General features: G+C 43.0%; 2 protein-coding genes, 1 long non-coding RNA gene and 1 pseudogene across 3 annotated transcripts; 2 read left to right on the top strand and 2 right to left on the bottom strand.

The window, feature by feature from the left end:
* Window positions 1-6,004: 6,004 nt before the first annotated feature.
* Window positions 6,005-7,108, bottom strand: Prlhr (prolactin releasing hormone receptor). Its single transcript, XM_090346874.1, has one exon. It carries the CDS (start codon window positions 7,106-7,108, stop codon window positions 6,005-6,007), a length of 1,104 nt encoding a protein of 367 aa, XP_090203000.1.
* Window positions 7,109-53,771: 46,663 nt separating this feature from the next.
* Window positions 53,772-119,012, bottom strand: Cacul1 (CDK2 associated cullin domain 1). The gene is made up of 9 exons (XM_090345770.1): window positions 118,199-119,012; window positions 96,275-96,401; window positions 94,786-94,888; window positions 74,015-74,110; window positions 72,581-72,683; window positions 64,522-64,611; window positions 60,449-60,587; window positions 56,083-56,126; window positions 53,772-55,726 (listed from the first exon to the last, which is right to left on the bottom strand). Exons 1-9 carry the CDS (start codon window positions 118,590-118,592, stop codon window positions 55,686-55,688), a joined length of 1,137 nt encoding a protein of 378 aa, XP_090201896.1. The 5' UTR covers window positions 118,593-119,012; the 3' UTR covers window positions 53,772-55,685.
* On the top strand, window positions 82,784-92,137 carry LOC150053778 (uncharacterized). The gene is made up of 3 exons (XR_016537897.1): window positions 82,784-83,411; window positions 90,059-90,647; window positions 92,080-92,137. It is a non-coding gene; the product is annotated as an uncharacterized LOC150053778 (long non-coding RNA).
* Window positions 104,204-104,904, top strand: LOC150053777 (large ribosomal subunit protein uL16-like; annotated as a pseudogene).
* Window positions 119,013-144,179: the final 25,167 nt, after the last annotated feature.

Below are 144,179 nucleotides of genomic sequence, written 5' to 3'. Positions count from 1 at the left end.
ATCGCATCCAGAAGCCAGAAGGCCTGTGAGTCACATGGACAGAGGTTGGATGCTACTGATGATGTGAATAAAAAGGAGATCTCGCCACTTCTTACACACACACACACACACACACACACACACACACACACAGACACACACGCACAAAGCAAGACTGACCTAATGAGCCAGCAAGGGCAGCAGCCCTTGAGCAAGAATGTCCCAACTACAATTCCCTCCCATTGCCTCTTCACACCATTCGCTAGAGATCTCCATTTTCCATCTGTGATATACCCAAAGCTTGGGATAGTATTTCCTGAAAGAAGGGGCGCATCTCAATCCCAAGGCCGACCTTCAGGAGGACATTGGATCCTCACTCAGTGCCCCTCTAAATCTCTGATAATCCTCAGCTGGAAATCAGCACACTGCCTTTGCAACCAGATATCAGGCCCTGATGGAGTCCAGTCCTGGGCAGCTAAGCAAGTAGATGTTGGAGAACTCTGACCAGGTCCTCTTGCTTTAGTCCTGCTTCCTTCCAGACTGCTTATCATGTGTCTTTCACTTACCTTAAAAAAAAAAAGTACCACATTCCTCTCTTGCAGAATGTAATGATGCATCAATGTCCCCAAGCTTTATAATTATATTGGAGAGAGAGACCGCAAAGGGAAGGTGTTGTTGCTGGAGGTGTGAGGGTGGGCAGGAGAGGGGAATGGACAGAGACCTGGCTGCAAGAAATCTGTTATGCCTCTGAAGGTGGTCCTGTCTTCCAATCGCTGATGACCTTCTTCCTGAAGGAAGGCCATTGTGCTTTCTGTGTTTGTCCTGCAGAGGCTAGTGGCCTCAGAGAAACATGCTCCTCACAGGAGCTTGCTTTGTAAGCACACTGGGCCATGGCTGGCCTCCAGACCTGACACACCTCATGCAGGCTGTTCTGCCATGTATGTCTTCTACAAGAAGAAGGGGAGTGGGGGAGTGGATCCATCTGCTAACATGGTTGTGGTGTTGCAGCTATAGAGAAAAGCCTGATGTGTAATTTGTAACTCAGAGCTCCTATCTGAAGTCTTTAGTTTTCCAGCTCAAAAGGAGCTTGTCTTGCCTGGCAATAATGGAGAAGCCAGAGGAATGATGGCAGTACAGTTTTCTGTGTATCACTAGATGTCATCCCTTAAGGAAGAGAAGAATTCTGGGATCAGGGGACTTAGCCATTAGCCAGTCAAGAAGAGGGTTTTGTGAGAGCCAAGGGAAAGAGGCTTGGAGACAGGGAATGCTTCAAAGTGGAGACTATTTATCCTTTACTTTTTCCGGCTCCAGTTTGTTTACTCTGGCACCAAACATCGAAATGAAACAGTTTTGACCTTTTGTTGTGAGGTGCCTCATGAGAGGCCTTGGTGTGATTTAGCAACGTCCTGAAGAAATTCTGAGCAGACTTGTGTTTTCCATGTTGGCCTGGAGCTTGGCTGTAGAATGACTGTGTGAAATGCCAGCCCCCACCATGAAGAAGAAATATGGAAACTGCAGCCCCCAGCATACCTGGTCCAGCCAGCCATATCTACAGTGCAACCAGCCACAGCTTCCATCACCTTCCAAGGACCAACCAGAAGATGGAAGCATGAATCTCATCACCTCCCTTTCACTGGGACAGAGAGGCTTCAGGGAGGAGGCATGTTATAAATAATATAGAAAAGTAGTAGAGTAGAAAGGGGGAAAAACCAAGACGGGTGGGGGGTGTGGGGGGGAGGGAAATGGATACCAAGACATGTGAAAGGGTATCAATGTATGTGAATTAATGCACCTTCTATCTGGCAAATATCATGTAACCCTTTTACTAATTACAATAAAAAAAAGAAAAGTAGTAGAGTAGAAAAGGGAAGAGCTGAGGAATAAAGGGTGCAGAGACAAATAATTTTTAAAATGTGTTCAAACTGCATGCTTGGGTATCAGAATAAGACTTGCTGTTTCCCAAGACTGGAGATGTTCACTCTTTAAATTGAGATTGCAACTCCTATCTAAATATTTCACCTCCCCAACATCTGTACACTAGTTTACCTTGCCAGAATAAGTGGGTACATGAGAAGGTATCCATTGATCCATGCTTAGTATTTTACAGGTACCAGAAAATCCTGCCTATGATTTTGCTTTTTTGGAACATTCTAGATATTATTTATTGACCGACAGATCCAATGCTTTTGGAAATTCCATGTTTCTAATGCAGAAAATGTGGGTGGAAAAATGCCAACTTTTAAATAATGATCAAGCTTTGATGGGATAGAAAGTAAGCAGACCCTTCCCCACTGGAAGGACCCTGTGCATTTTAGGTGCATGTGACCTTGGTGAGCAAAGGGGTTGATGGTCTGAACTGAAATGCTGATGTTGTCAGTGAGGACAGACATGGGACACCTAGAATGACAGCCTGTCTCTGTGATGAGTTGGAATTGACAAATCCAGATTGAGTAATGGGTTTGGGGACATAATTCATCCTTATTGTAACCCTAGTCATACTGAGGTTGTCTACTTACAAATCACCTGGGTGTAACTGGCTTAGTTCAGTAATCGCAAGGCTGGAGAGACTACACAACAAACTTAATGTTTATTGAATACCCACAAACACAGCACAAGCCCGAGGAGCTTCAGGTGGTGAATCGGCAACACAAGCATCTTATACACAGAGCAAAGGCATGACTGCATGGAGTCAGACCCATGGAGGACCTGCCTCGGGGAACACAGGTGTCCTGGCCTCTGCACTGTGAGGGAGGGGCCTTGTATTCTCCCGAAGTCAGGCTACATTCTTGCCTAGAAATTTGTAACTCATACTACCAAACACCTACGATGTGTACACAGACTGTTGGGATCAATGCCTTGCATTATATTTGAAAAAAGCACTAAATGTTCTGGTATGTAAACCACAGGATAGAGACAACGGACCGGCTCCTCTGAAAAATAAAATAAAACTGAAAGTTAGCTACCAGGATAAAAGAATGGCCTAAAATTTCATAAGAACAAAATATCAGAAAGTTTCTATGCATTGAAATGGTATTACCTTTGTATCTATCACAGTTAATATTTCCAGGTAACTGATGGCAACACATTTGGAACCACTCTTCTCTCGAGTTAATGGGTTAAATCTATTGAGTGGCTGCCAAAAACAAGACTTGGTGACAATGTTTGCAAAGAATATTACAGAACCTTCTGTCAAACTTGGGCTGAGGCTTGCCAAATCCCTGGCTGGCTTCGTTCCCAGCTCTGCTCCCATCTGATTCCCTGCAGGATACGTCTGCAGACACTTCTTAGGTGCTTGATATTAAACAAAATGAATTATGAAATACAAATTTCTACCTGTGAGCTTGTGCAGAGTTCTCTGGATCTCATCGCTGAGAGATTTTTTTACAAGTCAGTTTGTTTTATAAACTAATCCCAAGTAGATGGCACATAGTATAACTATGAATTATTTGATGTTTTGGGTGTCTGTTTCCAGCATAACTCATCCATTGTGAAGGCACTCTATAAAGACTGTGCAAATGCTTAAAATTTTAAAATAAGTTGTACTCATGACAAATAAACTGGTAGCAGCCTTTCTAGCAATTAATAGTGACATCAGCCTTGTACAATTGATATAAATTTAACCTAATCAGTAAACATTTTATTCATTTTAACACCACACTGGGGACTTAGAATAATTAGTGTTATAGAATACTTTATAATACCATTATTCTACAGTTGAAAGATGTTTCCTCCAAATGAATTGGAGAAAACTCTGGAATGTACATGTGTATTCTGAACCCAAGGAAATGCCCTTATGCAATAAGTCAGATGATAGTCAAAGACTAAAAGAGTACTTACAAAGATGGCTGCAGCTCACCACCAAATTCAACTAAAGATTTTAACATCTTGGGTAGAAATGAAGCTTCATTAAGTTGTTTCTGAGGTTCATTAGCAAAAAGGGTCATTTGTAAGACAACTTATTTTGAATACATATTTAATCACCTGCAATGCCTTGAAAATGCCAACATCCAGACCCCATCTCTAATTTGACCCTCTGGAGGTAAGGCCTGAGAGGTTATCTGAAAGTTGCCCGAGTGATTCTACAAGGATTCAGGACTGAAAATCAGTGATTTAAGCTTCCTCACAAAGCGACTACAATCAACCGGATACCTCACTAATCCTATTCATTCTCCATCCATATCCCCTGCTCTCTCCACACTACCTGCACTGTCTGCCATGGTTCCTCTGGAAAAATAGAGCCAAAAGCCCAGCCTCTGGGATGCCTGGGAGATGATCTCAGCTGGGGCAGGGGACATGACGCTGTGAAGATGAGATGCCTTATTCAAACAGGCATTTTGTTCCTACCTTAAAAAAAAATCATCTCACTATTTTTTGCAACATAGGCAAATTTCCTCTAAAAGCTGTTTTGGCAAACTGTAAGTAAAGTTCAGACAGGCCAGAGGTAACTTTCATCTTGCACTTAATCTTCCTTGTCTTTTTATCCCAACCTTTTCCTGCCTTTCCCTGTGCTGCAGAAAGCCCAAGCCTGAATTTCTGCGAGCTTCTGGAGCTCATCTAACCTACACATAAATACACAGTTGCCTGTGGGAACAGACGTAGATGTGTTCGGGTTTAATACTGCTCCCAGGAGCGTGTCCTGTGCCTTCCAGAGCAAGGCAGTGGCACATGAGCCCATTTCTGAGAGTATGAGAAGCCAGAGGCGGGGAAACATTGGTTCCTCTGTTTTGTAAGGAGGTGAAGGACTGGACCCTCACAGATGGCAACTGAGCTGCTGCAGACTCTAGTTCGAGCCACACAGACCCCAGGGACTGATCTGACAGCTGGATTCTGTGTGTCATTTCCCAAGGCTCCTGCACTCCACTGCCTGAGCCGCTGATCCCACCCTCACTGGAGAGACCTGTGTCCCGGGGCACTGGTCCTCATCTCCAGAGCCCTAGGGAGTCTCACCTGCTGATCAGCCTGGTGGCATACACACAGCCTTCAGCTGCTCCTTTAACCCTGGGAGAAATTGCTTCTTCATCTGTGCATCGGGTGGGCAGTGGTTTAATTAGGTCTGTACTATCCTTGAGTAAACTTCTCCCCATCCTTACCTTCTGGGTTGATATGCTCCAAGTGTCTCAGAGGAGCAGGTGCTGAGCAGTCACGTGGCAGCTGTTGATCTGTTGCAATTGAGCAATTAGAGAATGTAAGAGAATGCTGTCGCATTCCGCTTACGCTGGGCAAGCGCAAAATCAAATATGTGAGCGCCTATCTGTGACAAACACCGGATGTCTGAGCGCGCGCGCAAACACACACGCGCCTGTCCTTAGGCACAGCGCTGTGTCCCTTTGAGTGAACCTGGACCTTTTTCTCCTTAGCTATGTCTTCACTGACCAACTCATTTTACTAGAGCAGATGTGAGGGGGTGGTAGGGAAGAAATGCAAAAGCAAGAGCTTTTGAAAGGTGGCCTGTAAGTAGTGCTATACTAGACATCAGAGGGATTTTACAACTGGAATCTAAAATGCTGAAATCCTGGGTGTGGGTTTGTAATACATAATCACCTGAAATCCTGGAGAGTCAAGGGTACGCTGGCAAAACAAAAAACAAAAAAACCACATTACCAGGCATTATATCTAAGTGTGTGTGGGGAGGGGGAGAAGCAGCAAGCTGGAAACATTTCCCAACACTGTCATTTTAAGTGTCGGCCTCAGCGTTTCGTCAACAGAAGAGGAAGCGTGAACCGAGGACGACGGTATTTGTTTGACTCTGAGAGACGAAGGGAAGAAATGGAAACTCCTTTTCCCTCTCCTTGCCCTCCAGACCAAAGCCCACCAAAACACCAGGGCGGACCCACTTAGCGTTTTATAAAATAAAAACCACACGAGAAAGAGACGACGGGTGGATGGGCGGAAGGAAGGGCTGCGCTGGGAGCTGGGTCCAGGGCCGGGCTAGGTGAGCTGCGGTGCGGGGTGTGAGCTGGGCTGGCGGCCTGCGGAGCGGAGCGGCCCAGGCCCGGCGCCCCGCGCCCGGCCCCCGGCGGCGGCGTCAGATGACCACGCTGACCGTCACGCTCCGGCGGTGGGGCGCGATCCTGCGCGGCCAGGTGAGCAGCAGCTTGCGCAGCTCCTCCCGGAAGCTGTCGTGCAACCAGGCGTAGATGAAGGGGTTGTAGCAGGCGGAGCTCATGGCCAGCCAGTGGCAGAGGAGCTGCACCAGGCCGAAGGCGTCGGGGTCGATGGCGTGCGGGTCGAGGTCGCGCAGCAGGTTGAAGACGTGCAGCGGCAGCCAGCAGAGGGCGAACACCACCACCACCAGCAGCAGCAGGCAGAAGGTGCGGCGGCGGCGCGCGGCGTCCCAGCCGGCCTGGCTGGGCGTCCCGCAGCCCGGCACCACGCGGTTGCGGAGTCTCAGGGACACGCGCGCGTAGGCCAGCAGGATGACCAGCAGGGGCAGCAGGTAGGTGGCCAGCAGCAGCCCCCAGGCGTAGAGCTGGCGCTGGCGCTCCTGCGCCCCCCAGAACTCCTCGCACAGGTGCACGTCGTGGGGCTCCAGCCGGACGTGGTAGGTGTGCAGGGCGGCGGGCAGCGCCAGCGCGGCCGACAGCGCCCAGATGGCCAGCACGGCGTAGGCGCTGAGGCGCAGCGAGATGCGCCGGCGCAGCGGGTGCACCAGCGCGACGTAGCGGTCCACGGCGATGGTGGTGAGCGTGAACACCGACACGTACACGGTGACGGGCTGCAGGAAGAAGACCAGGTGGCACAGGCCGGCGCCGAACACCCAGCCGCGGGGCTCGAAGGCGTAGGCCAGCGTGAGCGGCACGCAGGCGGCGCACATGAGCACGTCGGACAGCGCCAGGTTGCCGATGAGGAAGTTGGTGACGTTGTGCAGCCGGCGCTCCCGCGCGATCACCAGCACCAGCAGGCAGTTGCCCAGCAGCCCCACGACCGCCACCACGCTGTACAGCAGCACCATCAGGCCCTTCAGCCGGTGCACCAGCTGCGCGCCCGGCGCGGGCGCCGACGCCGCCCACGACGCGTTGCCCACCCAGGCCTCTGCGCTCCGGGGGGCTGGAGTCGAGGTCGGCGCGGGCGGCGGCAGCCCCGAAAACCAGTCCGGGACCCCGGAGTTCCCGGTGGGCAGGGAGGTCATGGCCGCCTGTCGGAAGACATCATCGAAGGGTGTCGCGTTCCCCGCGTCTGCCCCGACCCTGCAACGCTCCCCCCCCACCCGAGTCCTCCCGTGGACGTAAGGAGAGAAAATCGCTCCGTCCGTCCGTCCATCTCCGGAGAAGCAGCCTGCGCGTGGCCCAGGCCCCGGGGTTCGCGCCCCCCCCATTCGATGTTCGCGCCCCCGGAGCCAAGTCCTACCTGGGAGGGGGCTGGGCGGGCGGCAGCCGGCGGGGCGTCTCCGCGGGAGCTGCGGGAGGGCCGGGGGCTCCCGGGGCCGGCGGCTTTTGAGGGGACCCGGAGCGCCTCCCCTACGCCCCGCCTCCCGTGCCTCCTTGTATGGAGAACAGGGGCGGAGCGAAAACTAGTGCGGGGAGCCGGGTGGGGTGGGGAGGACGAGCCAGGGGGTGGGGAGGATGAGCTAGGGGGAGTGGGGAGGACGAGAGGGGGAGTGGGGAGGATGAGCGAGGGGGTGGGGAGGATGAGCGACGGGGGTGGGGAGGATGAGTGGGGTGGGGGGTGGGGAGGACGAGCGGGGGGGGGGGGTGGTCCCCAACACGGCGGGAGCTGGAGGGACGCCGAGAGCCCCGCTCCCGAGAGGAGAAGCGCGCGTGGCGGAGGACAGGAGAGGCGGGAAGCGCCAGGCTGCTCCGCCGCCTCCGACCCCGCCTGGAGTCCCAGCTGCGGCCGGGAGTGCGGACCCGACTCCGCGGTGCGGGACCGCCGCCCCTCCCCAAGCCGGCGGGCAGGAGCTCGGGCTTCCCACCGCACGCTGGGCGCCTTCGCCTGGACGGAGCCCCGGCCGAAAGAGATTCAGCACCGCGGACAGCTCCAGCCTCTCCTGCAACGCCCTGAGGAGAGGGCGGATGGGGCAGGGGTGGAGGAGCGCAGAGAGGAGAGGGCAGAGAGGAGAGGGCGGAGGGGGCAGGGGTGGATGAGCAGGGGTGGATGAGCGTGGAGAGGAGAGGGCAGAGGGGGCAGGGGTGGATGAGCAGGAGAGGAGAGGGTGGAGGGAGCAGGGGTGGATGAGCAGGAGAGGAGAGGGTGGAGGGAGCAGGGGTGGATGAGTGCGGAGAGGAGAGGACGGAGGGGAGAGGGCAGAGGGGGCAGGGGTGGAGGAGCGGGAGAGGAGAGGGTGGAGGGAGCAGGGGTGGATGAGCGCGGAGAAGAGAGGGCGGAGGAGGCAGGGGTGGATGAGCGTGGAGAGGAGAGGGCGGAGGGAGCAGGGGTGGATGAGGGGAGAGGAGAGGGCGGAGGGAGCAGGGGTGGATGAGGGGAGAGGAGAGGGCGGAGGGAGCAGGGGTGGATGAGGGGAGAGGAGAGGGCGGAGGGAGCAGGGGTGGATGAGCGCGGAGAGGAGAGGGCGGAGGGAGCAGGGGTGGATGAGGGGAGAGGAGAGGGCGGAGGGAGCAGGGGTGGATGAGCGCGGAGAGGAGAGGGCGGAGGAGGCAGGGGTGGATGAGGGGAGAAGAGAGGGCAGGAGGAGCAGGGATGGATGAGCGTAGAGGAGAGGGTGGAGGGAGCAGGGGTGGATGAGCGGGGAGAGGAGAGGACGGAGGGGAGAGGGCGGAGGGGGCAGGGGTGGATGAGCGGGGAGAGGAGAGGGCAGATGGGGCAGGGGTGGATGAGCGTGGAGAGGAGAGGGCGGAGGGGGCAGGGGTGGATGAGGGGAGAGGAGAGGGCAGAGGGAGCAGGGGTGGATGAGCGTGGAGAGGAGAGGGCAGAGGAGAGGGCGGAAGGGGCAGGGGTGGATGAGCTCGGAGAGGAGAGGACGGAGGGGAGAGGGCGGAGGGGAGAGGGCGGAGGGGGCAGGGGTGGAGGAGCGGGAGAGGAGAGGGCGGAGGGGGCAGGGGTGGATGGGCAGGGTGGATGAGCGCGGAGAGGAGAGGGCGGAGAGGAGAGGGCGGAGGGGGCAGGGGTGGATGGGCAGGGTGGATGAGCGCGGAGAGGAGAGGGTGAATGGGCAGGGGTGGATGAGCGCGGGAGAGGGCGAATGGGCAGGGGTGGATGAGCGCGGAGAGGAGAGGGCGAATGGGCAGGGGTGGATGAGCGTGGAGAGGAGAGGGCGAATGGGCAGGGGTGGATGAGCGTGGAGAGGAGAGGGCGGAGGGGGCAGGGGTGGATGGGCAGGGTGGATGAGCGCGGAGAGGAGAGGGCGGAGGGGGCAGGGGTGGATGGGCAGGGTGGATGAGCGCGGAGAGGAGAGGGTGAATGGGCAGGGGTGGATGAGCCCGGAGAGGAGAGGGCGAATGGGCAGGGGTGGATGAGCACGGAGAGGAGAGGGCGGATGGGGCAGGGGTGGATGAGCGTGGGCTCCTGAGAGCCCTGGGCTGGTGACTTCTGCTCCTGTGCAGATTATCACTCATGAGACAAAGCCAACCCATCGTTTCTCTCTCTCCCTCTCTCCCCCTCTCTCCCCCTCTCTCCCCCCCCCCCCTCTCTCTCTCTCTCTCTCTCTCTCTCTCTCTCTCTCACACACACACACACACACACACACACACGCACTGAGCCAGAAAATGCAGCCCAGGAGACAATAACCCAGCTTACCCTCTAGCTTTTCCATGGTTAGCCTAATGCCTTCACGCAGTCATCCTCGTTCTTCTGGGCTAACACTGTACCTTCCTTGAACAGAGGCTCTTAATCTTCCTCACTCCATTTTAGGATTTGTAAAAATGTCAGTGCTGGCTAAGCACTGGTGGCTCACACGTATAATCATAGCTACTCAGACAGCTGAGATCTGAGGATCTCAATTCAAGGCTAACACCAAACAGGAAAATGCATGAGACTCTTACATTCAAAGAACCACTAAATAAGAAGAAAAGCCAGAAGTGGAGCTGTCCTTCAGGTGATAATCAAAGGGACAGCTCCATGGCCCTGAGTTCAGGCCCTGGGACCAGTACCACGCACACATGAACACAGACACACAGACACACACACACACACACACACACACACACACACACACATACACACAAAATAATGCTCACAGGATATCCACTAGGATAACAAAAGTAACAAACATCTGAAAAGTTTAAGTTTTATATAATGCTCAAAACCTTGAACACTATTAGTGGCCATAGAAATGCAAATTAATCCACACTAGTTGGGAGTCATCATAAACTCTGTCCTCATCTCCTAATCCTCCTGTTTCCTTTTTCCAGAGGATGGAGCTTCATAGCCTGTGCTTCGTCTCCTGACACTATAAATATCCCAGTTCCACTGGGAAGAAGTAACAAATTACCCCATCCTCCAAGACACTCATTCATACAGGAAAAAACAGTCGGCACTGACAGTTCTTAGTCATATGCACCTGCATCCATCCAGACTCACACTCTGTCAGTTGTAAAAAAGCTAGCTAAAACCAGAATGAACTTAAACAATAAAAAAACAACACTACAAAGCTCCAACCAAGAAAGACATTGTGCTACCTAATCCTTTATGGGATTATTTGGTGTCTGTCAATAGTGGGGCTTGAACTCATGGCCTAAGTGGTGTCCCTTAGCATATTCACTTAAGGCTAGCACTCTACCACTTGAGTCACAGCTCTTCTATTTTCATAAGAGTCTTCCCCAGCTGGCCTCAAACTATGATCCTCAGATCTCAGCCTCTTGAGTAACTAGTGTCATAGGATGGAGTTCCCAGCCTATTACCTGGCTCTTCTCCCATCGTGCCCACCAGCAGGCTTATTTGTCCCCAAGAGTAGAAATGGCCATTTGATTTTTTTTTAATTAAGCAGAGGAAAATTGTGCCAATGTAGCTAATTAAGGATTTGGGATGCAGTGATGTCTCATAAGGAAAGCTAGCACGCTGGTTGATAACAATGATACATGATAAATAAAAGTAGTAAGACAACCTGGTCAGCAACTAAAGGCAACTAAACACTGGAATCTGAACGTTCAGTAGTGAAACACACTCTAGAGAACAGAGCCAATCATTTTCCAAACCCCACATTAAGTCTAGGAAGGGTTTTAGTATTAGTTATATTTGTAAGATGGGAAGGAAGTGAAGAACTTTGAATAGAATCCATGTTCGGTCTTGACTCCCTCTGGGTCTCAGTGGAGGATCAGGCTAGCCCCTCTCCCAGCCAGTACCTCAGGATGAAGCCACAGGGAACATTACTTTGTTAACAGAGCTTCAGAAACCTAAAAGGCCCTGAATAAAGAGCTCTGAGGATGAATGAAGGAAAGGAAGTCCTTCACAGTGCCAACAGCAAACAGTTCCTCCATTCATCCGTTGCATGAGCTTCAAACCCATGTGAGATTCTTTAGCAAAGCTTTTCCAATGGCCATTGGGTCTACTGACACTTTCTTTTTGGTCTTATTCCCTTCCCCAGGCCAAACTTGGTCGCATATCTGACATATTGTTGCTACTCATGGTCAATAACTCTTTATGTCTAAAAATGTCACTTGTCTGACATTTGTCTCAGTCCAAGCAATAGCAGGACAGAAATTGCCCTAGAAATGATTTTATTCTTCCCAAGACTGGCTTATATGTGCTCCAAGAACCATGCCTCCATGGATCCTTCAGCCAAACCACGCAGGGGAACGTTAGAGGCCTGTTCAACAGGGCAGATCTGGTCACTGAGGACAGAGAAAAGCTTGTGGTGGGATAAGGGCTACCAGAATATCTCCCTCAAGGGAAAAATAACTCTCCAAGTGTTCCTTTTAGCGACTTTGAGAACACGTATGCAATTCACACAGTCTTTCTCACACTCACCATGCTCAGCTTTGCCAAAACACATACTAAAGTCTTAAATGCTATTGTCCTGACCAGACTTGAACCTCCTGTAGCCTCACTTTTCATCAGATCCTGTCCAATCAAAAGTGAGACTAGAGAGCCTGGTGTCCCCCCATCCAGAGGCATTCCTGAAGGGCTGCACATCTAGCCCCAGTCACTTCAATCTAGAGTCCAGATTGAGTCTTATCCTTTTGGGCTAGATGCCTAGGCCACTGGAGCTTCCTCTAGCCAAGTATGTGCAGACCTTTTGACTCTGTTCTTGTCTTCTGAAAGTGGAAGAAGGGGTCAAATCTTTCCAGAAAGGAACTTCTCCCCATCCCCCCTCTCTCTTTGCCAGTCCTGGACTTGGGCTCAGGGTCTGAGCACTGTCCTTGGACTTTCTCAAGGCTAGAGCTCTACCACTTGAGCCTCAGCACCACTCCTGGCTTTTTTCTATGTATGTGGTACCGAGGAATCAAACCTGGGTCTTCATGTATGCTAGGTAAGCACTCTACCACTAGGCCAAACTCCCAGCCCAAAACTTTTCTCTTGAATGATCTTATCCACAGGTAAAGTTCAGAGACTGGGCTAAAGCCCAGCCTTTATTTTACTCCCTAGTCACATGTCCCACTGTACTTATTTCAGAGACTTTGGGTGGATTCTTGGTGATCTCTAGGGGACCAATGTTAACTCGCCCTGACATGAATCCAGAAAAGTCCTCAGGACAATCATATATGTTTTCTTTTCTATTGTAGGCTTTCTATTATGGCATAGTTTTGTAAAAAACTAGCAACAAGTTGTCTCTTTCCTGGACCTAGTTCATGTGTGTTCTCCCTCTCTTCCAAACAGCAGTGTGGGTGAAACACTCCCACCCTCAAAGGAACATGGGGCTAGAATAGGAGTAGAGAATTCCCCCTGTGATGAACCCTGCTAGTTTCACAGCTATTAGTTGTCCATCTATTCTGGGACATGCTGAGGACAAGGTGACTTGAAGGGGAGAAAGATGAATTAGGCATGTTTCCTGCCCCCCCCAAAAGTCTCTTGTTTAGCACATAATTTGGTAGAACAGCCAACTGACATGACAGGAGGGACAATGGAGTCCACTCTGGTGGCTGTTACTCTAGGAAATGTGATGGTGAAACCGAAAAGCCACAGGACTTTGGCAAATTAACAAATTTGGAGACTCCTGATTTCTAATTCCTCTCAGACTTACATCTTTCACTGGAGCTGTTTCTTTCCATAATTTCTCATTTTTTTCAGCTTAATGGTTTATACTTGAATTACCCACTCAACTAAAATAAGACCTTGAATTAGCAGTCAGGGCATTAAGACAGACAGATGCACACAAGCACTCCATACCAATCAGTACATTTGCATTCATGCTGGGTGACATCCATATGCCCACTTCTGGACAGGATTTTTAACGTCCTTCAAGAAATAAATATAAAAGGCATTTTCATACAAGTATAAAAATTTCCCCAAAATGCATAAATAATAGATATGTACACATAAAATATGCTAGGCTTCTTTAGGCAAAGCTTATGACATAGCAAGATTCAGTTCATCTACTTGCTGTTGCCTGAGGCCATTTCCAGACCAACACACTTCCATACAAGTTGCCATTGTTACTGTCACCCCTTCCAATGGCACTTCTTCCTTCAGGACTTTATTTTGTAGTCCTGTGATTCCCGAACGCAGCCACTCTATACCACAAAATGGTACCGCCATTTCTCCATGCCACCCACTTACCAACATTTTATTCACCTAATTTTGAGTGGCAGAGCTTAGATCCCACCCCCAAGTTCTCACTACAGGGTATGCAGAGAATTTGAAGACTGTCCCACAAATATAAAATGATGAGCAGCCAAGAGGTTAGACAAAGTACACTGTACCCTCTTTTGTCTTCCATAGCAGGTATCTATTTTAAAAATCAAAAGCTATAATATAGAGGCCCTCTTATTTTGCTAATCAGTTTTGTCATTTCTAATGAAATAAGAAAATACCAGAGAATTATAGTTATAAAAGTAATAGTCATGTACCAATAGCTCACACCTGTAATCCTGGCTACTCAAAAGGCTGAGATCTAAGGATCAAGGTTTGAAGCCAACCCTGGCAGGAAAGTCTGTGAGACTCTTATCTCCAATAAATCACCAAAAGACAGAAGTGAAGTGGTGCTACAGTGGTAGAGTGTTAGCTTGAGCCTGAAGCTCAGAGACAGCATCCAGGCCCTGAGTTCAAGCCCCAAGTCTCCCTCCCCCCTTTCTGTCTCCCTCTCCCCTCCCCCCCTCTGTCTCTCTCTCTCTCTCTCTCTCTCTCTCTCTCTCTCTCTCTCTCTCTCTCTCTCTCTCTCTCTCTCTCTCTCTCTCTCTCACACACACACACACACACACACACACACACACACACACACCATGTGTAAACTGAAATTTTCCAAAGCCACTTTCTATTTAAGAGGTTCAAATTGCTTAACCTTCACTGATGTGCACACTATGACTTGTGGAAAAATACAAGGCCACGGATCGGGAAGGTGGAGTTCTATGTGAATGCCTTTAGTCCTTTCAATAGCCATTTTTTTATTGTATCGTAAAGGTTATGTGCAGAGAATGTACAGTTGCATGAGTAAGGGAATGGATGCATTTCTTGTAGAACATTGTTACTCCCTCCCTCATTTTCTCCCACTCTCCCTTCCCTCCCCCATCTTCTCTACACCCCCAAGTCGTCCAGTCCATTCCCAGCCCAGTGTCTTGTGAGTATCATTGTTGTGTTGGTTCACACTTTGTCCTTTGTCTTACCATTTTGTTGTTCCTTTTCCTTTCCCCAAATCAGGTAAACTTATATTTACAAGACACGCGGTACCAAAATGACAACAGGGGATAAACCAAAGCAGGGGAAATGAAGGAACAAAGAAAAAACACACAGTACATTAAAAAAAAACTTTAAAAACCTCTTGTTTCCATATCTTGGAGTTCATTTTGATTAGCATCATCTTATAAGGTGATAGGACTATCCTAGACATATGCTTATTATTTCAAATGAAGGAAACTATGGAGACTGTTTCTTTGGGTCTGGCTTACTTCATTTAATATGATTTTTTCCAAGTCTTTCCATTTCCTTACAAATGGGATGATGTCATTCTTTCTATGGCAGCATAGAATTCCATTGTGTATAGATAGCACATTTTCTTGATCCATTCATCTACTGAGGGGCATCTGGGGTGGTTCTATATCTTAGGTATAGTAAGCAATATAGCCATTTATTAACAGACCTTCTATCTAATTTAGTAGTTTGATGACTAGTTGCTAAAACTGTTAGAATAAGTAGTAAGCCTGACAGATCGCTAGTTGCCACCAACCCTGAGGCTGGGAAGGGGGCAGCCCCTGGATTCTTTAAGAGAGCCCCCTTCCTTATTAACAATAACATTTGAACCCTATAAACGGGATTTCCCCACGCTCTGGAGTCTTTCTACCTGTAGATCCCACCTATTTCTTTGCCAGTCTATAAGCACAGACCATAGTTTTCACAGACGAATCACATCTTCCTGCCTCATTTTTGTTTGCATACCCAAAGCATAGGTGGCAGTGGTAGTTAGTTCAGAATAAGCAATCATCTTACTTCACAAATGTTATCTTTTTTTTTTTTTTTGCCAGTCCTGGGCTTGGGCTCAGGGCCTGAGCACTGTCCTTGGATTTTCTCAAGGCTAGAGCTCTACCACTTGAGCCTCAGCACCACTTCCAGCTTTTTTTTTTCAATGTATGTGGTACCAAGGAATCGAACCCAGGTCTGCCCACAAATGTTATCTTTTATATCAACATTTATTTTCATATTGTCTGAATATAGTTGATCATGTTCTATGTAATTGTCTATGCTGTATTTTATGAGGGATAAAATCCTCAAAGTTGGTTTCCTAAGCTATAAAGAATATCTCGGGGCTGGGAGTTTGGCCTAGTGGTAGAGTGCTTGCCTAGCATGCACGAGGACCCGGGTTCAATTCCTCGGTACCACATACATAGAAAAAAGCCGGAAGTGGTGCTGAGGCTCAAGTGGTAGAGCTCTGGCCTTGAGAAAATCCAAGTACAGCGCTCAGGCCCTGAGCTCAAGCCCAGGACTGGCAAAAAAAAAAAAAAAAAAGAATATCTCATACCAGGGCTTCTTGCCCCGGGCTCTGTTGACTTTGGTGGGTGGATAATTCTGTGTTACAGGGAGGGAAGGAGCCATTTTGTGCCTTATAGGTGTTTACCTACAGCCCAGGCTCTACCCCTACCCTAGCCCTCCACACTTGCAGATGAAGACCCCTCCAGCCTCTGTCAACCATCACCCAAGCAGGGGCAACATAGCTCATGGCCCCAACATAGCTCATGGCCCACACAACACCCTTCACCAACGCACCACAGTCTACATTCACAGAGTGTTTTGGTTGGTAGTGAAAACACCATCCACCTCATGGCAGCTCTCTGCAGACACCTTGAACCTACAAGAGCACTGTGAAAAGATTTCATTTCCAACTTGCTTTTTTACTTTTTTCTGAAATAACAACAGGGCAAATGTTTTGTTGTTTTTTTTTTTTTGCCAGTCCTGGGCTTGGGCTCAGGGCCTGAGCACTGTCCCTGGATTTTTCTCAAGGCTAGGGCTCTACCACTTGAGCCACAGCACCACTTCTGGCTTTTTGCTATGTATGTGGTACCGAGGAATCGAACCCGGGTCTTCGTGCATGCTAGGCAAGCACTCTACCACTAGGCCAAACTCCCAGCCCCCAAATGTTTTTTTTTAAGTGTTGTTTTTAAAAAGGGCAAAGCACTATATGACTTTTTTAGCACCGATTACCACAGGGAGGAGAGACTTTGTCACCAATTCCTAAGACAAAATAAAATCTAGCACTCAGCTTTAGGACTGAGTAACAGGACTGAGTTACAAGTGAGTCACTAGACACAGTCCTCATCCTAGAAGATATGAGAATCTCATAGCAATGCCCATCTCCAGGGAGAAAACCTGGGCTGTGACAAAAGTCGGGGAAGATAGCTGGTGCTTAGTACTGGTTGCTATGCTCAACCAGTACTGCCACAATTCCCAACTCTCACTTAAAATGTTGTTCTACTAGACAGATTTTGTGATAAGAAGAATTTACTGTTTTTTTCTTCCAGTCTCCTTCATTTAATCATTGTTTAAAGGGAGGCATGCAAAAGCATGAGCTAGATATTGTAGGAGAAACCAGAGATTAAAAGAAGGGGAGTAATTTTTTTTAGAAAAAAAGACCTATTATCTAAAATTCTATAGTCTAGTGGGTAGGTGCGAGGTCTGGAAAGATCACTGTGATGTATGACGCATAAGAAATGCAATCACCACATGCCATGCAAGGGACAGATTCATGACCGCTGGGAATCTATTCATCGCTTTAGTAAATTAGAACTGTGTTCACTCTCATAGATCATGTTTATCTAAATGTACAAGGAAGAGAGCCTTTAAAGTGCTCCTAACAGTTTTTATTCAATCATGCTACTAGAACATGTATGTGTTGCTTAAATGGATTTCCTTTTCTGTATTTATGTACAACAACCAGATACCATTGTGAATCTCCATGATGAGGCCCTCGGATAGCATGAAATGGATGTGAAGGGGACATTCTTGTGTCTTTGGAACCACTGCAATGTCCTGCAGGCTGGTGCTTTGTGTCAGGAAACCACTTCTCCTGCTTTCCTCAGCCACTGCCCACAACATTTCTTCCTGGGGAAAAGCTCCCAGAAAGTTCTATGTCCCTGTCAGCCCTGTGTAGAACAGCAGGGTAAACCACTGCCTGGCGGTGCCTCTTTCTTCTCCTTCCTGACCACTTCATTCAGTTTTGAAATTCACATCTTCCATGATGTGCCAGGGGCCCACGAATGATGCTGATGTTGATGCCTAATTTTGATTCAGTTACCCCGGACGAGAGAAAAACCCAGGCGGGATGAGAGTGGCTTCTAAAGACCCTGCTCTGGGTTTTCAGTTCATAAACAGAGCTCCAGCATCCATCCCTAGACATCATGTATCTCTGAAGACCCAGGCTCCATCCAGGACACCTGCTCTGGTGACAACAGTGTAAAGACTGTCTCCTGAAATGACCCCAGACTTCTTGACCAATCTGTCCGATTCAGGATCTTTTCATTACAAAAAAAAAGAAAAGAAGAAAACATCCTATTCATTGGCTCCTTACTTACATTCCGACATTAGCAGCATGGATGGTTTCTCTCAGCCTAGTTTTTATTAGGAGCAGAAAATACATACACAAAAACACAATTATGTAAATAAACATGGAGATCAGTACAAAGCACTTGAAAGCCATTTCTATTATGTTCTTCCCCAATGGCAGAGACACGGCAATTTGCTTTCCCATTTAGATTCCTCCTTCATTATCAACTAGAAATGGCTTTTATGGACAGCAAAACTCATCACGCATCTCCTCATGGCATTTAGCAGTGAAGAGCAATTTGGATGGAGACCTTGACCTTGAAGACACCCGTCATTTAGTTTCCATTAATATGTCTCCCCACAAGACACAGAGGTGGACCCCAGCCACATCTCATTATAACTGCATCTGAATTATTATCTAGACACAAAAAGCCAGAAGTTTATTTCAGGTCATTATCTACGCCAAAGAGACCATTCCTACTTCTTTATTTTTTCTTTCTTTTTAAAAAGATTTTTTTCCGACAAAGTATAGCACCAGAATGGTCTTCAAGGAGTTTTTACAGAAATGCGAGCACACACACACACACACACACACACACACACACACACACACACACACACACACACACCATTCAGGAATGTGTAGGGAAGGGCAGCATTCTCCCTGTGGATTGTCGTGGTAAGGGGGCCTTTGTCACCCTGGAAACAGCCTTGCCTCATGCAGGCAGGAGATCATGAGGCACTGTCTCAGTCAAGAGTAAACAGGGAAGTATCCACCTTTATCAGTATCCACTCTAGGGCCCCCTGAAAATGCGGACCGCTGAGACACTGAGCTGATTCATCTAGTGAGAGCCACTGAAGGCAAGCCAGGGAAAATGGATTTCTAATAAGTAGTCAGTTATTTTGACTCACATCCAGGTGTGAGAACCAGTGGTCTGCAGCCTGTCATCAGGAAGAGAATCTGCCAAAAGGCCCATTGTAGCTGCCAGGCCCAGCCTGCCTCCTCCCAGACAGTCCAGCAATGGCTTCAGCCCTTTATCCCTCCCTTCACACTACATATTGGAAAGCTGTTGTATTATATTAGCTCCTTGCTTTGTGGTCTACCCTACTCTTTTTAACTGATATTAATAACGTAACAACCAAAGAAAATATTCTATTGTTAAATAAAGAGCAGATAAACATCCCCTTTACCTCAATCCCAGCAGGTCCCTCTGAGATTTTATTTGTTATTTACATACACACATTTACAGATGTACGTCTGAGTCTATAGAAAAGATATGAGGTTGATGAGCTTTGCTGGTGGCATTTTGTTATGTCAGCTCTCAGTATCACTTGTCTAATGTACTTAGATGCTTCCTTAGGGATTGTTTTTCCAAGGGACACTCATGAGCTAGGACCCAACTCACACTTCCTAGCACTGCATGGCCCTCATTTGCTTGAAGGGTTCTAAGAGCTTGCTCTATGTGGCTTGAGTTCTTGAAAGGGCCAGTGAGCTTCTATTGGACTAAGCAGTATTCTTCATGGATGCTGGAAAAGACCCCTGCATCCATCCCCCACTTTATTCTTCCTTGCATATTCCCTCTTCTTCAGATGAGTACCCACACCTGTCCAGAGCTTCCTCAGATACCAGGAACCTCTACTATTCAGATACCACTCAAGGTCAACAAGGGCCTCGGAGGCTTCTGGGAAAGGATAAATGCTCCACTGAACCTAACTACCTGTCACTCAGGGCAAACTTTCCTTGACTGGGGATCATTGCATCCTCATATAAGCATGTCTCTGGATTGTTATCCCCCCATGTTACTCCTCTAGTCCAGGATGAGAAGACCCAGTCTATTTTTTCCTTTCTGACAAGTTCAGAACAGGTATGGTCTTCAAAAGGCTATTCTTAGCCAGGTGCCAGTGCCTCCTGCCTGTAATCCTAGCTACTCGGGAGGCTGAGGTCTGAGGGTTGTGATTTGAAGCCAGCCTAGATAGGAAAGTCTATAAGATTCTTATCTCCAGTTAAGCACTCAAAAATCCAGAAGTTGTGCTGTGGCTCAAAGTGGTAGAGTGCTACCCTTGAGCAAAAGAGCTCAGGAACAGTGCCCAGGCCTTGAGTTCAAGTCCCACAACCTACAAAAAAAAATACATTCCCAGGCACCACACACATGTGCACACAGGCTGGGAAGAGAACTAGATGGCCTAAGATTGTCCGACTGTGGGTAGCGTCCATTGTCTGTGCATACCTGGTGGTATTTCCTGTCCCCAGTTTCACCACTGGAAAAGAGATGATGTACCTGGTCTAGAAACCTGGATATCCTTTTCTGACCCACTATGGCTTTTTCTTCACAAGTTTGGCCTTCACATATACTTGGGAAATAACCCTGAACCTTTCTATTCCCTGAAAGATAAATCCCAGTAGGAAATAATGTAGTTCATATCCGAAGCCAGCAACATCTCCCTCTTCAAGCCTTAAGCACTATGAGCAAAGTCTCACTGCATGATCACCAATGGTCTCCAGAGTTTAGTAAGCACTGCTTTGTTCGATTCCTGGGACATACTTGATTTAATCAAAACCATTCCTAATTCACACTCCAGGCAGTGTCCAAGCAGGCAAGGCTCTTCTACTTTACAATGCTGGGTTTGCATGTACGATTTAAAAAGTTGTTTTTAAAATACTTGTCAATTTCTTTCCCAACTATTTTCCTTTCATACCATAAACTTCATGCATATAATTATTAATAGATATGGTGGATTCTTTCTTACATTGAATCCACAAGAAAAAACTCTGTGAAAGCATTCCCTGAGGTGTTTTCTATGCAAGTAACTTCATTAACAAAAAGGGAAAACACAGAGGATTCAAGGCAATAAGGCGTTTCCCTGGAAACGCTTCTCTCATAAATCTAGTATTTAAGCAGCTGACAATCTAGGGAAATATAGACTCAAGATCCTTTTGCTTTCATTTCTTTTTTTACAAATCTTATTGACTGGCCTACCCCTCCCCAAATGGATGTTTATGTTTCAGTGGCTTCTTACTCTGAGGATATTCAAGCAGCAGCAGCAGCATCTAGTTGGAGGTATTTAGACAGGAGTGGCTCAGATTTCTAAATCACTCTGGCCACTGGTATATAATGTGTTCGATGTAATGCACATGATAATGTGCTTGACTTCAGTTTCATCTCAACTACCAGTCCACTGCAGAGCACCGCCCCCATCTGGAATCAATAATCTGCGATCTCTGTGTCTTGCTTCAGTCTAACTGGATTGCAGAGGTAAGCTTGTGATTATGAGATGAGAACTAACAGAATGGAAAGGAGTAGCTGTTGCCACTGAATCTAGGGTTTTCAAAGAGCCGCCCAAATCCACAATAGCTTCAGTATAAGAAGTTTCTTTTCTCTCATGAGCCAGCCAGCAGTAGGTGTCCAGGGTTCCCCTCACCAGCAGAACAGACCACAGGACCAGGGATGCATATTCCCAACTCTTTATATGGAAAGACGCTGAAATAAGACATCACTGCTTACAGCCCACACTGCCAATCCTAGCTGCAAGGGATGCTTGGAAATTCAACCAGTTATTGTGTGGTGATCTCCTTCCTCGTAGAAGAAGCAGAGAATGAGACCTGGGGACAGCTCAGGGTGTGTAGCCTCCAAACCATACACTCCAATACACTTTCACTGGATGTTGAGAACTGAGGCCCCTGGGGGTACTGGGGCTTCAAGGCACCTCCTGGGACAAGATGCATGTTCACCTTCCTGCTGGTTCTCTCCACTTGCCTCACCTTCACCATGCTCTCCTCACCAAATTTCTGTGTGATGGGAAGTTATTGATTATTTATAAAAGCTAGCTGCAACTCAAGTAGAAAACAAGAATTCTTTGTCTCCTCGATGGAGAGTTAAAAAGAGAAAGAAAGACAAGGGAAAGAAAGAAAGGAGACAAGGGGGCAGATGGGATGGAGATACCATATGGGGAAAATGGACCAAATCTAGAGAAAGAATAAAGATCCTTGGACGGAGGTGAGCAAGAAGAGAGCCTTTCCTTCAGCCTCTGCCTGGCCAGGTTTGAGCATAGCCTATATGGTTTCAGCCATTTAATACTAAGGAAAGAGCAGAGTCAAAGAGGGCTAGGTGTGGCTTCCAGGTCAGCGTGGGGTAAGAGCAGACATTGTCATGGGGACAGAGTCATTCCGGATGTCACAAAAGAGCCCAACTCTTTTGGGCTGAAGGAGACTGGGAGATGAAAACAGCCCTTGTATTATTTTCAATGGTCTGTGAGTTCCAGGTGACTAGCTTGGATGGTGCTGTGGTTTTGTGATCACCGCAGAGAGGCGTAACATTTGCATAAATGTTGTGTCATAAATCTTGCTCTGGGTGATCATGAGGAGGGACAGACACAGAACTCAAGGACAAAGGAATCATAATAAAGAAGACTAGGGTCACTCTGTGAACACCAGGCCAAGGAGACCTAGCTATTCAATAGCAAGAGGAGGCCTTGGCCCCAGTTTCCACAAAGTACACTGTGGTGTCTTCTCATTAGTAGAGAGGATGCTAAGAACAACCTGACAGAGTAGCCACATTCCATCTGGCTTCCCAGACCTTAGGACTCATCTCTTCTACCCATCCAACTGGCTTTGTACACATGATAATGAAAAGAGAGGGCAGAGCTCCAGGCAAGAGGGAATTCAATGCCTGTGTCTAGGCTATGCTCACACAGCAGGCCCAGGGCATCTTCAATCACGTTCATCTTTGGAAGCCCAGTATCTTCTAGAAAACCAAGAGAAAACTAAAGACCACATAGGCTTCTCCCTGCCTCCCTGAAACTTCAAAGTCATTTCTTCTGTCCCATGTTGAGCTCCAATCTACATTTAGTGTGTTATCTTTCTCCTGGGTTTTATTTCTTTGGCTTAATTGCTCCTATGAGACCAGCCAGGGATGGTTACTTATTCCTCTCCTATTCCCCACAGCATTCTGTAAGGCCTGATTAAATCAAATCTACAGAAAGGAAACTTGACAACTTCCAGAGTTAGCTGCAGGGAACAAGAGTATCCCCCTAAGACAGGAAACTGTTCCAGTCAGCTGGGATGAAACAAGAAAAAAGTTTCCTCTGGAGGGTGATGGAGACAGTATCCCGTCTGCTGCATAAATCCAACCTTCTCTTTTTTGACTTTGATTCCTTGAAGGCAGAGCATTGATTTTATAGAAGAAAGAATTGATTTGCACAATGTCTGCTTACCTATGTTTTGCTCCATACGGCCTTGTGAGAAGAAGCATACAGCACTGAGAACTAGCAGAGAACTAGGGAGTTCTGGTTTTCCTGAGAACCCTCTAAGCAGCAGACCTGTGCCTGGCCAGAGTATCCAGGCAGGCTTTCTCCAGCCACATTCTGCCCTCTCGGCATCATAGGAGTCTCACGACATCTGAACTGATTCTGTGAGTGACACCTGCATTTTATGCCACACAGTACTGTGACCTGTCTAGGTTAACCATTCTCTGTGCCAAGGGAGATCTAGGGTCCACAGCAGCAACCCCTAGAACCTAGCGGCTCAAGGTCACAAGTCTCAAACATTTAATCCCTGTGCAGATGTAGAGGCAGGATCAGGGGACAAGGAAAAGGAACTCTTTTACTCATTTCCACCTGGCTCTGACAGCTGCTCTCAGGATTGATCTCTAATCAAAGACACAGGTAGGATTTGAGGAAGGTAACTGAGGAGGCACAAGTCGGGAGCAAGTTTGCAGTGGTTAAAAGACAAGCGAAATGTGAGGATTGGGGCAGCAGTGGGCAGTTTGTACGAGGAGGAAACCAAGAGATAGAAGGCTTAGCAGAGGGAGGAACAGAGACTCTTCAAAGACACTTCCTACAGAAATCTATGTGGCATCAGGGTGCCAGTGGTTAAGGATCTGGGTTCAGATAGTCTAACGTTTCCTCCCCATCAACATCAGATTCCAAACTGATGTCATTTTTCTAGTGCTCCCTGAGCCTAAGTTCATGCACTTTGGCACTCAGTCACAGCGGCAACTCCTCCCAACCATTCACCCTGGGAAGGAAGTGAGGGTGTCCTGACCATTTTATGGGTGGAGAACTGAGGCTCAGAGATACTGAATTGAGTTCTTGAAAACACTGTGGCTGGAGGCCTTGGTGCAATGGATGCTTAAAAGCTACATTTGCTGAGAAGCCCATAAATTAAGTAAAGAAACAGGAGATACCCTTGCCTCCATTTTGTGCAGGACTTTGCTCGAAGCCATTTTCTCTAGTCACTTAGCAGTCATCTTGGATGCCAGGCAAGACAGGACTGAACAGTAACAACTTCATGCCAAAGGACTCAGTCTATCTCTAAGGAACAAAAGAGTGTCCTTAGAACAGGTCAGCCTCCACCAGGTGACAGTGACCTGCTCTTCTCACCAGGGAGGCCAGTAAGAACAACTCCAGAACCCCTTCTAAAACACGGACTAAAACAGTCACCCAGGAAACCTCTCCAAACAAGGATGGCTACAATCAATACTTGACCAGTTCCGGGCCATCATGCATCCCCCTCTCTCTTGCCCTCAATGCTTTGCTTATTACGCCGATAACTCCACCTCTACCTGGAAGATGGCTAAAGAGGAACTGAGGTGCTGTCTTCCCATGGCTACCCAGGGCACGTGACACAAATCTCCTTTCTCTGTCCTTCCCTATTATCATCTCTTTATTTGACACACAGGGACAAGTGGCCAAACCCAACATTCAGGATCCAAGGCCTTTAGGACTGGGTGAGTGGTGCCTGATGACAATCCAGAGCCCACAAGCCCTCCCCTCATGGGAAGGCCCGCTAAGTCAGCTTGGAAGGAATACCTTGCAGATCTGTGCTAACCCGCACATCTCCATTAAAACCAGCAAAAAAGCCAGAAATGGGGGTGGCTCAAGTGGTACGGTGCCAGCCTTGATGAAAAACTAAGCAAGGGGCTTCTCTTTAGGTCCTTCTCCTGGTGGAAAGGACTTTCATGTCAATTTCAAATAAACTTACTCTCTCCCCCCCCAATAAAAAAAACAAGTAACAAAACCCAAAAGCTAATTAAGAGCATCAGACCCTAACTTTAAGCCCTAGTAGCAACACAAAAAAAGTAAATTAAAAAGCGAATTAAAATTTAAAAATTAAAAAAAGAAACAATAAAGTCAAGAAGATTCAGGCTCCTAAGGATATATACTAATAAGCTTATCTTAAATATAAGATGCCTACAAACGTTAACATTGTATATTCATAAGAAGAATATGGCCTAAAGAATTATTTATATGCAGGAACATTCATTATGAATACATTTTTTCTCAATGTGTTTTAGATGAATTAATTATACCTAGTGCATCTCTCAACTTAAGGCTATCGTCTTACAGAGGACTGCTCCTCTGAGTACATGCATGCACCCCACTCTCCTGTTCTTGTTCTCAGAGATGCCCTCCTCTCTGCTGAGCACTGTTATTCTCTGTTCTCAGCCTCTGGCTTTGGAGCCAGGACAAAGACAAATTGAACATTCCTTCAGATAATTTGGTGAAGACCACACAAAGATTAGTCAAAGAAAACCACTCCATTTTATTGAATTGTATTCCTTAAGCAAATGTAGTAAGATCAAAATTGAGTTATCGGCAAATGTGATTTGCGATGAATTGATCTGGTGGCAAGTTATGTAGAAAAGATAGGAAAGCATGACACGTGTTCATTGACTTGCTACTCTCACATGAACCCATTGGGAAGGTGGGTCATAAGAAAGCTAACTCGGATTATGACATTACTAACAATAATAACTGCTGTTGATCTGTTAAGAGACAGCCTACCCCAGTTAAACTGATAAGAGTTCTTCCTTAAGCTTTTCTGCCTTGAAAGTGGAAGAGTGTGGGCTTTCCTTAAGACAGACGACGTGGAAAGTAATACAGGAACTAGTGGGTAGATTTGTTCCCCAACTAATAAAGTGAGTCCCCATTTGCAGGGAGGGAATAGAGCAGCCTGTCAGAGAACAGCAAAATCACAGAGCAAGGAAGAGTCTTGATAGTATCAAGGATTTTGTCAGTCGTGAGGCTCAGCTGCCTTTCTGATCTGCCAAAGGAAGAGGTTGCCAATCCCAACATGAAGGCCCTGGTTGGGTAATGTTTGTAGCAAGTCTTAGAAGATAAGTGAGATTGACAGCGGGAAAATACAAAGATCTAGGTGATGGAAGGAGCCTAGAACCAAAGTGTGGTGTAAGAAGCTGAGCAGAGCAGGCACAGGGCTTGGGAGGTAGGCCCAAAGGGCAAAGGAGGGTGAGGGTGAAGGGAAGCGCACACAGGAGGGGCAGATCTGAGCACCTGTGGGGAGGCTGCTTTGAGGCCCAAGAGAGAGGAGGAGGCCCAAATGGGCTGGAAGCCTGAGTAGAGGAATGGTCTTCATTCCCTGCACCCCCTGCCTGCTCCTTCCTGTCTGTCATGATGGAGGGAGACAGGATCAAGGAGAAGAGAAAGCAGCAGCTTTTCTGGATTGCTCCATATACTGCCCAGAACTCATAGAGAGCACGTGCTCTCCTCTGTCCAGGCCAAATAAATGAGAAGCCCGGCAGAGCCAAAAGAAAGTCCCAGGCCAACAGCCCTTACTCTCTTCTGGACGCACAGGCTCATAAGCTCTGCACACCATCAGGAAGCATTCTCAGTCGTCAGCATAATCTATCCCAGATTCCTATTTAGAAGCAGGCTGCTTCCCACAGGAGCAGATGAGCTCCTTTCTTTTACTTTCTTGGCCCTCTGGAGTCACAAGTGATGCACTTGAAAGCTCCTGTTCCTTAGAGCAGGGACTGTGGTGACTGCATCAGGAGCAGAGGACCCCTGGATGGAACTCTCCGTGGGCAAACTTCTCAGATGCTCTGTCATGAGGTCCTCCCACGGCTCTCCAGAGTCTTCCTCTGGGTGCAGGAGCTTAGGTGAGGCACACACATTTCAACAGAGGGCTTTAGAGACAGGCCTCTGGAATAAGGGCTTCAAGGCACCATCCTGAGAGACATCAGCTAGGTCTTCCCAGAGGAACTAGACCTCTGCCTCCAAGGACTGCTGCTTCAACTCCCAGCAGAGGGGCAATATGTCCATCTTGAGTCACAGCTTTCTTCCCCTACCGACCCCCATGAGCAGAACTGGTGGGTGGGTCCAGGCCAATGGCTCTCCCATGACAATTCAAGATGATGGGTGAGGACCTATGTGATCTAGTGACACCGGTAGCTGACACAGTACTGCCCAGTGAGCTCACAGCAAGGGGCACACACATTACTAAATGACTTCCTTCCCTTTACATGTGTCTACCTAGTTTCCTGCCCTGGGTAAAAACAGGCCATCTTCTCCAGAAGAATTGTTCATTGACCTCTTCAACTGGCAGACATAGCTTATGTTTAAACACCTGCTTTCCTCCGACGTCCCAGATTCCCATCTTCTTGATTGACCTTGACACTTGGTTCTGATATACTAATCATTCCTAGACATTTTTTACTGAGTACCTTTGTGCTGTGTCAGGCACATGATCACATCATTTCATTTACATCGCATTGAAAAAAACTTGCAAAGTAGTTAATGATATCCCCAGAACTTAGAGATACTGGAATGACTCACAAGGCCCCGGGTTCAACATGAAGCATCATTCAAAGAAAATAAAATTAAAATAAGTGTTAAAAACTTCAAAAGCTTTGGAGGTTTTCTCTTTTTCGTTTTTCTTTGCCAGTCTTGGGGCTTGAACTCAAGGCCTGAGCACTGTTCTTGGGCTTTCTCAAGGTTAGAGTTCTACCACTACACCACTTCTGGCTTTTTCTGTGCATGTGTTACCAAGGAATCAAACCTGGGGCTTCGTGCATGCTAGGCAAGCACTCTACCACTAGGCCATCGTCCAGGCCCCAAAAGCTTTGGAGATGTTCTAGATAGCTTTTTTTAAATTTCAAGAGTAATTCCATCTGGATTAGAAAATGTACCTTGGGTCCAAGTGTGGCCTAGTGGTAGAGTGCTTGCCTAGCATGCACAAAGACCGGGGTTCGATTCCTCGGTACCACATACACAGAAATGGCCAGAAGTGGTGTTGTGGCTCAAGGGGCAGAGCACTAGCCTTGAGAAAGCCCAAGGACAGTGCCCAGGCCCTGAGTCCAAGCCCCAGGACTGGCAAAAGAAAAAAGAAAAGAAAAAAAAGAAAAGAAAATTCACCTTCTATGATTTTTACTTCTTGAATTAATTGTGCTTTACTTGGTTGGCACAATATTCTTGTCTATCTTGGTGACTGTATTATTTGCATGGGAAAAAATGACTCTGTACTGTTGTCAACAGACAGGGGTTCTATAATGTCAACTTGCACAAGTTGGTTGCTAGCATGGTTGAGATTTTTCATAGCCTGTGGATATTTACAACCTTTGCTCTAGCAATTATCGAGGGACAGTAATGACATTTCCAACCAGAATTGTACATTATGTCTGTGTCTCCCTTTGATGCTGTCACTTTTTGCTTCCTGTATCTTGAATCTCTTGTTGCTACTTACTTGCACATTTACAAATGTCACAGTTTCTGATAGATTGGCCTTTTAAAAACATATCATTACGAAAGGTCCCTCTTCATCTCTGGCAATGTTCCTTATTCTGCAGTCTGGGTTTAAACAATTCAGAAGCTCTTTTCTGACTTTGAAAGAGAAAAAGGAAAGCAAGTATGTTTGTCCCTGAAACAGCAAGGCTCATCTATAGTCAAAGATACTGTGTGTCTCTGTCCTCTCTTGCAACATGATGTATCTCGATGTTTATAGCATCCTTTTACCCAAACATAAATAATCTGTTTGATTAAAACCCTTCCAGATGTGATTCTAACTCAGCTGCAAGGAAAGCAGCTGTTTCTGTCCATTGGGATGACAAAGCACTTTGTCTCCAGAAGAAATGACAATTTATCAGCTCTCTGAACCATATTGCTCCCAAATAGATTGGATCAGTGGTGCAGATGATAATGCTGGTCTTTGGAAACCTGACCAGTGACTTTCTTGGGCAACTCATCCCTTCCTCCAGACTTGCAGGTTCTTTTATCTGCACATGCATGTTTGCAGTTAGGGTGAAGCCTTGGGGCTCTTGAACTCGAGGAATGAAGCATTAACATATTAAGTCTCACTAGGAACATAAAATTTACAGAGAAGCTATGGAATGAAGGAGCAAAGGCTTCATTGGGGTTTCTAGTTTAAGAGACAAAGAAGCATGTTCCCAGTGACTGGAGTGGGGGCTGGCAGGGACTGTCTTATTTCACTGTTAGATTTCTTGTGTTCAGCACAGTGGTGTCTAGTAGATGTCTAACACATACTTTTTTGCACGGTTTAATGAATGAGCTGAATGAATCGACTCAGGAGGTGCTCTCAAGCAGACATCAGTAGCTCGTAACTATAATCATTGTTACTCAGGAAGCTGAGAAACACGATTCAAAGCTAGCTTGGGCAGAAAAGTCCATGTGACTCTAATCTCCAGTTAACAACCAAAAAGCCAGAAGTGGAGGTGTGGCTTAAGTGGTAGAGAGCACCAGCTAAGGGAAAGGATAAATCAGAGGTCTGAACTCCCATTCCTAGATACTTTCATGAGTCAGGACTCTCTTACAGATACCAGAAGCCACTCTAGCTAGTTTATGTGAATTTAAGTCAAGGAATTGGATGGTGTCAGTCATTGGAAAGGACTAAGGAAATGAGTAATCTCTAAACTGAGAAGAGATTCTCAAAGACACCACAGAGCTGGCCCACCGATGGGAAGAGCATTGAGAAACTGAAGGTGCAGAAAGCAGCCAGGGATTCTAATCTGCAGCAACAGGGGAAGGGGCCAGGATGCTGCCAGAGAACTTCTGCTCCAGGGCCATGTTGTCTCTACTGGAATCTGTTCTGAATTCCAGTCCCAAGGCTGAGAATGGAACAGCGATCTGTGCTAATCCAGCCATTCCTGAAAGAAGTTTAGGATGCTGCAGGTTCTCTAGATGTTTCTGGAGAAAAAGTTCTAGAAAGAGGCTAGCATGGATGTTGAGCGAGCCTACCAATGGCTTAGTACATGCCATGAGTATCTTCAATGTAGTTGTGAGACTCCAGGGTGGGGCCTGGGTAGGAGGTTCCCAGAACACCATGCTGGCCAGGGAGAGCCATCGCAGCCACAGCTGTCTCACTGTGAATGTGAGGATTCGGATGTAAAGACTAGAGAAAGAGGGCCAGAACCTTGGATGAGCACTTCGACAGAGAAAAAGGGGGAGAGGAGAGGTCAAAAAAAGGCAAGAATCAGCTTGCCAGAGAGAAACAAAGAAGGTGGGTGACACTGATGGGAGTGGCAGACGCAGCCATTTGACAGGATTCATGCTACTGTTTGGACCTGGAAAGTCCCGCAAAGCCCATGTGTTGAAGGTTTTATACTCCCATCAGGTGACACAACCTTTTAAAGTAAGGCCTAGAAGAAATAAGTTAGGTCATAGGGAGGATGTTGTTGGAGACTGTTGGGACTTCAGTTTCTGTCTGGGTCTGTCTGCCTGTCTGCCTATCTCTTTCTCTCTGTGTCCCTCTCTGTTTTTCTCTCTGTCTCTCTGTCTCCTCTCCTCTCCTCTGCCCCACTTCCTGGCTGCTATGAGGTGACCACACTCCATCATGATGTTCTGCTTTTCCAAAGGACAGTGAACTAAAACCTCTAAAACGATAAGCCAAAAATAAATCTTGCCTCCTTTCCAGTTATTCATGTCAGGTATTTCTGTCCCCACAGTGGCAAGCTAATACACTTTGGGATGGAATCTAAGCCAAAACACAAAATTTATGTCTCATATATACCTCACACACATATTATACATAATTTTGTACATAAAACAGAATTAGGCTATTGCATCTGAAGAGGGAAGAGAATCTTTTCTCCCTTGGTAACACTGAATGGGTTATTGTAAGACGCATTTTGACTGCAATCTATCGTGAGAAGTTAGCTGGGTAATCTACTTGTAGGGTCTTGTGCTTCAAACCTGAAAGATTTCTGAAGATGTAGATTAGAGATTCTCAGTCTTTATTTATTTAGATAATATATGTTCACATAGAAGTAAGAAAGCAATAACAGATGACAACAGCCAGACGAGAAATGATGCATGTAGAAATAGCCATTCATGTCATTTTTTATGTGAGGAAGATTAGCAATACTAGGACTTGAACTCAGGAACTTGAGCTATCATTTAGCTTTTCTGTCAAGATTGGTACTTTACCACTGGAGCCACATTTCTACTATCAGCAATTTTCGTGTTAATTGGAGATAAGAGTCCCATACACATTTGAGCCTAGACCCTTAGTAGCTAGAATTACAGGTGTGAGTGGCCAGCAGCTAGCTTCATGTCATTTCTTGAAATACATATACAAATATGAATTCTGCTAGTGGCCACATAAGCCTGTGTGTGTGTGTGTGTGTGTGTGTGTGTGTGTGTGTGTGTGTGTGTACGCACTGTTCATAACCATGGTAACCCCCTGCTTGAAGTTAAGTGTCTCAAGGATGTGGAGGAAAATGGAAACAAGCAATGAGATTTAAAGTGACTTTATCTCCATTGCTAATGATTATTTTCTTCAATGTGTAGAAGCAAACAGGACAAGATGTTAACAGCTATTAGATTAAGTGGCAACCACACCATCGTTGGTTATATCCTTTGTCTTTTCTGTGCAATTTAATTTCTCATAAAATGGTTTTGTTTTTGAAGAAAAGATGGGTGATTCTAAAGTGGTTTTGCACATTTCATGCAGCTCAATGAGCATCTCTTTCTCTCTGACACGTTTGGATTGGCTGCCTAGTGGGGCCTGGCCAAGCAATCCTTGCTCTCCTGAGGCCTAGGTAAATAGATGGAGCTTCAGACAGCTCATCTCTGTATATGGAGATGCAATTTAAAATCATTGTGGCTTCTGCTGTGGCTCTGGGGGGAGGGAGGTGTGCGGCTTGGCAGCTGGGGGCAAATGAACAGACAGCTCTAGGCCCCTGGTTTCAGGAGAGAGGACAGGTTGAGTCTTCCTCCAACTTTTTCTGGGTGTTCCCCTGACTTTGAGGAGTCACAGAAGGAAGAAAGGACCACAGAGAGAAAGGCAGTTGTCTCTGAGAGGAGGTGAGCTGCAGTTGGAAGCTAGCTCTTACCTGCTAGTTTTCCTGCTCTCCTGGGTAGAGCCTGGGGAAGAAGTGGTGAGCCTATGCCAGGCTCTGGGACTGGCACTTCCTTATGGGAGATCCATTTTCTCCTGACTCCAAACGCTTGTGGGGGACTTAGGGCTTTGGAGTTGCAAGCAAGAGAAAGTCTTTCTGGAGGTTGGCTCACAGAAGTGACAAGACAGATGGAGAAATAGGGTAGACAGAGGTCTACAATTCAGCAGATCCCAGGCTATGGCTCCCAGAATGAGGAGCCATGGTTACCAGATGGGTGTCTTTGGAAATCACTGGTTGACCTGGTTTAGGTTACATGGCCACCCTGGCAGGGGTTTTCATAACCCAGTCTGCCTTCCTTCAGAGCCCGCAGCCCTTTCTGGAAGTGTACACTGAACCTAGCAAGGCAGTCTGTGGCAGATGTCCAATTTGGCAACATAACAGCTTCCTTGTTTTACTGTACTTAGACCTCAACTTCTTTCCCACCTCACTCCTTGTGTCTCTAACTCTGTTTGGAGTTACTTGGCGCCCCTCACCAGTGATGGCCAACCAAATCCCCATAAAATCTGTTGAGGTCTCTGTCACCTTTCTTTCCCTTTCTTCTACTTGATCTTTTCCAACACCTTGATTTCCACGCCTCTCAGGCTACACACAGTGGAGAAAGTAATTCCTCAAAAGGAAATCAAGAAGCTGTTCCTGGAGAGAAGAACAAGATGATGAAGAGCGAATCACCAGTCAATGCCTACAAAGAAAATGGGAAGGTCATAACTGCATGCATTTCATAGATAAGAAATCTGAGTCCCAGAGACTTTTACACTGACTCCAGAAATGAGATTTCAGCTTCATGCGGTGGGGGACGGGCAAAGTGTCCCATTCATGGTTCCCAAGTCTTCACCGTCAGCAAGCAGCTTGAAGGGAATAAATACTCCCCCCACCCACTGCCCCAAGGTGGAAGCCCTAGCTGAGTGTTGCCTCTGTAGCTGGCCATCTGAAAACTGAAATGCCTCACAAGGTCCGTTTGCTCACCCCAGATGGAAATTAAGGCCATGACGAAGCTTAGGACTTGCTACCAGGCTATGGGATGTTGCTGGAATAACTGTCTTATTATAGTAGCCTCAGAAACACAATTCTTCATCCTGGCTGGCTAGAGTACATGCCTTGGAAATGACAAATTAAAATATCCATGGAGGAAGTGGCACTGAGGTTCAAGGGGGTAGGGTAGTAGCCTTGAACTGAAGAGCTGAGGGACAGTGCCCAGGCCCAGAGTTCAAGCCCCAAGACCTACAAAAAAAAAGATACCCTTGGAGAGACTCATCAAATAATAAATGGCAGCTGTACTCTCAAGGTCCCTGGGTCATGGCACAGTAGCCCTGGGGCTGTGAAGAACCCTGATTCCTGGACAAACAGGCCGTGTGCACCTGCCATCATGCTCTCCCTTCCCAGAGAGAACGCTCCCTGCTGCAGGTCTGGTGAGGAGCAGGAAGGATGGGGGCGAAAAGAGGCAGGAAATTGGGCTGTGAACGTGAAGCTTTCAGTGTAAATGGAATGAGCTTGTTTGTTTCTCTCCTGAAGAGCCCAATTGATCATACCTAGCAGAAAACATTTTAGATTCAATCCCCCGGCAATCCTAGCACCATGATAATAACAAATAGGCTATACTTCTTTGCCAGAGAGCCTGCGAACTAAGAGGAAAGAGAAAGAAACATCTTTGATTCAAGAATCACCTTCTGGGCACGGAACAGACAACTTAGAACTGAACACAATCTATTTCCAATAAAGAAGCGACACAGAATAACATGTTAAGGGACAATCTTCTAACAAATAGTTCTGAGTTGTGTGTGTGTGTGTGTGTGTGTGTGTGTGTATGTGCGCGCGCACGCGCGCGCGTGCTTGTACGCTCTTGCGTGCATACTACAATGTATAGAACGATAGATCTACCCCAGACAAAACAGAATCAATCTATTCTGCATACATCAAAATTCCTCACTCTGCATCCCACTGACAACTGTGAGGTTCATCCTATAAATTGGAAAGAGGTTCACAGATCTCAGACCTCCACCCACTAGGCTGGAGGAACACCTGGCCCAGCCCTCCTATCCAGTCTCTCTCTTTGCTCCTTCCCATCCTATCCATCCCGCTGACATCTCTGATCACTCTGGTCAGAAGCTGCAGGGCTGTGGGCTACATCAGGCCTGTTTGGATTTCATTAATATTTAAACATTTTAATCAACAGCTGCCAGAACAGACCAAGTCCAATTTCCCTGGCATCCTCAAAATCAAAGAAGAAACTGAGCTGACTTCCTTGACCGGGGCAGGCTGGAGCCTCTGGTCATCAAAGCAACCTCAGTGAACAGGACCAGCTGGCCTTCTAGGCCTTTGTTCTATAACCAGTCCATGCCAATACTGAGCCTAAATGAATCCTCCTGTTCCAGAGCAGAGGGGAGCTGAAGGGTTCTAGAGGTTCTATAGCATCACTCCCAGCTTCATTTCTCACGGGAGAGTTCAGTGCAGGGCCTCTTGCGCCTTAAGAGCCTGTTCTATGGTCTTTGCACTGCCCCAGAAGGTAGCTGATGGAGGTTCATGCAATCTCCTCTGAGGATACAAGAAGGGAAACTGAGGACCTCAAAAGACCCAACTGATCAATGGAGAAACTGGTGGCAGCCCAGGTGCTGAGTCAGGGTTTGCTTTCTCTTCACACGACAGCCCTAACCCCCACATGTGACCATATTTGGATTTGGACTGGCTAAGGACGTAATTGAAGTAAATGAAAGCATAAGGGCGGGGTCTGAGTACAACCAGATTAGAATCCTTACCAAAACCACACACCAGAGAGCTTTGAAATTTCTCACACGTGCATGCACACCACACACATAGGCATGTGTGTTCACATGAACACACAGTGAGGCAGCAGCTACCGCCAAGCCCGAAGAGACCCCCTCACAGAAACCTTCACCATTGCCTTCAGTTTCCAGAAAAGGTAAACATCCCTCAACACAGGCTCACCTTTGTCCACAAAGGGACCCTTGATGGGTATGGCTCTAGGGTTGAGAAGATGGAGCCTCTCAACTGCTCAGGGGCCCGCCTCTGCCATGACCACTGCACTTCAGCCACATCCAGCCTGACTTCTCCTGTACCATGGCGGGGGGCAGTGCCTGAAATCTGTGTCTTGACTGGATAGACTGCCAATAGAGGTTTGCTTTTGAAGATGAGGAAGTCTAGGGTCAAGACTCTGGCAGATTCAGTCTGGTGAGTGCTCACTCCTTGGTTCCCCCCATATCCTCTGATGGCAGAAGAGGCAAGTGAGGCCCCTGGGCCTCTTTCTTTAGGGCACTAAGTGCACTAACTAGAAAATGCTCAACCCTATGACTCATCCCTTGAAAACCCCACTCCTAAATTCCATCATCTTGGGAGTTAGGACTTCATCAAATGGATCGTGTGTGCGTGTGCGTGCCCAGGTTGGCTTTGAACCTCATTTCTCAGATCTCCACCTCCTGAGTAGCTGGGATTACAGGCATGAGCCACCAGTACCTGGCTTCTCTTTTTTAAACTTAGATTTTAATGCTTCTATTTTAAAACTCAAAACAAACAAAAATTTTCCATGCTAATGGGGTGCCATGTACGTGGAGAGCTTGGATCAGTTATAGGGCGGTCACTGTGATATATTTATACTTTATTCCAAACAATTTCACCCTTTTTATCATACTCCCTGTACCATTCTCCCTTAGAAACCCAATAGGCTTGCTTGCTCTCTTTTCATAGTTGAAAATAAGTCTATTTTGACAGTATTTAATCTTTATCTTTTTTTAGGTCCAGGACCAGGATTCAAACTCAATCTTTAATGCCTCTGCTCACTGGCTACTGCCCTGCCCATTGAACCATGCCTCCAGCCCCTCAATCTTCTTTATCTTCCTCCCAACCTCACCACTATCTCTCACCTGCACACAGATCATTGCAGCAGGCATCGTCTGCATTGCTTTCCTCCTCGAGCTATGCAGTCATTCCTGTCACCCAGCTCCAGCAAGCAAGAAATGCTTCTGAATTGGATGCTTTTTAATATCCAGAGTGATTGAGTTCTGCCTTAGAAAACTCTATCCAAGAACAGCTTTGTGTGGGACCCAACACCGCAAAGCCACATCTAGACACCCCAGGACAGAGCTTGTTCCCATGAGGGGACACAGGTCCCCTCCCAGGAAATCTCCTGGTCCCCATAGGGGACCTTGGGGAGGTAGCAGTGGCTTCTGCTCAGTACCCAGGCATGCATCCGATGCTCCAGCCTCTGCCTGGCAGAGGTCAGGCCTCATTGAAGTGATGAGGGATAATGGCGCTGAGTCAGATGGGAGGCTTGTTTTCTCAGCTCTGTTTTTCAAATTAGGGTGAGCAAAAACCATTTTCTCCATTCCGGGGTGGCTGGCTGTTTGCTATCTGCAGCACTACCTTCCTCCCCAGCCCATGCTTCTCAGAAATGAAAAAAAAAAAAGATCCCACGTCCAATTAGGCAAGGATTGAGGCAGAGCCTTGTGCATCATGCTTCAGAGGTAGTGACAAATACCAGCCGTGGATGCTGTGGCTGGGTGGCAAGTACCCTGGGCCACGTGCTTTGAAATCCTGGGGCTGGCACCTGTCCCCAGCCGAGCATAGGGACCCAGCAGGTTCTGGAGGGTTTGAAAAATCACAATGACAGCTACCTACCACCCTGTTGGGCCCCTCAGAGTTCCCAGCAGAGTCCTCTGATCCTTGTGAGGTAGCTAAGGCAACCACTTCCACCTCCTGCTGAGGGAGGGGGGTGAGAGGACTCCCCGCTGCTGCTTCTTCCTTCTTACAGGGCTAGGGCTGAGGTTGGGGGGAGGGAGAACAGCTGTATCGCCTCCCATCAGTTATCACTGCCTTTGCCACCCTGTTACTAAAGACTGTGACAGGGGCCAGGAGTTTGGCCTAGTGGTAGAGTGCTTGCACAAAGCATGCGTGCACAAATTGAACAAACGCATGCAGGTTCACTTCCTTGGTACCACATACATAGAAAAAGCCAGAAATGGTGCTGTGGCTCAAGTGTAGAGCTCTAACCTTGAGAAAGCCCAAGGACAGTGCTCAGGCATTGAGTTCAAGGCCCAGGACTGGCAAAAGAAGAGAGAGAGAGAGAGAGAGACAGAGACAGAGACAGAGACAGAGACAGACAGAGACAGAGAGACAGAGACAGAGAGAGAGAGAGCGCGCACTCAGGGTAACTTGTAAGCCCAAAGTTCAAGCTTTATGACTAACAAAAAACTTTTAAAAAAGCAGGGCATGCCTGTAATCCCAGCTACTCAGGAGGCTAAGATCTGAGGATCATGGCTCAAAGCCAGCCTGGGCAGGAAATTCCATGAGACTCTTATCGCCAATCAATCACTAGAAAAGGGGAAGTGGGGCTGTGGCTCCAGGGGGAGGGCGGTGGCACAGCACCCAGGCCCAGAGTTCAAGCCCCTGAACCCCTCCCCCCAAAAAAGAAAAAGACTGTGACAGTGAGGGAGACCCACTGAGCAGCCAGGGTGCTTGGGGCCCGCAGGCCTTGTCACACCCACCATCCTGATGGCTCAGCGCCTCTGTGAGGGTGGTGATAATGTTTTCCCCACTCTACAGGAAAGGAGGGAAACTGCCCAGCTAGGAGCTGTGCAGTTAGCCTTCAATCCTGGCTACTTGCTCCTAGAGCCTCAGGTCTTGAAGGTATGACGTGGGCCATGGTGGATGGTGGGGGCGGGAATGTGAACCTCCCTTCCATGCTGCTCCACTGGGTCTTCGTCCTCTTGATGGGGTGGAGTGGGCACAACAGTAGCTTACATGCTTGACTACGGAGGGTCTCCGGGCACCCCTTTGAGTCCTCATGCCAAGACGAGGCACTGAGGGGAGGTAAGCACTGGGGGCTCTGCCCAGCTCTGCCAGGCTTGGCACTACAGCAGTCTGGCTGGTGGCCTGAGGAAGACAACTTCAGGTAAGCTGCTCAACTTTCCCCAAACTCCTATTTCTCACATGCCAAATGCAGCAATTAGATAACAAGAAGCCGGCTGGCAATCCGAGCAGCAGATCACTCACAGGTGAAGGCAGCGCAGTCGAGGACCCTGGAGGGCTGCAGGGCACTGAACCCTGGAGGGTTCAGCAAAGGCCTCCTGTGAGGTCCTCCCCACAGGGTGCCCAAGAGACCTCTCTACTCCTCCTTGCCAAGGGTCATTCTTCAAAGTAACGAATTACCCTAATGAGTTGAAATACCTTACATGTAAAACTGGAAAATTAACAGAAACTCAAACCCTTCCGTGAAATGCTGGTAATTGGCTTTCTACAGTTAAAAATTATCTTGAGTGATCTTCCCCTAATCAGCTACTAAATACTGTGTTTAGCAAATCAAGCAGGAAATCTAGTTATGCACACGAATGGGACATTTGGCAAAGTGCTTGATGAGTTTGGTTAGAATGGAGACCTCCTGAATCAGGATCTGCATTTTAAACAGATCTGGGGTGCAGATGGTGCCCTTTCCAGAGGAGAGGCGCTCCTTTGAAGCTTTGGTTTTCAGCCTTGGTCACCCACTAGCATCACCTGAGGAACTCTTATACTTGACCCACAGCTGGTGCCCTTCCCTGGCCCTCTTGGCTTGGGAGAGGCCAGCTCCCCTGGGGTTTACTTGATACGTGTTGATTCTAGGGCTTGCATTGTGCTTTAGCTTTTTCACTCAAGGTTGGCTCTACCACTTGCGCCATAGCTCCAATGCCAGCTTTCTGGTGATTAACTGGAGACAAAAGTCTCTCAACTTTTCTGCCCAGGCCAGTTTCAAAGATCCTCAGATTATCAGCCTCCTGAATAGCTAGGATTAGGTGTGAGCCACCTATACTCAGTTGCCCTAGAGTTTTAAAGTTCCCAGCTGACCCATTAGTGCAGCCCAAGATCCCAAGTTCCCCGGGGCCCCACATGGTACATGGCTTCCCCTTCCTCCCCCCTCATGCTTTCTAGGTGGTGCTCTAAGCTCTCTCTGGAGCCTGCTGTCATCTGTGGTTGACCATCACATAAGCTAGCAGCCAGGGAGGTGTGTCCCTGTCCACCCCCTTCCCTGGAGCCAGTTACTAGCAATCTCAGAAGCATCTGAGGGGACAGAAGTGTGGACACCCTCACAGGACTTACCTGGGGGCCTTTCTGGGTTGATGGCCAGGCCTGGAGACTGGAGAGAAGGGCAATGACCAGGTGTAGAACATTAGGTGTCCACAGCAAGAAGGAGGCTGCTGGTGCTGGGGAAGGTGAGTTGTGGGAGAAGTGGAGCTCAAAGCCAAGGTTCTGGGGACCCCTGAATCATCACAATCACCAGAGGGCTTGTTAGGAAAATGGTGCTGTGACCCCACCCCTGAGTCACTGATCTGTCCTGGGGTGGAGCTGAAGTACATACCTTTTTCTTTCTCTTTCTTCCTTCTTTCCTTCCCTTCTTTCCTCTCCTTCCTTCCCGTGTGTGTGTGTGTGTGTGTGTGTGTGTGTGTGTGTGTGTGTGTGTGTGTGTGTGTGTGTGCTTTTCTGTTCAAGGCTAGCTAGCACTCCACCACTTTTTCTTTTTTGGGGGCCAGATCTGAGGCTTGAATTCAGGGCCTGGGCACCATCCCTGAGTTTATTTTTGTTCTAGGTTGGTACTCTACCACTTGAGCCACAGAGCCAGCTTTTTCTGTGTATGTGGTACTGAGGGATTAAACCCAGGGCTTCATGCATGCTAGACAAGCACTCTACTACTAAGCCACATTCCCAGCCCCATGACTTTGAGCCACTGCTCTACTTTGTTTTCTGGTAGCCAATTGGAGATAAGCTTCTTACAGACTTTCCTGCCCATTCTGGCTGCAAACCACAACCCTCAGAGCTCAGCCTCCTGAATAGCTAGGATCATAGGTGTGAGCCACCAGCCCCTGGCAAAGTCTGCTTTCCTGATCAGTTCAGTCTCAATGCTGTGCTGCAGTCTGGGACTGCAATCTAAGACCCACTGCTTCTGAGAATACATGAAACCAGAGAACAACCGCTTGCTATGATGGTTAGGTGCTGAAGTTGTCATAAAATGATCTGGAATCCAGCCCTGCTGCTTGCTGGCAAGGCAACTTACCTCTCTGTCTGCCGTTGTCTCTCACTTGCTAAGTGGTGCTAAGGCTGTGAAAGTGCCTAGGGGTTACATGATCTGAGAGAAGGGGGCTCGTGGCATTTTGGGGGTAGCATGAAGTGCTCACACCTGCGCTGTGCACCACACAGTGGAAGATGAAGTCCAAGGGCCCAGCCCCTTCGAGGGGTCAAAGGAATTTTACCACGTTTTTCTAACCCTTGAAACACTTGGGAGCAGATGGAAGCCACTCTCCCATTTCGGCACACGAGGAACCCTGCTCAGGGAGGCAGAGGTCACACAGCTGCATTCAAGCTCTGGCTGCGGTTGCAATGACCTGGTACGTCTGTTCACAGATGATTTCCATCTCTCTGAGCACAAGTGGGGAGTTGGGCAAGCTCTGAGGTCCTGAGAATGGCTCTGTCTACTGCAGTGGGCTCTCCTCCCCAGTTCTCAGGAGCTTTGTTTCCTCTGAGGCTGCGCTGCCCAGTGCAGCAGCCACCAGACAAGAGGACGCCCATCATTCACTGTGATAAGCACAATGTGAGATGCAGCTTCGGGCCTGCCTGAACCTACATCCAAGGCTAGCCCACTGGACAATCAAGAACATGCCCATCTTCACACAGTGCTGGTCGTGCAGCTCCAGAACTCTTACCTAATGATTCACTGTATTTCTGTACTTTGAAATTACTTCAGTCCTAGAGCCGGAGTTGAACTGCAGCTGTCTGGGCCTCACTGGGCTGGCAGGCAGGGTGGCTCTGCCTATGAGGTGACACCATCCCTCCCTAGCCGTCCCAAGCCAGGCTCCTGCCTCATACCCATAAGGCAACTGGGGTCTGGGATTCACGTTCATCTTGAGTCTTACAGGTATCTCACCTGTCTGACAGATGGCCTTGGAAAACCTCTCATTCATGGTGTTCCATGGGGAGAAGAGATGTTTGAGTCTGCTACTCAATGAGTAACTGCTGTCTGAACAGCCAGCTTAGCTGGTGAGCACTAGAGCCAGAGCACATGGTTTATGTCCAAGTCGGCTGGCCTTTCTGAGCTGTTTCTGAAAGGATGAGTGGAGATTATGTGGGCTGAAGACAGAGTTGCATTGCATAGTGCTCAGGAGATGGTAGTCGGGCATGGTGGCTCACACCTTAAATCCTAGCTAATCAGGAGGCTGAGATCTAAGGATCAAGGTTCAAAGCCAGCCAGGGCACAAAAGGACCTGAGACTCTTATCTCCAATTACCCTCTAGAAAAGGAAGTGGGTCTTGGCTCAAGGGTAGGGTGGTAGCCCAGGGACAACACTCAGGCTTGAAAGCCCCATGACCCACCAAAAAAAAAAAAAAGCCCAGGCAGGAAGGGTGGAGGGCAATGCATGGCGAGGCCCACCCAGGAAGGTCTTATCCCCCCACCCCTACCCAGACTAGTGCTCCACTGTGCCCCTGGGCTGGGCTGCATGGAGAGTCTGCAGGCGGAATGGGAATTTCAGTGGGGCAGCAGCAAAGCAGGGAAACTTTGTAACCCACATTCCTTTGGGGCTCTGTGTATTGGAGCTCAGAAACCCTCTCTTCCTGCCAGGAAAGAAACAAGTCAGATGGCCATGTGCCCTAGCCAGGTAAATGCCCGGGCCTGGGACACTGTGCTAGCAAATACTGCCATGGTTGATGGGGAAGCAACATGGTGGCCCAATGTTGAGAGGTGGTGGTGATGGAACACAGATGCTGGTTAGGGGAGCCCTGACTTCGGGCAGGAAGATCTTCTGTACAGTGATGCAGGCAGTGCCATCTCAGCCAATGGGTCTTCAGGAAGCATGGCCATTGTTAAGGGCCAGATGTCAGGCCCGATTCTGACTTGAGTCTGCCCATCTGGGCTGGGTACCCCTCTAAGTCTCCACTGCTAATTAGAAGACTGGGAGAAATCAGAGTGCCTACTTCCCAGGGTATGGGCGCTTGAGATGGGACAGCCTGCTATATTTGTATCCAGGTCCTTTTGACGCTCTGAGGCTTCCATGTGGAAGGTCTGCCTCCACAACCCCCAGTTTCTGAACAGACAAAAAGAAGGTGGTAGAACATGAACTCCGGCTCTGCTCCCGAGCCTAAGCCTGGGGATCAGGCCATTTGAGGCCACATACCCACACAGAGTTGGATTCTGATGCTTGGTCCTGTTGCTCTCGGTTGTCCACCAGGCCCACTTCATCTGGAATGACTCCCAGAGGAGCAGCCCAGGCTGAGTAACATGTCCATTTTCACAGTGTCTCCAAAATGCCAAGATGGCATATTCCCAGATCTGAAGTATGGTTCACAGCCAAAGGCACAGCCTTTGCAGTCACACTCCATCCCTTGGTACTGGAGGATTCTGGATGCCACTGAATTTCTCAATTCCATTTGTAACTTGGGACTTTCCTATAAGCAGCTGGCTCCTGAGCCTCTGGTGATTAACCACCATTGAGCATAGGGACTTGGTGTGCATCTGATAGCTGAGGCCTTCGGCAAAAACCATTGGCTTTGCCCAAGGTCGTCCTTTCAGGGTATATAGCCTAGGTATAGATGGAGAAAAGATGCACTTTGGGGTACCATGGAGATCTAACCTAATACAGGAGAGGCCTGATTGTTGAGAAAAAAGAAAACAAATCTAATTTTAGGCCCTAAAAGATTAAAAAGCCATCTGAATAACAGAACATTGGCAAGACAGCACAGTATCTGCTTTCTTTGAAAGAAAAAGTTCTCAGCCCACTGAAATTGGAGCTACCATTTCCCACAATGTTCAAGTCCTGTTCCTGGCAGCTGTGTCCTTGTGTACTGGTGAGGACCAAAGACAGTGTCCTATCTCTGCAGGGGTGGAGTTCAGAGGCCTATGCTCCTAGCTAGCACTACATTGATCCTCTAGTTCTCAGCACCCTGCCACCAGCAGGAGGGGACAGCAGGTCCCATGCAGCCACCCCATGAAACAGCTGCGGGTGCCACCTCGGTCCAGATGTATGAAGCAGCATCAGAGCATGGTGGCCTTAGGATGAACTGGAAGCTTGACTGCTAAAACCCTCAGAGGCCTCCACGTGGTCAAAAGCCATGATGGAGATCCAATAGCAGGATCTTGCATGGGATATGGAGGGTATAACAGCAGCATACAGCACTGTGTTGTGTCAAATACAGCCAGTGCCCAGCAAAGCACTCACTCAGCAGGGCCTATGCGTCTGCATCCTGCTTGCAAGAGGCTGGGGTAGCCAGCCTCTATGGGGGTCCCCTCCCAGCATCTTATGTGGCTAGAAGGGAGTGGGCCACCTTTGGTCTTTATTAGAGCACACTGGATTGGGGCAAGGGTCTCCAAATGGGACCTATACTCATCCCCTTTCTCCCTCCCCAGTCAGCCTGGCTCCCGTCTTCTTAAGGCCCAGGAGGCCCAGCAGCATGGACAAGCGCCACGGCTGTGTGTAGACTTGCCCTGTGAGCCCCTGCTGTGGTGGCAGCACAGATACACTGCTGCTGCCTGGAGATTGAAAATGCATTTTTCACCTTGTCAGGAACCAGAGCAAAAGCAATTTACAAATGGTCAGCCAGAGGAGAGACATGATCCGAAGTGTTTGGCAGTTCATTAAACAGTGTGGACCAGGACTTTGAGAGACAGGTCCACCACTGGGCAGAGGCACATCCTCACCACTGGGCAGAGGTACACATCCACCCCCAGCCTGGCTACACAGCTCGTGTGGACTAGGTGGGGCTGAGGATGTTTGGGTTTCTCTGCTGAGTGATCAAGTATCCAGGTTCCTAAAGGTTATCCGTGAGCCCTCTGCCCGGGATTGGGAGTTGCTATGGCTTAAGTACTGGACTTTAAGGGGTGGTGAAGTCTTTAGGAGGAATTGATGCAGTTTCCATTCTTAATCTTGAGAATGGAATTGTTCAAGACCCTTCTGCATGAGCATCTCTGTGAGTTGACAGCCTAGATGCCCCCACCAGAAGCCAAGCACATGCTGACATGACCTTGAACATGACCTATTAAGTGAGCTAATTAAACTTAATTTACCCAGTCTCAGGTATTTTGTTATATCAACACTAAATAGTGACAGGGATGAAGTAGGGTATCCCCTACTTCCCAGAGAGAAAATATAAAGGGGCTGGCAAGTCATCGTGTTTTAAATATATTCATGTATTTTTTTCATCATCTTGTTTCAAGAGTGTTCTAAAGGTGGTAACAAAGACCCCATGGATGGGGAAGGGATTATACAGAAAGCAAGAACCCCCAAGAGATTCTCTAAGGGTCTTGGGGTACAGAGCCTACAAGCAAATACTGACCCTCACTACTAAAAATGAGGAAGGAAAAGCCATGGAGAGTGGAGAAAAGCTGTGGCTGCCACAGCCAAGGCAAAACTGAAGCCTTCGGGAGGCAAGCACCACCACCAGGATCTCAACAGCGGGAGCCCAGCAGACTCTCGGTGCCCCTGGGAAGGACCAGCATCTGCCTTCTTCGGGTGCCTCCTTCTCTCTCCAGAAAGGCAAGAAACTTTCACTTGTACTGCCCCCCCCCCCAAACACACAGTAACAGGCTACACAGTTTTCTCAAGCAAATTATGTGAAAACAAGAAGCAAGCAGACCCAAACAAGATTCCAGGAATATAGGCCAATTTCTTTTATTAAAATATCAGTAGTAGGGCTGGGAGTTTGGCCTAGTGGTAGAGTGCTTGCCTACCATGCACGAAGACCCGGGTTCGATTCCTTGGTACCACATTCTTAGAAAAAGCCAGAAGTGGTGCTGAGGCTCAAGTAGTAGAGCTCTAGCCTTGAGAAAAATCCAAGGACAGTGCTCAGGCCCTGAGCTCAAGCCCAGGACTGGCAAAAAATAAATAAATAAAATATCAGTAGTGACTGGCAACATGACTCAGAGGAAAAGTTGGCCCAGCATGCACAACACACTGGGTTTGGTCCCTAACAGCACCAAACAAAAGCAAAAACCCTTTAAGGCTGGAGGCCAGAGTTTCAGTGAACTACATATCTGGTAGAGCCAGTCTAACCGAAGCTGAGTATCGTCTCTTACTGCAAGTGTTCAGCCTTCCTGGAGGATATTTGATCTTGGCCTGCATCTGTCTCTCTCTCCTTAGTAATGGCTGGTTCTCAAAGGTTTTCTGGCTTCACTGGCAGGACAGTCCTTGCAGCTTGAGTCTCTGGGGCCCTGAGATCTTGGCTCTTCAATGCCCTCATGGACACTGCTCCCGACTCTCCCAGATCTGCATGTGTAACTGCATAATCAGAAGCACTCCGATAGCATTGCCAGCAGCCCAATTTAGGGGGCACTGCCCCACAGTCATCAGCTGCAGATGGCCCACGATCCAAGGCAGTAAGAGGTACAGGCTTTGTTTACTAAGACACTGAGTTCACGACCCTTGGGCACTCTATTCCATCCACACAGCCGAGACGTCCTGGAGCATACCCCGTGCTGCTGCTCCGAGAAGTGGGCACTTCCCAGAAGCCTGCTGTCAGTTTTATCTGAGCCCACGTCAACCCTGGGCATTGTGTGACCATTAAGACCAGCTATTACAACTAGGTCACCTGTGAACTGGCTGAAAGGCCAGGGTAGAGTGTTCATGCACTAAGCAGGAACACAGTGAGACCACACTGGGCAATAAGAGCAAGTGGTAGCCATGACATGCTGACTGAACCTGTAAGGTGAAAATCCAAGAGCAAGTAAGATGCAAGTAAGGGCTCTGGTTCAGAACTGACCTCCACACACACACACACCAGCAGGCCCAGGAGCTGACACCAAAAGCACCAAAATCTTAAGCAGCCATTCAGTCCTTGAAATATGCTGCCCCTCAAAAGTCACAGTCTTGGCTGGACCAGGGCTCATCCCTTCCACCACAGGAGTCTGTAAGTACTGTCTCCTACCCACGGAGCTTATTCTGGGCCTGGATGGCCTGTCCAATTCGATGTATCTTAGGGCTTCTCAGTATTATGTCTTTCAATGCATTTACATGTAATCTGCCCAGAGCACCTGCCTCTTTGAACTTCCTGTTTTCTTTCCAAGGCCTCTAGTACTATGAGAAGCTGGCATTTCTCCTTTCATGCCCACTTTCAAGCTTTTGATGTCCTTTCCTGTGTTAGCAGATGTGGTGACTCCTTTCATCTTCTCCTCGCTATACTTGGAGCCTGGAAGCAACTCCCCACTTCACACTGCAACTGGGGACTATCCCGATTTAACATGACTTCTGAGCAGAATGCAGAGCTCCAGGCCTGGGGGGTGGAGTGGAGAGGCAGGAAGTGATAGTCACCAGTTCATTGTTGAAAAGCCCCAGGGAAAAGGAGCAAGGGCCTTGGAAGGGAAGGAGGGTCAAATGCCCTTCTTCCAATCTTCCCCTGACACAGAAATTTCGGCTAAAGTTACAGGAACTCCAGATGCTTGATGGAAAGCCAGGAGTGTTTAGTCCAAGGCAGCGACATGGTGAGCAAAACATAGCTGGACTCACATACCAGCTTTAATTTTTGACCCTTTAAGATAAACATTTGTATCACCTCAACACAAATGGTCCATTCTCCTTCCCAACAGCCCATCTCCCCAATGGGAATGAAAACATTAGTAGGCTGTGGGAAGTTTCCACATTGCTCTTCAATGGAGATGCAGAGGCCTCTTCATCGCTTCCAACAACCACAGTGAGGACTGCAGGGGAAGCAGCTGGACCCAGTGAATATAAAATATTCTTTCAATTACTGCGACAAAATACGTGAGAAAAATCACTAAGAAGGCATTTTGCTCCATTTCAGAGGTTTCAATCAGCTGAGAGGACACAGCACAGAAGAGCAGCTCATGTCTTGGCAGCCAGGAAGCAGGAAGGGCTATGCCTACAGGGTCTCTTCTACTTTTTCCTTCACTCCACTATGTCCCACCTCTATCCTATGGGTTGGCTGCTCACATTCAGGGCATGTCTCCCTCCCCCTCTTAACCTCTGGCTAATGCTTCACTGACACAAGCTGTGACTTACTAATCTCTTAGGTACTTCTCAAACCAATGAAGTTCATAAGATCAAGCCTCAAACCATGGCTGGCTTGCAGAAAGCCAGTGTAGATAAACCCTGGAACTGCCTGCTTACAGGGGCCTTACCATACCTATGCTGCTTAAGCCAGTGATCCCTGAAGTCACTGAAATGATGCCCTGTAGAAAAGGAAACCAAATTTATGTATGTGTTTAAGAATAAAGATTTACCAGGTGGAACTTACACTGTAATCCTAATTACTCAGGAAGCAGAGATTGGGAGGATCAAGGTTCCAAGACAATCTGGAGCAAAAGCTCAAGAGATCCCATCTCAACCAGTTCAGAGGCCCGGCCCATGACAGGATCCTGCAGCACACAGAAGTGAGAACTCTCCAAGATCCACAGTGCATAAGACAGAAGCATTCTATCTGGAATGCTACTTACTGTGAACCAACTGGCAGTACTGACTTCATACTGTAGTTTATAACTAGATAACTAGAGAGGTTTTGCACATTATTCATAGCAACATTTTCATGATAATGTCCAACTTCAGGATATTATGTAGCTTTGGATCAAAGTACCATGTATGAAAATTTCCCAACCATTCCTATGGTAATGAGCGTTTGCTATACAATATATAAAAGGTTATTTCCAAAAAAACATGCTTCATCTGATTCGTCAAGGTAGGGAAGATACACTAAGGAAGAGGAAGTAACTTTTTCCCAAAGAAATTCATGGTTTTAGAAGCATTCTGAAATTACTGGACATGCTTCCAGTCTTACAAAAACCTATTGCTGGAAACTGTCACTCCAAAGAAAGCACCCTTAAACCTGGGAAGTGAAATCAGTAGATAAGAACTCATTTCTCAGTAAGAGTAAAAACACAATGTTCCTAATTATTCAGCAAGAGCACAATTATACTGAGAAAGACACAAAGTTTATTAAGAAAAGGTTTAATATGCGGCCATTTGAATTCTCAGTTATAAAGGACCACTGGAACCAAGAATTAAGATAATCTTACCTTACCTTAGAATCAGAGCTGTTAAAACAAGCAGTTTCCAAGATATTAGCCCTTGAAAATCATTTCATTCTCCTCTCAATCTCTATGTGTTGATAGACAGACGGACAGATTTTTTAAAAAATATTTTTACCCCATCTTATTTTTTTATATTTCTTCTGTTGTATGTGTTTAAACGTAATAATAATATAGTCATAAACAGATATGCTGTGGCACAAACCTTGCACAGTAGAAGGCAGTGAAGGTGCTTTCACAAGGTTTTGTGATTCACTGCATTTGTCCTCAGAAGAAAACTTACAAAAAAAATTGTATTGTCTATTTACCAGTTTTAGTTTTCAGTCCATTTTGTTTGTGTGTGAATGATAGGGCAGGAACCAGTTTAATTTTCTTCAGCAATACCATCAATTTCCAGTGACCTGCAGTAATCCACCATGGCTGTCCACTGAACAAATGGAATAATTATCAAAATGAACTTCAGGGGATGGAAACAAGCCATCTTTTTCCTTTGCTGTTTTTCTTTCCTTTTGTCTTTGGGAGGTAAAGGGGCACAGAAAAGGAAGGACAAAGGGCGGCACTTACTAGATACTATGTGGACTAAATGAATTATAGACTTTGGAATTGTGCTCTAAATTCTCAAAATTATGTCACTGAAATATTTTCCACTAGCTTCCTTATATGTACACTAGGGTAATTTTTAACTTTAAGTGTGTGTGTGTGTTGCATACATGTACTGGACTTGGGGCATAAACTCGGGCTGGGCACCTTCTTTTTTATTCGTTGTTTGTTTTTTTTTCCTCAAGTCTAGTCCTCTACAACTTTAGCCACAGCTCCACTTCTAGCTTTTTGGGTTAACTGGTCTCACCCACTGGTCATCCCTACCAGGGCAGGCTTTGAACCACAAACCTTCAGATTTCAGTCTCCTGAAAAGCTAAGATTACAGGTACTTGATGTGTTCTTTTGGTACATCAAGTTCCTTCTAATTTTTCTTCTTTCATTCAATATTTTACCTATTTTCATTTATTTTTATACTTCGAAATGTTTAAATTATAAAAGTGTTTAATCTTTTGATTGGCTTTAAATTCAAGTATTTAACCTAAGGGGAACTGACATATTTACAACTGATATTATCAAATGTTTCGAAGCTCCTGGGCTCCTCTGCTTTCATTCCCTATACCACGGTTGTTAATAACCTTGAACATTATAAATCTTTCATTTATGATGCTACTACTGTGTATGCAATGCCTATATAATATTGTTTGTGAACTTTATATAAAGGTATCTATGCTAGCTGGCTCTCTCTTCTGAGTTGCTTGGTTCATCCACACCGATTCCCTCAGCTGGCAGAGTCCTTACTGCTCTACAGACATCCATTGCACAAACAGATCTCGTTTGCCCACTTTACTGAAGATGAGTATCTACACCGCACCTCTTTTCAGTGCTGAGTTCTGTGCCCATGTCCCTTTCACAGGCAAGGCAAACACTGCCACTACTCCTAGCCCTTTCCTTCTTTTTGGTCATTACTGTTTATATACAACAGTTGATTCTCCTGCTTATTTCCTGGAGTGCATGCTCAAGGTTTTCTAAGTATGCAGAGTAGGGCACTAGATATGCTTCTACCTTTCTTCCTTCATGTGGTGGTTGGTACCTACTTCTATCCCAACAGTAGAAGGTGTACTTGTCACAATCCTTCCAATTGTGGCTATTTTCTGACTCCTTATAGTTCTGCCAATTTGGTGGCAAAAAAGTGGTATTTAGGTAGGGTTGTTTTTTGTTTTGTTTTGGTATTTGTGTGTGGGGGCATGCGCGTATGACGGTCCTGGGGCTTTAACTCCAGAGTCTGAGCGCGGTCCCTGAGCTTTTACACTTAAGGTTAGTACTATATTACTTTAGCCACAGCTCCATGGTTATTCGAGATAAGAGTTCCACAGGCTTCCCTACCGGAGCTGGCTTCAAACAGCAATCCTCAACCTCCTGAGTAGCTAGGATTACAGGCATAAGTCACCCACAACTGGCAGTCTTTATAGTTTTAATGTGCATTTCCTCATTACAAAAACAAGGTTTACCATCTTTTTGTGTCCATTTATTTCTCCCTTGAAATTGTTGCCTGTGTTGTGTTCATTACAGATCAATCAGCACTCAGGTGCTCTGATTATGTGTATACATTGCGAATTTCTATATCTTATTGCAGATTGAGCTGTTTTCCACTCTGGCATGTGTTTGCTAAACAAAACTATTTGCTATCAATGTAGCTGAACTACCTTGTTTATGAAGTCCTTCCCTATTCCTTTAGCTGTAGTCGCTGTATTTGGTAGCAATCTGTAACATACATTGCTCGTTCCCTTCCCATGCCATCCTGTTTTAGGAAGCCGTGCAGATCCTTGGTCCTTTGCCTTTTCGTTTATATTTTAGATCTGTTTGACAAATTCTACACTGAAAACCACTGGAATTTTCATGGAACTGACACCACATCTAATGAATTTTGAGAAACTAGACTTGAGATCTTGATAAAACTGAGTCTGCTTACCTACCACATCCCTTCCTTGGAAATCTGGCTAGGCTTGGTTGGTGCTAACAATCCTCTCCATCTCAGTCATGATTACAGGCATGAGACACTGGCATCTAGCTAGCTTCAAGCCAGTTTTGATTAAAGGTCCCCCAAAGAAAGTGTATCCCAATAAAAACTACACAGAAACCCATATATGTACTAAACATACAGCCACATGTACATGTGTGCCATGTATGTGTATATACAGAAGTATATAGTTACATGCAAAGTTTTGCATCACTAATAAAGGGTCAAGAACAGTGTCTAGCAGGCTTTAACTGTGGTGAGAAGATGCTAATGCAGTCATCATGCAGGAGGCATTTCTATATTGTAATAAATTCCAGTGAACCCAGATACTGAGGCTAGGGGCCTCTGTGTACAATTATAACATAACAAGGCCAAGGATATCTGTACAAGATTTATTTCAATAATCACAATACTTTATAGAGTGATAGAAATATACCCTAATACAGAAGGAGTGATTCAAAATCCACCATGGGTTAAAACAAAAAGCCAAAGACAGTGGCTTTGTATCCCAGGTTCCACCCATCACTTTGCTCTCCTTGTATTAACAAATGAGCTGATGCGCAGAACACTAGTTCTGAACTCACCACACCACCTGGTCTAAGACTTCACTGCCTTATCCTTGCTCTGGCTATGCTGGTGGCTGGCAACCCTTCTTGTCTGCATTTGATCTCCAAATTACATATACACAATCCTGTTTCTAGCCATAGCTCCCCACAACTTCACATTTAGAGGACATAATATTGACAATAGGACTAGTAAGAGTCAAGTAAACTGCCATCTGTTTAACAAAATACACCCTTCTAAGAGAATAGGCAGTCTAACTGCATTTAGTACAGTTATAACATCGAAATGACATGTGAGAATACAAAATATTTATTTTGTTCCAAACCACAAAATTCTTAGCCCCAGAGCTGCACTAATAAAATTTCCAGAATTGTGATCCATTAACCTTTTCTATCAATGCAATCCAACCTGAAATGAAGATACTTCCCATCAGCAGGGATGTGGCATAGGTTAGGTAGGGTCCTATAGGAAAAGATCTGAATAGCGTTATCTTCATTTCTCCTACAGCCACTCCATCAACAAGCAGAAAATTCTACTCGCCACTGGGCTCTGGAAGGCGGTTCAATTAGGGTCTTGGGACAGTGGAGGAGGTAAGGTGTTACTGACTACAGTTACTCAAAGGAAGAGGGGACAAAAGATGGATCATTTTCCTTGGGAAAAAATAGGGCTCCTTTCATATAGTCTGGTGATCTGAAAATGAGGTGAATTTCAATGGGGCAATGGAAGCAATAGGAGAGCCATGTCTCGGTGAACTCCTATGACCTCCATTCTAACTTCTGATCAAAATGGACTTCATGTTACACAATCTCATTAAAAACAGTAATTACAACCAAGAAGATCCTCTAGACCTCTTATAGGTGTCAGCCAAGGGATTCACATTTTGACCTTGAATTTTCAAGTCCCTTTAAGCGATCTAGACTTGGATAAAAGTAAACTTAATATTGCAAGCTAAAAGCTTAAAGACACACCATTAAAAAAAAATCAATTTAACACATCCAAACAATGGCTGGAGATAGCCAATGCAGTTTTCTGTTTGTTTTTTAGCTGGTTTTTTTTTAATATTTCAGATTAGTGTACATTCATAAAACAATGCTCATTTAGTCTAATAATAGCTGCTTAATAACTGAGTTTTAGTTCAGGGCAATATCTCTTGCATAAATCACAGAAATAATTAACTGCTGTAAGATGGGGGCGGGGAGGAAGAAACAAGAGAAAAACATAGGCAACTTCAGCAAGATGACAAAATTTGGGAGTCACAGACTGTCTACAAGGAGATTCAGTAGGTTAAATACTATGATACAAGAGCTCCTGCTCACATAATAACTGCAGAAACGAATTCTGTTTGCTGAATCACCAATACCTTTGCTAGCAGGTATACAGATCACTCAATTAATTCTTTTGTGCTGAGACCTTTAAATCCCTTAGTCAATACAGAATATTGTGAGGCGATGCATGTACAAACTCTTCCTGAGGAATTACTTATGTGTGCAAATTTGCAACCCGACAGAAAGCATGGCATACAGCAAGGAGAGTGGCAGATGGATAGGTGTGAGCAACTGGAGACATGTATGCAGTGTTTGTGGCGGTAGGCATCCATCTCTTTCTCTGCAATCTTACCTCCCCGCAAATTAGCCTCATCCTAATGAAAGAGGGGGGAGAGGAGCAGTGGACATTTGTAAAAGGGCAGGAAAACCTTCAACACAATCCAAATTGGTGCTTTGTCTCACCAACCTTGTGTCACACCTGGCTTTGCTTTCTGCCCTAAAGACAAAGTAGTATTTCCTGCTGGATCAGGATGCAGCTGTGACAACAGAGGTCGTCAGATGTGACACTGACTGAAGCTTAAGGCCAATCTTTAAAATATGTACCGTTTCTCAAAGCAACCATCGTCTGCTTACTTTGACATGTCATTATTTCAAGGTAACAGATCTGGCTTTGTTGGTAAGGGTCTAGTTTTAGGTCATACATATATACCTAGCCAGTTTAGCCAATTGTTTGTATATGCTGAATAATGAACCTGCATCAATATTGCTGTCTTCAATGATTTTTGCTTTCAATAATTTGATATAAAAGCTTATATTTAGTAAGGGTGGAAAAACTATCATATCATGGAAAGAAGAATATAAGTAATCATGAAAGGTGAGTACTTTATGGCAAACAGTACTTAGTCTATACAAAATGGGAGGTGGTCAATCTTTTTTCCTTTCATGTTGCAAACTAAGAATTCTGTTAAGAATTTCAATTAATAAGCATGGCCAATTTCAACTTAAATGAAAATTTTCCATCTGCAATGTACCTCGTAGAGCCAAGATGCTGAAGAACCAGGACACATGCACTAGGCACTTGTGTACCACCTCCTATTCTGAATGCTTTCTAAAACGGCTTTGTGGAAACCCAGCTTCAATCCACAGCTGGCTAGTCAATAAAAAAACTTCAAGAAACCAAATTTTGGAAACTTTCCTTTCCTACTTAATACATATACAAGTAAAAGAAAAAAAACGTTTCCATTAACTTAATAATGCAAGAATTTTAATGTCAATTCACATCAAAATATAATGCTTTCATAGGGAAAGTTCTGTCACTGACCAATAAAGATGCTCTCTCCCAGTAACGTATTTGGGTGAATTGTTAGGATATTGAAGAATTTGTCTATATTTAAAGAAAAGAAACATCGGTAAAACTACTCAAAAGGACATCAGTTCTGAGTGTTATTTATAAGCCCACAAGCATCGTAGTGAACACAGTAACCATTGAGCTCAGGATAGAATGGCATTCTTGCCACACTCATGGAGCTGTGCAGGTGTCACAGTGGCAGCCTGCACACTTGCCTGCAGTCATTCTTCCCTACAATCCAACATTCAAAGAGCTAACTGAGCCCAATTAAAAACTTCCAAAATAAACTAGCATTCTAGTTAGAAAGTACTTAAAGTAAACCTGACCACCTTTTCCCTTTACTGCTTTGCACAACATCTCAGAAATGAAGTACTTCTACACCCATCACATGCCCAGCAAAGGACATGCTGAACTGGCCAAGGCAGCTGAGGAGCATGTCTATCAAGAGTGCGGCAGCATTCCTGGGATGTCTTTATCCCAGTTCCCCAAAGAGGTATTAAATTCTATTCCTCCGATGAAGCCTGACAGACTGGAATCTATGTTCAATTTATGTTCATGTTCAAATGAAACTGAAGAGAAAAAAGTTCTTCCTTGACACATCTTTTTTTGCTTCACTTTTGAAAACAACTAGAAAAAGCCTCTGAGACTTATGAAACAGCACAGTGGGTATGGCAAAACCAAATATACAAACTTGCCATGACTGGAAGAAAGACTTCAAATACCACTGTGACTTCTCTAGTTTACTCAAAAGCATAGAAAAAAGATGCAGAGACGATTCTACGTTTTAACAGCACATGTCTCACCCATTAAAATGAAATGGATCAGGAACCCCACACTGCGATTATATTTGGTTTGAACAGTTATATTGCTCCCAGGAGTGTCACAGGAAGCAGCTCCTAGGCGGGTGCTCTGCACAATATTACAAGGGGCACCCCTGGCCGACAGAGGCAATGAAATGAGGTGGCAGTGATGGTGGGAATGAGGATGCTCTGAGTTGAATGTAGGTACACCGGCATGGCAGGGACCACCTGACCAATGTGCAATTCTGTTGTTCCAATAATAGCAACCCCAGAGAAGCCACACCTGCCATCTTGATGGTTGCTTTGGGATACCACCAACTTCTCCAGAAATCATATGGGAGTTTGACAACACCATCACACAGTTGCAAAGTGCACAAAGCTCAAGGCACAGAGTAGAAAAACGTTGTAAATTGATGGGGAAAGTTGTAGTGAAAGAGTTAGCAACTTCCTTCAAAGACTTTCTAATGCTAAACAAAGACCAACTCCTATTTTTAAACAGATTGTTCGGGTTATGAATGAAAAATACTGCATTGTAATCATCTATTTGGTTTTAAAGCAAAAGAATCTTGACATGTGAAACCAATATGCTCAAGTGCCAAGTCCACAATAACCAAGTGCCTCAAAAACAAAACAACAACAAAAAAAAACTAAAAGATTCTTCTGTTCCTATATTTTTGGAGAAAGCTGCTGATTTTGGCTGTTGGATTTCACTTAGCAATGGTCAGTCAGTTTCCAAGATGCTTGTTCCTCATCAAATCTGGAAATAAACCCACTAAGATTGTCCCATTTCAAAATCACCCCAAGTCTAGCAGCAACTGTGTTTTTATGTCTTTGTCTTTTGTTAAGTCTTTGTTTTTTAAAATTACAAACCAAAGTAAGATATCTGGCATCTTCTCCCAAGAGCAGCCTTGCAACGGAGCTCCTGAGTGGTGCAGGCCGCTGCGCTCCAACAGTCCCTGCAGGTCCAGTGCACCCCTTCTCTGGAGGGCCGGTCATTGCACACATTCACTATCTGTAGCCCCTGGAACCTGCACATGCGGATGAGCTGTCTGCAAAAAGGCAAGACCATGAACAATCATGAGGAGGCAGAACTAGAGGTTGTAGGAATCCGTTTATTCAACACGTATTTCTTCCCACAGAGAGATTTAAAAAAAAAAAAGATTTCTTCCAATTCTGTGGTTCTGAGTAAAGATTCTGAGAAGAGGGGATATACCTTGGGTCACTATCCCATCCTCATAGACAATAAAGAATCTGGAGGCCTCCTTGACAGCTGCCTGAAAACCACCACCACCCCCCGTTTCTTTAGAGCTGCTATAGCCTGTAGAAGAGCCTGAGCCTGGCCACACACAGTGTCACATGTACACAGCAGAACATCACAGACAGACTAGATGAACACCATACTTACTATAAGCCAACTCATCCCCAGCTCTCTTCCGGGACTGATCACCTCTAGGGGTAAGGAAAGAGGAGGCAGTCAGCAGAACTGAATCAACATAGTGCATCAACCAACAGTGCAGATATACTAAAAATCTTTCAGCTCTAAGCCCACAGCCTGTTTTGAAATGAACATTAAGCATAAACTGAGTCATTTGTAATCTGAGGAAGTCCTAGCTAATGGGTGGTTTTTTAAATATGCAAAGTTATATAAATGATCATCTGTAAGGGTAAGTTTACAACAATGAGTTCTAGAAATAGGTTCATACTAAGTATGCTCTATAGACAACCCCAGATTTTGTTATCACTACTCCAGGTGACCTGCATATACAACTCAAATACAAAATGAGGAAAAAGTTTAAAAATCTAAATCAAGAACTAATAAAAAATTAAGGGGGGGTTGGAAGAACATGATGCTTTATGTATATTAGCCAACTCATCCTCAAATACTGGTTCTACTCCAGAGTTAATTATTTTTATTAGGTCCTAGCCTCCCCTCCTCCTACCCCCAAACAACACTGTTTGTATTTTTGTCTCTCCAGATTCTCATTATCTGGTGTACAATGCTTAAAAATCTACAAGTTATAATAACCAATTTTCTGCTGCTCTGTCTTACACAAACTTATATTGCCTTTCCTGAAACACTTCTTTTCCCCCATGGCCCTGAGGTTTGAACTCACTTTTATCTGCTTTTACCATTTGAAACATGCCTCCAGCTAGTTTTTTTTTTTTGCCAGTCCTGGGGCTTGAACTCAGGGCCTGGGCACTGTCCCTCAGCTTCTTTTGCTCAAGACAAGCACTCTGCCACTTGAACAACTTTGCCACTTCTGCCTTTTCTTTGTATGTGGTACTGAGTAATCAAACCCAGGGCTTCATGCATGCTAGGCAAGCATTCCCACATTCCCACATTGCAGTTGGGGTCTCAGCAACTTTTCTGCTTAGTCTGGCTTTAAATTAAGATACTTCATGTTCTCAGCCTCCTGAGTGTGTATGAGCTATGAGCATCCAGCAGAAAACCTTTTCTTTAGCTTCTTCTAATTTTCCTCCACCTATTTAGTGTTCCTTCTGTTTTCTCTCAAGGTTCTGCCTAATACTGTCTTTGGCCCTCTTTCTTCTCCACATTCATTCTTTCTTTAGGCTAAGACAATAATCATAGCAGACTAGTGGCTTTATCTTCTCTGCATGCCTATGGCCTCTAGGTACAGAACTCAGCTCTGAATTCTATATCTTCAGATACATGTAGGTCCAACTAACTCATCACCAATATATACAACTGCAAATTTACCATGGCCAGAATATATCCACATTAAAACATCCTAGACCTTCTGTAATTTCTCTATAACTTCACTTTGAATCATCTCCCAATCAATCTCCAGTCACCCATTCCCAACCAATTCCACCGCTACAATCCCAATCCAAGCCACTACCATCTGACCCAACACAACTGTACAGCTTCATTATTAGTCTAGACAAGAGTCACAGTGGGCTTATGTAAAACACGTAAGATTAGTTCACACCTCTGATGAATGCCCTTCCCAATTTTCCACCACAATTAAGAAATCAATTTCCAGTTCACCTGGCTCCTGCCTCACTTTCCACTGCTTTCTCCTCCTGTCACAACACTTCAACCACCATGGCATTGTCAGCCATGTCAGCCATCTGTATTAGATAATGTTGCCTGCGCCCTCTCCTTAGGCAGCCCGCTGCTGTGCCTCACTCGCCCACCCTGCTCCACAGCTCTCCTTGAGGGCATTTTTACCATGTCAACTGAAATCCTCGGCTTCACTCTGCTTAATTGTCTTCACAGTACTAATTTTCATTTGAAATCATAGGTATTTACACAGTTACTATTTGTTTCCAACATTAGAGCATAAGTTTCATGAGGGCAGAAACTCTGCCTGGAGATAATTTGTCAATAATTCATAATCTCACAGACGGATTATTAACAAGCTTGCTAGCACAAATGTTTTGACACTCCAATTTTCCAAACCACTAAACCTAATATTCTGGTTACTAAGCTAATGCTTATTCTGAAAAAGTGGAAGAATGGAAGAATCTTCCAGAAATCCAACCCTTCCCCCTCCTCCCCTTTCTTCTTCTGACTGGGTTGCAGAGCACCACAGACATTGCCAGACTGGCAGAGAGACAGCACTTCATGATCACTGTGAGGCTGTTTCTCCAGGTGGAGGAGCATTTAGAGAAAACCTAAACAGCACCTCCTATGGACTTGCCTCTGGCAGCCTTTTGAATTCCAAACAGATGTGGCTTTCTTGCCTTTTCAGCTTCACCATCTATACCAAGTATTCATTCCCATTTCTGAACAGTTAAATAAAAACTGAGCATCCACAGGGTAGAAAGATCCATGCCAAAGGTGTCATTTAATAATCCCACAGGTCTGGAAATCTACGACCTGTCCACAAAACCAGATGCCTTCTACTACCAAGTCTAAATACAGGATTACAAATAAGACCCTTCCATAAGGTTCTGTTTTGTTCAGAAATCCAGGCAACCATTTTTCAGGAAGAACATTTTGTTTGTTTTCACAAGCTATTTGGAACACCTTTAGTACGGTGGACCACAAGTGAATCTGAGTAAGGATGCTCCAGCTGAGGACCTGTATTTTCTAAGTTCCCAAATAAATCTACCTTCTATAATGTGATTTTTGACAATACACACCAAACTGCCACCCTTCTTAGATCAATTCAATTACTCAGAAGAGAAAAAAGAAAATGAGTCTTTGAACTTACACATTAGTGCTAGGTTTGAGAAAAGTCTTCTCCCTATTTTTTTTCTTCTTATTTCCACCTAAAGATTACACAAAAACTCCAGCTCAGATGAAAACCTGCTCCTAACTGTAAAGGAGGATATCATGTGTTGTCAAATTATCTCAAAACATTTCAAAGACTTCCTCGGTGCCATCCACATGAAAGCTGTGTGCTGCCAGTTTGGAAAGTCTAATTGCATAAGCGGAACAAGGTCTTAAATGAAAGTCATTTGCAGCACTGAACAGGAATCTTGTGCTTGGTTAGGCAAAAATCAACAATAATCCAGTAATAAGTTGAATTATTATTGGATAACCTATCCTATAGTCTCAAAACCTTTTCTTCTTCTTTTTAATTTGAAGGCACCACTGTTCCCCAAACAAGCCCATCTAGACAAACGTCACAGCACAGAACACATTGAATGTGACAGGGTAGAGGGTGGATATCCATGCACACAAGCAGAGGCAGGCAATCCACCAGCTACTGAGCATCACAAGATAGTCCTTCCTGACCAGTGTAAGTGAGCTCCCAAGTGGACACCATCAAACCAGGACTACAAAAGGAAACTACTTTTGGTTGTGGCCAGGTTGTACTACTGATGAGTTTGCTGGGCTTGATATTCACAGATCTGAACTGACTTTTCCCCACTTCTTGTCTCCCTCCCTCCCCATACTGGAAGCTTTCAGTTTAAAAAGAAAAAAAAAATGTAAATTACTAAATGCCAATCCATGGACCACCAAAGAACAGGAATCACAAAAAGTTACCCGCTTTTTTTCTAGACTATGCTGAAAAGACAACTTTGGTAAATAATCCATCAAAACTGGTTCTTGTAGATTTTGTTGTTTCAGAACTTTGAAACAAATGTCATTTTCAGCCCTAGCCAGGTAAGTAAACACTCAATCTATTATGTGTGGACACATTAATCACTAAGCCAACTCAAGCATCTTCTTTTCCATCATTTTCTTTAACACCAGGGGAAAACAGAAAACAAGTTAAAGTGCTAAGAGTAAAGATTACAAACATCATACTATTTTGTGATGATATAGGTGGGAGTTTCCTCATAGGAAACGCAAAAATTTTGTACTAATTTATTCTATCTGAAAAGACATACTTTGAAAGATTCTCTGAGGTATGGTCATAATAAGGAATGGCAAACATTTTCAAAAACTGAGAGCAAAAAGTTACTTTTTCTGCACATATATAAATATGCTCTACATCTTAAAAACTAAGCCACTAGAATTGAAGAGAAACAATTAGAAAAAAATTAAAATATGAAAATTTTAAAAGCTTCTTTGCTGGCTCAATCATGAAAGTGCATTATAACTGAGAATAAAATTTCCATTCAATGTTTTTCCAAATGTTCAGGGATAATATGGCAGAATCAAAGCTAGAAGGACCTTGAAGACTGCCCTACCTAACTGCTCACCAGTGAGAAATCCCTTCTTCAAAGCCCAAGACTCAGCTGAATGTCTGCAGATATAGTAGCTCTTGGACAGTAATTTCCCCCTTTTGGCCATGTCAAATCAGCCAAAGGAAACATACATATTTTGTCACCAAAGGAGAAAAACAACTTGCCTTGTAAAACCGTTTTGTATAAGTTCTCTTTGAAGTTTCTGATCTTGAGCAGCATACTCAGAAAGTTCGGATTCCATTGCCGGAGGGAGAATGTTTGGAATAAATTTAGAAAACAGAGATGGAGCCATCTGAACCCACTCTGCAAAGGAAGGAAAAGATTCATTTAAGGAACTCATAGAAGTAAAGGACATTTCTTTTGTATAAAGGAGGACATTTTCTTTTGTATAAAGAATGAAAAATATGATAGAAAAATTTAAAACAGAAGAATATTAATTAAATGCTACTTCAGTAAAGAACACATAGGAAGTTAAATTTCCTAGAAAGAAAAAAAAATCACAGAATGAAGTTAAAAATAATTTTTTTTTGGCCAGTCCTGGGGCTTGAACTCAGGGGCTGAGCACTGTCCTCAGGCTAGAGCTCTACCATTTGAGCCATGGCACCACTTCTAACTTTTTTCTGTGTATATGGTACCAAGGAATCAAATCTGGGTCTTCATGCATGCTAGGCAAACACTCTACTGCTAGCCCTAACTTCCAACCAAGAAAGTAAGACCTTTTTTTGGGGGTAGAGGGGGAATGGGGACAAAAACATGAGGAGTATCAATGTACAAGAAGTAATGCACCTACTACCTGACTAATGTAACTATAACCCCTCTATAATCATCCCTACAATGAAATAATAATAATAAACAAAAAACCAACAAAGAAAAAGGGGGCTTTGTAGAAATACCAGCCCTATTACAAAACAGTCTATTGCTGGGCCTGTAATTCAGGAGGCCAAGATCTGGAAGATCACAGTTTGAAGCCAAGGGGGCAGAAAAGTCCTTGAGATGGCATCTCCAAAACACCAGCAAAAGGTCGGAAAGTAGCTCAAATGTCAGAGTGGCAAGTGAGCAAGTTAGAGGCCCTGATTTCAAATCCCAGTGCCAGAAAAACAAAACAAACAACAAAAAGCAAACAACAATATATACAGACTCAAAAGTAGTATACTACTACAGAGATAATGGGCAATACAATGAGGAGCAAGCGAGGGACTGAGTATTTAGTAAGTGGCCTGGTAATATCTAGTTACTACTTTAAGAGGTGGCTCATGCCTATAATCCAAACTACATACAAGGTAGAAATCAGGAGGATCACAGTGTATTTAGAAGCCAGTCCTGGCAAAAAACAAAAAACAAACAGAAAAAAACCCTCTAATCACTAATAAAAAGCTAGGCACAGTGGCATTTGTCTATCATCCCAGCTATAAAGACAGTGTAAATAGTAAGATCAGGGTCTAGGCCAGCCAGGAAAAAAGCAAAACTCCATTAGGGCAATAATAAAAGCAAAAAGGGCTGAAAATAGGACTCAAGTGGTACAGCACCTGCTTGACACGCTCAAGGCCTTGCTCAAACCCAGGAATAATCTTTTCTGGCCCACATTAAACTAGAAAAACAAAATTAAGTAGAAAACTAAATATACAGAGAGTTAACAAGTTATTACGAAAAAGATTTAACAAAAAGAATACTGCATAGAAAATACAAAGGTAAAGGAAATCACAAGAAAATATTTGCACCAGACATTACAAAAATGACTAGTAGAATATTTATGCAAATAATTAAGGACTGACTCATTAGGTTGAAAAAATTAAGTAGCATTCTTAAAAGTTAAATAAGCTAAATAATTTCTCCACTTAGTGAACATAAAGTAGGGTTCACAATGAAACCAGTATTCTCCTCAGTTGTTGGGTCCTCAATTAACATTGCTATCCCTTTTTAGCTGTTTTTATCCAGATCTTTCAAAATTTCCCTTCTGTAAAACATTTTGGCTGTTGATTTAAAAAACCATAAGACTAAATGCCAATGCTCTTCAAGCAGGAGTTTCAGAATCTGCAATCTGAGTAAATAATGTAAAGCTGACAAAATCACATCTACCAGTGGGTCACTGGTAAGTAGAAAAAACAATGTACAACAGGAAAAGAGCTAAGTTAAAGATAAGACAAACACTGCAAATGAGACTAGGGCCACTCTTCACCATGTGCCCAGGCTCATACTAAACAAACACTGTCAATAGTGTCCCTCTTGTCAGCTACCAGCTCTAAAAGGCCTTCAGAAAAAGTCACTCCAGTGCTCTGGAGAACCACTAACCAGTCAGAGGTGTCAGTCAACTCCTTCCATAACTTTACAGAACTTCAGGTACACACTAACATAAAAATGAAGAAATAATGTCTGTGTTTAATAAAAAGAAAGTAATGGTAAGACGTCTGTGAAACAATGACAATGACAGGTCCTCAGATTTTCTAAGGCTTGGGCTTAGGGCCAGTAATGTACAGTTGAAAACTTTCCTAGGTCACTTACATGCAGTCTCACCTAAGGAGCCCTGCAAAGGAAAAACCCCTGATGTTTAAACTTCAGCTTTTAAAACAGTTTAGCCTTAATCAGTCAGGTGAGCAGAACTGCTTTAATAAACCAGGAAAACAATGGGTACCTCCAAGATCTGTAAATGTCAAAATACGTTTAGAAATATCTCTGCAAATGCCTAGGGCAGGAAAAAAGGTTAGTCTCTGGTAAAACTGCCTTTTAAAAGAACAAGTCTCAAAGACAGAATTTTCCTCACAAATAGTATAACCATATTACAAGAGCTCAATCTGGATAAAGTAATATTTAGGTAACATGTATCTATAATTTTTTTCAACCCACACTAATTAGCTTTATTCTATAATTTTGTTACTTCTGATAAGGACCAGCACTCATAGAGCTGCCAATTCAGAAGAAAGACTTTTATCACATTACAATCTTCCAGTAGCAAAGAAACACTCATAGTCTAGAACCCCCTCACAATTTCCTAAGTTATTTTTGTAGACTGTCTGAGACAAAAAAAAAAAATGGTTTACTGGAAATAATAAAATGTTTTTACACTTTATGCCAATAAATATTTAATACAATAATTCCCTGTTAAAATGTATAATCAGAGCTCAAGGCCTGATTCCACTGAAGGTACAATAAACTTGAATATTGGAAAGAACTATTTTAAAATAGCTGGAGAAGCCGGGCATGGTGGCTCATGCCGGTAATATTAGCTATTCAGGAGGCTGAGACCTGAGGATCGAAGTTCAAAGCCAGCCTAGGCCCTAAAGTCTGTGAGACTCATCTCCAGCTAACCACCAAAAAACTGGAAGTTGTGCTATGGCTCAATGGGTAGGGCAGTAGCCTTGAAAGAAATTATGTCAAAAATAAGTCTACCAGAGAATTCACCTAGTTTCTGTTTTTTCACCTAAATTCTATTTTTAATTAACCAAAAAGCCATCAATTAAAATGAAAATAAAATAACCATTAAATTTAAATAGCAACACATTATTTATATAATTATGTTATCAAGCTAATAAATCATGTTATATTTCATTTAATCTTGAGACAACTACAGACTCTTTAAATAAATGGAATGTTTTAAAGATTGCAGAACAATCATCCTGAGAACTTCTGCAATCTCTCCCCAAGGGCTTTTTTCCACACTGGCTAGACAACTTTATGGCAAGCTGGAGGCTCTGGTTCAGGAACTGGGAGATCTACTGGGTATTTTAGGATTTTTCTCTTTTTTTGGAGGGTAGGGGTATAATTGGGTTTAAACTCAGGGTATGGCACTTACTAGACAGATAAACTAGGGTATGGCACTTACTAAACACATACTCTACCACTTAAGCCATACCTACAGCACATTCTGCTTTAGTCATTTCTCAGGTAACAATTCTGCTTTAGTCATTTCTCAGGTAATATTTGGTGTTGTTACCCAAGCTACTCTCGACCCCAATCTTCCTGTTTCTCCCATGTAGCTGACATGACAGGTATGTACCACCAAGGTATACATGGTGGTACATTTCATACAATAAATATGTATGCCACAGTGCCTCCCCACCTTACCCGGTGCCTCAAATCTGGCTTATCTTTCTTTGACATAGTAAATCTAAACACCATTAGGCTATACACACATTAAAAAACAAACAACAACAACAACAACAACAACAATAAAACAGTGCCTACAGGATAAGGCTATAGTAAACAAATAAGTCCAACCCCAGCAGAAATGGCAGATGTTTACCTGGTCTGAGAGTATACAGGCCTTTCACAATATTTGCCATAGTTGAAGGTGTGACCTGAAATGGTGTTGACTGGGCTTCTAATAGTAAAGCTGGAATAAGAAGAGAAAATTGGTTTAAAAAAAAGTAACACCTGCTAAACGATGTCAAAATTTCTCTATTATTATTCCTAAACTAAAGTGTACAAAAGTACAAGGAACAGTTCAAGAGGATAAATCACAAATTTAAACACTAAGGTTGAAAACAAACCCTAAGTCTGCAGGGATACTAATGGACCAGATTGGGCCATGCAGTTCGCAGAGGAGTGAAGCTTTCAAAGTGCAAGTATTGTGGCACTTAGTAAGCTTAGTGCTCCTATTACATGTGGAGAATAAAAAGATATGCAATAAATTCTCACCACCATTTCTTCTCCCCTCAAAACACCAGATTTGAGGCTCTTCCCATTTTATAGATTAAGTACATCTTATCTTCATTGTGTGGGATCAGAAGTATACTGAATTTCAGGATTTACACAGATTTTTACTAATCCTAATGTGAAAATCTGAAATGCCCCCAAATTCATCATGCTTAGCCACAGTCACAGTCGAAGCATTGTAGATTCTGGATTACTGGACTAGGGATGCTTAACCTGCAGTAACTTTTTTTTTTTTTTGAGTGTGCCAGTCTCAAGGGGCTTGAATTCAAGAGCTGGATACTATTCCTTGAGAATTTTTGCTCAAGGTTAGTACTCTTTACCACTTAAGTCACAGCTCCACTTCCAACTTTTGGCTAACTAAAGATAAGATTTTCTTGCCCAGGCTAGCTCTGAACCTTAATCCCCTGATCTCAGTTTCCTGGGAAGCTAGGATTTCTGGCATGAGCCATTGGCACTCAACCACCTAATAATTTCCCTAACTGTGAGTAGGGACAGAATCCCACTTTCTTAGACACTACAGTTGCATCTACTTTTTCTTTCTAATGGCAAAGGTCAGAGCTAATGGCACACTTTCTCCATTTTGGTAATAACCTAACCCTGACTCTGAACATAAGAACGAAAGAAACTTACCTAACTTATCTACAGCTGCATAACATTTTCTTAAATATGATTTAACAAATAGGAGTAATTCCTCTAGATAACATTACTAACAAAAATCCTATCGGTTAGAAGATAGCATAAATGCTACTGAATAAAACAGTTCATTTTTAACTTATCTCTCAAAACAATTTACTAACAAAAAAAATGTTCTGGGGGTTGGGGGAGGGAAATGGGGACAAAAACCATGAGAAGGGGTATCAATGTGTAAGAAGTAATGCATCTACTACCTGGGGAATGTAACTGTAACCCCTCTATACATTACCCCAACAATTAAAAAAATTTTTACTAACAACCAAAATTTTAAATGGCATAATTTTACTCTCGGCCATGTCTGTAATGGACCAACTGATTTTCCTCTATCCACGTCTTACTAAAAATGGAAACATCATGTTACTTGGCCAAGGCACCATGTGAATTACACTGAAATTGATATAATGAGGCCAGCGGAAGTGCACTGCTGAAGTTCATCCTTCTCTTTAGTAGCAGCATTACAATTTCAACATTTTTAAAGATGACAAATGTTAAACATATTCAGAAAAATCATATTCCTCTAAAATGTAATGTTTAAAAACTGAAATTCTAAATGTTAAGTTTTAAGTTTGTGAGTACTTACGGAACTCTTTAATGTCAACATGCATCACAAATCTAAACTTTCACTTTTTACTAATCCATCCTCCTACTTTACCATCGTTGATTTCAATGACTTCCAACCTCCAAGTTCAACACCATACTCATGTGGGTGGATATCTGTCTGTCTGTCTGTCTATCTATCTATCTATCTATCGCCAAAAGTCAGCTGATAGCTAGGAGAGATTACAAAAATAAAACCTGAATGATATCTTAATGGATATCATTAATTTGGGATGAATTAACTGAAAAAGTAACAAGAATAAAAGACTGAAATTGAGAAACTGCACTTTATCACTATAATCTTTTCTTTCCTCAACTTCAGAGATATTTGTAATTTAAATTATGTTCTAATTAATCTTCCTTTTTAAGGAAAAAAAAAGAAATTGGTGAAGAAAGGAAATTTTTTTTTTTTTTGCCAGTCCTGGGCTTGAGCTCAGGGTCTGAGCACTGTCCTTGGACTTTCTCAAGGCTAGAGCTCTACCCCTTGAGCCTCAGCACCACTTCTAGCTTTTTTCTATGTATGTGGTACCAAGGAATCGAACCCGGGTCTTCATGCATGCTAGGCAAGCACTTTAACCACTAGGCCAAACTCCCGGCCCCCAAGAAAGGAAATTTTTACTGAGTGTGTTAACAAGTGCTAGTTACTTTACACAGCTCATAAACTTTACTTACTAAAGGATTTAATGTCTCAAAGGCTTTGTCATCCTCTGCACTTTTTTATTTTTAACAGATGAGGAAACTGAGCATAAAAACAGAAAAAAAAAGACCATCCCAGAACAACCACAGGGAGAGCTGGCAGCAGACGGGGTCCAAAACACATGCTCCACTTTGAGTTCTTTACATGGCCAGATTTCCCACAGACACATTGCTTTTTCTTTTTTTTTCTATGTATGTGGTACCGAAGAACCGAACTTAGATCTTTGCACATGCAAGGCAAGCACTCTACCACTAGACCAAACTCCCAGACCGACACCTGCTTTTGTAATTACTGGCACTAGTAAGGTACAGATTTGTTGTTGTTGCTGTACAGTCCTGGGGCTTGAACTCAGGCCCTGGACATTGGTCCTGAGCTTTGTTTGCTCAAGGTTTGTATTCTACCATTTTCAGGCTTTTCTCTTCATGTGGTATATAAGAATCAAACCCAGGGCTAGGCACTCTATCACTAAGCCACATTCCCAGCTCCCAGTTTTCTTCTTAAAATTGTATGTTAAAAAAATTTCTTTACCCACAGGCATTAATAAATCATAGTGGAAGACTGAGGAACTCCTGGTACTGATCTCTCTCTATATTCTGAGGTTATAATGTTTAAGTCTTAAGTGTCTTACTGGATCAGGAGCTCTTCTTCTCATCCAAGTACTCAGAGCTTCAAGCTTTTATTCAATGTAGTAGAGTGCTTGCCTAACACAAATGAAGCCCTGGGTTCAATTCCTCGGTACTACATAAACAGAAAAAGCCAGGAGTGATAGAATACTAACCTTGAGCAAACAAAGCTCAGGACCAGTGTCAGGCCCTGAGTTCAAGCCCCAGGACTGGACAACAACAACAACAACAACAAAGCTATACCTTACTAGTGCCAGTACTTACAAAAGCAATGTGTCTGTGGGAGATTTGGCCATGTGGAGAACTCAAAGGGGAGCATGTGTTTTGGACCCCGTCTGCTGCCAGCTCTCCCTGTGGCTGTTCTGGGGTGGTCTTTTTTTTCTGTTTTTATGCTCAATTTCCTCATCTGTTAAAAATAAAAAAAGATGTAGAGAATGACAAAGCCTTTGAGACATTAAATTCTATAGTAAGTAGAGTTTATGAGATGTGTAAAGTAACTAGCAGCTGTTAACATACTCAGTTAAAAAAAAAAAGTCATGCACTTCTGAAGAGGAAAAAAAAAGTACTTACTTAAAACTCCGCAAACTGGGGCCAGGAGTTTGGCCTAGTGGTAGAGTGCTTGCCTAGCATGCACAAAGACCCAGGTTCAATTCCTCCATACCAAGTTCAGAAAAAAAAGCCAGAGCTGGATGCAATGGCTCATGACTGTAAATCCAAGCTACTTAGAAGGCTGAGATCTGAGGATCAAGGTTCAAAGCCAGCCCAGGCTCATCTTTCCAATTAATCTCTAGAAAATGGGAAGTGGGGCTTGACCCAAGGGTAGGGTGGTAGCCTTGAGCTGAAGAGCTCAGGGACAATGCCCAGTCCTAGGGCTAGGGCAGTAGCCTTGAGCTGAAGAGTCCAGGGACAGCACTCAGGCCAAGTTCAAGCCCCATGACCCACAAAAAAGAAAAAGAAAAACACCAGTAGTGGTGTTGTGGCTTAGGTGGTACAGTGCTAGCCTTGAAGAAAGCCCAAGGGCAGTGCTCAGACCCTGAGTTTAAGCCCAAGACTGTTGGGGTCCTTCATCCCCAGTCCCTCTTGAGGAGGGATGGGAGAAACACACCCCAACCAGTCCAAGCCGCGAGAGGAGAGGGCCCACCTGTCCTCCCGCACTCAGCCTTGCTTCTCGGGAGCACGAACAGAGACATCACGCAGCTTCATCAAGGCAGGAATCTCTCTCTCTAAAACTCCCCTCCTTATATGGGGTGCAGGAGCCTATCAGCACAACAGGTGGGCAGGATAAAGAGGTCCACTTGTTTACCCCTACCTACAGGTCTCAGCAGAAAGTTATTAGAATGGCGTTACTCGGCCCCCAACACAGGACTGGCAAAAAAAAAAAAAAAAAAAGGAGAGCCAAGCCCCAGGGTTGGCCAAAAAACGAAAAGAAAAAAAAAAATCTGCAAACTCGGGCTGGGAGTTTGGCCTAGCGGTTAAAGTGCTTGCCTAGCATGCATGAAGACCCGGGTTTGATTCCTTGGTACCACATATAGAAAAAAGCCGGAAGTGGTGCTGAGGCTCAAGTGGTAGAGCTCTAGCCTTGAGAAAGTCCAAGGACAGTGCTCAGGCCCTGAGCTCAAGCCCAGGACTGGCAAAAAAAAAAATCTGCAAACTGAACATAAATCTTTTGACTTCCAACTTCAGCATACATTTTCTCTGCAAGTTTCTACCATTACTACACATTTATTGTCACATTTGCTCAGAATCATCAACACATAGATACTTCAGTTAATTAGATCTTAGCAGTTCTACTCTTTTCAGCTTAATAGAAAGTAAAAGTTAGCTTCTAAGGAAAACTCTATTATCAAAAACATAAGCCACATTATTTTCAAAGCATGCATGTATGAAAATGATCATACCATCAAGCTGACAGAAAACCAGTGAGAAGTCAACCTTTGTTTATGGAGCAAGTTCTGCTCATTTATGAATAATAGGGAACACTGAGTATTATCTTTTTTTTTTAAGCATATAAGGTATTCTTTTGGCCTTAATGTGGTAACTTAAAAGCCATGACACTGTCCATCAAGAGACATGTACACATTCTCTCCCAAGGTGTCTGAACTCTCACCACTGCTTCAGCCAAGAGAATGACATGGAGAGTTTCTTTGCTCAGGGGTTGCTGTTTCCTCTACCTTAAGACATTTACTGGCAGAAAAAGACAAAAGAAACAAAAGAAATACCAAAAAGCAATACTCATCAGCCTTGTGACTGAGTCACACTGAAAACCCCATTTGAGCCACATCAGCCTGCACTGAGAAGAACAGATAAACTGTCTCACCAGGCCCTTTTCTAAATTGCAGAGCGAAGTAAAAGACTGCTGCTGTTTTATGCTAGTAATTTTTTTCTGGATGATCTGATACACAGCAATAATAAATAGAACACAAGTATTTCCAAATGTATCTGATGTCCAAAGAAGAAAATTACCAATCAAATTGGATTTTAGAAAAATCATAGAAACTGCATATAGTTTGATGCAGTAAGGAGATACAAAAATATGTAACTACAGAAAAACATCAACCTATAAATACTGTGTTTCTCTGCTTTCAATTAATATTCATCTCTGCCTAGTTCCTTGGCAGGAACTACCTATTCTATAGGGTTATGAGAATTAAGTTCCTATTTGCAAAAGATCTGTGTGTATGTCTGCGTGTATGCATGTGTGTAGTATGTGGGGAGGGGTGTATGCTGAAGAATCTTTATGACAATCCTCTGCACAAAACTGTTAAACAGGGCTGGAGGTATGGCATAGTGGTACAGTGCTCACCTAACATGCATGAAGCCCCGGATTCGTTTCCCTGGTACCACATACACAGGAAAAGCCAGAAGTGGTGCTGTGGCTCAAGTGGTAGAGTACTAGCCTTCAGGAGAAAACCCAAAGACAGTTCCCAGGCCCTGAGTTTAAGCCCCAGGACTAGCAAAAAAAAAAAAAAAACCCACAACTGCAATCCAGATGCCCTACTGCAGATGAATGGATACAGAAAATGTGGTATATATATGGAATTCTACATAGCCAACAAACAAGATAAAATAATGGCATTTGCAGGGAAGTGGATGAATCTAGAGCGAATCATGTTGAGTGAGACAAGTCAAGACCAAAGGAACAAAAGGCACATGGTATCCTTAATATGTGGCTATTAGATCCAAACAGTGCAAGAATGAGGACTCAATATTTGCATACTCAATGCTATGGACATGGTATTGGAAATACAAACATAACTACATAGACATATGACTCTATAGACATGTTTTACTCCATAAATTATATAAGTTATATATCTACAATATACAAACCCTTAGCCTAATTTTGATTATGTTCTAAAAACTAAATGCCAGTGATTATATATAGAGATTCCCTTCTTGAACACTTGTTTGTTAAACATGTCATTTGAAATATGATGTAAAAATCAATGTTGTTAAATTCTTTAATAAAAAGATGATTTATAAAGAAAAAAAACATTTAGAACCCTTTGTTCTGGAGCCCAAAGCAATAGGACCAGTGGTAACTTTTTTGCATCCATTATACTTCCTAATACCAGATAAATTAGTTTTACCAAATTTATAGATTCTTAAACTTACTTAGAAAAAAAAAGGTTTATTTAGCTTTAAGTGTCATTTCTTTGGGAAACTGGGTTACATAATATACAGAAGAGGTATCAGTTAATGTTTTCCTTCCTCAGAAAGGAGTATGATAATCTTTTTTGAGTATCCTCTTCCCAAATATCCAATAAAGCTGACTTTGAAATCATACCAGGTATAAACAGGTATAGACATTTTACCAGAGTGTAACATTTCTATATAGAATTTCACAATGAAAACAATGTGCTGCATTTTACAATAAAAGGTAAAGACAATGTCAACTCCAGAAGAAATATTTAGATGGCAAAAGTCAATAGCTGGAATATCTCATGAGATAATGTTCAAAAATGTTTGTAAACATCTATGTAGTCTTATTTTTTTCTTTTTTTAATGTATGTCACATACCAGGATTCTGGTCCTCTATTCTAGATACTGAAATCTTGGGAACATAATAAATTATGAATCATCTCCAGCTCCACTTCTGTCTGAAAACCCAGACTTTTTAAAATAAAGTGATCCAAAGCTTAACAATTCCTTGTTTTAATTTCAAATGAAAAAGTTTGTGGTCAAAATTGGTACAATCCTCTTGTATTTAGAATATAGTAGAACAGAATTCATTGGGACAGAAACAAATAATGACTAACAGTAAAACAAGAAAACATACATTGCAAATCCAAATATATGCCCATTGTTAAAACATGTCTTGCTAGAAGCTGCATAAAATAGGAATTCTTAAAGGTTGCAGAGAGCCTGAGTGATAGGGCCCTAAAGTCCACTTAGAGAGGCTCTTCTTCCAGGTAAGACAAGATGTAAAGAGCAGGCAACCAGGGAACCAGAGGAAAAGCTGAGTTTTCCCTTTGATATCCTTACTTAACACCTACATGAACACATTAAACAGTTAACAAATCTTAGGTCAGAGAAAAGAAAGATTCACAGCCACAAGAAGCTAAGAAGCTTATTAACACAGAAAATTATACCATAGTGAAGGGTTTCTGAATTAACAAGTACAAAACTAGATTAAATTCTGTGCTGCCACTTCAGATATAACATGCATTTCTTCCAGAGCCACTGAAAATAAATGAGCAGAGAACCCCCTAAGAATATTTTCCCTGAATTGTGTGTGTGTGGTGGGGAGGGGGAAAAGGGGCGCAGAAGTCAACAAGTATCAGGCCAGGTTCAAAATACTGTCCTAGCAAAGTGGTACCCAGCTCACTGAATGATCTTCAAACCATTTTTCAACTTCCTAAGTAGTTATTGCTATAGAATAAGGAATGCTTTTCAAAGACTTCTTGCTAACTGGCTCAAAAGATATCAACTTTGGAGTTTATACCACAATGCTCTCAGACAAGGGAGTGGAACAAGAGAAAAAAGGGCGATCACCCCCAGTGGTCTTGCACTCAGTAATAAACTCAATTACTCACGCATTAGGCTGTAAATGTGCTTTTCTGCAACGTGTTCAGTAAACAGCTTTATAAGGTCATCTTTTAAGTCTCTGTTAAGCTTGGTTTCAATGTAAAACTTATTCTGAAAAAGAAAAACACAGCGTTAGACATCATTAATAAGGACACTAATTTTAAAAACATGCATCATCAAACTAAAGTCCCACTACTATATTGTTTTTCTGTATGATGCTGCAAGAATTTTAAATATATATATATGAGGGACACCTCCGAAAGAACACTATAAGAAGCCAGGCGTGGTGGCTCACACCTACTACTCAGGAGGCTGAGATCTGAGGATCACAGTTCAAAGCCAGCCAGGGCACTAAAGTCCATGAAACTCTATCTCCAATTAACTACCAGAAAACCAGAAGTGATGATGTGGTCAAGGGGTAGGGCAATAGCCTTGAGCTAAAGCGCTCAGGGACAGCGCCCAGGCCAAGGGGTAGGGCAGTAGCCTTGAGCTGAGGAGCTCAAAGACAGCACCCAGGCCTAGACTTCAAGTCCCACAACCCACCAAAAAAAAAAACAAAACACTATAAGATACTAAATATTAACCTGAAATGAATTCAGAGACAGTATGGCACCAGTAGTTGATATACCTTTTTTTTTTTTTGCCAGTCCTTGGGACTGAAGTCAGGGCCTGAGCACTGTCCTTGGGCTTTCCTCAAGGATAGCACTCTGCCACTTGAGCCACAGCACCACTTCTGGCTTTTCTATGTATGTGGTACCAAGGAATGAAACCCAGGTTTTCGTGCATGCTAGGCAAGCTCTCTACCACCAGGCCAAACTCCCAGCCCCTTTATATACCTTTTAAACATACCAGCACATAAAGACAACACCAAGACACACTTGTGGGAATGGTTCCATTTCCTTACTATCTGGGACAAGTACCAGCTGAGGCTATGTACTGGTCCCCATTCAACACACACTCCCATCTATACTCAGTTGGCTCTTTCAGCTTATGGCATTCCAGAGACCATCTCTGCTCTAAGGTAGACATCCAATGCAACAAGGGGGGGGCGGGGGTAGCCTAGTGGTAGAGTGGTTGCCTAACATGTACAAAAGACCCAGGGTTGATTTCTTGGTACTACATACATAGAAAAGCCAGTGGTACTGTGGCTCAAGTGGCAGAGTGCCAGCCTAGAAGAAAAAGCCCAAGCACAGTGATCAAGCCCAGAGTTCAAGAACCAGGACTGGCAAAAAAAAAAAAAAGAACAAGGGATTCAAACTACCATGGAGATGACCCCCTTCTGCAGTTCTGTTATAGGACCTAAGACTTTTCCTATTTATTTAGGTCACTTTGAATCTCTCCTGCCGTATTTAATTTTTACAATTAGCAGTATATATTTTGACTCTATAGAAAAGAGACATGCTTAACCACTCATTTGAAAGGTGCAAACAGCTCGAACTCACCATATATATGAAAAGAGGCACAATGCTCTGCAGTGCTCCCATATACTGTCCAAGAGCTATATTAAATCTTTCAATATAGAGATCTGGAGGGCTGGCCTATAAGACAAAATGTAAATACAATCATTTAGAGAAACCAAGCAGACATCCTTCCAGCACAAACTGAAATGCAAACAGATTTAGAAGCAGCACAAAATTCATGTGAAAGCTTAAAGAAGAGACTTATACTCTGAAGATTTCTTTCTTTCATAGTCTGCACTGTAAAACTAAGGTGTGGTTTAGCCATCTTTAAAAACTGCACACCCCAAATATGTTAATTAGAAAGTTGTTCTCTTAATGAGTAAAGATGTACATTGAAAATAAAGGTAAGGGCTGGGAATGTGGCTTACTGTACAGTGCTTGCATAGCATGCATGAAGCCCTGGGTTTGATTCCTCAGTACTACATAAATAGAAAAGGCCAGAAGTGGTGCTGTGGATCAAGTGGTAGAGCGGTAGCCTCAAGCAAAAGAAACTCAAAGTCAGTGTTTAGGCCCAGGACTGTCGGAAGGAAGGAAGAAAGGAAGGAAGGAAGGAGGGAGGGAGGGAGGGAGGGAGGGAGGGAGGGAAGGAAGGAAGGAAGGAAGGAAGGAAGGAAGGAAGGAAGGAAGGAAGGAAGGAAGGAAGGAAGGAAGGAAAGAGTTAAGAGCCAGGTGCTAAGAAGGCTGAGAACTGAGGGTTATATTTTAAGGCCAACTGGAGCAGCAAAGTCCACAAATCCTTTATCTCCAATTAATCACCAAGATGAAAGTAGAGCTGTAGCTCAAGTGGTAGAGTACTAGCTTTGAGTTAAAAATAAATAAAAGAAAAGGTCTCAAAAGGGTACCCAGACCCTAATTTAAGCCCCAGGACTGGCCAAAAAAAAAAAAAAAAAAAAAAAAAAGGATGGTAATAGTAAGTATGATTAAAAAAAATCATTGACGAGAAAGTGGTGCTGTGGATCAAGGGGTAGGATAGGTAGCCTTGAGCTGAAGAACTCAGAGAAAGCACCCAGCCACAGAGTTCAAGTCCTACAACCTCCACCCCCAAAAAAATCATTAATGTGTGCAGGCACTTTCTAAAGAATCAGACTATACTGGGAGAATTCAAGGAAGTGGTACAGGTCAAACATACTATTAGAATGGCTAATGGTTTTTTTACAATCATCTTAGGTTAGCAGCATTTAGAGTTCTAGGTGAGACTGGTTGTAAATAGCTTTATGGCTAACCACAAACAATATTAGCTAGAAACAGGGATACAAACAATCCACAAATATTTGCAGCTCTAGCATTTAGAATAATACATACCTCCTATATAAATCAACTATAAAAGACCAAAATACCTATTCATAGAACTCTCAAGAAAACAACTTCAATTTTATTGTGTGCTACTGATTCAATGTGCTTGTCCTTCCAAAACTGAAGCCCCAGTCTCCAGTGTGGCTATATTTGGAAAAAGTATTAGTTCCAAGAGGTCATAAGGGTAAGACTCTGTTTTTGTAAGGACGCTCTCCTTGTAAAAAGAGACTCCGAAGAGCTTATTTACTGGACAAATCTTCACCCCCAGATGGGTGTGGTTCAGGGAATAAAGGCTATGTGAAGGGCTGCAGTGAACAGCTTATAGCAGCACCTACAATACACTGGTATTTTTATTATTCTTGTAGCCAACCCAGGTGTTTCCACAAAAGCACACCTGTGTTATTTCATTTTAATCTTAACTTAATTTTAATGTTGAAGAAACCTAAGTGGGACAGTAATTTGCCTAAGGTTAAAGAATTAGCAAATGGCAAATGATATTGTTCAACTAAAAATTCATTCCTTGGTCAGGATGTAGTGAGATGTGCATGATATAAGACACAAAACAATGTATCCATGTGAAAGACTCAGGATCTTGCCACCATTATCTTAAACACAATACCTTGTACTGAAACAAGACATTAAGAAATGCCACACTACATCCTAACTTTGCATTATTTGGACTCTAGAAAATAGATCCTGCTTAACATTTTAAGACTAATTAGACTTAATGTTGCAAAATTAAGCCATTCTCAGGCTACTTTAGAAATGTCTGAATATTCTATCTCTATTTTACTATTTCAGTTCTACTTAGAAGCTTACAATATGTTTGGGGAATGGTCTTCCTGTCTCAATTTTATCTTCTATTAATGAGTAACTACAGGTCTAGTACATGCTAAATGCACCATTTCCATTTTTCTTCCTTGGTCAATCTGAGTCCTATGGTATTAAAATCCCCCTGGTTTTGGAATCCTGAACCCCTCTTTTTTAAGATTTCATTTATTATTATCCTTAAGTATTTGTAGAAAGGAGTTGCCATTTGACAATTTATGAATATGACACAACTTCATCAATGTCACTACTTTCAATGTGCTCAATTATCCCCTCACCTCCTCTTAATTTTGATGGCTTCACATTGAATTTGAATGCATTCTCCCACTCTTCTCTTCACTTCCTTATTCTGGACCCTACTCTACCCCTTCCAAGTATCCACATCCTTTTTTTTTTTTTTTTGGCAGTCCTGGGGCTTGAACTCAAGGGCTGAGCACTATCCTTGTGTTTTCTCAAGGCTAGAGCTCTACCATTTGAGCCACAGTACCAGTTCTGTTTTTTTCTATGTATGATGATACTGAGGAATCAACCCCAGGACCTTCATGCATGCTAGGTAAATACTCTACCACTAAGTCAAACTTCCGGTCCTCCACTTCCTTTTTTGTGTCTTTGAAGTTGAAACTTCTTAATTCTGTTAAAACTCAAGTTCTCTAGTTTCACAACGTGCTCTTCAAAAGCAACTTAGCCCGCCACCAGCATGGACCAGTATACTAACAGATTGCAAACAGCATCCATGTGCAGATTCAGGCCTGCCACTATTCTTTCTGCCTAACCCTCAGATTATTGTAACTTATATCACCTCCTAAAAACTAGTTGAAGCCTTTGGTCCTTCAAGGAAGCAACTCAATACTCTGAATGGCTTCTACTAGTGACTGCAAACCCTTAGGACAAGAGCTGTCTCCTTTTGCTCACCTCCAATCTAACCAGAGCTCTACAACACAGGAGACAAAGGGATAAATATATTCTGTAAGGATGAAGTTTTATTGAAACCTAAATGTTCAAGCTAAATCTAAGCTAGTCTTTTAATGTAAATTTCTATTAATAAAGCTATATGCAATTGGAAATTCAGTTAGCACTGTGAATTTCAATTTCTATACTAAATTAGAAAAAAAAATGCCCATCTGTGCTACTTCAGGATGTGCTGAGGATCAAAGAAAATAATGTAGAAGTGCTATGACAAATGTCAAATGCTTTTCATGTGTATGCAACTAGTGAGAGTAAGACTTCCTTCTCAATTATTTACATTTCACTTAATATTTAGAAAATTCCATCAACATTTTAAAAATCATTCTCTGTTAACTCAAAAACATAGAGAAAATAGTTTCACATCACAGGTAAACTTTTAACTACGATTAATGAACAGAATCACATGCAATATCGTCTTCTAAACTGCTTCAAAGAACTCTGGAAATGATAAGGCAGCATTCAAAGAAGTTTTACAGGTATTATGCATAAAGAAAACCTTAAAAGCTATTACATTAAAATAATTTTCTCTTTTCATAAAAGAACATTTTATCGCAGTTAAAAAATATGAACACCGATCAAAAGGTACATTTAACAGCAAAGAGATAAATAAAATTGAATTCCTTCATTATTCCTTTCAACAATACCCAAACCCTCTAAGATTGTAAGTATTAAAGAATATTTTTTGTTCTGAATCAAATGTCAGAACACTTAACTTTCTTACTTTCATGCAGCACTTACTCAAAACCTTTTAAGTGACAAGACTATAAGTTATAATAGCCTTCTAAATAAACACAATCTTCTCTAGGAACCCAGTAACAAATGCCATTTTGAAAAATCTAATCGAATTGTTCTTCCTGATGAACTCACATTCAGTATATTTTGGGCTCCATTGGGAACATGTTATCTAGCTGATTTTACTTCATCCTATTTGGCTTCAACATTAAATGATTTTTTTTTTCTGGCCAGAAGCCAGAAAAACAATAGCCATTACTGGAAATTCATTTTTGGTAATGCTAGGATGGAACCCCAGACCTCACCCAAGTTATTTGAGCTACGTATGTCGGTTACATCAATGACAATTGCCCCTGGCTCTGCAGGACTTCACTCTAACTGCACCATTCTTGCAGCTTTCATAATATACCGGTCTTTAAAATGCTCCCTATCTGTTTCACTCATTATTTATGTGTATGTGATGAATAAATGTATTTTGTATTTTAAAATCCAAATGAGTTCATATGTGTTTAGAGTTCTGCTTTTACCCCTTTGAAGCAACTAGCACTTAGTTCACTCATATCTTTCCAGAAAAGAATTACATACATAAAGTATTTAGAGCTGTTTTTGCACAAAAGCCTACATTATAAGATCACAATACTCTTCATGTTCCCTAACATGTATTTTGGATTGGTTGTATTCTAATGATTCTCCAACATTTTTTTCTCTGGAACATTTTTTACTCTTAAAAGTTAGTATTCCGGGCCGGGAGTTTGGCCTAGTGGTTAAAGTGCTTGCCTAGCATGCATGAAGACCCAGGTTCGATTCCTTGGTACCACATACATAGAAAGCCGGAAGTGGTACTGAGGCTCAAGGGGTAGAGCTCTAGCCTTGAGAAAGTCCAAGGTCATTGCTCAGGCCCTGAGCTGAAGCCCAGAACCGGCAAAAAAAAAAAAAAAAAAAAAAAGTTAATATTCCAAGTTGGGCGTGGTGGCTCATGCCTGTAATCCTAGCTACGCAGGAGGCTGAGATCTGAGGATCATAGTTCAAAGCCAGCCCGGGCACTAAAAAGTCCGTGAGACTCTTATCTCCAATTAATCACCAGAAAACTGGAAATGGTACTATGGCTCAAGGAACAGCAGGATAGGGTGGTAGCCTTGAGTTGAAGAGCCTAGGGACAACACTGCTCAGAGGCCCAGAGGTCAAGTCCCACGACCAGAAAAAAAAATTTCAAAAACCTTGTAAGCATGCACTACCACACATTGCCTGCCACACACACACACACACACACACACACACACACACACACACACACATACACACACTTGAGACTGAAGAAAGGAGCACTTGAATTCAATAGTAGCCTGAGAAATAGCAAGAGATTATCTCTAAAAGAAAGGATAAAAAATGAAAAACCTTAACATTTTTATGAAAACACACATGCCCACACAACTACATTTTCCCACATAAAATGAAAACTTATAAGAGTGGCATTATTTTGACATTCTGCAAGTCTCCTTAGAGCCTGGCTTAATAGAAGACAGCTGGATTCTCATATCTACTTCAGTACTCCAGCAAACATGACATGTTTTGAAGTAAATGGAAAAAAAAATTAGCCTCACACAGATATGTAGATGGTAAAGGAAGTGTATTTAATAGCCTTGTCAGGCAATTAATAGATACTTTCCCCTGAAACTTGACAAGTAGTAGTTTCTTAAAGGTTAGTTGCAAAGTAAATTCTGAATTCTGAAACTATCAGTGTATTTTATTCCCAATTATATTACAACCCTTTGGTTATCTTCCACTTTAAAGCACACATTTCTAACATCTTATACAAATTCACTAAGTCACATCTTCACTATACACTAAAAGAAAACACATTTTTAGTAAAAAACCACCTCTCTAGTCAGAGGGTCTTGGTTAAGAAATGGGAAGGTATTAAGGTCACAGTGGTAGCTTTATTTCCCAGAGTTCTAACACTGGCAAACAAACACTGTCAGTTCTTTACCCTAAATCAACTTACTTTACTTATTTTTGAGAAAATGTTGGTCAAATACCTAACTGATTAACTAGAATCAACCACGTACTTCTTTATTTACTGCTAGGGTTTGAACTTAAAAGCCTTGAGCTTGCTTGTATAGCACTTTACTATTTGTATAACATCTCCAGGCTGGCTTTTGCTGCTTAGATGGAATCTCTCCAACTTTTCTGTCTGGGCTGCATTCAAGCCATGACCCTCCCCAGATCTAAACCTTCTGAGGAGCTAGGGTTATAAGTGAGTTGCTAGTACCAGACACTCACTCAAGTAAGAACGGTGCTTTGTAGGGGATTGAGAGCTGGCTTTCTCAAAATACATATACACAGTGCTTGTTCTCACAACCATAACTGTACTTAGAGGTACAACTTAAAATTTCTTCACAAAAAAACAAGTCACAGCTCAAAGTCACAGTTCAACAAAATTAACTTTCACTGCTCCATCTAGGACACTCTCTCAAGTGGAACTAGCTCTTTCGTTCTTTAATCACACATGTGAAAATTGAGATTTATACTTAGACCTTGCAGCTTCATCCACTGATGCTTTTGTACCCCAAAGTCAATGTCAACATAGTGGAAGGGGTCAAAAGAGGTCCTGATAGGAACAGAAAGCGTTTTGATTAAGCAGATCCCCTGAAAAGGCTTCAAGGATCCCAGGACAACATTTAACTATATCTACTCTTACAAATAGTATCTATTTAATCAAATCACATATTGATAGCACAATTTTTATTACCATGGATAATATAACAATGAATAATTTCATACAAATGTTAATATGTAAAATTAATTTTCAAGAGCATTTTTAAATTTAAAATTGGAGGCATGGGCTCAGTTGGTAGAGTACAAGCCAATGAATGAAAGCATTAGATACTGAGTTCAAGACCCAGTCTCATTCCTTAAGAAAAAAATGCTAGATGATAATCTCATAACCTCATTATATAAAACTCTTTGATGTCTATTTTTACATAAGGCAATGACCTCTAAAAGTAAATACCTCTGTATGAGAAAAATCTTAAGATGTGTGAGAAACATCTTAACGTAAGAAAGTCAGAAGGTAAATGTTAAAGCTTATCTCTAATAGAATTGAATAGTTAAGTCCTCTATTTAAATGTATATTAAGTTGAGAAGAGGATTTGTTTAAACAATGTTACTAGTCAATCGATTTAATATGACCTAGGTCATTAACACCTGTTGTTCAGTCTGGGGACCACTAGTCATGTGTTTTCCGTAAACACCTGAAATATATTTAATGACACTGGGGGGACAACTTTTTCTAAATACTATTTTAATATTGACTACATATTGTGAATACAAAATTCTAAAAATTCATATTTATAGTCCTCCTAATATAGCTAACCCCTATCCTCTTCCCACTGAAGTGAAACTAAAAAAAGTTACTGTGCTTGGAACTAGGAGCATGGCCTAGTGGTAGAATGCCTAGCATGCACAAAGCCCTAGGTTCAATTCCTCAGTACCACATACACAGAAAAAGCCAGAAATGGTACTGGGCTCAAGCGGTAGAGCACTAACCTTGAGCTGAAGAGCTCAGGGTCAGTGAGCTCAGAGACAGATCAGGCCCTGGGTTCAAGTCTAAGAACTGGCCAAAAAAAAAAAGAATTACTGTGCTTTTGTTCTTTATCTTCACAAACCACTGTCTTCAAATAAATGACTTTTACAAGTTAAAAAGAAGGAAGAAAGGATAAAGGGGAAAGAACAACAACAACCCTAACAAACAAGTCACTAATAAAAATCTTCAAGGAGATAATACTTGAGCTATGTGAGCTATGGCTCAAGTGGTAGAGGGCTAGCCTTGTGCAAAAGAAGCTCAGAGACAATACCCAGGCCCAAGACTGGCAGAAATAAATAGATAGATAGATAGATAGATAGATAGACAGACAGACAGACAGACAGACAGACAGACAAAGCAGTTACAGAAAAATAATCAGTACCCACAATGGAGATACAATTGTATTTTTTAATCTTTCCTTCTATGTTTTCTCCTGTACCTGTGTCTGTCTTGTCTGTGTCAACAAACATGAGCAGACTCCACTATCATGTTTCACAGGTCAAATTCCTTTCTGCTACACAACTGTAATAATGATCTAAACATGTCATCAGGTCCTTTCCCTTGGACACCTACACTGGGCTTTGCTGTTTATTATCCAGGTCTACAGAGATTTAGACAAACATTCTAGTGGCAGGAAGGTAGCCTCAAAACAACACAATCTTACATTTCAACATAAAGTATTTTGCACTCTCTGCTTCATAAGAGATAAAGGGACAGTTCCATACACCCCCTAGGAAGTGACTCACCAAATCAGTGAAGGGCTTAGAAGCAGTTGATTCTTTTTTAGGCCCTAACTCAGAAACTTCCTAGAAATGTACACTTGTAATGAGAACATCAGGAGGTTCATGGTTTGATAAACAGTTAGACCAGAAGCTTTTAAGCTTTTAGAAACCTCTACCTTAGGCCTCTTCAAAGGACTAGCAAAAGGACTACCAGGACAGAGTCTGGGATTCAAGGAGGGCTGAGTAGTGACAATCCATGCAACCCAAGATATCTACTGCACCAGGAGAGGATTTCACTGCAAACTGTAATTAGTTAAAAACATATTAGCACTAGTGTTACACTATAGCTCCAATTTTCTTTTAAATATAGAAAACATTGCTCCATTTGGTTTTTAATCAGAAAAGGCTGGTTAACATAAATAAAAAATTTTGAACTCATCACACACCTAAGGTTTCACTGTCTTCCATTTGCCATGTCCAACCAGGTGAATTGAATTCCAAAGACAGGAAGGACAGAAGAACATATCAACTGCTTTCCTTTGCTAAAGGGAGCCATAAAAACAGGCAATGTAACTGGAATGTACTGTTAAAGGCTGAGTGTGACCTCACAGCACAGAATCTCCAGAGGCTTCTGCAAGGCTAATCCACATCAACTACCAGTTCTTCGCATAAGCTGCTATTCAGCCATCCAGAAGTCCTCCGACAGTGCCTCCCAAGACTAGGCTTGTTAGGATTTGAGGACAGAAAGGTGCCTGAAAAAACACAGGAACAACACTTGGGACCTCAGGAAGCACAGAAAAGTGGCATCTAGCAAAAAATAGAGGACAACAAGCAAAAATTGTCTGTGCCATAGAACCTGCTCAGATTCAAAGCAAAAGCCATTTGCTGAAAGATCAGCCTGGTCTTTCCTTGACCTGAGGTAAACACTGTCTCTGCAAGATGGGCAAATAACAGTCCAGACTTTCTGTGACAGGCAAAGGTCAAGTACATTGGAAAAACCATTTGTGTCCAGATTTTTGCCCTACATATTACAAAGAAAAACTATATTACTAAAGAAGGCAGAAAACTCTACTCCTTTCAAAGATACAAGGCAAAAGGTGGCTACTACAGAGGACAGAGACTAGTGGACTTGGACCAAGGATAAGAGCCAGAAGGTCTGATCTACTACCTAGTTTTATACATGTACCCATACTGAAACACAGCAAAGACATTCACTTACTGAGCATCTATGACTGCCTTCACACTAACAGCAGAGGTGAGTAGTTGGGACAAAATATCCAGCCCATGCAATATACTATCTGATCCTAACAGTCTACCCAGCCTTGGTCTTCCTCAACAAGCAGGAAGAGGTACCTGTAACTAGATCAGAGGAAAGAAGGTAGGAATATTTCAAAAATGCATCCCAAGATTAAGAGCTAAGAGCATACTTTCAGATGAGCAGGAAACAGAAGAAAATAAACAAGCAAAAAAAAAAAAAAAAAAAAAAAAAAAACCTCTCAAAACTGGTTCCCTATCTCTCTTATACCAAGCAATAATAGCTCTCTACTGTTGTGCAAGACAATAAGGAGAGGAAAGACACCCCAATCCCATTAAGACAGGTCCCACTCAAAGCTGAGGGCAGAACAGAAAAAGGAATCCTTCAGGACCACCTAAGAACAGAGTAGCCACATTTCACAAGAACCCAAAGCTACAAAAATAAACCTTATTCAACTACTGCTTCAATTCCACATACTAAGAGCCAGATAGAAGACACACCCATTTCTTCTTTTCCTTTTTTTCTCTTTTTTTTGTCGGTTGTGGGGCTTAGACTCTGGGCTTAAGCGCTGTCCCTGAGCTCTTCAGCTCAGAACTTTATAAGTAATTAAAAGCTTATAACTGAGCCAGATGCTAATGGCTCTAGCTTGTAGCTACTCAGGAAATGAGATCTGTAACACTGTAGTTCCAAGTCAACCCAGGCAAAAAAAATCTATGAGACTCCATCTCCAAAAATAACCAGGAAAAAAAGCAAGGATGAAGGCATGGATCAAGTGGTAGAGCTCTAGTCAGGCAAGTAAGCCAAGACTAAGGTCCCTTATTTCAAACCCAATAATATACACATATATATATATATATATATATATCCAAAAATCACATCCCAAAATCCCAAACTTACAAGAGACATTACATACTCCTAATTAAGCTAAAAGACTTATTTTCAACTAATAGCTACAATAAAATACAACTGAGTTTAACATAAACTATAATAAAATACAACTGAGTCTTCTACATTAGACAGAAGATATTTATCATTTCACTTAGGTTGCTGCACAAGCTAACTTCTCTAGGATAAGAACTTTGTTATAACAACAATCAACATACCACTTTGGATTTAGATTAAAAAATAGATCTTTAAGTAACTTAGAAAAACATTCAGTAGAATACTTATATATTATTACTATGGATAATAAGTAGCTGCTATTAATAGTAATGACTAGTATTATTAACTGGCAGAAATAGTCCTATTTGCAATCTATAAAAAAGGTACCAGGTTGCCGGGAGTTTGGCCTAGTGGTTAAAGTGCTTGCCTAGCATGCATGAAGACCCGGGTTCGATTCCTTGGTACCACATACATAGAAAAAAGCCAGAAGTGGTGCTGAGGCTCAAGTGGTAGAGCTCTAGCCTTGAGAAAGTCCAAGGACATTGCTCAGGCCCTGAGCCCAAGCCCAGAACTGGCAAAAAAAAAGGTACCAGGCAATTTTCCTATCTAAACTTTTCCCTCACTCTAGTAAAGAATATAGTATATTCTGGGAAGAAATGTGGTTTTATTTTTGTAAAAAAAAAAAATAGTTTGTAGTTCAAACAAAAACCTTTAAAAAGCCATAAAAATTCAAAACCCACAAGACAACCCACTGAATTATACTGCCACCCACTGGACAACGAATTGCAAAGCAACCATTACCCTGATTTTAAACATCACAAAACTTGTTCCTCTTATAGGGAGAATGACAAAAAACAAACAAACAAACAAACTAAAAAAAAAAACCTTTACATGAAATCAAAGTTAGTTAATGTTGACTAAAGTCTGGCTTGGTTTGTATTAATTTCCATTACTGACTTAGTCAAATCATATTTATCTTGAAAAAATATATTTAGCTTAAAAGATACAAAAATTACACTAAATATTAAGATAGTTTAAATGCAATTAGTCAACTTCCTTTTAAAACAGTTGAAAACACTGGGGGAAGCAGAAGCAGGCATGAGGATTCTAAAAATGAGACCCGTCAGCGCATTCAAACATTTTCTTAAAAAAAAAAAGTTAGTTTACTACTTTCTATAAATTCAGTCCTATTTAAGAATTAAAAATCCATGAAGTTTCACCCTTCTTCCTCATCAGGACTTGAACTAAGGGCTCTGGTATTCTCTTTGCTGCTCTTACCAATGGAATGTCCTTGCCTGGCTTAGGAACCAATTCTGTCACACAGTTTACTAGGGGCTAAGATTCACTGGAAAAGATACACGTAACTAATCATTATTGAAAATGAAACTACTTTTATCAAAAATCAAAACATTTATTTGGTCAAAGGATAAACAGACTTTGAAAATTTCATTTAAATGTAATATCATCCAAAGCCAGGTGCCAGTGCCTAATACCTGTAATCCTAGCTACTCAGAAGGCCAAGATCTGAAGATCATGATTCAAAGCCAGCCTGGGTAGGAAAGTTCATGAGTGCCCATGAGACTCCTATCTCCAATTAGCAAGTAGAAAACCAGAAGTAGTGCTGTGGCTCAAAGTGGTAGAGCGCTAGCCTCGCGCAAAAAAAAGCTCAGGGAGCATCCAGCCTCTAAGTTCAAGCCCTGTAATTGACAAAATATGTCCACAGATTTATATTACTCCAAGGAAAAAGAATAAAGCTCAAAATCCTAAATTTTATTTTACAAGTTTAAACTACACTGTACATTGTAGAGTATCATTCAGCTACAAAGAAACTAAGTGTTTGTTACAGTGTGATTAAATATTGAAAACACTACTAAGTTATCCCATTTGTATGAAGTGTCCAAAATATGCAAATCTACAAGATGAAAGCAGATTTGTTGTCACCTGGGATTAAGGGAAAGGACTGACTGATACCAGGTACTAGATTTCTTTTTTGCATGATTAAAAATGTTCTGAGGTTAGTGGTAAAGTCTATACAGTATAAGACTACACTAAAAAGATTTACTAAACTGGTAATTAAATACATAACAAAGTGCTAAAAACTAAGAGCTACTAAAGCTACAGTAGTAGCATTTAGTGCTGTAGATGTAAAGAAGAGCACAGTTAAGTCTGCCTGCATACTGAAATTAACAGCTGAGTAAACACCTACCAGACAAACAATATTCAGCTTGCAGCAAGGACAGAGGAAAAGTACTGGCAAAAGAAACCAAATGGGAAAACAGTCATTAATGTTGTGGTGCTACTTTGGTGAGATCCAGGTGTGAGTAGCTTTGAGATATTTGTTAGGGAACATTCCCTTTGCTCTTTAGATAAATAAAAAGTCAAAAAGTTAAGAAAATACATGATATAAATGTAACTAACACCTCTATACATCACCCCAACAATAAAATACAATTTATAAAAAAAGAAAACACATGACATGGTAAGTAACCCTAGGGAATAATAAACAAAACAGACTGGGGAAAGGTCCAGGGTCAAGGTAAGGTATACTTGATTGTTCAGGCAAGCACTCATGAGAACTTGAACTTTTGAGAGGTGGCAGAAATAAATCCGACATTTCACTGTGAGGAAAATTAGCAAGACTTGTAACTAAACCTCTTATACTCTTAGGATATTGGTCAACATATTCCAGTGTATTGAAAATATCACTGCACATTTCCCTTATAAACGCAATTCACAATTTTTCTGTATACTTATAATCTAGAACAGAATTAAATATTCTAAAATTCATTATTATTATTCTCAACTCTAATAAAGATAATATTTTCCCAGTCCTGGGCTTGAGCTCAGGGTCTGAGCACTGTCCTTGGCTAGAGCTCTACCACTTGAGCTCTACCACTTGAGCACTACCACTTGAGCACCACTTCTGGCTTTTTTCTATGTATGTGGTACCAAGGAATCGAACCTGGGTCTTCGTGTATACTAGGCAAGCACTCTACCACTAGGCCAAACTCCTGGCCACTAAAGACAGTATGTTTTGAAACCAATATGATCTTGCAATTCTATAGCTCTGCTTCTCTCTTTCAACCATGGAAGTTACTAATGAGGAAATAACTGTCTCGCATTTCTTTGAACTCTGCCATGTGTCCCTGACACAACTTTCTCCCTTTTCATTACCAACAGGTACATGGTCCAAGCTTTCTGGAGCCAGACATGTGCCAGAATTTACAATCTTTCAAATTTAGAAGGTATTATAGAACATATTCCATAAATATGAGAAAAACTCAGTAGGCACTGGGATACCACCAATACTTCTGGGAGAAAGTACAGGATTATTTCCATTCAGTTTTTCACATGAGCTTAGATCAAGTTTTACTGTCATACATGAGTTGTGGAATCAAATTTATGAAAAGACATTGTTTGAACCACTTTTTTTTAAATCTTGGAATTACAGGTGACCTGTAATTCACTATCCTGCACCGTAATCGCCATTTCCCCTTAGTTTGTTCTTTCTTGCTCCAATCCATCTTGCATCCTTACACCACATCTAGATGCAATTCCTGGTGTTTAAGAGCTCTAAAAATCTGAGTGAAGTCTGGCCATCTCTACCCTTCCACTCCCAATCCCACTTTACTATGTTCCGATCTATCTTCACAGTACCTCTGCTCACAGCCTGAGGAAGCAGCCTCCCCTCGTGATGACCAGGCGCATCCTCTCCCCCTACTCTACCTGGCTGGATCATTCCTCACATTCAGCACTTCCCTCATTCCGCTCTGTCCCACAGCACCCTTGAAGTTCCTATCCTCTACTATGGGCAAAGGTTGGGATTTACTTCTTTTGGTTTCATTTGTTATTCTTCCTAATTCTCTGAGATAAATGCTAAAGGCAGTGATTTTCTAACTTTATTATTTTTTAACACATATATTTTATTTTATTTTTTGCCAGTCCTGGGCTCGAGCTCGGGGTCTGAGCACTGTTCTTGGACTTTCTCAAGGCTAGAGCTCTACCACTTGAGCCTCAGTACCACTTCTGGCTTTTTTCTATGTACATGGTAACGAGGAGTCGAACCCGGATCTTGTGCATGCTAGGCAATCACTCTACCACTAGGCCAAACTCCCGGCCTCAACACATTTTAAAGTTAAATTTTTCTTAAAAGATTTTAGTTTAAATCCAAGGAGTGGTAATGTAAAGTATTAACATTACCATTCACTAACATTAAGTTCCAAATTGCTCATTTCCACTATAATTTCCTCTCAAACAAGAGTTTCTAAAAGCATGGTCTTAATTTTCAAACATGTAGAATGTGTTTTAGTTATCTTTTTGCTACTGACTTGTAATTTAAGTCAGAGAAAATACGTTTATGATTTAAGTTCTTTCAAATGTTAGGCCTTACGTTATAAGCAGCATATGTAGTCATTTCTGTAAGGTTACCTTGGACACAATGGTATGCTCACTCTACAATTAAGTCATGTTTAATAGATTGTTCAAATCCTCTGTATCTGATGTTCTTTTCTTGTTCTATTTTCTTATTCAGTTAAATACTGAGATGTTATTGGCATTTATACTTTCTAATAACTTTTTTCCAAATAGCTAGGATTACAGTTGTGAGCTAGTATACCCAAGATCCATTTTACTTTTTTTAAATGCAGTACTTATTCTTTAGCATTTCACATTATAGATGTATTGAAGTTTAAATCTGTCATCCTATTATTTACTTTCTTCTTGTCTGTGCCTTTTTCATCCATTTTTGTTTGGTTGCTTTTTAAAATTGTCTCATTTTCTCCTATTATTACATGTTCCCCTTACCATTCCTTTAAATCAGGGGTAGGAAACCTTTTTTTCTGCCAAAGGCCACTTGGATATTTGTAGCATCATTTGAGGGACATACAAAATTATCAACATAGGCAGAAGTTATGGGCAGTCAATGAAAAGCAGACATTTCCAAAAAGGCAAAGGCCTGAGAACATAATAAGTTAGTTAAGTTTCCAACCAGGTAACACTCTAGTACCATGTAATTTGCTTACCCGACAAATTCAGGTATTTTTTATACTCATAAGAAATTACCATTTATGATCCATATTCATGTTGTTTACCATTTCTTCCTGAATCTCACTTTTCACCTAGAAATATCTACCTAAAGAATATTATTTCTGAGCTGGGAATGTGGCTTAGTGATAGATTGTTTACCTAGCATACATGAAGCCCTGGGTTTGACTCCTCAGTACCACATAAATAGAAAAGGCCAGAAGTGGCATTGTGGCTCAAGTGGTAGAGTGAGTGCTAGCTTTGAACAAAGTAAGTTCAGGGATGGGACCCAGGCCCTAAGTTCAAGCCACAGGACTGGCAAAAAAAAATAATAGTAATTAAGAATAATTTTCCTTTTCAGTGAGACTACTGATGTTGCATTCTCTCAATTCTTATCTAAAACTGTTTTACCATTTCTTTTGACTTTATGATCACCTGAATATCGTACTATGCTAGTTATTTCTGATTCGGTGCCAGAAACTGGTTATGAAAAGATACTAGAACAATTACATGTCTAGGATATTATCTTTCTCCAAAAATAATTCAGTCATGCTAGACATGCTAGCAAATCTAGTCCAATTTAATCAAAGCAGGATATAGATTTTGGTACCAAGAAGGTAAGTCTTACGATTCTTACTAGTCTGAGATATGGTCCTTCAGTTGGATGGGCCTTTACAATGTCATCCCTGCACTCTCTTCAACTACTATATCAAAGTGCTAATAAACTTAATATCTTCTTCCAGAATAAATCAGTGATCCAAAAAGAGAAGATGACCAAGAAATCAACTGTGATTAATTCAGATGAACAACAGGACACTGTAGGACTCTGAACAAGATCATATGCTCATAAAATCAGGATATTTTAGAAGGCTATTAGCCAAAGGAAGAGTCTGAAGAGGCAAGGGATTAGAGAATAGTGCATTAATGCAGCATCAGCCAGTAAAGACAAAGAAAAGGATGGCAATAGCAATAAAAGAGGATAGATGCAAGAGGCAGTACAGTATCCCATCATCTCTACCACTTGTAACAAGGAGCAATACAGTATCACACCACCTCTATCACCTGCAAACAAGAGGAGTAGTACATTATCACATTACCTCTCTCAATGACCTACAAAGAAGTGGTCAAAGATGATAAAGGAATCAGAGAAGATCATGAACCCTCAATCCTGAAAAGTAACTGATTTGAGTAAAGAGGAATTTGGATTTAGCCATGAAGATGAGGTATCTATTATAATTTAAACAAATTCAACAGGCAAGTGGAGGTCCTGGCCTGATTCCTAAGAACTTCAACAGAACTTCCCAAACCTATCAAATATTATGTACTAAATTGGTAAACCAATTTTTTTCTCTAAAGTTAACTATTTCCATGTGGTTCTGGCAATGTAGAAGAAAAATAAACACAAAATTTCATCATATTTAAAGAAGAGGTTGCTAGACTTTAGTAGCTCATGCCTGCAATCCTAGCTGCTCAAGAGGCTGAAATCTGAGGACTGCAGTCCAAAGCCAGCCCAGACAAGAGACTCTCACTCCAATTAACCACAGAAGTAGTGTGGCTCAAGTGGTAGAACACTAGCCTTAAGAAAAGAGCCCAGGGACAGCGCCCAGGCTGAGAGTTCAAGCCCCACGACCAAAAAAAAAAGGGTGTATTTTAAAATAAAGGCAAAATATACTGGTCACAATTCCATATAATCCATCAGGGAATAAAAGAGTACTGACAGGCACCCAGTGAAATATAATGATACTAAATGGGTTGGCCTAGTTTTACTAATTCAAAAACAACAAAAAGTTACAAGGAAGTAGAAAAGTAATTGTTTCCAAAATGAAAAAAAATTAAGAGTACAAGATTGTGCTTTTATATAAAATATTTAGGTTCAACAAATGAAAAAATCTCTGCAAACAGTAAACAGCAATTCTGAAAACCACTAGGGAATATGGAACGCTATTTCTCCAACAGGATATGAGAAACTATACAAGCTACCAGCTATTTTTAAATGCCCTTGATAGAAGCTGATGCCCTGTAGGTCCATCTCATTGATTGACCAAGTCTAGCACACAATCTCTGATTATCTGCCAAATGAAACTCACCCCAAGCTAGTATTTTGGCTCAAAAATCTCATTACAAGAGAGGAAGGGAGGAAAAAGAATGCAGCCCTAATATTCAATGCATATCCTATGAAACTAGAAGGTTGGGATAGGGAAGAATGATGAAAAGGGTGATATTGATCAACATGCGATACACTTGCAAACTGACATGTTAACTGACATGATAACTTCATACAACTAAATATAAGTTCAAAAAATTCATTATGAATAACCAGAATGCAAACAAAATGCTTTGCTTAAATACAACGCTTCTAACTCATTAGACTTGACATTTATTATTATTGTCACCCCATAACAATTTCATTCAGATATCTACAAAATAAGATTACACACAAAAAAAAAGGCCTTAAGCATCTAAAAAATGAAGCGGTCATACACCACTGATGCTCTTTTATTGGTATAGATTTAGTTGCTAAGCATTCACTAAGTTAACTCAGCATTCACTCAGTTACTGATGTACAAAACACTTAAACTAGAAAGACAAGTCACAGTCTTCAAGACTAAAAAGACAAGTCACAGTCCTCAAAGGAGAGACAGTTAAGACATGAACAAAAATCAGTTAACACAACTATTGCCTTTATAGGCATTACTGCCAAGAAGCTATGGGTCAATAAAAAAATGCTAACCGTCTGTTTTGTTTACTTCTGTTCTATATACAGAAGTTCCAAGAAAGTGTTCCACAGGTGGACATATGTATAATACTAAGAGAGAAAGAAGAGGTTTATTCCAGGTAGGGGGCAGAAGTTTATTCCCAGGTGGGCAGAAGGGAGAAAAAATCCTAACAACTTAATGTAAAGGAACCATATGTTTTATTCGTGTGTGTGTGTATGTGTGTGTATTGATGCATGTGGGTGCCTGCCCACGCGCACTCTGGCCCCCCCACTTGTATACACATGCCAGTCCTAAGCTTGAATCCAGTGCCTGGGCATTGTCCCTGGCCTTTTTTGTTCAAGACTAGTACTCTACCTCTTGAGCTCCACTTCCAGCTTTTTTACTGCTCAACTGGAAATAAGAGTCTTGTGATGAAACTGCATTGACTTCAAATCTAAATCCTCAGAATCTTAAGTATCCTGTGTAGCTTGGATTATGGGCATGAGCCACCAGCACCCAGCTCACAGATGTTTTAGTAAAGCCAATCCATATGAATGTTGTAAAAATCTACAAAATCTTCAAAATGGTGTCAAAATATTAATCAAGAGGTATACGATTTCTGAACAGTAAAGCTGAGGCAATGGCCTGAGGTCCCTATACTTCTAACTATTTTGTCACTCTTCATTATTAAGTAACAAGCTTCTAAAATAGAACTATTTGAAGCTGGCTATGACAATACACACTTATAATCCCAGTATTTAGAAGGCAGAAACAGGAAAATCAAAAGTTCAAGGCTAGCTTTGAGACTCTCAAAAAACAAAAGCTCGAGCCAGGCTGTTGTAGCTCAGTGGTAGAGTGCCTAATGCATAAGGGGTTTGAGTTCCATTCCCAGCATCACAGAAAGAAAAGAAAAAAAGCAAGCAACCAAGAAAGATCATTCTGAAGCAAAACTTTTTTTTTTTTTAAATAGAAACAAGATTTTTTTTCCCCCCCGATCATGGGGCTTGCACTCTGGGCCTCAGCGCTGTCCCTGACCTTTTCAGCTCAAGGCTACCACCCTGCTCTACCACTTGGGCCACAGCACCACTTCAGGTTTTCTAGTGGTTAATTAGAGATAAGAGACTCATGGTCTTTAGTGCCCAAGCTGGCTTTGAACCTCAATCCTCAGATCTCAGAATCCTGAGTAGCTAGAATTATAGGCATCAGGCCCCTCTCCCAGCTAAGATTTTCTTTTTACTAGGATCATATCACTAAATTCAAAGTGGGACTTGTACTAACTAAAAATAAACTTCCTGGTTTTAAATATATCTTTATTCCTTACAGTTACTTGATACAGTTTCTGAAATACTAACATCGAGAGACACTGTTCTAAATCTAGTTTCAATCTTTAGTAAGAATCATTCCTGCATTAGTAACAGTAAAATTTATTTCACCTGTAGTGTAACTACACACCGCTTTGTGAATTGCAAGATGGACTTAAAAGACTAACAGTTCATGTGGTATTATTAATAACAAAGATTAAAAGCAACCTAAATACCCACCAATCAAAATTTGCTTGAATAAAGACACAATAGTAAAGTAAGGTAGAGCAACCTGGGAGATGAGCATTTGAGAAATCACACAAAAGATGGTGGACAGAAACCAGGAAACTAGTGAATGTACAAAAGGGCTAGAAAGGGGCAGGAAGTAAACAGGATTTGGCAATAAGTTGTATACAGGTGAAAATTCACAGGGCAAGAATGAAGTTGAAAATTAGAAAGTTGGGAGCTAGTTGGCTCCCACTAATAATCCTAGCTACACAGGAAACTTGAGGTTCACAGTGCAAGGCCAGTCCCAACAGACAAAATGCCAGAAGTGAAGGTAGGACTCAAGTGGTAGGGTTCCAGGTTTGAGAAAAATAGCTAAGTGTGCTTAAGGCTTTGGGTTCAAGCTCCAGTACTGGCATACATGTGTGTGCATGTGTGTGCATGTATGTGCGCATACATGTGCACACATCACATACAGAGACATACACAAATAACTGGGAAAAAATTAAAGCTGTAAGGCACAGTTCTTGGGTTTTTATCTATAATGGAGATACACAATGACCTCTAGGTACTGAAAACTTTACGAGACGAGCCTACAAGGGAGAGCTGGGGACCAGGAACCCAATTCCTCCTTGAGCGGAGGATTTCCTACAACCTGCCCATATTTTAACAATTGACTTCTAATACGCATACTGGGAAAAATTAGAAATTAGTACACAAACTACTCTTTACAGATAATAAAAAAACTAAACTACATTGCATATGTGTTTCTGTATTACAAAATTCAGTAAGTATTCAAGTTAACAGAAAAACAAAGTTTTAAATAAGTGTTGGGGGCCGGAAGTAAAACCTAGTGATAGCTTGCTTAGCATGTATGAAGCCCTGGGTTCAACTCCTTGGCAACACATACACAGAAAAAGCCAGAAGTGGTGCTGTGGCTCAAGCGGTAGAGCACTAGTCTTGACAAAGCCCAACGACAATGCCCAGGCCCTGAGTTCAAGCCCCACGACTGGCAAATAAGTGTTGACAAAGTGGCAAGAAAACAGCTGAGATACAAAATATATTCAATTAAAAAATTTTGTAGTTTATTTCAATTTTCAAACTAACAAAGATCAGATAATTTGATCAATATTCATAACTTTGTATCATGGTCTAATGAATAGGATTCCAAACATATATTAAACAACCTAACTCCAACCACATGGAGAAACCTAAAAGAGGCAAAAATGTTTATAATTGGTTGTTTACCTGCAGCTCCTTTGAGACTCTCTCTAAGTGATTAGTTATCTTCTTAATCAGGTCACTATACATCTGTTCTGAGTGCTGCTGGCACACACACTTGTACACACAACTGCAAAAACAAAGAAAAACCAAGTTAAAAAAGTATCACTTAGTTCAGTATAAAGCTAAAACACATTTTCAATCACTGATCAAATAATCCATCAGTAAGACAAACAACCAAAAGTTTTAATAAAAATTTCCCCTTCCCCAATCAGTGTTCAGACAGGAAAAGTATCACCCCTAGCTACCAATAATCTCAGTAATATAGTAGTCATTTGGTCAACACTAGAAAATCTACTGTTGAGTCAGTCTAGATAATATATTATTGAATCTAAGGTCTGAATATGACAACAACTTATAAACCTTTGTTTCATAAATGAATGTCAAAATAAGGAAGAATGTGATAATCAGTAGACAAAAAGTTCTAATGCGCCAGGCACTGGTGGCTCATACCTGTGATCCTAGATACTCAGGAGGCTGAAATCTGAAGATCACAGCTCAAAACCAGGCCAGGCACGAAAGTCCATGAGACTCTTACTGACAATTAACCCACCAGAAAACTAGAAGTGGCACTGGTGCTCAAGTGGTAGAGTAGTAGCCTTGAGCTCAAGGACAGTGCCCAGGCCCAGAGTTCAAGCCCCACGACCGAACCCCCCCCCCGCCAAAAAAAGTTTCTAATGCACAAAAATGTTTACAATACCACCTCTGTATCTCTGTACAGCAGTGTATGAACAAAGCTCCCACTTTTTCCTCCTGTCACTGAGTTCATCTCATATCCCACCCCAGTTCCTAACTTGTTGCTTCCATTTATCAGAAGATGGGAAATCAAGTTTGAACTGTGCCAATAAATATCAAATTAAACCAAGGCCTTCCCATGCAACTACAAAAACAAATCCTAGTTTTACACAAAATACTTCCATCATTCTTGCTTTTTTTTATTCCACAGCTCAGCGCAATTTCTTTGCTGTGTTTGATAGGTAAGCTGATGAGAAATCTTTTGGGGACAGTTTTCCCTCTCGACTTGAAAACCATTTTTTTTTTTTTTCCCAGTGAGTCATGGTGCTTGGACTCTGGGCCTGGGCACTGCCCCTAAGCTCTTCAGCTCAAGGCTACCGACCTAGCCCAGACCCACAGTGCCACTTTTGGTTTTCTAGTGGTTAATTGGAGGTGAAGAGTTATCACGAACTTTAGTGCCCAGACTGGCTTTGAACAGCAATCCTCAGGTCTCAGCCTTCTGAGTGGCTAGGATTATAGGCATGAGCCATGGTGCCCAGCTTGAACTACTTTTGAATCACAAAATATAAATCAACCTCCCAATCCACAAGTGTGTAATACAGAAATACTTAGAATTTCACTATTCATATTTTGCATTACATGCATACATGCCATCATAACTCAAACTTTCCTAAACCTCAATATGTTATCTCAAACCCAGGCAAACTGAATCTTAACTTACCTGTATATCTGTTCATAGGATATGGGGATATAGTCACCAGGACTCTGGGTTAAAAGTTGATCTATGGCACCATCCAATTTTGGCCAGTATGTGCTCTTATAATCTTCAATAGTTATAACATTCATTACTAGCAGTAAAAGATAAAATAAATATTACTACATGCCACATGTACAGTAAATGCAAATCATATCAACTGTATACTCTCAGACAAATTCTTCTTCCATTACTTATCCCATTGTAATTAAGGGGAGGGGTAGAGAGACCCTGGTCAGAGATGCTAACTTTGAATTAAAAAAAAAAAAAAAAACAATTATGAGACTGTCTACCTTTAAGAATAACAAAACAGGGGTTGGGAGTTTGGCCTAGTGGTAGAGAGCTTGCCTAGCATCCATGAAAACCTGGGTTCAATTCCTCAGTACCACATACATAGAAAAAGCCAGAAGTTGGGCCAAGAGTGTGGCCTAGTGTTAGCATGCTCGCTTAGCATACACAAAGCCCTGGGTTCAATTCCCCAGAACCACATAAAAAAGCCAGAAGCAGTGCTGTGGCTCAAGTGGCAAAGTGCTAGCCCAGAGCAAAAAGTGTTCAAGGACAGTGCCCAGGCTCTGAGTTCAAGCCCCAGGACTGACAAAAAAAAAGAACAAAACAAGCAAATATAACTGGTTCTCTTCCAGTTTTTTTATAAGCTTTGTTCACTAGCAAAGTATTCTCAAACATGACATGACCTTCAATACAGTGTCAATGGTGTGACAAAATGGAAATGGGCTGCCAACACACCACTGAAGGTTTAGGAAATGGTGGACAGCAATCGTCAACCTCTACAGACATTCCTAGGAAAAATCTATCTAATGACAGGATTACAGGGACTAAAGTCCAGGCACTATAATCTCAAAATAGCATAGTAGTGATAGTAGCATTGAGAGTAAACTAATTAGAAGGCTGTGAGTTAGGAGAGATGTACTAAGTCAGGGGGTGGCCTTGAGGTTAAAAGGAGGTCAGATTCTGAATGTATTATGGCAGAGCCAATGAGATTGATCAATGGGATGGATCAGAGATGTGAGAAAAGGGTCAAAGATGATTCTAAAAGGTTTTCCTTTTTTTACCTGAACATGAAAAGATGGGGTGGATCTATTCTCAGATGATTACAAAAAAAAAAAAAAAAAAACCACCCAGGAAAAAGGAGCTAACAACTACTACTGAACAACTACTACACTTAAATAGGGATATCTCAGATACTGTTGGTGTCCCTACCCACTCACCCCATCAATATCTACAACTCTATGCCTTGTATAGGAGAAAGAGTCACAGGCAGTCCCACAGCTGCCTGCAACCAGAACTACCACAAAGCAGGGTCATTACACCAGGCTTTCCTCTACCGTCAGTGAGAGGCACATGTTATATCTCTTCTCTTTTTCTTTGTCCTTATGGTTAATCTCATGTTGTTACTGTATCTGACTTTGTTACCTGGTATATTGTATATACATTTGTTTATTTGAAATAGGGAAGGGAAAGGGGAAAAACAAGATGATTGGGAGGGGATGGGGGAAGGGAAATGGAGACAAAAACATGAGAAGAGGTATCAATGTGTAAGAAGTAATGCACCTACTACCTGACGAATGTAACTGTAACCCTTCTACATTATCCCTACAAAAGAAGAAGGAAGAAGGAAGAAGGAGGGGGAGGGGAAGGAAGGGAGAAGGAGGAGGAGAAGGAGGAGGAAGAAAAGGAGGAGGAGGAGAAATGACTAAAATATATACTGGTGCTGATGGCTTATGTCTGTAATCCCAACTATTCAGGAGGCTGAAATCTGAGGATCTTTGTTTGAAACCAGCCAAGCAGGAAATTCTGTGAGACTCATATCTCCAATTAACCACCAAAAAGCCAGAAGCAGAACTGTGCCTACCTTTGAAGGAATAAATCTTGCTGCCCACTATTTACCATAGCAAAGATATGGAACCAACCCAGATGCTCCTCAGATACCCAACCCAAGATGGCCCTTGCTGATTGGATCAACAAGATGTGGTATTTATACACAATGGAATTCTATGCTGCCATCAGAAAGAACAACATTGCCCCATTTGTAAGGAAATGGAAAGACCTGGAAAAAATTATATTAAATGAAGTAAGCCAGACTTAAAGGAACATAGGCTCAATGGATTCCCTCATTTGTCATAATTAGTATAAACCTTGGACTCTCCTAGCAGAGGTTTACAATAGGGCAAAACACAGATACATAGAATGAGGCTTAATGAAAGGACCTCCTAGGATATGGAAACAAGAGCCACATAATGTGTGATTGTTATTCTTAATGGACTATGTTATTTCTCATCTCTTTTGTTATCCCTTGGTTATCTTACCTTGTTATCTGGTATATTGTATATATGTTTATTCATTTATTTAAAATAGGATAGGGAAGGGGAGGGATAGGATAGGATAAGGGGAGGGAAATGGGGACAAAAACATGAGAAGGGGTATCAATGTGAAGTAACGCACCTTCTATCTGGCAAATATAATGTAACCCTTCTATTAATTACAATTTAAAAAAAAACTGCTGCTTGCTAACTGTTCTGAGTCTGAAATTTACTTTCTCTGATAAAAAGGAAGATTGGCAGTGGGAAAGGTGGTTCACAGATGTGGTAGCTCACCCCTGTAATCCTAGCTATTCAGGAGATCTGAGGATCAAGGTTCAAAGCTAGTCCAGGCACAAAAGGACCTGAGACTCTTATCTCCAATTAACCTCTAGAAAAGGAAAGTGGGGCTTGGCTCAAGGGTAGGGCTGTAGCCTTGAGCTGAAGAGCTCAGGGACAGCCCCCAGACTGAATTCATGCCCTAGGACCACAAAAAAAAAAAAAGGAAGATTGGCAGATATTACAAAGTATTACACAAGGCCAGCTAGTCCGACCACAGAACAAGACAATAGAACTAAGGCACGCATCTGCAAAGCCAGAGACCAGAGACAGTCTAAGGAATAATCAAGAGTTGGTGCAAAATCTCTTCACACAGCCTGGGGCCCATACCTATAATGACAAGCCAGGAAAACTTTTACAGTGCTATTTCCTTACCCTATCCAACCCCTTGTTAAATAATAATAATAATAATAATAATAATAATAAAGCCATTAGCAGTTTGTTCAGTTTACCAGCAATTCTAACAAACAGCCTCTTGAATATGTGGGTTGGGGGGCGGGAAGGAGGGAGATGTGAGATGGGAGGGAGGGAGGTGATGTGATTCTGAATTAGATCCTTTTGCTACAGAAATGAAATCAAAATCACTTTAACTCTGACCATTCAAAGATTCAAACTGACCACAAGTAACAGTAACCAAAATTCATGCAATGTATAGGAAATAGCTACATTACTAATAACTAAAAAAGGCTACATAGGATGCTATAGGTTGAGAGTTTAAAAGAAATGCTACAAGAAGAAAATGTAAAACTCATTCATAACTGTACTACCAATACAGTGGTACATAGTACTAATCTCTTCTTCAATAGACATTATATGTGGTTAAAGTATACATACAGATTTTTTAGAGTTAAATAAGTCTACCTTTTAGACAAATTCCTTTTGTAGAACCATTTTGTGTGTGTGTGTGTGTGTGTGTGTGTGTGTGTGTGTGTGTGTGTGTGTGTGTTTGCCAGTCCTGGGGCTTGAACTCAGGGCCTGAGCACTGTCCTTGGGCTTTTTTTCTCAAGGCTAGTGGTTTGCCACTTGAGCCACAGCACCACTTTCAGCTTTTTTCTATGTATGTGGTACAAATCAAACCCAGGTCTTCGTGCATGCTAGGCAAGCACTCTACCACTAGGCCAAACTCCACCCCCCGTTTTGTGGAATTTTTAATTAATATCATCAAATGTAAACAAATAAAACATGGAATCTAAACAAATTAAATTACTAAACTGTTATCTAGGTAAATTTTTCCAATTGAAAATAAAGGACTACTTTTTAAGCTATTTTTAAAAGACCAGGCACTAGTGAGCCGGACACAATGTCACACTTCTGTAGTTCCAGCTACCTTAGGAAACTAAGGCAAGAAAATCGATGACATGAGCCCAGAAGTGAGGAGACGGGTCTAGACAACCTAGCAAGATCACCTCAGGAGGAGGAAGGGAGAAAGGGAAGGGTGGGAGAGGGAAGGAAAGGGAGGTGGGGTACACGACAAAGACAAGTGCAAGGACTACACAGCAGGCACTACTCAGTCATACTGGGTCTACTGCACAGACTAATCATTACTGTCAACGCTGTCAGATGGTGACAGCTAGAGAGCATCTTCAAAACTGTTGCAAATGCAGTCAGATCCCTACCCCAGACAAACTGGTTGGGAAACACCTGTGATGGGTGAGTAGGTGGGTGGGACCTTGGAATCTGTTTAAAACATGCCCACCTCCAGGTGATTCTCAATGTTGTGTTTGACAGCCACTGCCTAATGCTACTCTGCAGACAGCTAGACAATTATATCCATGTTATTCGATGAATTCCTAGTAAAGGATCGTCATCAACAACTTGGAGAGTCAAATAAAGGTATAAATATAAGAGAATGCTGGCCGGGAGTTTGGCCTAGTGGTTAAAGTGCTTGCCTAGCATGCATGAAGACCCAGGTTCAATTCCTCGGTACCACATACATAGAAAAAAGCCGGAAATGGTGCTGAGGCTCAAGTGGTAGAGCTCTATCCTTGAGAAAGTCCAAGACCAGTGTTCAGGCCCTAAGCTCAAGCCCAGGACTGGCAAAAAAAAAAAAAAAAAAAAAAAGAGAATGTTAAAAGAGTAGCTAGGAGGGCTAGGAGTTTGGCCTAGTGGTAGAGTGCTTGCCTAGCATGCATGAAGACCAGGGTTGGATTCCTCGGTACCACATACATGGAAAAAGCCCAAAGTAGTGCTATGGCTCAAGTGGCAGAGCTCTAAGCTTTGAGAAAAGTCCAAAGACAGTGCTCAGGCCCAGAGTCCAAGTTCCAGAACTTCCCTCCTCACCCCCAAAAAAGTCAACCCAGATACGAAAGTCCTATACACTCTTATCTCCAATTAACCACCAAAAAATCTAGAAGTGGAGCTGTGGTTCAAGTGGCAGAGTGGTAGTAGCCTTGAGCTAAAGAGCTCAAGGACAGCGCCCAGAGGTCAAGTCCCATGACCAACAAAAATAAATTTACATTTTTTTTTTAAAAAAAGATAGTAGTGGGGCTAGGAGTTTGGCCTAGTGGTAGAGTGCTTGCCTAGCATGCACGAAGACCTGGGTTCGATTCCTCGGTACCACATACATAGAAAAAAGCCAGAAATGGTGCTGTGGCTCAAGTGGTAGAGCCCTAGCCTTGAGAAAATCCAAGGACAGTGCTCAGGCCCTGAGCTCAAGCCCAGGACTGGCAAAAAAAAAAAAAAGAGAGAGTGAGAGAGTAGCTAGGAATTAGTTTTATATCATGGATTCACCAACATTTTACTATATGTCCCTAAGAGCCACCTTACTGGGAACTGACTCCTAGCTGGGCACCTGTGGCTTTAGGCCTGTAATTCTAGCTTCTCAAGAGACTGAGACCTAGAGGACAGTGGTTCACAGCCAGCCTGGGCAATTCAAAAGAATCTATGTTCAAAATAACTAGCAGTATGTTCAGCAAGAAGTATGGATCAAGTAACTGAACACCAACTGAGCCTGAGTGGCAAGAGACTAAGTTCAAACTCTAGTACTAGAAAAAAAAGAAAACAATAACCCTATGGTTATATCAACTTAAGCCTATCTAATGTGTATGTTTTCTAAAGGAAAAATTTAGACTGCTATCAGTATTCTTGTTCTTCTAGCAGTAACAATGTAGTAAATCAATCTATTTTGTCCAAAATGTTAACACTGGGCAAAATGTCCTGCTCCTTTCAGCAAAAAGAGACTAAACTCTTTCAAGTACCAGAAAAAAAGGAGCTCCAGGTCAAGAACAAAACCTTAGGAATGGGAGGGAGAAAGCTCTTGAAAGTGGAGGAGGATACTGGGAATCAGAACAAGATGGGAGGTGAGTAGAATAGGGTTTTAGCAAGAAAATCCCAGCTGTTTTTGTAAAAGGAAAATAACTTGATACAAAGTAAATAATGCTACTTAATTGATACAAAGTAAATAATGAACTCAGTTGCTCCTAAAAGAGCTCATCAGTTAAAAAATATTAAGAAAGTAATAAGCAAATGCAATAAATGCCCTTGCTCTGTGAGGAGAAAAAAACAAAAGCTACATGTACCTCATCCTCAGGTTGTATTTCTATTTGCCAGCAGAAGAGAGAAAGTAAGGTTAAATTGTAAAGAAGTAGCTTTCTAAAGTAAACTAAAGCCTTTTAAGTGGTATCTTTAGGTACTTTAAGGAAGTTTGAATTTGACATTTCCTGGTTTTCAGAATTCAATTTAAACACTATGGGCATTTAAAATATCTATGTACATATTAAGAAGTTACCCTTCCTAAAAGTGCATGAAGGTAAACAGGAAGTTGTACTCACAAAAACACATTAACCAGTGATGTCTTATTTAATTTAAATCCTCAGTAACACTTTTTCCCACTTGGTTCTGAGGCTTGAACTCTGGCCTAGTAGCTCTTGATTAACTTTTTCTATTCATGGCCAACCCATTACCACTTTGGCCACACCTCCACTTCTAGCTTTTGGCTGGTCAGTTAAGAGATAACAGTGTCTCAAATCTGTCTGCCCTGGCTGGCTTTAAACTGTGATTCTCAGGGCTCAGCCTCCTGAGTAACTGGGATTACAAGTGCAAGCCTCCAACATCTGGCCTAAGGAATAAATTCTTTAAAGGTTCTATGCTGCTACTCATCTCCCCTCAAAAAAATACTTTGGACCAGATAAAGTTGTAACATATGAAGTGCCTAAAAACTTTATAAAGTTGTAATTTGAGAAAATATAACAATAATGGAAACATCCTTCACCAGTACTATCTTGAAAAAAATAAATTCTAGCTTCGTGGCTACTGGCAGGTTGGACAACTCTTAGAAAATTACTGCATGTCATTCTACCACTACAAGTGAGAGATGTCATTTTGAACATGTGATGGGATATATATGAAATGGCTAAGGAATCAAGACATCCAATATGGTACTAATTCTACTGAATCCAAACTCACAAAATCCAAAGTACTCAAATCTGCTAAACAGATTTATGCTTGCATACACTATGCTAATTATAGGTGTACAACAGTTTAAAAATTCTTCTTGTCTTCCAATATTTAAATAGGTTGGTCTTTTCCTTGGCATTAAGACCAAGGACATTTGAACTATGAAGTAGTAATCATGAAAAGCAGGTGCAAAAGTGCATCCCAACAAGCAGGAAAACAATCCTGCCCTACAAGATCTAGAGAAGTTCAAGACTTGAGGATAGAAACAATGTGAGTTATAGGCAGAGAGCTGGAAATGGGTGAGAAAGTGCAGAATAATTACCAAAGTCCACAGATTAAACAGTGAAAAGCAGCCAGAGAAAAATTAGTCTGTGGACAAACTCAAAGACAAATTCTTAGGACATAAAAGACCTAGGAAAAAGCTCAGGGCTGATATATATTAAATAAAAGTTAAAAGTCAGTATCATATATGCCTAACTACCCTGGCTCCTTCTCTTTAATTTAGTGCCACTGACTAAAAGAAATACACTTGTTTACTGCCTACCTTTTCTTAGAATGGAAAGAAAGGCCTTCTCTAACAGACACTGAACATTCCCAGAGAAGATATTCACAATAACATTTGGCAATTCCTCAAGAAAATAACAGCTCTGTGTCCAATTAGTTTAAAGTGCAGTCCCATACTCAAAATTTGACAAAGGCCCCCATAAACAGAGAATTACCAAGTTGTCTTTCCAGTTTTAAATATGAGTACACAGTTAAAGATTACTAAAATTTGCAAATCTGCAAATCTGTGAAAATCAAAACAAACAAAAACTGACAAGCTAGCTCTTTTCTTCTCACCACTGAAGATACTGGAGTCTGCCATGGGTATCTGCCCCACCCACTGTTTACAGTACTCTAAGAACAAACCGTACCTAAAGTCTCACTTTTGTCAAGGTGTCCCTGATGCCAAGATCTACATCTATGACCTGGGGCGGAAGAAGGCAAAAGTGGATGAGTTCCCACTTGGTTGTCAGATGAATACGAGCAGCTCTCCTCTGAAGCCCTGGAGGCTGCCCACATTTGTGCAACAAGTACATGGTAAAAAGTTGTGGTAAAGATGGCTTTCATATTCGAGTACAACTGCATCCTTTCCTTGCCATTTGCATCAACATGATGTCTGGCACTGGGGCTGACAGGCTCCAGACAAGGACACAAGGTACCTTTGGGAAGTCCCAGGACACTGGCCAGGGCTCACATCAGGTAATCATGTCCATCCCCACCAAGCTGCACAGTAAGGAGCATGTGATTGAGGCTTCACACAGGGCCAAGTTCAAGTTCCCTGGTAGTCAGAAGAGCCACATCTCCAAGAAGTGGGGCTTTACCAAGGTTAATGCTGATGAGTGTGAAGACATGGTAGCTGAAAAGCACCTCATCCCTGAGGGCTGTGCAGTCAAGTACATCCCAAACGGTGGTACTCTAGGTAAGTGGCAAGCCCTGCACTCAAGAGGACCTCTACCCACTCAGCTTTATCACACTCACCCCCACTTACATCATGCTCACCAATAAAACTTGACTGTACTTCAAACAAAAATTGACAAGCTAAAAGCAAAGATAATAGAAGAAAGTTTTAAAAAGAACTGGAAAAAAAAACCTGTAATTATGCAGGGCTCTGGTGGCTCATGCTTGTAATCCGAGCTACTCAAGAGGCTGAGATCTGAGGTTCAAGTCAGCCAAGACATGAAAGCCCAAGAGACTCAACTCCAATTTACCACCAGAAAACAGCAAGTGGTGCTGTGGCTCAAATGGCAGAGCTCTAGCTTTGAGCTAGAGTTCAGGGACAGCACCCAGGCCCAGAGTTCAAGCCCCCACAGCCAACAAAAAAACTGTAATTACTATCCAGATGGAAAAAGTCTTGAGAAAAGCAATCCACATGCTTTAAAAAATAAAAATATAGCCAGTGTTAAAAACTCAGTAGAGGACTGGGGAGTGTAGCCCAGTGGCAGAACACTTGCTTAGCATGCATGAAGCCCTGGGTTTGATTCCGTGGTAACACATACACAGAAAGAAACAGAAGTTGTGCTGTGGTAGAGCACTAGCCTTGAGAAAGATCAAGAATCAGAATCACTGCAGATCTCTCCATTCAAACCCTCAATGCAAAAATCAACAAGTGCCAACCCAAACTGGTGTACCCAGCAAACATGTTTCATGACAAACAAAAATTAAAGGAATTCATGAACATTAAACTAGATTACAAAGAATAGTAAAGGGAAGTATACACTCTGAAGAAAACAATCAAAACCAAGGAAACAAATCAGCCAAAAATTATTAGAAGACCTGGTTTGGAAAGCACAGGAAGAGGAAAGAAGCAAAATACAGGAAATCAAGAAAATGGCAGAAAATATGAGACATCTCTCTATTCTTAAACATTAATGGACTCAATTCCTTAATCAAAAGAAGTAGAGCAGCACATTGGATCAAAAAACAAGATCCATCCATTCGGTGCTTCCAAGAGACCCCTATCTCTTAGTCAAAGATAAAAATAAATTCCATGCCAGACACAATGGCTCACACCTGTAACCTTAGCTACTCAGGAGGCTAGGAACTGAGGATCGGTTCAAAGCCTGCCCGGGGGACTAAACTCCAAATCTGTGAGGTTCTTATATTCAATCACCAGAAAACCAGAAGTAGTGCTATGGCTCAAGGAGTAGGGTGGTAGCCTTGAGCTGAAGAGCTCAGGGACAGAGCCCAGGCCCAGACTTCAAGTCTCATGACCAACAACAACAAAAAAAAGTCAACTTTTAACACATTTTTGAATCAACTGAACTTTAAAAAACAAGATTTTATGTAGTTCAACTTAAAATACTGTGAAGTTTTTGTTCATCTAGGAGACCACCAATACACTAGGATACTAAGTCTCCTCAGGTTGTGGTATATTACCTTTAGTCATACAAGATGAGTCTGTTCATTCACTCACTGCTCATTTTTCCTCATAGCCCCAGTGCTTCATGCCCTCTCTTAACACATTCAGGACACCATTATATTCTACTTAGTACTCCTGGAATATAAGCAAATGTGGCATTTTGATGCACTGATCTGCTAATCTGAGCAGAAACTTTTAAAAGTCAATGTGTATTTCTGTCTACTTTCATCTCTTTCAAGAATGACAGAATCCAGAAAAGAGCTGCCTGATCTTCACAGTGAGATATTAAAAGCCACAGCCACTAATATAACATAACTCTTGCTATTATGTCAGCTCCTAATATTTGGGGGTTATTTTCATAGAAAGCCAATGTGGAATGGAAAGCAAAAAAAAAAATCATACTTTGTAAAATATGTTCCAACAAGGAAAGGCAACTGAGATTTGGAAGGCCAAACAGAAAGTAAAGGATCCATTATTGTTGCTAGTAGTTCTGCAACAGAACTCCAAGTTCTGTTGTCAAGTCACTAACCTCAGGGATTGGGGGGGGGGTGGCAACAATGTGGAGGTAGCAACTAGGACAGCAGCCTGCTTGGTCTCTGGAAGGCAACTACAGAGAGGTATATCCTTATCTTTCCAAAGATTTGTAAGATATCTAATTTCCATTATTAAATCTGTCCTTGCTGGGAGCTCAAGTCTGAAAGCTTGGCTACTTGGGAGGCTGAGAATGAAATAGCAGTTCCAGGCCAGCCCAGACATGCATACAAGACCCTTCTCTCAATATTAGCTGAGCTACATGGGAGGCTCAGATCAGAAGGATCACAGTTCCAGCCAGCCCCCTTAGCAGAAAGATCTGGAAGACACCAATTCAACAGAAACTGGATGTTGTAGCATGTATCATCATCCCATCTACAATGGGAAGAGTAAAATAGGATCAAGGCCAAGGTGGGGGTAGGTGTGGGGATGGGAGTGAGATCCTGCAGCTGGGCATGGTGGCTCAGCCTATAATCCTAGCTACTCAAGAGGCTGAGATCTGAGTATCAAGGTTCAAAGCCAGCCGGGCAATACAAAGCCACAAAGCCGAGACTCTTATTTCCAATTAATCACTAGAAAATGGGAAGTGGGACTGTAGCTCAAGAGTAGGGTGGTAGCCTTGGGCTGAAGAGCTCAGGGAGAACACCCAGGTCCAGAGGTAGGGGAGGTAGCCTTGAGCTGAAGAGCTCAGAGACAGCACCCAGGCCAGAGTTCAAGCCCCATGACTCCCCCCCCAAAAAAATAGCCAATGTAAAAAGGGTTAGTAATGCAGCGCAGCAGTAAAGCACATGCCTAGAAGTCCAAGGCTCTGAGTTCAAATCCCTGTACTGCCAAAAAGAAAATAAAAAGTAAAAAGTCTGAAACAAAAACTGAGTAAAGACCATCAAAACTTCACTATAATAAATACCAAGAAAGTTCTTAAGGTAGAAAAGATAGAAGTCTGGATCAAAGGTAAGAACAATGGCAGAAAACAATAACAATTTAGATAAATATTTATTAAAATTTCCAGTTTGTTTGTAAATTAGTTCAGCCACTCTGGAAAGCAGTTGTGGAGGTTTCTTAAAGAACTGAAAATTGACCTTCCATACGATCCCACCATACCACTTCTGGGCATCTACCCTGAACATCACAACCCAAGATATGATAAGGACACCTGTTCAGCTATGTTTATCTCTGCACTATTCACAACATCCAGGCGATGGAAACAACCCAGATGACCTACTGAAGATGAATGGATACAGAAAATGTGGTATATATATATACAATGGAATTCTACATAGCCAATGAACAAGATAAAATAATGGCATTTGCAGGAAAGTGGATGAATCTAGAGCGAATCATGTTGAGTGAGACAAGTCACGAGGAACAAAAGGCGCATGTTATCCTTAATACGTGGCTATTAGATCCAAACAGTACAAGAGCAAGGACTCAATATTTGCATACCCAATGCTATGGACATGGTATTGGAAATATAAACACAACTACATAGACATAAAAACCTATGTCTCTATAGACATGTTTTATTACATAAATTAATATGTATCTATGATATACATAGCCTAATTTTGATTATGCTCTAAAAACTAAGTGCCAGTGGTTGCATATAGAAATTCCCTTCTTGAATACTTGTTAAACATGTCATTTGAAATATGATGTAAAAATTAATGTTAATAAATTCTTTAATAAAAAAAAATTTCCAGTTTGTGATTTGTTTTTCTGCACCAGTCCTGGGACTTGAACTCAGGTCCTGGGCACACTCTACCACCTGAGCCACAGCACCACTTCCAGCTTTTTAGGTAGTTACTTGGAGTCTCACAGACTTTCCTGCCTGGGCTGGCTTCAAACTATGATCCTCAGATCTCACCCTCCTGAGTAGTTAGGGTTACAGGGTGAGCCACTAGTACCCATCTACAGTTTTTGATCACAACTGCCAAGTAGGTATTCTATTATGTAAGCCATGCCTCCAGCCCTTTTTTTGCTTTATCTTTAGGGTTTTTCCCCAGGGTAGCCTCAGACCATGATTTTCCTAGCTTTTGCCTATTTAGGGTAGCTGGAATTACAGGTACATGCCACCTCACTGGGCTTTCTGACTGATTGCTAACTTTTTTGCCCAGGGTGTCCTCGAATTGTGATCTTCCCAATCTCTGCCTCCAGAACAGTTAGGATTATACTGAGTCCCCATGCTCACCCTTAAATTTCTTATCCTATGATTTAATTTTTAAAAATTAAAAAAAAAAAAACAGAGTAGGCAAGCCCATAGAGACAGAAAGCAGATTGGATGATTCCAGCAACTGGAGGAGGGAAGAATGGGAAACAGCCGCCTAATGGACATAAAAAGTTACTTTGGGATGATAAAAATGTTCTGGAATGAGATAGACTAGCCGCACAAAACTAAATGTACTAAATGTCACTGAATTATTCATTCTGAAATAGTTAATTTCTGAATGTTACTTCACATGGAAAATGAGATAAAGACCTGTTTAAATTAAGATTAATAAATGTTCATTGGCCAGGAGCCTGTAATTGTAGCTACTCAGGAGGCCAAGATCTCAGGACTCTGGTTTAAAGCCAGGTGGGCAGGAAAGTCCATGAGACTCTTACCTCTAGTTAGCCACCTCAAAACTGGAAATGTAGCTATGGCTCCAAGTGGCAGAGCTGTAGTCTTGAGCAAAAAAGCTCAGAGACAGCGCATAGGCACTAAATTCAAGTCCCACAACTGACAAAAATAAAATAGAAATTAAGTGTATACTGGAAGTTATGGCATAAACAGAAGCTAAGTATGTGACACCTATATATGGCAAAAACAGCACTAAGGACAGAATAGAAGAAAAGCAAAGTGTAACTATTACATTTTTACATTGTATATGAGGTTCTCTAGCACTATTTGAAAGCAGATTGTTAAAAGTTTTACAACGCAAATTGGCAAGGGGCAAAAAACATGCTAAGAAGCCAAATTAGAAAAAAAAAAAATGAAGAGAAAAATAAAAGGCAGAACTGATGAACTAAAAAAAGAAAAGCAAATACATTATATGTGAAATAACTCAATATGACTATTAAAAAGGCAGAAATTAAGCCAGGCACAGGTGGCTCACCACTATAATAATTCTAGCTACCCAGGAGGCCTAGGTCTAAAGAATCAAAAGTCAAAGCCAGCCAAGGGTAAAAGAGTTCAACTCCAAAACAACCACCAAAAAGCTGGGCTAAAGGCTTTGTTCAAGTGGTAGAGCACCAGCTGAACAAGCAAGCTGATTAAGCTCAAAACTATAAGATTGACCAGTACTAGCAAGAGCAAACAAAAATCAAAAAGGCAGGAAAAAAATGATTAGAGTGCCATATCTATAATCCAACCACTCCAGAAGCAGAAGTCAGAAGCATGGTTCAAAACTAGCTTAGGCAAAAAAGTTCAAGATGTTCCCCTCCCCTAAAGTCAACAACAAAGTTGGGTGTAGTGGCACCTAACTACCCAGGAATTGTTAAGTTAGTAGGCTGACCCAAGCAAAAAAAAAAAAAAATGTAACTCCCTCTCTCAAAAAATAGCCAAAGCAAAAAGGATTGAGGGATGACTAAACTGGCAGAGCTCTTGCCTGGCAAGGCCCTGAGATAAAACCCCATGATAAGCAGAAGTTGCCAGACTGGACCTTATATATGCTGTCTCTAAGAAATGCATTCTACTGAGCACTGGTGCTCATGTTTGTAATCCTACCTACTCAGGAAGCTAAGAGATTCAGATTACTGTTCAAAGCTAGTCCAGGAAGCAAAGTCTGTAAGACTCTTAACCAATTAACTACCAAAAAAATAGAGCTGTGTCTCAAGTGGTAGAGCACTAGCCTTGAGGAAAAATGCTCAGCCACAGGGCCAAGACTGTGAGTTCAAGTTCCAGAAGCAGCACACAACACACACACACACACACACACACACACACACACACACACACGCACACAAAATGTACCCTTACATAGATGGGTTAAAAATAATCTTTAAAAAAGATGTATCAAACAGATAATAATCCTGAAAATCCTGGAAAGTAGTCTTCAAGGTAAAGACTAGATATTCCATCATGATAAAACAAGACAATTCATCAACATACAACAATCCTAAATGTTCCAAATATGGAACAGAATTGAAACCCATACATATATGATTATTTTTTTACCAAGTTGTCAAAAAACCTCAGTAAGAACAGAGCATTCTTTTGAACAAACTGCTGACACAACTGGACATATACACAATAAAAGGAACTACCAACAGGTGCCAAAAGCTCAGGCTTGTAATCCTAGCTACTACCCAGGAGGCTGAGATCCGAGGATCACAGTTCAAAGTCGGCCCAGCACGAAAGTCCAGGAGACTCATCTCCTATTAACCACCAGAAAACCAGAAGTGGCACTGGCTTAAGTGGTAGAGCACGAAGAGCACAGAGGCAGCGCCCAGACCCAGAGGTCAAGCCCCAGGACCGAAAACAACATTAAAAAGAAATACCATTTTTGGGGCCAGGAGTTTGGCCTAGTGGTAGAGTGCTTGCCTAGCGTGCACGAAGACCAGGGTTCGATTCCTTAGTACCACATACATAGAAAAGCCAGAACTGGTGCTGTGGCTCAAGTGGTAGAGCACTAATCTTGAGGAAAACCCAAGGACAGTGCTCAGGCCCTGAGTTCAGCCCCCAGGACTGGCAGGGAAAAAAAACTATCATTCTTAACACTATGCACATGTAACAATGTATAGTTCAAAATACAGAGAAAAATCTTGACTTTGGGTAATCATTCTTAGAATATGAAAAGTATGAGCATAAGAAAAAACTAATAAATTAGTTATATCAAAGTTTAAAACATCTGCTCTTCAGAAGACACCATTAAGAAAGAGCAGAATGAGTCAGGCACCGTGGCTCACATCTATAATCCTAGCTAACTCAGGAGGCTGAGATCTGAGGATGGCGGTTCAAAGCCAGCCTGGGCACTAAAGCCCATGAGACTCATCTCCAATTAACCACCAGAAAACCAGAAGTGGAGCTGTGGCTCAAGGGGAAGGGCTGGAACCTTGAGCTGAAGAGCTTAGGGACCAAAAAAAAAAAAAAAAAAACACAGAATGGCTTATGTTCTATAAAAGTAGCACATTCTCCAATTCAATGTCCTTCATCTGCAACACAAACCACTATGTAAGCATCTCCCCACAGCCTGCCTTCTCTTAAGAGACTTAGGAGGAACAGGAACTTACAAAACTGTGCTGATTTTTTTACTGTTATTTTTAAGTAGTTGTACAAAGGGGTTACAATTCCCTAAGTCAGAGTGAGTACAATGTTTCTTGATTTTTTTTACTGTTATTTTTAAGTAGTTGTACAAAGGGGTTACAATTCCCTAAGTCAGAGTGAGTACAATGTTTCTTATTGTCACCCTTCCATCCTTCTCCCTCATTTTTCCCCTTCTGTTCTACACTCAAGTTACATAGTACCTTCTTTTTTTTTTTTAAATACAATGACTCTTATATTGTTTGCTGTGCTGGAAGTAACTCATTCCTTTGTTTCTGACCCAGGAGTGTTGTAGCTTCTGTCTGCACCCAAAAACAGGCTAGCTTTTAGCATGCAGATATGGGAAAAATCAGACCTCAGACCACCAAACTGTACACCTAAAATGTGTACATTTTGCTGAATGTAAGTGGAAGGGAAAGAGAATAAGAAATATACAAGAAAGAAGGAAATGGGATTTATGAAAGCATGCTTATGTATATACACACACACACACACACACACACACACACACACACACGCGCTAAACTGGGCTCTAAAAAGGCCCCTAAAACTTTGTGCTCTAAAAAGACCCTTTGCCAAGCAATTAGGAAGTTTTTGCAAAAATACTGCAATGGTTGTTTTGTGTGGTTCTGCATTAAAGATGGGTAACACTCCCATTAAAAGGGGCTCTCGAGGCCGGGAGTTTGGCCTAGTGGTAGAGTGCTTGCCTAGCATGCACGAAGACCCAGGTTCAATTTCTCAGTACCACATGCATAGAAAAAAGCCAGAAGTGGTGCTGAGGCTCAAGTGGTAGATAGAGTGTTAGCCTTGAGAAAGTCCAAGGACAGTGCTCAGGCCCTGAGCCCAAGCCCAGAACTGACAAAAAAAAAGGGGGGGGGGGAGAGGGAGCTCTGGACTTCAATGTTCAATTTCCACAGTGATAATTGCAAGATATAACTAAAGTATAATTATTAGACAGTAGGGCCAGCAGTGGCCAATTATCAAGATAGCTTAGATCTCTAGTGGTAGCTAGTTACAATGTCTTTAGAAAAAAAGACTAGAAAGATACCGAAGTATTACTTGATCTATGGGAGCAGGAAAGAATAAAAATGAAAAATGGTTTTATATCAGAGGCCACAAATAACCACCTAATACCCACATAGAGTCTGTTCAATCACAGTATTGCCAGAATATAGAAAATGGATTCAAATACTGCTTCAAGAACATACGTAAAAGGCTTGTAGCAGGGCTCGGGTGCTAGGGCACAAGCACAAGACTGTAAGTTCAAACTTTATTACCACCAATAAAAAGTCTTCCTACTAGCCTTCCAGAAGAACATGCAGCTCACTTGAGAAAGTGGGAAATGAGTTTTTTTTTTTTAATGATTACTCAACACTGGTTCTTAAACACTGATCTAAACATTAGGGACCAGGATGTCACATGAGGAAAACCAGTCAGAAAACAGCCTTAGAGAAATATGAAATATGGTGTTTTAGCCCCAATCCTTATCACAGTTGAGTCCAGAAAATCCAAGACCCACCTTGATATTTATCACTTTCCTGGACACAAAGGAAACAGTTCCCTGAGGGAAATAGTTCCCTGGGAGAAAAAAGTAGAGCCCCCTAAAAGTCCCTACCAAAATATCAAACCTAGTGCAATGAAGAGCTGGAATTACAAAGAATGCTACCAACTTCATTCAAAGAGCAGAAGAAATGGGTCTTAGAGAATGACTGATGTTGGTAAATCGTATTTGTGGTGACTCTGATTATAGCTGCTGTTCCACACATGGAAAAATATATCTGATCAATACAATCCAACAAGTTTTCTCTACTTCAAAAGCAGAAACCACCAAAGTCTGCTTTACCTTACAAGCAAACCTTTACTGTATTGGTCAGGACTATACCAACACTCTAGCTGCATTTCGTTATCTAGTCCACAGACTTTGGGCATATCAACAGCCCCCAAATTCACTGCACTGTAATTCCCACCATCAAGTAAAAGTTTTCTTATATGTACATATTCTCATCTACACTAGCACTATTCAGCTTTCTGATAATTACTGTCAACCTAAAGACAAAAAGACATTCCAGGAGCTGGGAATACGGCTTAGTGGTAGAGTACTTGCCTAGCATGCATGAAGCCATGGGTTCGATTCCTAAGTACCATATGAACAAAAAAAGGCAGAGTGGTGCTGTGGCTCAAGTGCTAAAATACTTGCTTTGAGCAAAGAATATCAGAGACAATGCCCAGGCCTTGAGTTCAAGTCCCAGGAATGACGGTGGGGGAAGACATTCCAACAGTTTTCATTCATATGTCTCTGATTAGTAACATCTAGATATCTCATGTTTAAGATTTACTATTTTGTAGTAAATTATGTTTTGCCTATTCTCTAGAAAGGTTACTGTCCTTTTATTGTTACTGTGTAGGCCTCTTCTCTAGTCAAAAATTCCTGGTCAAGCAAACCAGGTGGCAGTGGCTCACACTTGTAATCCAAGGTACTCAGGAAGCTGAGATCTGAGGATTATGGTTCCAAGCCAGCCCAGAAGGGAAGTCCATGAGATTCTTATCTCCAATTAACCATCCCAAAAGCCTGAAGACAAGCTGTGACTCAAGCGCCTTGAACAAAAAAACAGCAACATGCCTAAGATCCCTCCTTAAAAAAAAAAAACAGGTCTGAAATGTTAATTTCTAATAAAAGTAAGCCATTCCCCAAACAAATTAAGACTGATTTAATTATTCACAAATTTCATTTCATCTACCATATAAATTTTAGATTTAAGCTATTAAGTTTATTAAAACATATTTGATGCTGCTATTAAACTTTTTACATTGCTCTTACTAAATAGTTTCTTGGTTTTTGGTTCATGTTTCTGCAAATTTTAGCATCATTGTTTCCCTGCCAGTCTTTTTTCTGTCTGTCATGGGCCTTGAACTCTAGACCTGGGTACTGTCCCTGAGCTCTTCGGTTCAAGGCTACCATTTGAGCCACAGCACCACTTCTGGTTATCTGGTGGTTAATTGGAGTTGAGTCTCACTTTTGTGCCAGTGCTGGCTTTGAACCTCAATCCTCAAATCTCAGCCTAAGAAGCTAGTATTACAGGCATGAGCCACCTTTCTGGTCTTTATACCTTATTTTTCCCCCTTACATTGTTAGCCAGGAAACTAACCTTGTTACCACTCTGGAGAGGTCCCATTCCTGGGACCTGAATTCAGGAACTAGACACTATCTCTGACCTCTTTGTGCTCAAAGCTAGTGCTTTACCATTTGAGCCACAGCACCACTTCCAGCTTTTTCTGAGTAGTTTATTAGAAATAAGAGTGCCACAGACTTTTCTGCCCAGACTAGCTTCAAACTGAAATCTTCAGATCTCAACCTCCTGCGTAGCTAGAGGATTATAGATAAGCAACCTCACCCAACTCTCCAAGACATTTTACCCTAAGATTTATTATTTGCTGTGGGTTTTATCTTATACTCTTAGCTTGCAGATAGGTTTTCATCATAAACATATTGGAGGTTTTCATCAAAAACATATTGAATCTAATCAAATGTTTTAATTGTTTTGTCGTTATGGGGCTTGAACTCTGGGCCTGGGTGCTGTCCCTAAACTCTTTAGCTCAAGGCTAGTGCTCTTACCACTTCAAGCCACAGTGCCACTTACAGCTTTTTCTGTGTATGTGGTACCAAGGAATCTAACCCAGGGCTTTTTGCATGCTAGGCAAGCATTTTACCATTAAATCATACTCTGGGCCATAACCTAATGGTTTTATGGCATCAACTGAATTTTTTTAATCAACTAATAAGGTAAATAATATTGAGCCGGCTCTGTAATCCTAGCTACTCAGGAGGCTGAGATCTGAGGATCACGGTTGAAAGCCAGCCCAGCACTAAAGTCCATGAGATTGTTATCTCCAATTAACCACCAGAAACCCAGAAGTAGAACTGTGGCTCAAGGCTAGGGCAGTAGCCTTGAGCTGAAGAGCTCAGGGTCAGTGCTCAGGCCCATGACCAATCCCCACTCCAAAAAAAGATAAGTAATATTGATATATAGATGCTGAAGCATGCTTACATTCCTAGGACCAACCCTATCGATTATGTATTGTTGTCTTTTTAATTAAATACATGGTTAGATTTGATGAGCCAGAACAGGGCTTTTATTTCTACACTAGTCAGTGAAACAGACGTAGTCTTCCCCAATTTTAGAATAAAGATTTTACTAGTCTATTAAATGGCTTGGTGGGGCTGGGAATATGGTGGTAAAGTGCTTGCCTAGCATGCATGAAGCCATGACTTCGATTCCTCAGCATCACATAAACAGAAAAGGCCAGAAGTGGTGCTGTGGCTCAAGTGGTAGAATGCTAGCTAGCCTTAAGCAAAAAGAGGCTCAGGGACAGTACGTAGGCCCTGAGTTCAAGCCCCACAACTGGCCAAAAAACAAAAGCAAAAAACAAGCTCAGTTTTTACTTTTCCTATTTTCAGAACTTGTAAACAAAATCATTCATTATTAAATTTGAGATCAGAATTTTGGATCAGAGTTTTTGAAAAGGTCTTACACCACTACTTCAATACATTAAATGTTAATTTAAACTTCCTTCTGATACTTTCACTATTAACTGTTTTCTAACAATTATACTGTTATCTAAGTTTCCAAATTCATTGCCGAACAGTAATTTAAAATGTTTAAATCTAATAGCTTTTCCATTTTTCATTTATTTTATCTGCATTTTTCTTTTTCTTGTTCAATCTTACAAAGGTTGACATAGCTTATTAATGTTGTCAAGGAATCTTTTGGTTTGGTAAATCTTCCCTTTTGTTTTCAACTTCACTGGTTTTTGCTCTCTTTGCTGATCTGTGAACTCAAAGGAACCTGAGCATTAAAGCCAGGTCCTGCTGCACTTAGGTAAATTACTCTGCCACTTTTTACAAAGTCTAATTTCACAATGTAGCCCTCCATACACAATATAAACACAATCCAAAACCACACAATACAAATTCCAGTCTCTGGTACGTATAACAGAGAAAAAGATTATACAAATTTTACTAAGCACACCTACACACCTGTATCTTTGCTAGAGCAGTATCTTAAAAGGTTGAGTGCTGTTACCACACACACACACACACACACACACACAGGTAAGGATGTGACTAGTTATCTGTATCTAGGTACATCTAAGCAAACTAGTAACAGTACAGATGGTAAAACTGACTAGAAGTGAAATGTCCAGTTGCTTTACTTCTGCCATTTTAAACTTGGAATAACAGAACATCCCCTAAGAAGTGAAAAAGACAGAGTCTCTTCTTACCCCGTTTTATTGCTTCCTTATTATTTATCCAGATTTAAATCAAGATTCTGCTGATCCCCAACCCCTATTTTCCAGAACTTATAAAACCACCACCACCACACGAAGGAAAAGAGCAAAGCGAAAACATTTTTTCTCCCCAGGTCCAGAAGTAAATATGCATCCTGGTTGGGGACTATTTGGATCCCTTTGGCCTAAAATCTTTCTGCTTGCCACTGAGTGGGGTCAAGGCAGATCACTAGCAAACGTTCAACATGCAACAGGCTCGTGTTTGGACCCACGCTGACTGTGCTTGTCTGAAAAGTGACTCTATACTAAAAAGGATGTCGCAGCTACCAGTGCATTGGGAAACGAGTCACATTTCCCTTGTAGGATGAAAAGAACACGGCAACTTTCGGATTCCTGACTTGTTTCACGTCGACTGAAAGACACAAGAACACGAACAACCAAATTTCTTGCTTCCTCTCTGGTTGCGAAAATATACAACACATAAAAATACAAAAGGTTGCTCCTCCCGCCAAAAAAAAAAAAAAAAAAGAAATCTTCAAGTCTTCTCCCCTCGCCCTTTAAAGAGTAAAAACTTTCAGGGAGCCAGATAAGAAAAGAGCTTCCTAAGGCTGAGAGATAACCAGTGGCGATAAGGATCAGGCCGGTGGAAGAACTCAGCTCGCCGTGCGCCCCAGACAGCTTCCCGGGGCCAGGTAACCCAAGAAGCCTGGGCCGCCGACACCGAGCAAGGGGAAGGGGTGGGGCGGGGGAAGCGGGAGAGGAAGGGGTGCAGAGGGAAGGAGGGACGCAGTGGGGAGAAGAGAGGGCGGAGAAGGGAAGGGGGAGACCCAGCCTGGAACAAAGGCTGCGGGGTGGCGAAGGGGCCCGGGGAGGGCCGGACTCACGGAACTTGGAGGTGGAGGTGTTGATGTTGATGGCGGAGCTGGGGGCGGGGGCCGGGGCGGCCTTGGCGGCGGCGGCCGCCGCGTCGCAGCTCTTGAGCATCATGATCACCCCGTTGGTCTCCGGCAGCGGCGGCGGCGGCGGCGGCGGCGGCCCCGGCGGCCCCGGCGGCGGAGGCCCGGGCGGCCCCTCCTTGGGGCCTTTCCTGTCCATCGAGAGCGCGGGCACGGCCAGCAGCTGGCCCCCCGGGGGCTCCCGGGCCCCGACAGAGACCGACAAGGGGGGTGCCGGGGGTGGCCCGAAGCCGTCCGCCGCGGCCTCCCAGTTGTTGTGGTTCTGGTCGTCCATCATCGCCTCGTAGGTGAGCGCCTCCTCTTCTTCCATGCTTTCCTCCATCCTGCCGGCCCCCGGCCCCCGCCCGCCTCACAGGCACCTGCTGCCCACCTCAAGCCCTGGGCCTGGGGGCACCGCGGCCTCCTCCGGCTCACATCGCCGAGGCCCGGGACGGACGCGGGGAGGGGGGCGGCGGCGCGCCGGGGTTCCGACTCCCCGTACCAGCCGGCTTGTCCGACAGGCACAGCTGACTGAGATGGGTGCTCCGGGGATCTCGTTCTGAGAGGCAGCCGGAAAGCGACCGGTCGCTTCACGACACTTTACGGCAGTTCCCAGCAAGCGGTTGAGAAGAGCGCGGAGGGGCACGGCCAGAAGGAGCACGTGGTCCAAAGGGAGCGCCGTGAGAGGCTCCGCGAAAAAGGGGCGGGAGCTGTAATCCACCCCCCCCTCCCGCTCCGGAGGGCAGAGGTTCACCCCGACTCCGCCTGCCGGATGCTGGGAGGGGTGGCACGCGGCCTGCCTGCCCCGCCCCGCCTCACGTGATAAGGGGGTTGGGGCTGCGCACGCAGGTTACCCTGGCGACGGGGAGCTGGGCGGGCGCTGGGCGGTGCCTGAGGATGGCGCTGGAGCCGGAGCGAGGCTCCGGTGGTCCTGGTCGTCTCTCTGGGCCTGATTTTCTTCCCCCGCCCGGAGTCGCCGTGTCCCCGGGCCTTCGCACCTCTGAATGTCTCACCCCCATTGGGGCCTTGCCTGGCCAAGGCGTGGGCCGCCGGAGGCCTCCGGAGGCCTGGGGGTGGCCGGTTCCTCAGCTCCCGGAACAACAGGTTGTTGGCCAAAAAAAAGGTGAAGATGGAATTGTTTTAAACGTTCCTGGAGACTGAACTCGGGCCGTGTGTGCTAAGCAAGCGCCTTTGCGGCGGAACGAATCCGCAGCCTCGTGTGGCTATTTCTCGCTTTTCTTTTCCCAGTCCTGGGACTCGAACTCGGGGCCTGAGCACTGTCCTTGGGCCTTTTCAAGGTCGGCTCTCTACCACTTGAGCCACAGCCAGCACCGCTTCCCGCTTTCACTGCGTTATGTAGTACCACGAATGGAACCCAGAGCTCTGTGCATGCTAGGCAAGCACTCTACCACTAGCCTCGCTCCCAGCCCCTCCTGCGGATCCTTTCGAAGTCCTTTTTAAACTGTTTGACAGGCTTAGGTCAAACTTCCTACGATATCAGAAATCTGACAACCAATCGAAGATGTCCTGGAGGCCAAGGATAGAAAGATAGGTAGTTCTAATTTCTTTTTTTTTTTAGAGTATTTTTTTTATTGTAATTAGTAAAAGGGTTACATGATATTTGCCACATAGAAGGTGCATTAATTCACATACATTGATACCCTTTCACATGTCTTGGTACCCATTTCCCTCCCCCCCACACCCCCCACCCGTCTTGGTTTTCTCCCCTTCCCTATCAAATTTCAAATATCCAAATACAAATAAATTCAATATATCAGATAACAAAGTGAGATACTATACCAATATGAGATAACCAAGGGATAGCAAAGGAGATGAGAGACAACATAGTACATTAAGGACAACAATCATTCATTATATGGCTTTTGTTTCAATATCCTGGAGGTCCTTTCAATTAGCTTCACATTATATGGCCTTATGTATCAAGATTTTGCTCTTTTATTCCTCAGAGAAGTTTTCATTCTTCAGTTCTAGCAGTCATATAATTGCTTTGCGTGCATATGTGTGCGCACTCAATCTGGCTAATGGAGGTGAAATTTGTTAAGAGAAACTGTTCGGTTAAGTAAGGTAATACTGAATTATGTGTGTGTCAGAACTAGGGCTTAACTTTTTCAGTCAACTTACCACTGGAGCCATATCTCCATGTCTAGGTTTTTGGTGATTAACTGGAGGTAAGAATTTCACAGACTTTACTGCCTATCCTGTCTTTGATCCTGCAATCTAAGCCTCCTGAGTTGCTAGATTTACAGACATGAGCCACCAGCACCAAGCAGGTATTGAACTTTCATGCCCATAAGATAAGTAATAAGCATGAAGGAAAAAATGTTTTCAGACACTGGTAAATTGTTAACCTCTGATCGACTTCACATTTATTTCCATTTCTCTTACATATATTTTCACAATTTGTTTTGCCCTATGTTCAATGGAACATTTTACCAGTCACTCGGAATAATTTTAACTTCAGACAATGAAACCTCATAGTAATTTTTTTATATTGAATTTATTTTTTTTTGTGGGTCATGAGGCTTGAACTAGGCTTGGGTGCTGTCCCTGAGCTCTTCAGCTCAAGGCTACCACCATATCCTTGAGCCAAGCCCCACTTCCCATTTTCTAGAGTATTTGGAATAAGAGTCTCAGGTCCTTCTTGTGCCTGGGCTGGCTTTGAACCTGGACCCTCAGATCTCAGCCTCCAAGTAGGTAGGATTACAGGCACAAGCCACCGTGCCCAGCTTTATTTTTATTTTTTATTGTCGGGCTAATGTATAGCAGGGTTACAGTTACATTCGCCAGATAGTGGGCACTTTACTTCTCACACATTGCTACCCCTTCTCATGTTTTGGTCCCCATTTCCCTCCTCCACCCCCTCCAAAGCATCTTGTTTTCCCCCCTTCCCTTTCCTATTTCAAATAAATATATATATATGTATATATATATAATATACCAGGTAACAAAATCAGATACAGTAACAATCTGAGATTAACCAATGGGCAAAGTAAGTTTTTTTTTTTTTAAATCAGCACACTTTAAATTTTATGGCTCTAGGATGTTTAGGAATACAAATTTTATTTTTACCTAAAATAATTACATGAACTAATGAAAGGAAATGTATATATATGTATATATATATATCAAAATGTATATGTATCAAAAAAAGATAGAAGGCAAAATTTTTATCAGATAGTTAATAATTTGTTATCAATAGACTATGGGTAGACTACCTAGAAATCTAATACAAACTTCAGGAAGCAAAAATGAAAGAAGTAGAAATTCGGAGTGCATCACGTACACATACCTTGCTGATTGCAATGAGCTGGACATGGTCTCCCAGAGAAGCATGGCTTCTCATCCCCTAATCCCTGGAGCTACAAATGTGATCATTATAAGAAAAAGTCTTGGCACATGTAGTAGAAGATACAAAGATGAGGAAGTCACACATTTATGGTCAAATGGACCATAAATCCAATGACAAGTGTCTTTATTAGATCTGAGAGATGACACAATGAAGAGGAAAACCATAATGCATCCATAAAAACAGATCTGAGTGGTGTGGCAACAAGTTAAGGTATGTGGACATCATCCAACACTGGAAAAGGCAGAGAATGACTAGAGCCTCTAGCCAACACTGCAGACCTCTAGCTTTGGAAACTTGTAAGAGAATACATATTTCTATGGTCTTAGGCCATCATCTGTGATAATGTGGTAGCAGGTACTTATACATCAAACAATTTTTTTAAAAAAATGTTAAGGGACCATAAGTTAAAAAAAGAATTACCACTAAGATTGGTTCAACGCTACAAAATATACATTTCTTATAACATATGTGAAATATCTACAAAAATACAGTATCCTAAGACCTAAAGCAAGTCCCTACATATCTAAAAATTAGTATCATAGCAACCACATTCTCTGACCTCGACACAGTTAAGTTAGAAACTGATAACCAAGAACCAGTAAGCTCCCTATCTCTATTTAAATCAACTCATGGGTCAGAAAATCATAATGAAAATTAGAAAACATTTAGAACTGAAGAGATTGGTCTAAGAAAGCCCTGCTCCTAGAGTTTTCCCCAGCAACACGGTAAACATGAAACCATGTATATACTATCAAAATGACCCATGGAAGATAGCTGTTTTGCTTTTATTGCTTAAAAAGAAAAACCATTATGGCAAAATCTAACAATAGTTGGACCAAAGCAGTCACTGAAAGAGTACAACTTAAAGTTAAGAAATGCTTTGTAGAAGGGAACCACATGAACGTGTTAATAACTGGTTGAATTTATGAACATGACGATGCATTATTAGATTACACTTTAAAACTTTATTAACTTAAATGTTTTGATGATTTGTTCTGGTATTTGGAGAGAAAGTAAAACAATCAGTGATTATAAACCATCAATTGACCTGGGTAATACATGCTTCAAGATAGGGGCCAGGAGTTTGGCCTAGTGGTAAAGTGCTTGCCTCGCATGCCCAAAGGCCTGGGTTCAATGTACTACATACATAGAAAACCTGGAAGTGGTACTGTGGCTCAAGTAGCAGAATGATAGCCTTGAGCTAAAAGTGTTCAAGGACAGTGCCTAGGCCCCAAGTTCAAGTCCCAGGACTGGCAAGAAAAATAAATACTCATTTTGGTTTTTGTTTATATTTTCTATTAGACTGTTTCATTACAACAACCAAATATACATATAAAATGTATTTGTAAATCGGTATACATTAACATCAAAACATCCATAGCAATTCTTCTCCAGGGGTAATAGGATTATGGAGGGTTTTAATCTTTTTTTGTGTCAAAGATTTTTTTGTTCTACGAAAAGAGTGTGTTTTATTTTTGTGATTAAAAATATCTCAAGTCAGGTGCTAGTAGCATGGTAGGATCTGGTTCAAAGTCAACCTTGGCAGATAAATCCCAGAGACTTATCTCCAATTAACCACCACAAAACCAAAAGCCGATATGTAGCTCAAATAGTAGGGCATCAGCCTTGAACAGAAAAGCAAAACAAGAATGTAAGGCCATGAGTTCAAGCCCCAATCCTGGCACACACACACACACACACAAAAAGAAAGTAAAGAAGAACTATCCCAACCTCAAAGATTAAAAAACTATAAAGAACATTAGGGCAGTATAAATTGCTGGGTGCCATTGGCTCATGCCTGTAATCCTAACTACTCAAGAAGCTTAGATCTGAGGATCATGGTTCAAAGCCAGCCCAGGCATTAAAGTCCATGAGACTCTTATCTCCAATCAACCACTAGAAAACCGGAAGTGGCACTGTGGCTAAAGGGGTAGAGTGGCAGCCTTGAGTTGAAGAGCTCAGGAACGGCGCTCAGGCCTAGAGTTCAAGGCCCAGAACCGACAAAAAAAATGCCAGAAGTAGAGCCATGGCTCAAGGGTAGAATGCTAGCCTTGAGCACCACCACTCAGGGACAGCTGCCAAGTCCTGAGTTTAAGTCCCAGGAGAAGGAAGAGAGAAAAGGAGAGAGGAGGAAGAAGAGGAAAGAAGAAGAGGGGGGTGAGGGGAGGAGAAGTTGTTGAGTTGTCATGAAAGCCAAAATGGTTTATTAGTTTCTAAGAACAAATCTCAAAGTTGCTTAGAAAGCAAAATACTCATTAGCTAACAGACTGATCGAGTCCCGGAATGGCAAAAGTAAAGGTGGCCTTGAGCTCTGCTCCCTGCTGGGTCCTAGTCCTCCCTCTTACTTGCCTCGCATACATGAAGACCTGGGTTTGATTCCTTGGTACCACATATACAAAAAAAGCCAGAAGTGGTGCTGTGGCTCAAGTGGTAGAGCTCTAGAGCTCTAGACTTGAAAAAGCCCAAGGACAGTGCCCAGGCCCTGAGTTCAAGGCCAGGACTGGCAAAAAAAAAAAAACTTGAGTCAGAGAAGACTATACACAACAGACATATTGATATTGTGTGTGTGTGTGGTTGTAGGGTTTGAACTCAGGGCCTGGGCCCTGTCTCTTAAGATTTTGTGCACAAGGCTACTGCTCTACCCCTTGAGCCACAACTCCACTTCCAGCATTTTTGGTTAATTGGAGATAAGAATCTCTCAGACTTTCCTGCCTGGATTGGCTTTGAGCAGGTATCTCAGCCTGCTAAGTAACTAGAATTACAGATTCGAGCCACCAGCGCCCAGCTCAATAATTTCTTTTAATTGCCATTTGGGGTTTACTGTGAATTATGTGAAGGAATTAGCATGGAGACCTTAAACTGTAATTTTGGCAGAGATAAAACTATATTAGGATAAAGAATAAATAGAGCTTTAATCCCTAGGTGATGATTATTGTACCATTACAGTGTTGAAAAATGATTTTTGATGTACAGTGCCTTTGGAAGTCTAAATACAAAGCTATGAGAATGATCTTGATTAAAGGTAAGAGGATTGAAAGTCATTCTTACCCTAGATATGACCTGCTTTCCCTCTATTGACCATGCATTCCTTCCTAATAAACTTTCCTATCATTTTCACTTAGAAAATAAATGGTAAAAGGATTAGAGATGCACACATAACTTAAGTCTCTAGCTGCTCACTCAGATGACTACTTACAGTGCAGATGTAGAACCACTCGGGGGAGTACTCTCTGCTCCTATTTCTTTTTATGTTGGATTTTTTTCCTTTTACAAAAATCCTAGACTCCATTACAGCAGGGAAATAGAGAACATGATACATGTTCTGTTGTAAACCTGATGGATTTCGGAATGGATGACTGACTTTAGGCTGTGGCAAACACAGGGGTTCTCTTTAGCACCCTGCTGTGAGCCTGTCACACTGGGTCATACATGAATATTTCTAGGCTCAGAATTGTGCTGGAGCTATAAAGACAAGGGGCTCTCTGAAAATATTTCTACTAAGATTAAATTTGGGGCATCAACACCTGGCACCGGTGGCTCACGCTTTTAATCCTAGATACTTGGGAGGCTGAGATCTGAGGATTGAGGTTCAAAGCTATCCCAGGCAGGAAAGTCTGTAAGATTCTTATCTCCAGTTAACCAGTAAAAAGTCTAAGTAGAGGTGTTTATTGGTAGAGTGCCAGACTTGAGCAGAAAAGGCTAAATGATAGCACCCCAGGTACTAAGTTAAGCCCCTGTAGTGGCACCAAAGCAAACATAAAAGGATGAAAGAAAAGTTAACCGGACAACAAGTCAGGGCATGAATGTTCTAACAGATGAATGAAAGAAAGCATCTACCACTATATAGCCATTGAGGAAAAGCCACAGAACCAAATAGCAGGAAGAGAAGGAAAGGGACATGGTATAGGGCAGAAGGTCGGGCTAGGGCAGGGTTGTGGCACATCTTGGAAGTCCTATTGAAACACCTGTGTCTCTGTTTAAATAGAAATGGAAAAGAGAAGGCATAACAGTTTATAAAAGTATGTAACTCTCGGGCCGGGAGTTTGGCCTAGTGGTTAAAGTGCTTGCCTAGCATGCATGAAGACCCGGGTTCAATTCCTCGGTACCACATACATAGAAAGAAGCCAGAAATGGTGATGAGGCTCATGTGGTAGAGCTCTAGCCTTGAGAAAGTCCAAGGACAGTGCTCAGGCCCTGAGCTCGTGCTCAGGCCCTGAGCTCAAGCCCAGGACTGGCAAAAAAAAAAGTATGTAACTCTCCTAATGGGAGTGGCCTGTAGGAAAGAAAAAGAGAAAGCCTGAACCAATCAGGGAGCTATGACAAAACTTCAGGCAAAAGATGATGCCTGGCATGTGAGGTGCTGGGTTGGGGGACTGTGGACAGAGAAAAAAGTTTTAGACTGCAGATTTATTTCAGCATGAGAATAGACAAGCCTTGATGGGTTAATTAGTGAGGTGGAGAGAAGGAAAGGTTTCAAAGATGGTCCACTCATCAGTTCTCTGCTGTGAACCCAGATAGGTGCTCACATTCTACCCAAAGCTGGGGTCTCACCAGATGCAGGTAATAGAGAGCTCCATGCGTTGTAAAAGTGTACATGGACTCTGAGCTGGATCAGAAAGTAAAGACAGATGGAGCAGTAGGCTAGAGAGAAGGTATGGTGGTGTATGGAAGAGAGTGAAGAGCTATTACAAGAGAGCTTTCTCTTCACTCCCTAATAGTGAAGAGCTATTGCCAGGATGTCTCTCTTTCAGCAAGAAGCTCCTGGTGAGCAGGCCTACTGGAGAGAGTGGACATTTGTCTTTGTTCTGTCTTCCTTGTCTCACTTCCAGATACCTGATTTCCTTCCTGCTTGGGCATTGACATTTTAAGTGCTTAGTGAGACGCGAGGCCCTACTTTCTGCTCTGCAGGAAACCAAAGGAAATAGAACATTCCCTCTCCCCATACACCATTCTCCAGAGCAAGGGCACAAAAACTGCTTGGCCAAGTAGAACCTTCTACCAAGGGCCTGGAGATAGTGGCACAAGCCAAAAAAATCAGTGGACATGATTCATAACCTCTGCAAATCCAAACTCACAGCAAAGGCAGCACTAGAGGCCATGTATTTTCCCACCCGTCCTGTGGATATGACCCTAGCAGTGTTTGTGCTCAGCTTCCAGTTCTACTAAGTGTTTACTTGCTGGGCCATGTTCCCTAGCTTTCTTATGGATTCTTTGAGCAACTCAATTCCCTTTTAATTAATTCCTCTTTTACCTTTATTAAAGAGTTAATTTCTGTCTAATCAAAAATACACATACAGCAGGGCTGTGGGAGGGATAAGCAAGCATGGAAAGGAAGCAAAAGTCCTTAGAAAGTGAGGAAACCTCACCGTAAAAGAGGCCATTGTTCTAGGCCTCAGAGTTTCAAGATCTCTGTGTCACACACATATATGAGCATGTACAGCATTGCACATAAATTCACAGAGGCCTTATAGGCACTTGTATCACTTGCAATCCAATGTTCAGCTGGACAGAAGAGGCACAAATCTCCCCAGCTTCTGTCACAAGCAACACCACTCAGCACTAGTCAGTGCCTTTCTACACCCCAACATAAAGTGGGCACATCCTAATACCAAACAGACTACACAGGAGGCAAAGGCTGAGCGTCCAGGAAGGAGCTAAGCAACAGCAGCACTTAACGAAAAGAGAAAACAAATTAATTAACTTTTCAAATCCTTTCCACTTGGCATTAATGTGATAGATTTTTGCATAACGAAATATCATTTCCCAGTTGTGCCAAGTGTCCAATTTTGTGCTCTAATTCATGGTCCTGGAACTACTCAGTGTGTTAAAGCAATCTGATTTAATTTAGACAAGATAGATGAGATACACTGGGAGAGTTAAGCAAAAACAATAGAAGATCATTTCAGGTGAATGGATTGTGGTCTTTAATGGAAAAGGAAATTACTTTAGTACTTGCACTGTCTACAGATATTTGGTATAAACTGTTTCTTACCAAAAAAAGAAGATGTTTTGTCTGCTTCACCTTTTAAAGGATTAGTACCTTCATTTTCAAAGGAAACAAAACGAGTTTGCACCACTGAAGAATTTCCTTGAATGTTTGTAGAAACCATGTTTTGGCACTATACATCGAGATGTTATTTAGCAAGCTAAAAAACATTTCACTTTTCTTCTTACAGCCTTAACTTAAAGGAAAAATACTTAAGTATATGTATCTCAAGGTGGCTGCAAGAAGCACTGATATATGTTTATGGAGAAACCCATTAATTTGTTCAATTAATATGAATGAATAATTACAATAAAAGGAGACAGTGGAAATTATGTAACTTACACAGGGACTTATACAATGACATTAAGATGTTTTATAATTTTTCTGTAACAGTAACTGGTCATATACAGCCTCACCCTATTAAAATGTTTGAGCAATGCTATATGGCATGGGTGTGGTAGAGGTCTGTCCCCCAGAGCTTCTGTGCTAGCAGCTTAGTCCCCAAAGTACCAATGTGAAGAGTAACAAAGCTTAGCTGTGTTAAGCTGGATATAGAACATAGCCATCCAAAAGGATTAATGTAGTTCTCACAGGACCTCAGTTCTCAAAAGAATGAGTTGTCCGCATCTAGGATTCTCCTAGCAGAGGATCACAATAGCTCAAAAGCTATGTACATATGGCCATATAGGATGAGACTAAGCGAAATGAACTCAAGGATATGGAAACAAGAGGTTTATCTTTGTGATGGTTATTCTTAATGTACCATGTGAAGTTATTTCTTTTCTCTTTTTTTTCCCCTTACAGTTAATCTCCTGTGGTTACTGTATCTGACTTTGTTGCCTGGTATATTGTATATACATTTATTTATTTGAAACAGGGAAGGGAAAAGGAAAAACAAGATGATTGGGGAGGAGAGAAAGGAGTACAAAAACATGACAAAGGGGTATGATATCAATGTTTGAGAAGTAGTATACTCACTACCTGACAAATGTAACTGTAACCCCTCTATACATTACCAGGACAAAATACAATTACCAAAAAAAAAAAAAATGAGTTGTTGGGCTGGGAACGTGGCCTAGCATACATGAAGCCCTGGGTGGGTTCCTTGGTACCACATACACAGAGAAAGCTGAAAGTGGTGCTGTGCCATAAGTGGTAGAGAGCTAAACTTGAGGAAAGCCTAAGGACAGTGCTCAGGCCCTGAGTTCAGTCCCCAGGACTGGCAAAAAAAAAAAAGAGTTATCAAAAGAAAAAGGCTAACCCACCTCACCATCTTCTCTCTCCTCCACCCCACCCACGTGCCTGCATTCATGCGTTCATGTACTCATCCAACTATGATGCCATTCACCATGTTGTGATGTACCAAAGCTGAACAGCCGCTACAGCCAAAGTCTTAGACTCTGAAACTATGACCTAAAGCAAATCTTTATGAAGAAAATGTACTCAGCTTTGGGTATTTTATTATAGCAACAAAAAATGGACTGAAACAGCGTGATTATTAAAGTTATGGTTCATTTTCGATCTGTCTTGTGTTAATAATTTAATTGGCAATTCCAGTTGGTCTGATCTCAGCAAAACATAGTTTCTCCATTTTGAGGTTAATAAAAAAAACACCCTAAGAACCACGACATCTTCAGAAAAGTTGTCTAATTTGTCATTACTCTCAATAGAACACAAATTATATGTAAGTCTTGATTATAACAACATAATTAGTAATTTACTTAAGAGAAGGCAAGAAAATTAACTTTCATGAAGTAAATATAATTTATGAATTATGTATGACTTTTTGTTACTTATCCAGCCCATAAAAAGAGCACCCTGGGCCGGAAGTTTGGCCGAGTGGTAGAGTGCTTTCCTAGAATGCACAAAGGTCGGTATTCAATTCCTCAGTACCACATACATAGAAAAAAGCTGGGTATGGGCCAGGAATTTGGCCTAGTGGTAGAGTGCTTGCCTAGCATGCATGAAGACCAGGGCTTGATTCCTCAGAACCACATACATAGAAAAAAGCCAGAAATGGTGCAGTAGACTCAATTAGTAGAAAAAGCCCAAGGACTGTGCTCAGGCTCCGAGTTTAAGCCCAGGACTGGCAAAAAGGAAAAAAAGCCAGGTATGGTGCTGAGGCTCAGGTGGTAAAGCTCCAAGGACAGTGCTCAGGCCCTGAGTTCAAGCCCAGAACTGCCCCCCCCCAAAAAAAGAGCATCCAGACATACTCAAAATAGTTAAATCCAATCATCTTTGGCATTTTACCATAAATACCACATGTTTTTATTCTGTCATAATCTAGAAATATATTGATCAAGGAAGGAGAACAGGATGTGACTGTAACACTGAACTATTTAGACACACAGATGATCTTCCTCAGGAATTCTTGCCTTCATTATTGGAATTGGACTTGGTGAGACGTCCAGGGAAATAATGGACCATAGGATCGAAAGACTACATGGGTTTTTATGTTTCCTTTGTGAGAATGGAAGCAAGGTTTGATATAAAGCTAATGGTAACCCAGACATGAAAGTTGAGAGGGGTGGCAGTGATCAGGAGACAGTGACGCTGAGGAGGTGGCGTAGAAACCCAGTGGTGTGAGCCTGAGAGGGGACGCAATGGAATGCAGACGGTTGCAGGAATAGAGCAACGCCATCACCACCTCCCTGTTGGAGAAACACCAGATGTGAGAACTAAGTCTGCCACACAAATTTATGTTAAGGCAAGGACCTGGATGGGAGTCTTGGGGGGAAAAAAGAGAATATACTGATCGTGGATCAAGAGAAGACACAGGGAGGTGGGCTGTGGCAGATGATTACAGAGAAGTTTGGAAACAAGAATTCAGAGATTTAGTAGAAGTCATTGCTTAAACTTGGGACCCTAAAACACCATGTTGTGATCCCATGCATTCAGCCTTCCCAAGGTGGAGGATAACCCTGAGTAAGGCAGTTCAGCTATAGCCCACAAGGGACACTGCTAAAGATGTGATGCAGAACTGGCCTGCCACTATCAGCCAGCACCAGCAGGTGCCATGGTAGCCATGGTTGGCAGCAGTAAGAGCAAGACACCTGGTTTTTCATGGCCAGTCAATCCAAGCAATTCTCACTGGCACATCATATGATTGGACCAAGATGCTTCATAAACATAGAGGCCAATATGCCTTCTATAGCTTTGCTGGTTATCAGAAGAGTTGATATCTGATCATGCTTAAGAAGAAGCAGATACAAATGAATATTAACTATGACTCATACACAAATGGCAGTTTACACATCATATCTCAAGTTTCAGCATATACTCTAACCCCCATGTTTGACAGTGCTGCCTCTTGCCTCCCATGGAGCAGCTTGGGCAACATCCCTGTTATTGGTATATGTTTGTGAAGGAAGAAGGAAGGGGGAGGAGGAGGAGGGAGGAGGAGGAGGAGAAAAGAAGAAGAAAGAAGTCTGGGCTGTGATTCTGGCCAAAGTGTCATGAGAAGTCTACTGGAGGTCAAGAGATAGGAGGAAGCAATGCTCTCTTCTGGAGAGATAGGAAAGCTTGGGTCCCCAGCAACCATGATACAACCAGTTAGGGACTTACCTGAGGTTCAAAGTCAGTTACCTAAGTTGGCAGAGAAGGGAGACAAAATGAGTCTGAGTGCTTGTGGATGCTTTGGCACCAAATGAATTCACACTAGGACTACCTGACCTGTGAGCTTTTTTCCTATTATGTGAGATTCAAGCCCCCCCTTTTTTTTGCCAGTCCTGGGCCTTGAACTCAGGGCCTGGGCACTGTCCTTAGGCTTTCTCAAGGCTAGAGCTCTACCACTTGAGCCAAAGCACCATTTCTGACATTTTTTTCTTTTTTTTCATATATTTTTATTGTAATTAATAGAAGGGTTACATGATATTTGCCAGATAGATGGTGCATTAATTCCCATACATTGATACCCTTTCACATGTCTTGGTACCCATTTCCCTCCCCCCCACTACCCCCCCTTATCTTGTTTTCCCCCTTTCCGTATCCAATTTCAAATAACCAAATACAAATATATCCGATATATCAGGTAACAAAGTGAGATACTGTAACTATATGAGATAACCAAGGGACAGCAAAAGAGATGAGAGATAACATAGTACCTTAAGAACAACAATCATTCATTATATGGCTTATGTTTCTATATCCTAGAGATCCTTTCATTTAGCATCCTACTATATGGCCTTTTGTATCAAGGTTTTGCTCTATTGCAAATCTCTGCTAGGAGAGCCCAAGGTTTCTACTGATTATGACGAATGAGGGAAACCATTGAGCCTAAGTTCCTTTGAGTCTGGCTTACTTCACTTAATATGACTTTTTCTAAGTCTTTCCATTTCCTAACAAATGGGGTGATGTCATTCTTTCTGACAGCAGCATAGAATTCCATGTGTACAAATACCACAACTTGTTGATCCACTCATCAACTGATGGACATCTAGGTTAGTTCCATATCTTTGCTATGGTAAATAGTGCTGCAATGAACATCGTTGTGCTAGTGGATTGAGTATGCCCTTGTTTCTGGATGGTTGGGTAAATGCCAAGTAGTGGAATTGCTGGATCATAGGGGAGTTCTATGTTTAGCCTTTTGAGGCACTGCCATACTGCTTTCCATAGTGGTTGAACGAGTTTGCACTCCCACCAACAGTGCAGTAGTGATCCCTCCTGGCCACATCCCCTCCAGCATCTGTTGTTAGTTTTCTTGATCCTGGCCATTCTAACTGGAGTGAGGTGGAATCTTAGCGTTGTTTTACTTGCATTTCTTTTATGACCAGAGATGTTGAGCATTTCTTCACGTGTCTCTAGGCCATTTTTGTTTCTCCGTTCTGACATTTTTTTCTATGTATGTGATACTGAGGAATCAAAGCCAGTCTTCATGCATGTTAGGCCAATACTCTATTACTAGGCTAAACTGCCAGTCCATAGGTTTCAAGCCCTTTTAAGATCGGAGGCATTTTCATCTGGACCCTCTAGTGGACAGCTGAAAAAAACAACATCCTTTGATAACGAAAGGATCCCTAACAAATTCAACTCTGCACCAGACAGTGTTCTGGGCAGCTGAGTCCAGTAACTACCATCCCAGGGCTAGGAGCAAAATGAAAGAAACCCGGAAGTTACACATATAAGGAACTTTCCTGGAGGCTGAGAGAAGTGTCAAAGCACTTTACAATCAAGACTAATTGAAAACAACAGCTCTTTAATCTAAATTTACAACATAATCAGCCTTCTGGTTACCTAATTATAATTAAATTAGATTGGCAGTGTATTTCATATATGCTAATTAAAAGCACAGAAAGGAAAAGCTATGTTGCTAACTACTGGATCTGTTGCCTCCCTCCTGGAGCTGGTGTGAGTGCTCCCAGGACTGCAAAGTTGAAAATCTAGGTTCTGTTCCTGCTTCTGCTCACATTGGCTGTGTGAGTCACTTTAAGACAATCATTTAGTTGTTGGAGTAGGGAAGATTTTTACTATTCATGCATTAAACAATTCTGGGGCCTCAAGATTGTTCAAGAAGGAAGTTGGCTTGTGCAAGTTGGTTCAGACATCCTCTACATAAGGTCAGCTCCACAACACGCACTTTAGATGTGGCCTGGGAGGTGCTGAGCAAGATGAGAGCTTTCCAAAGAGTTAGAGTCAGGGCCTTAAAGATTATTGAACCCTGTGAGTTCCTCCCAGGAGTCAGAGGGGGCACCTAATGGAGGGCTAGAGGGCATGCCTGCACCTTTTCTGCTCAGCATGATCTTGGACTGTTGGCCTCTGTGGCTTCTGTCTGCTCTTCTTCCCCTTTCTCAGTAGTTTCTGTTGTTGTCCTACTGTTTCTGCTCCTCCACTGTATACTGGCATGTAGGAGACAGATATGGTTTATGTCATCAAAGCAAGAGAAGCCACATCAGATCTCTAGGGTGGAATGTGCATCTACTGATAGGGAGGTGGGGGGGTATGAACACTGGGGGTGGGTGGGGTGGGGATAGCAAAATTGTGTACATGAGCTAGACACTGATCCTATCTCCTAGCTACTCAGGAGGCTGAAATCTGAGAATTGCAGTTTGAAGCCTGTGCAGAAAAGTCTACGAGACTCATCTCTTAACTCAAACACTGGAAGTGGAGCTGTGGCTCAAGTGGTAAAGTGCTCGTCTTGAGTTCTTTCTCCCCCCCTCCTCCCTCCCCCCTCCTTTTCTCTCTCCCCTTCTTCCCCTGTCTCATACACAAAGTGTCCCAATTCCATAGTGTATGGTTGTACCTACTAATCAAGTACCAACTGCCTAGCCAGGAACTACATTTCCCTTCCAGCCCCCTTGCATTTTTCCAACAGTAATTCACACAACACCGAAGTACCATTTTAAGGGGTACCACCTTAAGGAGCATGTCTTACATTCACAACATTAGGTAGCCAGCATTCCCTACATCAAGTTCTAAAACACTTTCATCATACCAAGAGAAGACCCTCTAGCTCCTACAATTTCTCCTCTTTTCTCCCTCCACCCAGCTCCTGATGTCCTTCTCTATCTCAGAGAAGGACTCATTGCTTGTATAGCTTTTGTCCTGCAGGGTCTGGATTTTTTTTCCACTAACCATGTCTTCTGTGTTTGTCCACCTTGTAGCATTCCTTTTTTTAAAAAAATTTTATTGTTGGGGTAACGTATAGAGGGGTTACAGTTACATTCGTCAGGTAGTGGGTACATTGCTTCTCGCATATTAATACTCCTTTTTGTCATTTCCCTCCCGCTACCCCAATCATCTTATTTCCCCCCTTCCCTTCCCTATTTCAAATAAACAAATTTCAGGGGCCAGGAGTTTGGCCTAGCGGTAAAGTGCTTGCCTAGCATGCACGAAGACCCGGGTTCGATTCCTCGGTACCACATACATAGAAAAAAGCCAGAAGTGGTGCTGAGGCTCAAGTGGTAGAGCTCCAGCCTTGAGAAAGTCCAAGGACAGTGCTCAGGCCCTGAGCCCAAGCTCAGGACTGGCAAAAAAAAATAAATAAACAAATTTCATTCCTTTTATGGCTGAGTAACATTCTATTGAATGGATATGCCACAATTTGTTCATTCACTTATCCATGGAGGTCCATTTGGACTGAAATTGTAGGTAATGCCATTATAAAATCTATGTCCAAGTGTTTGTTTGAATAGCTGTCTTTATACTTGGGGATATGTCTAGGAGTAGAATTGACTTTTTTTTTTACAAGACAAGGACTAGCTCACACTGGCTTCACACTTGAGGTCCTCCTACCTCAAACCTCCTAAATTACTCAAGTTTTAGGCATGTACCCCTGTGCCTGGCCTGATCAAAACTTTGAAGAAAAACTATATGGTTCTCCCCAAGGTCATTTGGCCCTCCTGCATTTTGGTGACCCTGTGACTGGTCACTGGTTCTCCCCAGTGACAGGTGAGTGGCACTCACAGACTACTCATAGAAGACTGCAGAGGACCCCAAGGATGCACAAGAGAGAAGAGCCATGGAATGGAAAATTGGTATCCACTCAGATGGGAACTGTCCAGTGAGGAGCAGCCAGGCACCATGGTGTAAACAAGACATAAGCTTGTACGTACTGTGTTAAAGCCACTGAGGTTCTAGCCATGGGTATTAACTACGACAACCCTTACCTTCCTTCTGTATCCCCAGCTTCCTGGTATTGTCCAATGTGTGTGGTCCACCCACACAGCTCCACTTGCCTACACCCAAAACCAAGTTCATCATTTCCACCCGAGATCTGTGGGTTACAAGAAGCAGAAATAATCCAGCCAAAGCCAAGAGATGTTTAAAACTCTCAATATCTTAACAACCTTTGAGAAAGCAAAGGAAGTCTTCCTGAGCCTCCTGCAGGGTACCAAGCAGAGCAAAGAGGGAAGGTGGAAGAGGCATTAGTGCCAGCCAGTGGGGTGCCATAAAGACAGAGAATCTTTACTATTTTTTTTTCTTTTTTTTCTTTCTTTTTTTTTTTTTTTTGCCAGTCCTGGGCTTGAGCTCAGGGCCTGAGCACTGTCCTTGGACTTTCTCAAGGCTAGAGCTCTACCACTTGAGCCTCAGCACCACTTCCGGCTTTTTTCTATGTATGTGGTACCGAGGAATCGAACCCGGGTCTTCATGCATGCTAGGCAAGCACTTTAACCACTAGGCCAAACTCCCGGCCCCCGAATCTTTACTATTTTATAGTAAGCTGCTGTCTTTAGTTATGCTAAACTTGAAGCCTCTTGTCTGCTATGTGTTTGGTCTTTATTTCCAGACAAATTCTGGTCCTCAGATTCCATGTCCTTTTCTCTGCCAGGGAATACTTCCCCTGATGTCCTGCCACAGGGAGCCAAAGCAGTGATAGCTCCACTCCCAGCCCAGGCCTATGTGGTCTCTTGTGACTGCTTCTATCTGAACAATAGATTTGTGTGCTGCATCAGACCATCATCTTCTGCAAGCTTTTCCTGTGGATCTGTTTCCCCACTACACGCAGCCCAGCCCTTGTACCCACATCTCCAGTCCTGTCACCTTTCTCTGAAATCCTAACTTGAACACAATCCACTCCCACTTGACTCCTATACTCCATTGTCCCATCTGCCTTGTCTCAGTACAGAGAGATTCCCCATGTAACACTTTGTGATCTTAAGCAAGCTAACATTTCTGAGCTTCCTTTTCTTCTTCTACAAAATGGGTGGAATAACAGTATCCCACCTCAGCAATTCTATTCTCATAAGGATTATATATATTTTTGAAAAGATAGCACAGGCTTGCCAGGCATTAGTGGCTCACACCTATAATCCATAATCCTAGCCACTCAAGAGGTTGAGTTCTGAGGATCGTAGTCTAAAACCAGCAGGAATGTCTATGAGACTCTTATCTCCCATAAACTACCAAAAATCTGGAAGTGGAGGTGTCGCTTAAGTGGTAGAACACTAACATTGAGGGAATAAAAATCTGAGACAGTGCTCACACTGAATTCAAGCCCCAGAACTGGCACAAAAACAAAACGAAAAACCACAGGCTAAGGGGACCTCGAGACACTGAATGAGTGCTCAGTCCATGTGGTTCTGACCTCTGTGGCCCATCAGGTGTTTGGTGAGTAGTAGATGTAATTGATGGGTCAGTCAGTGGTTCTCAGACCTTGAGGTGGTCAGCCTGAGATAACGTGTTTGGGAGAAGGTTCCTGGCCCCTCTGCCAAGACACAGGACCAGAATCCCAGATATCTGAGATTCTCATGATCAGTTGATTTTTACTCCCTCGGGCGATGTCTAGGGTCATTGCAGGGGGAGGGAAGGGGGAGAGAAACTACCTATCCTCTCCTAAAATGGTCCTCCCCAAGCAGCCATCCCCCCACTCATGCCTTGCTCCATGATCCCTCCACAGCTCATTTTTTTAACTATACCCTCACGTGTTTGCTTTGCATTCTGGGTCCCCTCTGGTGCCTGACACACAAGAGTGGTGAGCACACTGAGGACCCTGCCTCAGTCCTCCCCTTCCAGCCATCTCACCAGACCCTGGGCAGAACTACTGGCTCGCTCCTTTTCTCTCTGAGACAACCCAACCTGGGCTAGAATCCATCTGTACTGCAATTACCCACAGTGGGGCTTGGAGCTCAAAGGATTCAGGTGAGCCACTTCGTTCCTGGGTGTGCAGAGGTCTTTGCCTCTGTGGCCCTCCTTGGTCTTGAGGGCTGGGGAAAGCCAGACGTCTTCTGGGATGGTTGAGAGCTTGCAGTCCTTGGGTTGATGGGCCTTTGCCTACTAACCCTTCCAGAAGACATAAGTTCATGTGGATTGAAGAGGCCTCCCTCACCTCCTCCCCGGACATGCATGGTCTCACCCACCTGAGCTATCTTTTATTCCCTCTACCCCCAAGCCCCACCCAGCTGCTCCAGCTGCTGTAACTATTAATCCTGGAAGTGCTTTCACCTGGAGTCAGCAGCCTCCCATCACAGAGCCTGGATACCTGGGACAGTGGCCTGCCCCCCCACCCCCCCCATGCACACACCTTGCCTTTTCTCCTTTTCTCCCCAACCCTCTTGTTCCCAGATCTGGAATATTCATCACGGAGTGTACCAGGGCCTAAGACCTAGATGATCAAAGTAGAGTGCCAGCTTGTTCTGTAGGTACCCCAAGTACTCCCAGGGAAGGTAGGAAGGAAGGAAGGAAGGAAGGAAGGAAGGAAGGAAGGAAGGAAGGAAGGAAGGAGACAACTAAAAGCACAGTGAAATAGAGAACAGTGAGAGGGTACTGGGATCTTGGAGGACTGAGAAGATAATATAACGTAAAGCTCTGGGAACAACCTTCATTGCCTGGAGAGTTAGCCCTCCCCTATAAACAGCCAGCTCCGATAGGGGTCTGCCATTAACAACACCAATGGCCCAGCATGCAACTTGTATACAGAGTCCACCCATCTCATTCATTCTGCCCATCTGCCTCTCCACCTGAGCACTGTCAGATGGCAGGATGGACAGACAAGAGATCTCTCTCTCTCTCTCTCACACACACACACACACACACACACACACACACACACACACACACACACGCACACACTACTACCAACAAAGCAATTGGCCACAGAGGTCCTGCCTGGCACAATCCCTCCACTGTGCTGGCTTTGTTCCTTTTCGTAATGGGCACCACCTGGGTCCCAGGGATTATAGCTGGCATCAGTTAGTTCTCACTGAGGCCGAGCTGGAGCAGCACCCTGGCTCTCCTCCCAGGTACTGGCATCTGAAGCAATCAGCTCCTGGCTGGGCATCTTTTATCCTGACGACCTCCACTGGTGACCTCTTCCCATCAAGCAGGCTCCACAGCTGCTACCATCATGAGAACCCCAGACCCAGGAATGAAGAATGCAAACCCCAACCACCACTTTGACCACGGAGGGACTGCAGGCCAAGGACAACAGAAGCAACATTCTGTGTGTGGCTTTCATTGCTAGAATTTATCTCATGTGGCAGGACAGCTGGGCTAGAATTGGTGTGGTGTTGTTCCCAAGAGACTTCACGGAAGTACGGAAGGGATCAAATACCCACTGTTTCTAGTGGTTTCATCTTGGGCAAGTAATTTCCCTAAGCCACACACAGTTACCCTATGATAATCATAGTACTTACCTCAAGGCTTAGGCAAAATAATTCCTGTAAAAGCACTTGGGAATGTTCAATGTATGTTTTGCTATGAGTTATCCTTTTCATTCAAATGTCCTTAAATACCTACTACATGCTAGATGTCTTTCTAAGCTCAGTAAGTAACAAAGCTGGGTGCAGTAAAAGTTCTCTCACCTGACCACTGTCCATTTTATAGGCTACAGTGCATTTAAAATTGGCCTTAGATCTTAGACTGTCTTATGCTCCTGTGTTATGTAGCTTTTGCCATGTAGCTAGCACACCTTGACTTCAAGCAATACATGTTCCTACTTGACTTGCAACTCTGTGGATAGTTAGGATCATTCTTGTAGCCTTTGGTCTGGCTGGCTAAAACTGGGTGCTGGCCTCACACACAGCTATCGAACACCTCTGCTCTGCTCATTTCTCGCTGTTTTTTGAGACTCCGAAGAGACAACCAGTGTTACTTTAGAATAAGTATGTCCCAGGCAGTATTTGTATATACAATGCAATATTCAGAAATCCTTATTCAAAAAAAATGTCCTTGCTCATCTGGACCCACGACCCTTCCTTTCCCTCTCTTCTCTCATTTTGCCTCCGTACCTCCTCCTTTTCCCTTCCTTCCTTTTTCTCCAAATCATTGTAGAGGAGTACTATTTGCAAGGTCCTTCCTATACTAGGCCCAATAAGCACAATGCTAACTGGTGCCAGGGGCTCATGTCCATAATCCTAGCTACTGAGAACTGAGGATTGAGAGTTAAAGCCAGTGAAGGCAGAAAAGCCTATTAATTAGTAGTCCAATTAACTACCCAAAACAAAAAACCCACAACACAATACTGTCCTTCAAGGCCTTCACAGCACAGGATTAGGGTTAGGAAAGGGGATTCTTGAGCCCATACTCAAAGAACAGGTAGGTGTACACAGAAAGTAATTCAGGCTGAGGGTCGTCCAGGTGAAGATGAGGTTGAGAAAGTGGCTCTGTCCCAGGAATGGGGAAGTCTGGCATGGCTGGGCTGGTGCCCAGATGGTGGTGAGAGGAGGTAGGTGAGGAGCATTGCTGGGATCAAGTCTCTACTCCAGAGGTCTGGGCTTTCTCTGATGTTTCTTGAATGGCAAACAGGCACTTGCCAGACCTGAGAGGCCAGAGCTCTCTTAGCCATAGCAACCTTCCAGGAGAATCACAATCAGTGGCGAATGACTGCCAGCTACCCGACTTTTCACCCCTTCTTCCAACCTGAGACACAGCACATGATGTGGCCCACTTGCAGTTAGCCTACCTGCAGCTTCCCTGGGCCCCCACCCTCCATGAGAGCTCACACAAGGAATTCCTGTTTCTGCGCAAGCTTCCCCACCCCCACACCTCTGAGCCCTGCTCTAAAGGAACAGCATGCCACTGCTCTTGTTGCAGAGGTTTTCTTTCATTTCCTCAGTACAGACCATACACATCAAATTGCAAGGAGGGGAGAAGGGAAATGGGAGTAATTAGCTCTGTGGAAGCGGCCACTCCTACATGATGTTAACACAACCACAGATGTGGTCGCATGCAGAGCCAGGAAAGTCTAACACCCTCTGCAATCTCTACACACATGTGCATGTGCCCACATCTTTATATGAACACACTCACATTCTTTGATATCCTAAAGAAAAGCTTTGAACAGTTAAAGTGCAGTTTGGTGGGGGATTTGGTCTATCGTGGGGCCTGGGTGCTGCCCCTGAGCTTTTGTACTCTATCACTTTGAGCCACACCTGGTTTTCAGGTGATAAGAATCTCATGGACTTTCCTGCCTGAGCTGGCTTAGAATTGCAATCCTCAGATCTCAGCCTCCTGAGTAGCTAAGACTATAGGCATAAGTCACTGGTGCCCAATAAAATGTTATTTTTAAAAAGCATTCTTAAAGTTAACCTTTAATATTTTTTGAGACAGGCTCACACTGTGTACCTCAACTGGTCCCAAACTCATTATGCAGAATAGGCTGACCCCAAACCCTCAATCTTCCTGCCCGCAACTTCTGATTGCGGGATATGAACCATCGTGCCTAGCTTAATTTCCTTTTTGATTCACTGATTTGTAGCCCTTTATGGCATTGCTCCATCAACCTCAGTTTGCCACCCCTGCCTGTATCTACAACCTCAACTGTTTGGGCCCCTGTTATTGAGGGTGCCTCAGCCTTGCTCTGGCCAATGGGCTGTTGGGAGACAAGATACATCAGAAGGAGCTTGCAGACCAAGCTGGGCTCTTGCTCCTCACCCAAGCTGGTCTGCTGGCCATAGACTCGTGTCAAGCTGAGCTCCAGCCCACCACATATAGTTACCATCTGACAACCTTCAGGGAGCCCACACACCGATAAGCTAAACACTGGCTGCTTGTCAAGGCTTCTAAAATCTTTGGGGAAGTTACATAGCATTTCTGTACCCATAGGTGACTATGGGTACAATCAGCAATGAGACTAATTCTTCAGCACGATGCATATCTTCCCCTGGTGTTCTACATCTCACTTCAGTAACCAGCACCTCTAGAAAACACATTAAAATGTCATTAGACTTCATCTAAACATACTGATCATTTACTAACTTGATTAACCCCCTACCCTGGGCTCAACAGAAACAAGCTCTCACCAAGCTAGTTATATTTTGCTAGAGTGCATCTTCAATAGAACAAAGAAATGAAATATAAGGCATTGTGTATGTGTGTGTGTGTGTGTGTGTGTGTGTGTGTGTGTTGTGTTATTGTAGTACTAAGGATTACCCTCAAGACATTGTCCTGCTAGGCAGTTATCAAAAGGCTCCCAGTCTTTTGGGCTTTCATTGTTTTTAGGATAGTGACTCATGTTCAAGTTGGCCTGGATTATGGTCCTCCTATTTACACCTCCTGTGTAGCTGACAGACAGGTGTTGCCACATTGAGCTTCTGGTTGAGAGGCTGTCTTGGTACTATGGGCCTGGATTGACTCACACTGTTATCTTCCCCATCTCCATATCCTCAGTAGCTAAGATAGAAGACTTGAGCCAGGCATTCCTAGCAAGATGTTTAAGGACAGCTAAATCTCAGACCACCCTTCAGACCTACCCAACCTGCCCATCTTGTGGCCACCCCCATGACTCTTTTATCTCCTGAAACATCTCTCTCTGTCTAACAGCCTGGAAAAGTTCTCATCCAGCAGTGCCTAGTTCAAAAGCCCATACTTCTCAATTCTGCCTTGTACCCCCTGAGGCACTGCTGCAGGAGAGCTGTTGAAGTCAGGCCAACCCAATGATGCATCAAGCTCTGTCCCCAGGGAGCTGAGAGCCCTCAGCCATGACACTCCACTTGTTGAGCAAATGCTCAGCTCTCTCACCTATAAAATATGAATCTAGAAGTATGGGTCATGAGTCCCCTGCCTCGGGCTTGCACTAAGGCAGAAATAAGCTAATGTAAGAGATCCTGACATAGAGCAGAGGCCTCAATCTGTGTTGGCTTTGGACACCTTGCCATGGGTCCAGAATGCTTACAGCCAGAGGGACCGCAGCATGGCTCTGCTTTCCCTTCCATGTACAAAGGGACCACTGGGGTTCAGTCAGTACACAGGCCATGACTTAAGAGGTTTAGAGGTATCAGAGAGGTCTTCGTTCCATTTTTTGTTTTGTTTTTCTTACCAGTTCAGGGTATGTGAAGACCACTAGTAACAGGTCCACACCTGAAATATCCAGACTTGAAGTGACACTGACTTCCTGTGATTATCTGACACAAAAGAACATGAAGCCTGAGAGGGCTCTTTCTGTACCCAAGGAGACCCAGAAAATTGCTGAGAAAGGCAACCCAGAAGAATGTGCTTAGTGGAGTTGAATGAGAGAGTCACTGTTCAAAGCGATGGCTGATTGTGAGTTTTATCTTTCAACTATGAGTATCTTTTCTTCACACCAAGAGCCAGTGCTGGTCCTGCTACTTGTCACAGGAAGCTGGACTCCTAACTGAGGCGAGAGGAAGAGCAGGGACGGGACAACTCTAAGAGCACAGGAAATGCAGGTGAGGCAGAGCAGTGAGGACATATCCAATGCTTATAACCAAACATTAGGGGGTAATCTATTTGGAGAAGTGTTCCTCAAAGGTCTGTGTGTTAAAGACTTTGTCCCTAGCCCATGGAGAAACTGGGAAGTGATGGAAATTTTAAGAGGAAGGACCTAGCAAGAGGTCCTTGAAGGGGATCACAGAACCCCAGCCCTTTTCACTTTCTCTCCTGTTTACTTCATGACTACAAAGTGGTGCGTGACTTTGTTTCACCACATTCCCCACTGTGGTGTGCTGCTTCATCACAGGCCCCAAAGCACTGGGGCCATCCATCATGGACAGGAACCTCCAAAGCCAAGAACCAAAACAAACCTTTGTTCTTTATAAAACGATTGGCTCAATCATGTGTTACAGTGACAGAGAGCTGACTCATGCAAGTAGGTGGACTTCTGCTCCGTGCTGTTATCTCCTGGCAACCTCACCCCAGGAATAACCTAATGCATTGTCCCTTCTCAGTTGCTGAGAGAGGCTTGGGGCTCCCTTGGCCCCCTGTGAGGTGGCCATGGCTGGTGTGGCCCCTTCCCCCAACCCTAGGACACTCCTCTCTGGTGCTTTCACTAAAAGTCTTCAACTACTTCCTTTCCTTTGATTTGGCCTTCATTCCAGATGCTGTCATCTATCCACAAATACTGACTGCGCGACGGCCTGAGGTGGGAGGTTGAAGGACAGAATGTGGAGATGAAGTCGCAGAAGTGAGAAAAGTAGACAACAAATAAAACATACAAATAAGCAGGATGCCTGCCTGTGATCCAAGCTACACTAGAGCCAGGGATAGAAGGAATTCAGTCTAAGGATTCTATCTGAAAAGTAAAGCAAAAAGGTTTGAAGGTAAACTAGTATCACAAAAGGAGGAAGAGAAGAAGAGGAAGAGGAGGAGTAGAAAAAAGATTTTTATTAAAAATCTATAACATCAAAAGGCTGAAAACAATTTAAATGGTTTCCAATTGGCCAGATCAATTTTGGTTCATGCCTATATGACCACCCTGCAGAGATCAAAACATGGATTAGAGCTCTGTAGATCAAGAACATACTTCCTGGAACTTTCCTAATGGTAGCTAAATAGGAATCTGGAGAGGGAGGGAAGCATCTGGTCTTCCTTCTAGATCTTTCTGTATTGTTCTCATGTTCATAAACATGTGTGAAGGTATATTTTGTTTTGTTTTGTTGTGGGTCATGGGGCTTGAACTTGGCCCGGGCACTGTCCCTGAGCTCTTCAGCTCAAGGCTACCATCCTACCCAGAAGCCAAGCCCCAGTTCCCATTTTCCTGAGGTTAATTGGAGATAAGTGTCTCAGGTCCTATTGTGCCTAGGCTGGCTTTGAACCTTGATCCTTAGATCGCAGCTTCCTGAGTAGCTAGAATGACAGGCGTGAGCCACGGCGCCCAGCTAGGTATGGCTTTTAAAGAGATAACAGGACACACCAACCATCAACGGCTTACAACTAAAATTCTAGTTTGAATCCCAGAAGAA

The sequence above is a fragment of the Megascapheus bottae genome, chromosome 15, assembly GCF_031878675.1.
Source record: "Megascapheus bottae isolate mThoBot1 chromosome 15, mThoBot2.hap1, whole genome shotgun sequence".
Classification (NCBI taxonomy): Eukaryota; Metazoa; Chordata; class Mammalia; order Rodentia; family Geomyidae; genus Megascapheus; species Megascapheus bottae.
The sequence above is the reverse complement of the archived record's forward strand: the minus strand, read 5'-3'. Positions and strand labels throughout refer to the sequence as shown.

Excerpts from the sequence above, each read along its gene's own strand:
- Cacul1 (XM_090345770.1), bottom strand. The coding sequence starts at position 118,592 with ATGGAGGAAAGCATGGAAGAAGAGGAGGCGCTCACCTACGAGGCGATG. Across the intron at positions 94,889-96,274 it reads TCCTATGAACAGATATACAG|TTGTGTGTACAAGTGTGTGT; the intron begins GTAAGTTAAGAT and ends TTGTTTTTGCAG. Across the intron at positions 74,111-94,785 it reads GAGTCTCAAAGGAGCTGCAG|GCCAGCCCTCCAGATCTCTA; the intron begins GTAAACAACCAA and ends TTTGTCTTATAG.
- Prlhr (XM_090346874.1), bottom strand. The coding sequence starts at position 7,108 with ATGACCTCCCTGCCCACCGGGAACTCCGGGGTCCCGGACTGGTTTTCG.